This window comes from Lutra lutra, chromosome 12 (genome assembly GCF_902655055.1).
Source record: "Lutra lutra chromosome 12, mLutLut1.2, whole genome shotgun sequence".
Lineage (NCBI taxonomy): Eukaryota > Metazoa > Chordata > Mammalia > Carnivora > Mustelidae > Lutra > Lutra lutra.
In genome coordinates, this window is record NC_062289.1 from 552,781 (window position 1) to 684,360 (window position 131,580).

Genomic DNA, 131,580 nt, shown 5'->3' on the forward strand with positions numbered 1-131,580 from the left:
GCCACCTGGGCTCCAGGAGCCGTGGGAGCGGAGGTGGCGAGAGCACACGTGTCCTGTGGGCAGTGACCTGCCCAGAAAGGCGCGGGGGCAGAACGAGAAGGACCCTGTGTGAGGTCTGCCAAGACCAAGCGGCTGTTTGCAAACTGCAGGCCACAACCCATCAGCACGTTGTGAAATCAATTTAATGAGTCCCAACTAGCGTCAAAAAAAAAAAAAAAAGAAAAGAATAGAAGTATCCGTCTCTCTAACGATTTCCATCAGGTGTCGCTCATCACGCCGAGGGCTGTTTCTAGAGCGTCTGCCTCCCACCTGCACGTACTCGCTGGCTGTGTAGGTCGCCCTTGGCCTCGTGGTGTGGGTCTGAGGAGGCAGTCGGCCGGGAAGCTTCCAGGAGTGTGGGAGAACGGGGTCCAGTCTAGGCTGTGGGCGCCCACGGTGCGGGAGGGAAGGCTGGTGGTGCTCGTGGGGAGACGTTTAAGACCCTGGAAGACCCTGCTCTGCCTCCTGGCACGTCCTCCACGTCCCCATGGACATGCGGGTCCCCTCATCCCCAGCACCAGCCCCCTCTTTCCTGTGGCTGAGCAGCCACAGTGCCCACTGACTGGGGCTGCCCAGCTTTGCCCGAGCGCCTGGACGCCCAGACACAGCAGCCAATGTGTATCTCCCAGGGCGGCTCTGTAGACGGGACACGAATTACCAGCCCCCGTGTCTTCGTAACTGGAAGTCGCCCTGGTTCAGACCTGTCCCCGTGCCTGGGCGGCAGGAGCAAACACAGTCCCCCAGGCAGTGTGGATGCGGGGAGGTCTGGCCCACTCGGCAGACACCACGCTCTCCAGACAGAAGGCACGGATGTCCCGATGGAAAGGTTCACGCGGGACCGGATCCAGCCTGAAACATGGCCACTTTCCTTAGCTCCCAGAGAGTGAAGACAAAGCCAGCCCTGCCTTTGTCTTTGCTTTTTGGTAAAAACCAAATTTGAATGTTGAGATGTCACCAGATGCCTCCCTCTCTATCCCGTGCATGTCCACTCCCCTGTCCCAGATGTCCTGGGCAGCCCCCCAAGGAAGCCAGTCTGAGCAAGGTGTGCAGAGACCCTGTACAATGCCTGTGTTGATGTCTGTGCTGATGCCCAATGTCCCTGTCCAGGAAAACGTGTGGCAGCCCCCGTTCTCAGCCACGCCATGTCTGGGGACACTGGGCAGGCCCCCTCGACGGCTCTGTGGTGGGCATCGGGCCCTGTTGTGTGAGCTGCAGTCCTCGGTCTAGGCCCTGGCCCGGGCGCCGGGGGCTCTGCATCCCGCCATGTTCCTGTCTCTGCTGGAAGCTGCGGTGACCGGTCTGCTTGCGAGGCCCAGGCAGCAGGCGGGGGTCTGCGTGACCAGGCGGGCTCTCCCACCACCCAGGGACTGAGGACAAGGAGAACATCCCAGCCTGCTTGGCAGAACCGCCTCGTGGGGCACTATCTGAAAATAGATCCTCAATTTCACAGGTAATTAGGATCTTCTCCCAAACACCATTAACACGCGGACGCCGCATGCCCAGAAGCCCTGGGCTGTCGTCTCTAATCATCTCACGGCCTGCATCTGGGACGGCCGCGACGGCTGGGACGCCTCCCGTGGCAGAGTGAGCCCGGACAGCCTGTTGGGCCGGCAGGCACCGTGGCTTGGATCAAGCAGGAGTGGCCGCCGTGACTCCTCTGGCCGCCCGCACCCCCGGTTCCCGGCCCTCAAGCCCATCACCCCGATCGCTCAGGCAGGGAGGCAGCCCCACGACCTGGGCGTCTGGACGCACTCTTGCCCTCGGCTGCTTGGTTTGGAATCTGCCCAGCGGGCTCAGAGCAGGGTCAGCTGGCGAGCAGCTTGGAGCTTGGCTGGAATGAGCAGAGAGCAGGCAGCAGGGTGGTGAGGGGCCCGGAGTCCACGGGACAGCGGTGAGCAGGGGAGCAGGGGGCTGGGCACCCGGGAAGACCAGCTGTGTTTGTGGGGCTGAGTCAGGCATGTCTTGCTGTGTTGACCTGTGCGAATGAGAGGACGGGACCCTCTCCACCAGGACAGAGAAGGTGGACGGAGGTAACAGTACCCACCACAGGGCATGCGCTGTCCCCCAGGCCTTCTCTGTGTGTGGGTAGACGGCCCCCCTCCAAACGCCCTCCACCCCTGTGTGCTTGGGGCCTGGGAATGGAATGGAGCCACGATGTGAGTGAGAGCCCAGCACACTGAGGCCCCAGCCCCCCACTCACCCCGTCCAGAGCAGGAGGCCGGGGGTGTTCCTGGCAGGACCAGTCTGGCCCTAGGCAGGAGGGTTCATCCCAGAGCGGGCCATGCACCTGCAGCCCCGGGCCAGAACTCTCCCCGCCACCGTCCCCCGACGGCCTCCTTCCAGGAGCAGAGCGAGGGCGCAGCCGGGCCAGGTCCGCCGAGGGCGGTGGGGTAGAACCAGGGCTGACGGCCACCTGGGCGCTGGCTGCTCCCGCGCTGCTGGGCACTCTTGGTGAGAATCCCAACAGGTTCAACACTCCCACCTGGGCTTTCAGATGTTTATGAAGGGTTATTTGTCAAGTTGGGGAAATAGACATTTTGTACAATTTGTTAGCCTGACTTAGCATGTCTCAGTATTTAGGATGAGGGCGTATGGGCCCCTCCGACACTCGGGGCGCCCTCCCACCTGCCACAGGCCGGCTTCTGGCTGTGGAGACAATACCGTGGTTGTGCCTCTGCGGGCCTCGCTGTCATTGGAGACAGGACAGGAAGGGCGGGGAGCGAGCACCCTGCACACTGCCCACTGGGGACAGTCACTGGTCGGGTAAAGAGTTCTGCCTGGGATGTGTCGGGTCCAAGTTTCTGGAACACTCGAGGGGGCAGGGCCTGGCATGACAGGGAGGCCGAGAGTCCTCAGAACGGGCTTTCCCTCCAACGTGGCCTGCAGTTCCTTGGCACGTCCTCTCCTATCGGGTCTTCTTCCCAGGGGTGAGCTCCATGGTGAGCCGCGGGCCGCTAACCGGGAACCCGGGCCGCCTTGTGTCGACACTGCTGAAGGAAGCCTTGGCTGCCTGTGGTCTGTCTTCTGGAGGGACCTACACGGCAAGGACCTACACCGAGGCTCCTGGCCTCCCCTAGTCCCCCGAGCAGGGCCCTGCGCCGGCCTGCAGCCCCGAGACTGCTCCCTGGTTCCTCAGGATGGGAGCCGCGGGAGGGGACGCGTTTGCTGGCCTCGGCTGTTCACGCCGGGGGGTGGTCTGCTAGGCGTCGTCGTCAGCCAGCCGGACACTGGGGTCTGTTTGCTGTGGCTCTCCTCTTCCTGCGCGCACCTTGAGGACGCCCCGTGCCCCATGTTCCGTGCTCTGGCCGGGGGCGCCGGGCGACGTCTTGTTTGCTCATTAGAGGAGGAAGCACTTTTGGTCGTTGGCATTTGACTGCTGATGAGGAAGGACAATAGAGATCATTGTAGAAGGTTTTAAAAAGAAGATTTAAAGAAAAACTGTTTCCCAGTCGATCATGATTAAGCAGAAAATTCCATGAAACTGAACACTAGGTCCTCCACATGCACGTGAGGGGGCGACACCCCTCGGCTTCTCCACACAGCGCTACTCCGCTCCTTGGGGACGCTGAGATGCACACGTGTTGACGTGTTTTTATTGCGTGTGAGGCAGTGTCTAAGGTGGGAAGAACCCCAGCGAAAGTGCGGGCAGGGGGTAGCGTCCCCGTGTTCAGAAGGAACTGGCCAGAGCAGCGTTCGACTTCTGGTCATACAAACAGGGGCGGTCCGGTCTGGAGAGGGAAGGACACCAAGGTCAGTGGGGCACCCGTCAGCCCTACAGAAGCGGGTGGCAGAGAAGAAGTGGGTCTGGTTCTAGAAGTCATTGGCCCGTCCCCTGCTCCCACAGTGTCGGGAGGAATGGACCCAGGTCACCGGCGGGTCTGGCTCAGCGGTGGTGGCCGGGACATTGGGCTGGCCATGGCTGCTTCTGGAACCGGCCAGCTCCCTTTTTGTGGTGAGCTGCTTGCTACCACCAGGAGCCCCCAGGCCCACCAGCACCGTCCTGCAGCGCTGGAGCTCACTATCCACTGCCCGGTCAACAGCGGCGGTGGGCCTCCTCACCGACGACTCTCTGCTTCTTTGCCCTTTGATGCTGGGGCCCGCAGGACGTGTGCCAGCCTTCCCGCAGCTGGAGCTGGCCCGGGAGACATGCAAGGCCACTGATCATCCCCACGGGGCCAGGCCCAGGAGAGGCAGCGTCCACTCTGGCAGCTGGCCGCCGGCACCAGGCCCAGAGCCGTCCCAGCATGAATGGCGTCACACCCTGTGAGCCAGGCCAGGCTGGTCTGCACGCCCTGGGGTCTGCCTGTCTCTGTGACCTCCTGAAGCCACTCCCTGAGCCAGGCCATGAGACTCAACAAGGAGATGGAGACCCCGTGGCTGTCCTGCAGTGACAGCTGGGCCAGTATCTCAGGCCACCTAGGAGCCGTCTCAGCCCAAGGCCTTGGGGCCTCCGCCTGCTCAAGCCAGGCAAGCAATAGAGCTTTGTAGCAAACAAGGAGAAGGAGGGAGAAGGAGGAGGAGGAAGGGGAGGGGCGAGAAAGGGGAGGATAGAGAAGGTGAGAAGAGGAGGGGGTAGCAGGGGGGAACAGGGGAAGGAGCGGGTAGAGAAGGTGGAAGAAGAAAGGAAAGAGGAGGGGGAGGGAGGGTGGGAAGAGGCGAGTGGAAGAAAGAGAACGCTGTGGAAGGGGAAAGAGAAGGGGGAGGGAGGGGAAGGGAAGGGGGAAGAAAGAGGGAGGGAGGGGGAGGAGGGAAGGAAGGGCAGGGAACGGAGGAGGGAGAGTGGAGGGAGGGAGAGGAGGGAAGAGGGAGAGGGAGAGAAAGGTGGGGTGGGGGTACAGGACTCGGGTATGGAAGTGCCCCCCCCCCGTGATTGTGTCTCAAGGTGACTTCGAAGCGGGTGGGGGTGGGGGAGGGTGCTGGCTGCGGGGAGGACTTAGGGAACCAGGCAGGTGCGGGAGCCCCACATGGTCTGCCGTGGGCGTCCCCTCCTCAACTCCTTGCTCCGGGGGGTAAAGAAGGCGCGGTGTCAGGAGCAACCCCATTCCCAGGGTCTCCGTGCCCTTCAACAGGGCCAGTGAGGCCTCTCGGGCTGTGGGCCTGGGGGAGGCTGGTCCTGCTGGTGCTGGGCCAGACAGGAGGCCCCCTGAAGAGAACCCCGTCACTCCCAAAGTGCCCGGACGCCCGCATGCCCACCTGGCTGGCACTGGGGCTCACAAGTCAGATGTGGCCACACCACCTCGGCTTGGCTCTTCCTGGGGCTTTTGAAGCCAGGACGCACGAAGGGGATTCACAAGCTCTGGGCAAGAGATGGCCTCATTCTGTTTCCCGTCATCCTGAAGCTCGTGGAGACCTCGGGCAGCCCCGTCCGGCCAGGTGGCAGTTTCTTCGAGCGTCTGTGTGAGGGAGTCCAAGGGCACCTGGAGGCTCAGGGGCCTGAACCAGCAGCAGAGGACAGTGGGTACCTCTACGGCCCCCCTGGAGTCATGCTAACCTTAAAGCCAGAGTTCAGGCATCCGGGACGGTCCTGATGTCCCCCGGGCCGCTCGCGAGGCTTCCAGACCTTCGTCAGCCCACGTGTCTCCATCTGACTGCCGGGGCCTGGCTCCCGGAGCACGCGGTTCGGAGGGGTCTGGGCTCTTCCCTGAGTGAGTCCACAGCAGCGGGAACGGGCCCCAGGCCAGGGACAGAGAGGAATGACAGGAGGTCAGGGAAACGAGCCCTCCCTCGTGTCCTGTCCAGGCGCAGACCTGCAGGGGTCTGGATGTCAGGCCTCGTCCCTGTGAGCGGAGCCAGGGACCGTTACCAATAGCTAAGGTGCGACGTTGCATGCCATGGGCTGGGCAGGCCTGAGCCCAGGTCCCCTGGGAGTGTGGGCCACAGAGGCCAGCCTCCGTTTTCAGCTCTGCACCCACATTCCCACATGTGGGGGTCTGCCTGTTCCTTTAGCATTCAGGGACACTGGCTGGGTTGTCCGACAGAGTATGGAGGCCGCCTACCAAAGAAGGCTAAGACCAGTGCTCCCGGCATGCCCTTGGGCAGCCCAGGTCAGGCCGGGTCCCCAGGGCTGGGCAGGTGTGGGACACAGACGGGTGACTCAGGAGGCGCTGCCCTCCGCCGTGCGTCACCTGTGACCCGGCTGTTCCCTCAGGTGTCCCCGGCCAAAACTCAGCCCCACCAGAGGCAGCAACAGCACCTTGTTTTCCCTGAGCCCAAGGGCCCAGGATGGAAGCCTAACGGCCTTTGGCGAAAGCGACCCAGATCTCTCACGTCTTGATCCCACTTCCCAGGTGTTGCCGCCAGTGTCCCCCCCACCCCGTCCTCCAGGGACCCTTAGAGTCCGGTCTGAGGGCCGCCTGCTCATCCTGGCCCCTGCGGTCCCTTCCCGTGGCTTGAGCCTGCCCCGGCCACAGTCCTGGGGGGCTGGCCTCAGACGGAAGCAGAAGGACCGCAGGACGACCTTGCCTGGACGGTGCGCGGAGAGGGGATGCTGATGCCGGCCCATCCCTTTGGGGCCAAGGAGCACATTCCTGCCCGGCCGAGTCACAGGCAGCCAGCATTCTCTGGAGCTTCCTGACCCGCGAGGGGCACCCAGGGAGCTCTGGGGCTGCCAGCTCAGTGCCCAGAGACAGGGGTGGTGCAGCTGGGAGATGCCGGGAGCGCGGGACGGTCTGAAGGCCGGGCAGCTCACCCGCGCCGCACATGGTGGTGGTCTTGGCGACGGGACAAAGCCACCTTCTCTTCAGGCTTTTCCATTCTTGGACTTGGTGAGCCAACCGCAGGCTTGTGCAGGGAAGCTGGTCCTGCATGGCCCGGGATGGCGGGCCCGGCTGGTTCCTTGGGCTTCTGGGGCTGGACGTGGGGTGGGGCTGACTGGCCCAGGGAATGCAGGACGCCTCAGCCATGTCTCCTCGTGAGGTTTTAGAACACAACTTGGGCTGCACGCCGCCCCCCATTGATCCTTCACCCTTAGTGGGAGCGACCGGGCTCCGCCCCTGAGCACACCTACTCCCGGAGGCCCCTGGCCCAGGCGCCAGGGCTGCACAGAGGTGGTGGGGACCCGTCTGAGGTGGCCAGCAGCCAGGCTGTGTTTCTGGACTTTTTGAGCAAGTCCTGTCTCACTAGTCACTTTTCTTAGATCAAACGAGGATTTTAAAGAAAGATCGTATTACAGAATAAACTCACGTTGGATTGTCTTCCGTGTAAAGCCGACGAACTTCTTTGTGGTAAAAAGCCCCCCGGAGAGCAACAAGGACAGAGAGGGAGGAGGGTGGCAGGAAGGGCCGGACCCTCGAGGGCCTGGGTCCCGGGGCAGGAGGTGTGAAACCTGCTGTGTGGGTCGAATCCTGCTGGGCCCATGGGCGCGGGGGGGCCGCCAGCAGCGCGCCCTGACCCACTGGCCATCAGCCCGGGGAGCAAACCGGCCTCGGACTGCCGGCAGGGGTGTCACTGCCACTCCCCCAAGTGCATGTGCTGGTCCCACGCCAGGACCTCACACTGTGCCCTTCCTTGGAGATGGGCCAACGCAGGTGAAGACGTTGTGCCGGGGTCGGGGGCCTCGTCCAGTTGGGGGGCTGTCGTTAAGGGAAGGGGAGATTTTCAGAAAGATGCACACACTGTGTGGGAAAAGGCCATGGGATGACACACAGGGATGGGGGCACCCCGAGGGTTCCAGGCAAGCCCTGGACGCCGGGCGAGGCTGGACCGCGTTCTCCCTCGCAGCCTGGGAAGGAACCAGTCACCCACACCCGGTCTCCACGTGTGGCCTCCAGACTGTGAGCTGATAGGCGTTTGCTCCGAAGCCGCCCTGGGTGGGGACTTCTGTGCGGCAGCCCCAGGACACTCACACGGCCTCCACCAAACCCGCCGTCTCCCGTCCTTTCCCTGTTGCCCTCCACGGCGCAGCAGGCACCTTGGCGTGGGCTGAGACAGGGAGCCCACAGGGATTGCAACTGCGCTAATTGGAACTAATTTGCCAACGTCCCGGGCAGGTCCCAACAGGAGGTGCTGGAGGAACTGTCAGGAAATCCCGGTGACAGTCAGCAGGCAAAGCGGAGGCAGAAAACAGGAAAGAACGATGCTCGCCCCCAAATCTGGGCGGGCCTTCGGCACCCAGGACTTCCGGGCCCCGCGATCGGAGGCAGGACCCTGGGTCAGGGAGAGTGCCAGGCCCCCAGGTGCTCAGAGCCAGGGCCGGAGCCCAGGGCAGAAGCGTCAGGCGGCTTTTCCCTCAGGCGGCAGCGAGCCCACTGTCGGGAGAAGGCGGGAGCCCGGCTGCCTCGCGACCCGGGAGCGCCAGGCCCTGTCTCTGCGCCCGGGTGGCATCGGTGCGTGGGCGTCGGCTGCTGCCAGGAGTCTGCCCTGGCGCCCAGGCACACGGAGCCTCGTTCAGCCGGTCCCGACGGGCTTCATCCTCCCCGAGACCCTCGGTGCCGGCCTGCGGCCACCTTCCTCTCAGAGGCCCCGCCGCAACCCGGCCTGCGCAGCCCACGAGAAAAGCTCCACACACGGCTCACCGGGGCTCGCGGGTGGGGAAGCCGCCCCCTCGTCGTGAGCGCTGGCGCCCCGCATCCCGGCATCTGTTGCCCCCCTGTTGGCCTCCCTCAGCGACAGACCTGCGGCTCCGGGCTTTGGGGGCTGAGCCCTTGGGGCCGTGCCACCGGGAGCACACGCGGGCTGGAGCGACGAGCTCAGTCTGCCCGCGGGCCCCGTGCTCCTCCCTGGGGACCTGGCTCTGCGGATGGGGCACCACTTCCCCGTGCTGCGCCCGGCTGAGCAGGGCCGGGCCGTGGACACACGAGGACTCACAACCTGCGGACCCAGCGGGCTTCCCGGGCTTCCCTCAGCTGGCGGAAGGCTCAGCGGGTGCAAGCTGGCACTCCCGGCGGGGTCAGCTTTCCTTTCCTCTCAAGCTCAGAGAGACACGGCCCCTGGTGACCCCCTGCCACTTCCTCTCCTGGAGTCCCCCTTCCTCTGAGGTCCATCGGCCACCATCGGAATGGCCCTGAGGCCCAGGATCTCCTGCCTGCTTCTCTCTCTGGCAGCTGGGGGTGGCTCTCACCCAGAGGAGGGGCTTGAGGGGACGACCCTGAGGGAATTGGCTTGGACAGGGACACTCCCCAGAGCACTGAAGCTCCTCCAGAGAGCGGCCACGTGGAGGGCGCGAGGGAGCCGGAGACGGGCTCTCCTTCCGCAGACTTGGGAGTGGAGCCGCAGGCGTCTCAGCAGCGTCCGCGCTGACTTGGGTGCGTCCAAACCAAAGCCTGGTGCCCAGGCGGGGCCGTCTGGTGGTGAGCTGCCACAACACCGGGCCCCTCCGCCAGGACACACGTGCTCCGTCCGTCCCCTGGATCCTTCAGCTCGTGTTTGCTGAGCACCTGCCGACCGTGCGGCTCCCGGGCCTCGTTCCTGAGGGACACACGGCATCCACGGAAGCCACGTGCAGCCAGCCAGCAGGTCATGGTGACAAGTGTGAGGAGAACGGGTCACCAGGGTCGGCAGCTGAGCTGAGGCCACACACCCCAGCTCCATCACCGAAAACTCTTGCCCTCAGCTGTGGGACCTTGGACATCACTTGTCCTTTCTGGGCCTTCTGTCCTTGGCCCAAGACAAAGCAGGGGGACGTGTGTCTCCAGAGACTGATCCCGAGGACCTGGGCTGCCCTGGTGGGAGGCGTGTCCCTGACCCACTGAGGGGGCAGCGTCTCTACGCCGACGCCTCGTGTCGTCTGAGTGCTGCTCGTGACAGGGTCCCGGGAGGCCACGAGTGTCCGCGGGGGACACCTTCCTCCTCTCAGCTCTGCTCTCGCTGCCCTTACTAAGGAGCTCGCAGTCAGTCTGGGAGCTCTGAGGACATCCACTCTGCAAACCTGTGTTTGAAGCGAAACCGAATGTGGTCTCGGGAGGCCGACGCCGCAGACCGTATGGGCGAGAGCCCGCCAGGGGCCGTGGCAGACCGACTGCAAACCACAGCTATCGTGCTGGGAAGAGCCGCCGCCCGGTGGGACGGGCCGCCGCGCCTCATCCCCCCCCGGAGCCACGGGCAGGTCCAGTCAGGGCTGGCGAGGGCTGCGGCCAGCAGCGTGTCACCGGGCTCTCCACACTCGGCCACCAGCAGCCCCGGGCACTGGCGCTGCCGTGTTTCCCAGGCCTGGACTCAGTGGGGTCTGGCCTGGGCTCAGCGCGGCTCCTTCCGCGTGGCCCCGAGTGCCCCGACCCCAGGCGGCTCTTTCTCAGCCCAGGGCTGCAGGCCGGTCTGGCTCTCGCCCCTCGCGGCCGTCTCCCTGCTCCCTGGCTTGGGGCCAGAGCCGGGAACCGCGGCCCAGCAAAGTCGCAGCACACACGCGGCCTCGGCAACGTGAGCAAAGTCTCCGACCGCCCGGGCTCCGAGGGAAGGGGTCGGCGGAGCGCACAGGACGCCACAGAGAGCACGGTGACGCTGCCGCGGCCCCACGGAACCGTGTGTCCACGGCTCCCCACCCGCAGCTCTCCGCCGGTATTTCGGCGGGGAGAGCACCGGGGCAGGAAGGAGGGAGCCGTCTGTCCCTGGCTAGGGCTGGCGACAGTTCTCGTGCCCAGCCGGGAGCGGGAGCCGCTACCCCACGCCATCCCTTCAATGGCTCGCTCCCTCGCGCCTCCCGGTGCCAACGAGGACGGACCCGGTGTAAGCTTTCTTCTGTAACAACACCTCCCCAGCCGGGCCTGGGCCGGCACTCAGACCCCACCCGGGATCGCCCCAAGTCTGAGCGAAGGTTCTGGTTCTGTTTGTCCAGCCGATGCCCTGGGGGCCTCTAAAACCTGTGGTCCAGCCCCAGGCCCTGGGCAACGGAGCCAGGCACCCAGCTGCGGGTGATGATTTCTTTATGGAAGGAGGAGGAGGGATCCCACAGGCTGAACAAAACCAGACTTTTCTCCTGGAGCCGAGGGGTCCTCTGCACAAACACAGATCTTCCTAGCAAGAGTGTCCTCTGACCTGCGCTCAGCTGGCGACCTGTGGCTGACTGCTGTCCACAGCCAGGCCGCCGCCTGCTTTGGGGTCCACACCTGACCCCCAGCTCAGTTCTCTGCCGGCCGCCTTCTCACCGCCAGCAACCCCTGGGCCTGCTCTCTGCAGCCCAGTGTCCCCGGGGACCACCCCATTAGCCTGGGTGTGATTCCTTCACGGTGTGATTCCTTCACGGCAGCCACCCTGCTCAGTCCACGAGGCCACAGGTCCGGCGTTGCAGGGGACGGACCCCCACTCCCTCATGGAAGAACCACCGGCCTGGGGTTCCGTCCCCAGACACCAGAGCATACTCCAGGAGAGTTTCACTGATGGGTCATCAGGAGACGGGCAGTCTGCTCGGGGGCTTCCCGGTTGGCGGAGTTGAACTCTGTCATTGGAGGGTGTCCCCAAACGTGTCCCTGGGCTGCCGCCTTCAAGCCCGCTGCCGCGTCGCCCAACCTCACCGACCCCCGCCAGGCCCCCAACAGAGACAGGCGGGGCTTCCCCAGTCCAGAAATAAGACTGCGGCCAATTTTTATTACACAAAAATAAATCGGCATTTTTCAGGTTTGCAGGTGTGAGCAGCTCCCGCCTCTGAATCGCAGGGAGAGCTCGGCTCAGTCCCTGGGGCACAGGGAGTCTGAGTGACGGCAACGGCGGCGGCCCGTGTGTATGGGGAGACCGCGGACGAAAGGGCTCTGTCTCTCCTCCAGGGCCGGGCGGGGGGCTCCTTCTCTGGAGCGCGGGGTGGAGGCAGAGCCTGCCTGCCTCTCCTGGAGCCACAGAGCCGCGGGCAGAGGGGGACGAGCTTGCGGAGCTGATTCCGAAGAGCTGGAACCACCCACTGGATAACGCTCGAGGACGACTGGGAGAGGCTCCGCCCACTCTGCCCTGCCGCGGGAGTGACCCGGGGGACAGGGGGCCATGACCACACGGGCAGTGGAGCCGGGCTCCAGGCCACCCCACGCAGGACGTGGCCCACCTTTCCCACTGTCCCTTCTGCTGAGCCTTTCTCCGGGACGCCCTGACCCGGGGGGTGGTAGATCCTCTCTGCTTTAGCCGTGGGCTGCCGTTCCCGCCTCTGCATCCCGGGGCAGAGGGGACAGGTGGACGAAGCCCTGGCCCAGCTAGCTGGGCTCCCTCTGGCTCCCTGAGGAGGAGTCACCTGGGAAAGAGCCCATGGGGCTGACAGGCCAAGGCCCTGCCTGAGCTGCTTGGAGCCGCCGGCCGGCCACCGCCTTTAGGACCGAGTGAGGGTCTGCCCTCCCTCAGCTGTGAGACAGATGTCAGCGCTACAACAGCATGTCCAGTGCCTTCTGGAGGCTGGCCTGGCGGGACAGGGTGTGGGCCGGGGAGCCAGTCGGTCAGGGCCCCTGGCCCTCCGGGCACCCTGTCACCTCCCCCTCAGCCCAGCCCTGGGGCGTGACAAGCTTGGGGCAGATCTGACTCGGGGCAGTCACAGGCCACAGTGGGTGAGGTGGGGGGCTCGAGGCAGAAAAGTACCCAGGGCACCGGCAAGGTGGTGGGGTGTAAGGAAGGCTCCCGAGTCTCTACTCAGAAGACCGCCAGGCCCCAGAGAGGGCCAGGCCTGGGGCCACAGCTGGGTTGTTGTGGCTACAAACAGGCAAACACAGAGCACTCAGGAAACCAAGGCCCACAGCTGGTACCCCAGGCTGCAGAGTCCAGGTGCCATCTCCTACAGAGCTCCAATCCATTCAGCTCCTGCCCAGGGCCCCATCCGCACGGTCCCCTCAGCATGGACCCCAGGCCCCAGCGTGCCGCAGGATGGAGTTGCCCAGGACAGAGTCGCCCAGGGGGACGCCCCACCCCCCAGGACCTGCTGTCCCGGCCTCTGGTCTCACAAAGCCCCAGGCGGGGTGGCTAGGTCTCCACTTCCTGCTTTGCTCTGGTCGAGGAATATTAGGAGGTCCAAGCTCAGGGGACAGTGGCCGTCCATTACCCACATCCAGGATGGGAGTGGGTAACGGATGAATCTCAATGCCACAGGAAGGACAGTGGGAGGGGTCCCTGACTCCCAGCAGGGAGCAGTCACGGGGCCTGAGAAGGGGTGAGATGTGCAGGGTGAGAGCAAGCTCGAGGGACCCTATGGGGACAGGGAAAGGACGGTGGGGTTCCTGAGACAGCCAAACCCAGACCCTTCACCCCAGGCTGCCCTGGGCCCCTCCCCCTCTGGCTCAGCTCCCACTGCCAGACGTTTAGTGCCATCTCGGTTTACTGACGGGGCCTCAGGCAGAGCCTGATTTAATTAAATCAACGGACAGCTCTCTGGGCCTGTGGGCCCAACACAGTGAGCCATAGCCTTACTGGGCTGTAACACGCCCGCTGGGGAACGATGGCAGAACCCCAGCATCAGCTGTATGGGGAGACATCAGTGAGCGAACTCACATAAAACATGTCAACTTAGTGGGGAGGGGCAGACGGAGGATGGGCGAGTGGATGGACGGACGGATGGATGGACAGATGCATGGATCGTGGAGGGGTAAGAGGGTGGGAGGAGGAGTGGGCAGATGGGTGGTGGGTGGTGGGTGAGTGGAAGGATGGGTGGATGATGGATAGATGGACAGGGGAGGAGTCAGCGATCGAAGGTCACTTCTCTCTTCCAAGCACGATGAGAAAGTTCTGGAACCCTTCGAGTCCCCTCGGGGACACGCCCTCCAGCCCAGTCTGGGGAACTCATCTCTAGCGTGGGGTTTGGACTCGCCTTGTCTGCCTCACGGGTTGGGTTTGAGGCTCAAATGAGGGCAGCACTTGAGAAACACTTTGAAAACTGGTTGGCCGACGTACGTGAGCTTTGTGTGATTATCACCCAGATTAGGTCGAGTCTCAATTAGTGAAAACTTCGGGCTGGGGATATACTTTTTTAAAAATGCTTTATTCCTTTCAAGGATATGCAGTTACAGAGACTAACTGCTAATAGTACATTTTCAAGTTGAAGTCCTACTGGGCCTACTTCAGTGAATAAGAAAAAAGTCTCGAAACTGGCAGCCTTATTTGCCTGCAAACAATGAGTGTCCCTAACGTCCTTCAGACTGGTGTAGGACTAACTCTTATACCTTATTTTAAGTGATTAAATTGCCTGGCAAACCCCTTTCTCACTAAAAAGTTGAAAAGCGAACTTGAACCAGCCAAATACCATTAATGTCCCATCATCCCAGATTCTAAATTAAGGCAGTCTCGGCTAATAGTTTTCCGGGTACCATCCACGAAAACACAAAGGCAGAAACAGCCACCAAATCCAGCGGTTCTCGCTCTCCAGCTCCAGTTCACGTTGGTTTCTGGGTCTGTGTTTCAGCATGAGATGGTTCGTGGCCGTCCCTGGGAGCAGCTTGACCTCGGAGAGGCTGTGGGGTGAGCCTGGTGCGCACGTGTGCCGTGGGGGACGGGGAGCTCAGCATGGGCAATCCCGTGACGTCAAAGCCATGAGGGAAACGTTCCCACACCACCTGAACGCGGACACACTTCCGTTCGTTGCTTGCGCAACGCCAGCAGACCCGTCTCTTCCTTGGGGTCCTGCGGTCCTTCCTCCGGGTAAAAAGCACATTTTTGGCCTCTGTCTGATGCTTCCCCTGCCGATTAGAGTGAGTGGGGTCCGAAGCTTTCCCTCGTGATCACAAGCCACTCCCTTCGCTCGACATGCTGTCCATCGTTCTGTGGCCCGAACGCAGGAACGTGGAAGGTGGACTTCCACATGGCCCCAATGACCCCATGCCAGGGAGGCTACGAGGGATCCGGCTCCACAACCTCGGCGTTCAGCCACGGCAGACCAGCAGGGACCAGACTTCCCCTTTCACCCAAACAAGCAGAAAACGGGGAAAAGCTTTGAAATGTGTTCTACGTTCCACCTCAGGCAGGGACGGACAAGGTGGGCACAGCAGGTTGTGCTGGGAGTACGGGCGGCCGAGGAGAGAGTCGCCCAGCGGGACAGAGCCGGCAGCTGCAGAGTGTGAGTGCGGGGGACGTCCCCCGAGGCCTGGCAGGCGGCCTCCCGGGGAACTTGGGGGGCAATCCTGGACCTCACGTAGGGCCCCCCGAATGGAAAGCTGTGCAGTTCGCAGAGCACCCGGCCGTGTCCTCAGAAGGGTTTTTACCTTAATATGGGAAAGATTAGCCTAAGACTGAATGTTGCTCTGGTCCTACCGAACAAAGCTGACCAGTTTCCAGTTCTCTCCAAATTGGTCTATAGGGTTAATGAGATTCCGACAACACCCAACATGGCTTCTCGTAGACACAGGCACGTTTACTGTAAAATGCACATGGGAAGACACAGGACCTGGGATACTGGGGCAATTTTGGAGAAGGACACAGTGGGAGAAATGACTCATCGGGATACCAAGACTTGCAGGAGTGCAGACGGCGTGGGGCTCAGGGAGGGGCTTGATCCGTGGATCGGGGAACAGAAGACAAAACCCAGAAATAGACCCATAGCAACGGGTTCAAAACCACAGATGAGCCTTTTCCACAGATCGGGTGTGTGAGGGAAATGAAGCTCGGTTTCACGACTCATACATACAGAAGATTAACTCAAAAGGGATCACGGACTTAAAGTAAAACACAAACCTGGAAAACTCCTCGGACAGAACACGGAAGGGAGTCTTCGGGGCACTAGAGCGTGGCCCATCCAAGGGAACGCTGACCAGCTCCGCCTCTGCCGAAACCAAGTTTTCCTTCCCTAACGCCCTCTCAGGAGGCCGCGAGGACGAGCTGCTGACGCGGACGAAACCCTTGCGCCCCGCAGCCCCGAGGAGGGCGAGGAGGGCGTGCAGAGCGCGGCAGAAGCCGCAGCAGCAGAACCGAACAAAAGCGGTCCCGTGGCAAGTCGGCAAAGACAGAGAGACTCTTCACGGACGAGGCCGCACAGGGGCCGCGAAGGGTGGGAATGGCGGCCGCGGCAGCCCTGGGGGGCGGCTCGAGCGTGCCAGTGGGGCGGGAGACGGCGGAGCCACGCGGGCACACACTTGGGAGGCTCCACGCACGAGGCCCACGACCCGGCGCTTGCTCCCCGGGGCCCACATCCCGGGGACGGGACGCTCACCCGGCCCATGCGGAGAGCACGGGCACCGCCCCGGGGCCGCCTCAGTCAAGCGGCCGAAGCCCCGGAGCCCGGACGCTCACCCACGCGCGCTCCCTGGACAAGCGTGTCCCTCCTGCTGCTCAGCGATGACAAGGGACGGACGGGTGGTACGCAGGCAGCGTCCGCACGACGGCCACTCTCGGAAGGTGGCGCACGGCAGATCCCACGGACGAGAGGAACAAGACCGTCACTCTGCTGGGGGCAGGCGAGCGGACGCGGGGCAGGAAGGCGCTGGCGTAGTCGCGACCACGAGGCTTCGGGGGACGGTTGTGTCTTTATGCCGGTGGCTACGCGGATGTCCAGGACGGCCGAGACTGCACGGGACCACACACACACTCACACTCACACACACGCCTGTTAGGCCCACGGGCACACGCCTGTGCACGCTCACGCTCACGCACCTGTCAGACCCATGAAGTCTGAGTGAGTTCCACACATTGTACCAATGCCGGTTTCCTATTTTGGGTGGAAATGTGAAACTCCAGGGGGACCTCTTCGTACATTTTTGGGCAATTTCTTGGGAACCTATGATTATTATTTTTTAAAGATTTTATTTATTTATTTGTCATAGAGAGAGAGAAAGAAGAGTACAGAGGGAGAAGCCGGCTCCCCGCTGAGCAGAGAGCCCGATGAAGGGCTCGATCCCACGACCCCGAGACCATGACCTGAGCTGGAGGCAGATGCTCACTGAATGAGCCACGCAGGCCTCCCGGGAATCTATGGTTGTTTTAAAACAAAGTTTAAAAAAAAGCAGACAAAATGGAAGTGTTCCACGTACACAAACTCTAACTTACCACCCGGAGAGCTATCCTCCACGAGCTGCCACACGAAGCCATCGGGAAGAGGACACCAGACGGCAGTGTCCGTCCACACTCAGGGACGGCCAGCGCGGGGACTGGCAGCTATGTGGGGAAGCGAAATACTTATGATTGTTTTTATCATTTAAGTCTCTGTAAAGGCTGATTCACTCCTTGAAGGAAACTAATAGCAACACACTGTGGCGTTGGTGACACACAGATGGAGGCGTCAGTCACTAAACAGCACCGAGTCTGGGAGCCGGGAGGGCATCCCACACACAGCAGCCGGCGGCTCGCCACGCGCCCAGAAAGGTGGACACCAGGTACGTGGCAAGTCGCCCCTCGACCCAGACCGACCACAGAAGAAACAACAAAGAGCCGTAGCTCGTAAGCCCAAGAAGGAGAAAGAAGTGGGATCTGAGCAAATACTCAGCCGTAGCCAAGAGAGGCAGGAGAAAGGGGAGTGTGTGGCTCAGAAGGAAGACGGGTCCCACGTTGATGGGTTTAAATCCAACCGCGTCAGGAATTCCATTAGCTGCCACGGCCTGAGAACCCCCCAGTTAGGAGACACACAGGGCATGGGGTAAAATACGTAAGCCCGTACTCCCTGCCTTCGAGAAACCTACTGTGTCTGAAACCCACAAAGGGCTAGAAGTTCAAAAAATGAAAAACGTATACATGTTAATACTAAGCAGAGATTACTACCAGACCACGTAGATGTAGAGCAAAGAGTATTTCCAGAGATAAAGAGGGTTACATCCTGATAAGAAATGGGTCCATTAATGCAGAGTACAGAACCGTTCGAAATAACGTGGCCGCCCTGTCCATGGGAGAGGCCGGCGTGAGGAGCTGCAGGTGAACCCAGGCTGTGGGCGGTTGCGTCAGCCCTCGCCCTGTCCCGGGGACACACCGGCACACAGACAGCCGCGAGTGTCCAGTGCGACCGAACCCCCCCGTGAGCCACGGGACCTCATGTGCGTTTCCAGAACTCGCCGCCCAGCAGCATGGGATGCCCGCGTGTATCCTGTGCTCAGGAACTCGAGCGGAGACAGCCCAACGTTCTGCACCAAACAGTGAGGCTCCGCGGATATAAAAACGAAACAACAATGGTGTTTAGCTAGAACTCTGGAAAATCCCTCAATATTGGAAAACTAAATAGCTCTCAGGGCCAGAAAGGTCAAGTGGGATTAGAATGATTTGAATAAGCTCAGAAACCCGGGGACAGGGACGTGGCTCGGGCGGCTCCCGAAGGACTGACCCCCAGCCTGCGCGAGGGGAGGCCTCAGCTCCCACCTTCAGGAGCAGCTGAGCGAGAGCGAGGGCACCCAGTGTCGGAGCTCGTCTCGGAAACTGGGGGGGACGGTCAGCCAACGACGAACCCCATGCCGACTGGTCAGGAAACAGAAGGAGAGAAGACACAGGGGCCAAGGCCAAGCAGGGGGACGCGGCATCACTGTGGGCACTACCGTGTGGAAAGGACAGTAGAGGGACATTGGGCCCAGCTTTACGCCAACAAATCCCACAATGCAGATGAAACGGACAGATTCCCCGAAAGATACGAACGACCCAAGTTCAGCCAAATGACCAGTAAGCTAAGAGCCGCTCCGTCTAGGAAGGAAACGGAGTCTGTGTTCTTCCCACAGGGCGGCCGCGGGCCTGGATGGCCGTGGGGCTGAACCCACCCGCCTGCTCTCTGCCGCTCCCGGCCGGCCGGGGGAGCTTCCAGTGCTTTCCCTGTGGCCGAGGTCACTCACCCACACTCGCCCAGCTGCCGGCACACGGGGGGGCTTGTAGTTTCGACGGCGTCACAGCCCTCGAGCAGTGGTGTCCCGGCTCCGAGCGGACACCTGAGAGGGCCCTGGGTGTGCACCCATCCTCTAGCCCCCTCGCGCCACGCAGGCTCCCGAGATCACCTCCCGGCACTGTCACGTCAGGGGGGTTGGGATTTCAATGCAGGAACTTGGGACGCGCATGTGTGGCCTGGGACGGATGCCGAGAAGACTTCAGCGCTGGGACGGAGGGCCTGTCCTTCGTTTACAGATGGGGACGTTAGTGTCCTGTCAGCTGAGTCCCTGGGGACACGGTGCTGGGCAGACGCGTCCGACATCTACACTGTGTGTGCAGAGCGAGGCTCCCAAGTGTGTGCAGCAGAGCAGGCCCAGGGTCTCCGCGGGGGCCACCCCAGCCGCGTCTCCTCTCCAGGCCACCGCTGCACAGGCCCTGGACCAGACCCCTCGCACCTTCACCAAACCACCCTGGTTAGTGCAACCTGGAGTCTTATCCCACTGCTCGTGTCTGTCTGTGCCTTAGTGATCACTGGTTTCCTCGCAGAGCTGCCTGCTCCTTCTCCGTCCGCCCGTCTCCGCTGGTCTGTCCTCTCTTCCTCTACCTCACGTGTCTGTGGGTCTGCACCCTCCCAGCCTCCCGTGAGCAGCAGGAGCAGCTGCGCGAGGACCTCTGCACGTGTGGTCGCCCCCCTGGGACGCACTTGCCCAGGACAACCTCACCTTGCCGTGGGCGGGCTCGACGGCCGCCTTCCCGCGAGGTCCCCCCAACCCCCACTGTCTGCCCCCGGCACGTCCTTCCCCGTGGCTCTCCCCACCCTATCGGACGGCCCGTGGCTCACCCACAGGGTACAGAGGTCAAGGACTCCTTTCCCCAGGAAGAAGGCTTGTCCACGGACTCACTAAGCTTCTAGAACGTGCCCCACACAAAAGGGTACTTGGTCCATGTCGTACGAGGCTGCTGACTACACCAAACTGTAAATCATTTCTCTGCAGGAGGAGAAGAGGGTCCCCCAAATCAGAGATCCGCGTCCCCACAGCTTTGTGGGAGGCAGCAGGGGGGTCTGGCCGTGGCCATCTGCACATGGAGGTGCGAAAAGGGGGCTGGGCCTGGCTGTCCCTGAGGGGCTGTGCCACGAGATGGCGGGGGCCGTGGCTTTGTTGGCCTCAGCAGGTGTTTTCAGGGCAGACCTGATCCCGCTCCTTCCTCAGGGCTCAGAGCTCCTGCCGCCTTCCAGGGGCGCCAGCTCCCAGGAAAACAGGGAGACCCCCTCACACCGGGGCACGAGCACCCTCCCACCACAGGGTTCACTCGTAAACTTCACGCCACAGGAATGATTCTCTAATGGTCGCATCTGGGCCTCCCGGGGTCTCAGCTCCCCTCCCCCCGGAGACGGGGCTCCGTGGACAGGGATGGTGCTTCCAGGAACCCCAACGACAAAAGTCACGGCTCAAGCCTTTTGGAGACAAGCCACAGACGGTCTAGAAGATGTACTCCTTCCAGACAAGTGTCTGTGGATAGGGAGCTCCGGTGGCCCGACCGGCTGTGGGGACAGTCCCTTTGGAGGGAAGGGCCGCAGGCTGCTCCCTCCTCCTAGATGTGACTGAAGGGCCCTCTAGAATGTGTCCCCACCAGCATGTCCCCCTCCTTTTGGGAAGCATGAGGCACGGCCCTGATGCCTATGCCTGGAACCCTGGAACCATGCTCAGCTGCATGAGGAGACGCCCGGCTCTGGTCAGAGAAGCGAGGGTCCAGCGACAGACAGCAGCTGGCGGCAGGTGACCGGCGCAGAAAACAGCGGCTGTGCTCGTGGGAAGGTCAGGACACTGAGCACTGGGTCGGCAGGGCGCTCGCCGAGCCGATCGCCTCCATCTTCAGCCTGCACTCATTTCCCGGGACACTGGGCACCTTCGCCCAGGCCACCCCACCACGTCCCTCACGGGCGTGAAGTGAGACGGTGCTGGTGCTCTGGCCGCACCAGGACAGTGCGGATGCCCAAGGACCTACACCCGCAGTTAGGCGTCGCGAAAACTCAGTGTTTTCGGCACGGAGAACCGTAGTGAGGGCAGGCTTCGCACACGTGCCTGCGAGCTAGGTTGGCGACCCAGCGCCAGCGTCTGTCTCAGCGAGGCCTTGTTTTAGGACTGAGAACGGGAAAGCCGTCCTCCCAAAGGAAGACACGCCGTCCCCGAAGCCCCAGGACTCGCACTCCGAGCGGTGGACCCTGGAGCAGCCGGCGGGACTCAGACGGGAGCCCCTGTGCGTGTCCCCAGAGCCAGAGGGGCGGCAGCCGCAGACCCGCTCCGTCCACACGTCGTGGTCAGGCTTGGCCATGAGACGGCGTGACGTCCTGAGAGACACCAACATGTGCGAGAATCGTGAGTGGAGGAGCCTGGGCAGCGGCCGCTGGCCCTACGGGTCCCCCCATGGAAGCACCGGGACACGGAAGTCCACACACACTGGCCGACGGCAGTGGCGGGGGGCTGGTGGCGGGGGGCTGCTCGGTGGGGCAGGCCTTCCTTCGGGGCGATGAGAGCACTTAGAACCGGACAGAGGTGACATCACGCGATACTCAACGTGCCACGTGCCACTGAACCGTCCACTGTAAAATGCTTAATTGCATCTTCTGTGAATTTGTTTAAATCCCTGTTCCACACGGGCCTCCTCTTGGCTCCAGCGGCTTCTCTCAAGCACGGCAGCCTCTACACCCAGTGCGGGACACGGTTCTCAGGTGCGCAGAGGCCTCCTCATGATGTCGTTGGCTGGTGCCCTGCTCAGGGCGGCCGCAGGATCCACAGAAGCCTAAGTCACCACGGGGTCCGTCCCTGAGGCCAGAGTGGGGGCCCCGGCACTCAGGTCCGGGGACCCCGTGAAACAGAGAGACCGACATGCTTGGTCTCAGGCCTGGCTGCTGCTGGCCTCAAGGAGAGATGGACGCTTCCTGGGCTTTTCCTACATCGCACGGTCTCAGACATGGGAAGGGCTGGAACCCCAGCATCGGAGGGAGGACAAGCGAGCCAGAGTCTGCCACATGGCCCCGGGCTCGGCTGCTCCCACAGCACACAGTTCTGGGGGACATGCTGCACGATCCCGGTCGCTGAGGGAGGTGAGGGGAGGGCTGGCAAGGGGCCCCAAGGCTCCAGAGGCCCGGCCAGCTTGGGTTAGGCGGACCTCGACCCCGGCTCCGCAGGAGACGTTCCGGTCTCCATGCACCTACGCCTTGCTGGAGGTGAGCCTGATTACACAAGATCCACCTGGAAGAAATGAAGCGGCGTAAACGGCGTCCCCAGAAGCACGGCCTCTCCGCAGGAACCACCCTTATTGCACAGATTTGTGTTTTGTTTCTGGAATATAAACTTCTACGCTGAGAATGGGGGAGAAGGGTTAGAAAAACTCGCTTTGAAATTAATAGCTTGCCGGGCATTCTTGAGGGAGTCAAGCCCAGCTCCGGTGGCCCGTGAGCCTGGGGTGGACAGAGCTCCCGATTCGCTGTGTATCCGGCAGGCTCTGGGGTTCCCCCCGGGTCCCCTCTCTTCTCCACGGCCCCCGCCCGCCCCGCGACCTGCACTCCCCTGGGAGGCCCCTTGGCCATGGCGGCTCTGCCTCCCACGGGGTCGGGCGCACGGCAGCCACACACGCTGGGTGATGAGGTTCCCCTAGAACTTTGCCTCAATCTTAGCAAAAGAAACAGGAAATCTTCCATTTTACAAAGTCCTAAAAGCAAAATACTATTTCTGACAATTCAACAGTAACTGCTGGAGAAGTTCTGGGTTCCATCTGGTTTTATCAAACCAAACACCGTTTCCCCGCGTGAGCCTGGAGCGGCTCTGGGCAGGGACAGGGGCCGAGCGGCTTCAGGGAACCAGTGGGAGGCGCGGACACCCGCCGTGCCCTTCTGAGCAAAGTGCTGGAGCGCCGGGGCGTGCGGCCGCACGTCCCCTCCCCTGTGGCGGGCTTCTCCGCGCATGTCTAGGGGCATGACCAGCCTGCCACAGGGGAGGTCCCGGGGACGCCAGTGCTGCTCTAGGACTTGGCCCTCCACACAGACGGCAGGAGCTTGAGGACCCACAGCAGAAAATCACTTAGAACCCGGCAGAATGTTCCACACAGGTAACAAGTCACCGGCAGACTAAGGTTGTCCAGCAAAAAATACTGCTTTATTGGGTCTATCTCCTAACTAAAGGACAGCGGACACAAACACCAAACAGTTCCTTCCCACAGAAAGCCCACCGAGAAGAGGGTCATGCGAGTCCTAGGACGCTGAGGGCAGGCTGAGGTCTGGGCGACGGGCGGGCCGTGGCCGGGGTGCAGCCACGTGCCGGCGTTCTCAGGGCGGTGTGCGAGGGTACACATACGGCTTTCGGGCTTGTGTCCTTCCCGGGAGTCCAACAAAAACGGCGTGTGGTTGCACAGGAGGACGCTGCGCAGATCCTTTCCAGCCTCATGTCGTGCTGTGGGGTCAGGACCCACGCCGCCCGCCCGCGGGTGCAGCTGAGACGTGTTCCATGAGGGGCCTGGACTCCTAAGGCACAACTTTCAGGTTAACCATGTTTTAATGAACCATGCTTTTTGGTTACGTGAAACGACGGGTCCTGGCGAGCAGTCACGTGATGTGGACGGTTGCCGGTACAGATGCAGGAGAAGCAGTGGCGTCTACGCTGACCTGTACGTTCACAGCGGCTACTCGGGAACCCACGGCAGGCGCTGTCTAGGAACCCATTTCTGGTGACTGTTCCCTTAGACGAAGCGCGGTCAGAAGGCTTCTGTGAAGGGAAATCTCACAGCGGAACAAACACGTTACACCCCCTGGACACTCGGCACAGTCGCTTTCCACCTGCCGTTCGGGCACATCTGGGCACCAAGAATGCACCTCTCCCGGCTTTCTGACGAGCTTGGCCCGCCGCACCCCACAGGACAGTGCAGACCCGGTGGACGGGAGATGGGCCCCAGGGACGGAGCCGGGGAGCCGGGTTTTGTCTCAGATGCATTTTCCAGAACGGACACGGGGTACGGCCAACGCGGCAGCCCCTGCGGGGCGAGGGCCGCATATCGCCCCCTCCGTCACTCTGCATTTGTGTGTAAATGCGTGCCGCTGGCCGTGCACACACGCAAACGCCAGGTCGGTCCTGGGCGCACAGACCTCCTTCGTCCCGCGGGGTATCCTGTGCTCTCATCTTACCTGCACCACGTTCAAAGCCAGATTAAAAACAAAACCCCAGCATGCTACAGTCAACAATCCTACAGTTTCGGTAACACGGGAGGGAGCAGGGGACGCAAAAGAGGACGACGGGAAAGATCCCGAAACGCACTGATTTAGATCCCAAAACGTACTGAACGAGGCAGCAGGTCGCACGCTGCAGCCCAAGGGGAGCAGAGAAAGCTCGGAAGCGGGGCTGGGTCTCCTCGAAATGCCTCGCTGGCCGGGGTTCTCCCAGCCCACACAGAAGAGAGCCGCACGGCCACATGTCTTTACAGCTTCGCTCCTACACACGCTCTCCTGGCAGCAGACCCCACGCTCTGCCCCGGGGCACCAGATCGGGTTAATAAGGCACTTCCAGCACTGAAGCAGGGGCGGGGGTGCCAGGGGCCCGTGACAGGTGCACCGGTGGCCCCACCCCCTTCGGTCTGTCCTCCTGGGCACAGAACTACTTGGAGCGTGTGAGGCAAATCTTGGGTTAGCGGGAGCTGGGCCGGCGCCGGGTGTGCATTGGGTGTCCCCGAAGTCCTGGTGTGGGAGCGGGACCATTGGCGGCCGAGCGGGCTCCAAGCAGCTTGCGCGTGAGCTCCATGTGGCCAGCTACGATCAGATGTTGGTGCTGGAGAGATCGTTCCGTATTATTTCATTTACTGCAAGAAAACACAACAGAGTGACCGTTAGGGAAACACCGCTCTGCCCCGGAACTGTTTGTAAGAACCAGAAATCCCATCAGCCACGCCTTTAGCCCGTGAGGAGGAGCCTTCGCCCCGAGGGACTGGACTCCTTCCCACACCCCGCTGTGGGCCCAGGGTGTCCAGAGCCAGCAGCATGTGGCTGCCCGGGGCCCTGCTCTGCGGCTGCCCGGGCTGGCCGCGGTCAAGTTGGCGACACGCTCCCGGTGCTGGTCCGGGGCCGTACGCATGTCTTCCCCCGGCGGGCGTCTCCATGGGCCAAGCCAGCAGGGGCAGCAGAGGCATGTCCTGGAGGCCGAGGCCCAGGAGAGCCTCTCTCTCTGGTCTCATGGTCGGACAGACCCTGTCCGAGAGGTGGACCCACCACAAGGCAGCCGGGGCCTCCCTTTGTTCAGGGCTCTTCCGTCATTCCCGCTTCCTCGCCCGGGACCACTATCCGCCGGTGGCCTCTGGCAGCAGGAGAGGAAATGAGCGAAGCTGGCACAGGCTGCCGTAAGCAGGCTCCACGACATCCCTCTCCCCACCCCTGGGTCGGCCCCCAGATAGGGCACGCATCCCCATGGCCCACTTTCCCAACAGAACTGGGAGGTGGGGGACACGTGCTCACGTCACGGAACTGCCCGGGCTTCCCTTTGCCGCCCAGATAAACTCCCCGTGTCTCTGCAGAGGCCCCGGCACGTCCCGGGGCGGCCTCCTGCAGCGACCGGCTGGCCCACCTGTCGTCACCCGCACGACCCCCCAAATGCCCTTTCAACACCCCCTGCTATTGTGAAGAATAACAATAATAAAACGTGGCCAGGAATTGTGTCACCGCTGCTGATAACGGAGTCCACTGGCACCAGCTTCACAAGCAGGACACCGGTGGCAGAGCCCCAGGCCCGCCCGCCCGCAGCCCAGCCCGGGGGGAGGGGCGGTGAGTCACAGCGCGAAAACACCAGGAGCGCACAGTGGGCCGGGGTGGGCTCCAGGCCAGCCGGCCTGCGGAGGACACATCTGCCGGGGACACGGATGGGAGGCACGACCCCTGGTCACGCAGCCACACCTCCTCTGAGGACACCACTGACGCACAAGTGGAGACAACGGGAGGGGCTGGCTCGCCGGCCGGCTCGGGGTACCTTCTGAGCGACTGCTTATGAGGCAACAGTGAGGCCCAGTGCGCAGACCCGCTCTCAGGACGACACCTGTCCGGAGGGTCCCGTGGGCAGCCCGTCAGCGGCGGGCCGTTTTTTTGTGACACTCTGGCAACCTGCTAGAGACCCCGACCAGTGCCTGGCCACGGCCCACGGGAAGGCAGGGCACGATGGGTCCCCTCCTGGGCACCGTGCAGCTCACGTCTCTGCTGACCACGCGGCATGCCCTGCCACCCAACCTGGAGTGTGCCCTTGGCCTCGAGCACCACACTCTGCCAGGGTCCCAGGGCACAGTGGGAAGGGGTCAGGCCTGGGCCCACGCTCCTTCCCACGTCACTGTTTGCCTCCAATTTGCACTCCGCAGAGCCGCTGTATCAAAGAACATGATGACAAGGACAAAGAACAAATATGAGCGTCCCTAGGACGTTGCCTCCCCGAGGAGAGGCTTTCTGGCAGAGTGGGCCGGACATCCTTACAACCATATGCGGCGGGGATCGCTGACATGGCAGGGACAGTGGCACACTGCTGTGGCTGGCGTGGCACGTGGCCCCTTCAAGTTGCTTCATGGTGACCCTTCTCATTTCCTCCTGAGCCCTCACCGGGCCATGGGCACGGCAGGTCTTCCTAACATCATTCAGATTCAGCAGGAGGTCCGAGGGCACACTTGGCCATAGGGACCCTGGCCCAGCGCGGGGTGGCTGGGGTAGGCAGCCCAGTCGCCACTGGCACCCCCGGGTCCAGGGCTGCAACGCTCAGCTGTGACACCAAGGGACGAGGCCTCTGGCACCGTGGACAGGTTGCCACTGAGGGATGGGGCCTCCCAAGGACATACACCAACACCGGATCACTGCACTCATTCCACCAGCAAGGACAGGGGTTCAGACCAGAAATCCCATCTAGCAGGGACAGACACCAGGTGGTAAGAAAATTCCCATGGGTGCTAACGTCAGGGAAAAGGGGGGTCTGAGGGCAATAATGATGGGAATATGGGGGGAGCTGAGAGATAATAATGCTACGGAATCAGGGAGGCTTAAGCAAGGCAGCCAAAACTCTCTAGTTTCTCAGGGTTACAGAGACCACAGGACAAATAACACGTTAGACAAGATAAAAGGGGAAGAAGGCTCAGAAGTGGGCTTCCCCTCACTGCCCACTGGGGCACCTGAGCCTGGCAGGGGGAGCCCGTGGTGGGTGGGAACGGGGAAAACACTGAGCCATCTGGGGCCCTCCTGTGTGCTGGCACCTGACGGGCTCTCTGTGACCCCAGCCTGGCAATCAGGAGCATCTCGGGAGAGCGGGCGGCACTCCTACTCCGTCACTGGGATCTGCCGGTTCCTGATGAGCCACCAGGCCTGCCTGCCTCCCAACAAAGGTCAGCTGGACAGGGCAGGTCATCGGACGGCCCTGTGGTCTAGGCCTGGCACCAGGATGGAGGGTCAGGATGGGTCAGACATCTTGGGAGCACAGTCAAGAACCAGCACACATGTGCGAACACCGTCAGACCTGCCCTAGGTCCCCTAGGACTGTGCAGAGTAGCTGACAGAAGGGGCGGGTGGCCGGCGGGATGCGCACAGCAGACACACCAGACTGCGCACACGACCGAGGACAGGACGGCCACAGAGCCACGCTCTCCAGACAGACACAGCCCGCGCCGCGGCCCTGCAGGGAGAGCCATGAGGGTTCCCATCCCCAGACAGACGGCGAGCAGGGTGTGCACATCGGGGCCCCACCGCCCCGGCCTTGCCCTGCTCATGGCCTCCCACGTCCCTTCCATGAGGTCACAGTTCCAGGGCCCTGTGAGAGCGTGGCCGCCCCCGGGGGACTGTGCTGGTTATTTTGGGGGTGGCTTTCTCTGGGACGGCTTCCCACAGCGTCTTCTCTCTGCTGATACTTTCCATCTTCTGATTCAGCTTTTCCACTGACACTCAGGGTTTTCTTAGTCGAGTATTTTGAACTGCAGGTAACATGTGACCCTCGGAGCTCGTCAGAGACCTGAAAGAGGAACCTTCGCTGTGCTGAGTGTCAGATGTCCCTGCGACAGGATGTGGTGAGCTGCTACACCACAATTTAATTTAACGAGAAAGGTTTTTTCCCTCATATTTAAGTTTTCTCTAAAATGCTCCCAAGGTGGAAACTACTGCTTTTTTCCTAAAACTTATGTGGCAATTTGAGTTTTGGTTTTCACCTGGGATCCGTATGCAGGACACAGACACGCCTACACCACCTCTTTGTGCGTAGCTGGAGTGAAGAGAAAACTAGTCTTTTATGACATCTAAAAACTCAGACGTACGCAGCACAGGCACAGCCCTCGCCGGTGCTCGAGGCATCTGCGGATGCGCATGGTACTGTTCCGACCAAGCCAACGGCTCACGGCTATTTATAAAGAAGCAAATTAACTAGTCAGGCGGAGGGTCCTTTCTGAAGCGAAATTTTGGTACTTTCACGTAATGAGTTTCTTTTTCATCACCATTTTGAAAAAAATTGAGCTTAAAACTTCATGTCGGGGGCACCTGGGTGGCTCAGTTGTTGGGTGTCTGCCTCTGGCTCAGGTCATGATCTCAGGGTCCTGGGATCGAGCCCCGCATCGGGCTCTCTGCTCTGCAGGAAGCCTGCTTCTCCCCCTCTCTTACTCCCCCTGTTGTGCTCCCTCTCTTGCTGTCTCTCCCTCTCTGTCAAATAAATAAATAAAATCTTTAAAAAACCAAAACTAGACTTCATGTCATAGTGAAACGAATCACTTCAACCTCCGGCTTCACTCACGGGCTCAGGCCGGACTCTCCTGAGACCGTGGGACTCCAGGGGGTGGGGAGGGCCCGGATCTCATTTTTAGACATTTTTCTTTTAAGCCAAATGTTTCTGAACTCTTGGTTCCCGAAAGCAGCTAAGGTTCTCAAATCATAATTTCAGGAATGAGCCGCTTCCCTTGGTGGCCCAGCATGCTCATGGCCCCCGTGGGTCGTAAGCAGGGGCCCAGGGACTGTCGCCAGCAGCCCACGAGGGAGGGAAGGCGGACCTTGTAGTTACGGGTTTTGTTAACAGAGGGTCCACAGGAGAGTAGGGGAGGGGAGACACGGGCCCTCGGGCTCACGGGGGAGGGGAGTGTGCTCCACCAGCCGAGGGCCGGCACCTGCACCCACCAGTCCCTCTCCTCCCACCCCTCCCCTGCACTCTGTCCCTCTGTGTCCAGCCCTGGGCTGGCTTGCGGGGCCGCTCAGCACACAGAACCTGGTGTCCGGGGCAGAGAAAGGCTGAAGGCAGAGCCTGCACGACCCCTGCAGGGGCATGCGCGTCTTCAAAGCCAACACCCACCCCGCACCCGCTCCGCACACCCGAACACGGCGTTCTCTCTGCTCAAGCTAAAACGACAATGTTTTTAGTCATTTCTCCTAGACTAGCTACTGCCTTAAACGTACGTGTATTTCCACACGAAGGAGAGACAAGTGAGTAGGCGCGCACGGGGTCCGTCCGGCCACCTGTGGCCCAGGGAAGCTCTCTGCGCGCAACGAGGGGGTCCGGCCGTCCCTGTCATGTGGGGCCGGCAGCAAGGCCAGAGGAGACCCGCGGACACGCGACATCAGAACCCTCCTTCAAAAGTCCCAGTAGCGGGCGCCTGGGTGGCTCAGTGGGTTAAGCCGCTGCCTTCGGCTCAGGTCATGATCTCAGGGTCCTGGGATCGAGTCCCGCATCGGGCTCTCTGCTCAGCAGGGAGCCTGCTTCCTCCCGTCTCTCTGCCTGCCTCTCTGCTTACTTGTGTTCTCTCTCTGTCAAATAAATAAATAAAATCTTTAAAAAAAAAACAAAAAAACAACAAAAAAAAACAAAAGTCCCAGTAGCGTGGCCCGGCCATCCCAAGGGCCACACACACGTGAGGGCTCTGAGAGGGCACCCGGCGCTCGCGACGCACAGACGCCTGCACCTCAGAGTCCGCGTTTCGGAGCTGACACCTGTTGGGAGCTCTCGGCCTTGGAGGCCACCTGCTCGTGGCTGTCGTGACGATGAGGGCACCGGGCCTCTTCGAGGCGCCCTGACGTCGTCTCCGGTATCCTCCTTCCGACTCCAAGGGGAGAAGCGACAGTGTGTACGTGCCCACGGGACTCTGAATGACGGGGCAGGAGGAACGTGACCCTGCATCACTGGGACTAGAAAGGAAGCCTGACATGAAGTGTGTCTCTGAGGACGTCGCACGGTCAGCGGGAACACACAAACAGCCTCTGGGAGGAGAAGCAGTTCCTAGAAAGAGGAAGAAGGGACGAAGAGAAGATCCGGTCGGACCTCCTCGTCTCCAGAGGGGCCCGGCCGTGAGCGGACCCAGGTCAGAACCGACCGCCCTGACCCCCCCGTGACCTTCTGACCCCCAGCCTCAGTCCTCTCACACCCACACCACGCCACTTCAGAGCGATCGGATCCATGAACAACGGGAGGCCCGTGACCTTCCTCTAGAAAACCGACGGAAGCTGTGCCATCGGGGGGGCGCACGGCTTGGGGGCTGGCGGGTGGAGACCTGGGTCCTGCTCTCAGCCCACCTCTGCACCAGCTGCAGCCTGAGGGTGTCCTCGTGCGAGTGACGGCCCAGCCACCGTCCCTTTCTGCTCCCCGAGTTAGGGAGTCTTCCGTCCCCTCAAAGGGAGAAACACCCCCTGCTGCCTCGAGTCCCGGGTGCCGAGCGTTGCGCATGGCAGGGAGCTCACAGTGGCCTCCCGGGCCTCCTGAGGACAGTCCCGGAGAAGGCAGGAGATGGGTCTCTCACGGCGCGGCTGGCCTCCCCCTGGGCACAGCGGCCCCGGGTGCCACCCAGGGCACAGCAACGGGAAGAGGGGTCTCTGCCAGAGTCGTGGAGCCCACATGTGGGCTTTGGGGAGGGAAGGACGGGAGGGGCAGGCTCTGGAAGCTTCTACGTGGCGTGGCTGTCCACACCGATGCAGATCCTACATTCTTAGGAGCCAGGTCTTGGTCTGGGAGTGAGGAATCTAGTCCAGCAATGTTACCCCAGCCACACTGCGTCGTCCTTGCTAAAGAAGTTTCTTAGGGTGGGTGAGGACCCTCCTTGGCTAATAACACATGCGCCGATTTTTTAAAAAAAACGTAGTGACTGCTGTAGGCGCGTGTCAGCCTGGCCACACAGCCCAGCTCCGAAGCGCCGCCTCCTTTTCGACGGGTCAGCTCTCGTGAGGGGACCCCAGCCTGCAGATTGTGGAAGATCAACAACAACCGCTCTGCTCCTTGGCCCGTCACCGGCTGCGCAGGGACGCTGTCAGCTTCTCACCTCCGTGTGTTTGTTTGCTCGTTTGTGGGTCTTTATACATTTTACAAAAATTTAGATTCACTTAGTTTCTGACATAGTGTCCAAGGACCCATCGGTTGTGAATAACACGCAGGCTCATCACAACTGGTCACCGCGTCACTTTTTCACAGACAGAAGCACTTTCCAGAAGCCGCCTTTGTCCTTGAAACAGAAGCAACGTGGGCGACAAAGAGGCCGGAATGATCCGCCGGGACTGCGTTTCCAGAGGGTTCCTGCAGCCACATCCGCGCTGCGTCCTGCCCGTGGGCCCCTCAGTGCTCAGGGCCACACCGGGGACCGCGCGTAAAGACAAACAGAAAAGTCATGTGCTTACTCGGTGTTCCTGTGAGGGACAGAGAGACCCATGTTCCTCACACAGAACAAACCATCAGAAACCTTCTTATTTTTAAGGCAAAGCCAAAATAGCTGCGTGAAGAGCTGAACAAAACAGGAAGGCCGTTCTTCCCCATTCCTATAACTAAAAGATAATTTTAAAAAAAGTATTTGCTAACTTTCCCAGAAAATACACCTTTAGCTAAAGTTAGTGTTGTAACCCGAGAGCATAATCATTCAGGCAGACGGTCGTAGAACCAGAAATATCCGCGGCTGGTCGCGTTGGTCGTGCTCACCCCTTACAACGGGCAGGGATCCGGGCCAGGGAGGGGTGCGGACTGTCTCACTGGGACGCCACTCGCAGGGGTGCGAGCTGTGGGCTTCCCGCGGCGCGCAGTTCCCGCTGACCCGGGTGCGCGGGGTCCCCGTGCTGGAGCACGAGATTCCTCGGTCGCAGAAAGCACGCGGTGCAGGGGGGACGCGTGCGAGAACACCACGATTAAAGCCGCGATTTGGAAACTAGGAAGCGAAGCAGAGAAAAACGTGCTTTTGTGCCCCTGGAGCAGGTGTGGCTCTGGGCAGTGACGCCTGGGCTGTGGGCACTGGGGGAAACTGAGGCGGCCTCCCAGGTGGGGTTTTATTGTTTGGAAGAGGCAAGCATCTCACGAAGTCTGCTGTCCACACGCCCCCGTTCGCAGGCTGGCGCTGTGTCCACGGCCCGGCAGGGACGGCGGGCTGGGTGTCCATGTGGCCCCGAGTGGCCCCCAGGTGACAGCAGTCCTGTTGCGACCACAGCAACTCTGAAATGCAGAGCGGTGACATCGCTGAAGCCCCTGCTTTACTTTTCTGACTTTTTCAAAGACACTTTTTGAGGCGGCGGAAAATGAGGCCGTCTCTCAAGTTCCATTAAGAAGCGAGTCCTGCGCTACCTCGGGTGTCCGGGACCCATTTCAGCCTTCACTTATTTTTACCTTTTTAATCGTAATAAGCCACTGCCACGGGGCCTGCTATTTTTGGAAAGAGGGGACGGGACGGTGGAGTCTGAATGACAACAAGTCACGGTTTAAATAAAACATGACCCTCCCTAGTGCGTGTGGGGCTGTCACTGCCGGGCACCGCTGTCACACGGGACTGTCAGCCGTTAAAACAGAATAATTTTCCTGCCTGCGGTGCCTGCTTCCTTATTTAGCCTGAATCCTCCAAATAATGCAAAGGCCCATGTGGAAACTCCAGCCTCCACGGGGACCGGCCAGCCACGTGACGGGGCTCCGCGGGCCGCCCTGCTCCCGACGCACTGTGGCTGGCCTGGGCTCCCGCAGCACCTGGCCCATTTTTTCATCTACCCAAACTCATCCCACAGTTGCTAACCCACCAGCAAGCATTTTCCAGAGCTTTCCTTGTGCTGCTAAAAAATATATTCCCCCCAAATGAAAACATTTCTATTCACACAGAATTAACAGAATTGAAAAAATAAAAGATGAAAAAATGCCCCTTAATTAAAAAGTAACAATGTCACGTGGACAGAGGGAGGGATGGGGTGAGTGGCCGTGCAGGTCAGCCAGGCTGCAGCCTCCAGTCACTCTGTCCGGGGACACAAGTCGGGTCCTCGATGTAAGAGGGGCTAACGATGCGGGTCCTTCCCCTCCATGGGCAGCGGAGGACACAGCCACGCTCCTGGGCTGGCGGCGGGAAGGGCCACGATCTGCCAGCTCAGCCTGCCAGGTGCCCACGACCCCAGCAGCTACCTGGTTTGCCCAGAAAAAGCTGCTCATTATGAAGGCAAAGGAGAGGCTCGGGCTGCCCGTTCTTGGCTTCAGGGGAAGTGAAACCTTCTGACGGGTTCAGTTTGAAGTAAACCCTCACCTTACCAGAGAACCAGTAGCAATTTTCTTAGGTGTGACTGTCACACTGAGGTCACGAAAGAAAGTGGCCGCTTAACAAGGCGTCTGTACCGAGGGACGGCGGGACTCAGATGCGAGGTCCAGGACCTGGTCCCTCACACCTCAGCAGCAACCAGCATGCGGGCGGCTGAGGGAACGGCGCCCCGTCTCACCCGCCCTGACTGCGGACCTTGGCGAAAGCACGTGGGAACCGCCTGTACTGTTTACTACGCTCTCGTGGACGTCTGACTTTGCCGTCATTAAAAACCGATACCGCCTTCAGAGAGAAGCTGGAGCCCAGGAGAAGCTGGTGACGGCCGGTCAGCCTCGGCCTCTGGCCTGCATTCCGGCAGGTGCTTGGAAGCTGAGCCCATCCCACGGCGAGGCGAGGACCACCCCCCGCTGTCCAGCTGTGCACCTGTGCCCAGAGCCCGGCCGGGATGCTGCCGCCCAGGTCACCAGCGCCCCACTCCTGGCTCTGCCGGCCACTTCAGGAAAGGCCAGAGGGTACCTCGCCCATGCACACAGGAGCCCTGTGAGCCACTACTCTTTACCATGGTCTCTGCTCTCTGTCCCCAGGAGATGGAGCCCACCCTGAAGGTAGAAATTGCACCCGAGTACTGAGAAAACTGACCGACAGCAGAGGCTGCTTCTTTATTCTGGAAAGATCTGAACAGAAAGATCACAGGAGGCGAGTGACTCCCAGAAACTCCCAGTTTGGGGAGTGACAGGGCGGAGGAGGGGCAGAGCCACAAAGAGCAGGCCGGGGAGGCGGGTCTCCTGGTTTCTAGGATGTATGGACCCTGGAATGGAAAAGCACCCAAGATTGAATTTTTGTATCGATTATCCAATTATTAATCTTTACAGAAGCTATTGCAACGCCACAGGTAATGAGTAATTCATCACAGAACGCGAGATGCCACAGAAGCCGCACTCCCTGCAGAAGGCCATTAAGTTTCCTGTAATTGCCCGTTACTGGAGCCTTCGTTGGTCCTAATCAAATCAGCAGGACCGGCACGAACGTGCTCTAATTGACTTTATGTCATAAGCACACGCCCCTGGCGATCACCAAAATGAGCAGCCTGGCTGGATCACCACGGTCCCAAAGACCGCGTCCCCGCCCGAGGTGGAGCGGCCATTTCCCATGGTACCTGAAGGGTAGGTGCAAGAGGTCCCCTGAGCGCAGGAGGGGAGCACGCGGTTGGACCCGTGACCACGGGGCGGGGCAGGGCTGACGTCTGGGGCAGAGCCGAGCGCTCCCACCGGCAGACGGAGCCCATGCCTGCCCACGGGCCCCGTCATCCAGAGCCCGCCCACCGTGCGAGGCGGCATTTCCCACAAGGAGTGGAGACTTGCCAGCAGGGATCCAGGATGGATCGCCATTGAAACTCAGCTCCTGTCCTTCTCCTCCAAGAAGTCCTCCCTGAAACACGGCCTGGGCCCTCAGACTCCGGGCGTGGGCGCGTCCTTCACGTGGCAGCTGGCCGCTGCCCGCCGGGAGCACGGTCCTTTCGGCTTGAGCGTCACTCACTCCCGTGCCGTGGGCTTCTCCACCGGCTCTGCCCACTGCCCTTGGGGCTTTCCAGTGGCCAGAGAATGGGCACGTGCACAGGTCCCGGGGCCCTGCGACACCGGGACACAGGGGGGAGTCTGCAAATAGTGACGGCTACGGCCTCTCCTGAGAGCCGCATCCACCCTCTGTGGGGGTTTCCAAGGGACTGAGCACGAGGAGGACAGAGCTGAGGCCGTGGCTCAGGCTGCGGCCACGTCGGTGCCACGCCGGCGGGGCGGCCTCCTGCCTGTGGGCTTTCTCCCGCTCCGTGGGGCACGGACCATCCGTGTGGAAAACCTCGCATCAAGTCTCCGTTCCACTAACTCTGAAGAAGACTTAAAATATGTCCTCAGGGCACGGAGCGGCTGCGTCTCCTGAGCGTCAACTCTTGGTTTCGGCTCCAGCTGGGATCTCGGGGTCGCGGGGCGGAGCCCACGTTGGCTCCACGGTCAGTGGGGAGCGGACAGTCTCTCCCTCCGACCCTCCCCCGACCCGCCTGCGCACTCTTTCTCAAATAAATTCACAAATACGAATAAAGATGATGTCCTCACCAGAAGGCGGTACGTGGGGAGCGAGCGGTTTACACGCATTTGTTCACGACAGGCGGCGACGCACCCCAGACAGGGCTGCAGACTTGCCAGCGAAGCCGCATCCTACTTTGCCGAGCTCTTCCTTGCACGGAGGTGAGGCTGCGGCCGTGCCCCCAGCACAGAGTGCTCCCAACTGCCCCCCACGACGGAACGGGGGTCCCCAAGCACCGTCCAGGGCTGCGCCCGACGCCAGCCCAGCACCACCACGCCAGGCCGCGCGCTGATCCCACAAGCTGCCAGAGGCCTGGATACGCCCGTGCACGTGGCACAGTGAGACGACTCACCAAAAAGCTGAGGTTAGGGGCCCTGGTCAAGGGGACCCAAGATGCTTGAAGAACCCCCCAGAGTGTAAAGACGCTCCCGGTGCCCAGGGTCGCCATCGGCAGGGATGAGTGGATGTTTCCAAACCCACAGCCCGGCTCCACGCGGCCGGGGACACTGAGGGCCTGGGAAGAAGCCACCCAGAGGGTCGTGCCCTTTCAAGCTCTCCTCACCTTCCTGTCATTGAATGAACGTGCTGGGTGCCCCTGCTGAGTGAGGCTCCCACCCCAGGGTCCTGGCTCCTCCCAGGGCAGAGGGGCTCTTCCCGGCTCTAGGAGCCGACACCATGCCCCGGCCCCCCCCCCCAGGGCTCCCCAACAGCAGGCTGGGACTGGGACGGCCACTTACGGTGGGCGCCAGAGCTCCCTGACCCCGCTGCCCACCTGGCCTCGAAAACACAGAAACAGGAAGCAGAGCAGAGGAGGAAGCGGCAGGCCGGGGAAGGGCTGGGTCCGGTAAAAGCCTCGCTCAAAAGCGCAGGTCAGAGCTCACCCCTAGGGAGCCCAGCACACCTCCGGAGAAACGCCTGTCAAGGTCATCCATCACCCAGTTTCCCTGCCCCGCTGCCCACTGCGCTATCAGGACAGGAAGCTGCACGCGGGGCGGAAAGCCGACGCTCGTCCCGTGGAAACCACCGTTTCCATCTCCGAGGGGAACAGAACATCAACACCGCGGTTAGCGGTGATGAGAGATAAGGACCAGCGGGCGGGGAGGGGGGCGCGGACACCTTTGCCGGCGTTCGGAAGGATGGTCCGACGTGCGTTTTCCATTCTCTGCTTCCAGAGAAACACCCAATGAGCAGACAGGCCTTGACGCAGCGTTTGAGCTCTTTTCTGAAATCAGAGCGCGCACAGCACCGCGGGCACGCCAGCCCCCGCCCCGCCACAGACGCGCTGGCCTGCACTTGCTCTCCCGAGTGTGGCCACAGACCTTCCCGCTGGAGCCAGAGGAAGCCCGCGGTGACGGATGGGCCGGGCCCGGCGCTGCCGCCTCCCTCCCCCGTGCCCCGCTCTGTCCACCGGCCTTTCTCTGTCCAGCCATCTGCCAAGAGGAAATAACTCTGCTGTGCTGGGAGTCTGGGGATCCCAGAAAACAATCTAAAATCCACAAAACAACTGAAGTTCGCTTCTACTGCACCGCTCGGCTCCATTCTGATTTTTACTACAATGTCAACAAGAGTTTCATTTGTGTTGAAGTTTAGGTTCTTAAATCTGAGTGATATACAGTAATTTACAGCTTGCTGGCAATAGCTACTGTGGAAAAAAACGGAAAGTGCATATAAAGGCAATTCTAAGTTTGACATTGTGAAGACGGGGAGCGATGCCAAAAGCCGCGGCCTGTATGGCTTTCCCCCCAGGGCATGGCAGCCATGCTGTGGGCCAGGGGCACACTCCCTGTCACCAGCCTGGTCCGGGGACAGCAAGTGAGAGGAAATGTCCTAAAATGCAATTTCTCGAGCGAAATGCTCTCCGATGTCAGCCAGGTCACGCGTGGCACCACCGTCCCATCTGGGGTCTCCTGTGGAAAGCAGGTCTTGCAAAATGCCCTGAGCAGGGCCGCTGGGGAAGAAAGGCGCTGCCTCACCCCTGAGGTCGTGCCTCTCAGCTGCCCAGAGGGTGTGGATGCGGACGGTGGGCTGAGACGCTCCCCGGTGTCCAGGCTCGCTGTCGCTGGGCTGGAGCCCCATTAGAACTGTCTGCAGACACACAGGACTGCACACCGGCAAACTAGCCCATTTGATGGGCACGGAAGAGGACGGACCAGGCTGTCCCCAAGGACTGACTTTAAAACCCCCGCCTGCGGGCCCCACCTCGGCTCTGGGTCCCTCTGCCTGCTCTGTGGGACCAGACAAGGCTCCAGGGGCCGGCAGAGCTCCCCCATGCCTGCGGCACCTGCCCCTTCCTCTTGCCGCCAGCTCGGGCTGGAGCCAGACCTCGGGCGAATCACAGGCAGGTTTCTGGGTGTTGCTGAGGCCCTGAGCTGCCGCCGTCCTCCAGCCGGCTTCCTGCCCTATCTACAGTCACAGCAGCTGTGGGGCCTGATAGGGCCAGTCCCAGGGAAGCCTGCACCCTTGGGTGGGAGAGAGGACGGCCGGGGCTGATAAGGCCGCCCCAGGCCCCCGGGCCCGATGACCGCATCCTGCGCTGTCTGCCTGCTTCCGAACAAAAGAGAGCCGGCCGCGGGCTCTGGGAGCGATAGCGCTGGGAGGGGAGTGGTCTGGCTGACTGGCCTATTGTGCAGAGTATCAGGCTCTGATTAGCGGGGGTCCCCTGGGCCCGATAAGGGCGGATGCGTCAGAAAGGAATAGACCCGCTTTGTTCTTTACTGTGTGCCGGCGTCCATGCTGTAATCTGGAAGGAAGGGGCCTGCTTTAAAATTCAAGGTGAAAATCAAGGCAAAGGGACTCACAGCTCCACGCGCCCGACCGAGAACCCGCATCGCTCGTGGCCAGAAAACGTGGCCCTCACCACGTGGCCAGAGGCGGAGGAGCTCCTGCTACACTGTCCGTGTCTCCCACGCAGTCCTTAATTCAGCCAAACAGGAGATAATGCAGAAGCGCACGTATTTTCGCTCCCTCAGAGCAAGTCTGCTGTTGGCATTGTGTCTGTGCCACAGAAAAACAGGACTTTGCTCCTCATGTTGCTTGGAGAAGGGGTCCAGGGGCTGTACATGTGGCACAGGGGACACCTGGTAGGACACACGTGAGCCTCGCACCTGAGCAGCGGGGTCTCTCCTCCCGCGCCGAGTGATTAGCCCTGGATGCTTGTGAAGGGAAGCCCCTTGAGCTACAGCAAAGATGCAGACGCCCCCTCCCAGGGGACAGTCCCACGCCAGGGCACTGCTGCCTCCTGAGGTCGGGTTCTCGGGACGCTTTCACGTATGGAGGGCGAGTGGCTTGTGTCTGGCTACTCTGACTCCGCCTCAGTGTCCAAGGTCCGTCCCCGGCACGGTGTGGCCAGCACCGCTCTCCTCCTTTTGGCGGAGTGACATGCCCTCGTGTGCTTGTGACGCCTCTCCTGTCTGTGTGCGGCCTTCGTGTGGACGTGGGTGTGGACTTCTTGTGGGCCGACACCTAAGAGTGGAACGGACAGGTCACACGACGACGTCACGGCCCTCCGAAGACACCACCATGTGGCCGTGGCACCCAATGTGTCCACTGGTGACGGCGGGGCTCCCGTCCTCCCCACCTTCTCGCAAGGTACTCCTGTCCTTTCTGCCGCCTGCGGCCGCTCGGACAGGTGGGGTGGAGCTCTCCACTGCTGTCACACCTGCTTTCCCCACGACTGATGCTGCAGAGCCCGCTTCTGTGTGTTTACGAACATTCACACATGTTGGAGAAATGTTTGCATCTTAAGCCTGGTTTTTGCCTAGGTTGTCTTCTTAGCATCGAGATAAAAGTTTTTGGCATATTCTGGATATAAGCCCCTTATCAGACCTGTACTTGAAAATATATCCTTTTGGCTCACATGTTCTCTTGCGCGTCTTCTCACCGTCATAACAGTTCCTTCAAAGCAGGAAAAACGTGAATTTCGATGGGGTCTTGTCTGCCAGTGTTTTGATATTGGACTATGTTTTTGGTATCATACCTAAAAGATCTTTGCCTAATCTAAGGTCTGGAAGAAGTTTCTCATATGCTATCCATTGCATGTTTTACTGTTTTAGCCTTCACATTTAACTCTATGACCAATTTTGAGAATTTTGTGTACTGTGTGGGGTTAAAGGTGCAAGTTCATTCTCCTTGTGGACACGAGCTGTTACGTCCTCATTTGTTAAAAGGATATTCTTTGCCCTGGTTAAATGGCTCGGCAATTTTGTTAAAAATCAATTTACCATAAATAGAAGGATTTCTGAACTCCAGATTCTGTCCATCGATCTAGATGTCTTCTGCTAATACCACACTGTCTTGATTATTGTAGATTTATAGTAAGTCTTAAATCGGGAAGTATGTCTTCCTGCTTTGTTCATTGTTTCCAAAATTGTTCTGGCTACTCTGGGAACCTTTGAAATTCCATATGAATTTTAGGATCATTTTATCATTTGTCATGTTCCTGAAAAATACAAACCCCAAAAACCTGCTTGAATTTTGATAGGGATTGCATCGATTCTATCCATTAATTCCATTGTGATCAGAATTGATTCTTTAAAATGTATTCAGGCTTGTTCTATGACCTACTAGAAAGTCTGGCCTGGAGAATGTTCCACAAGCGCCGCATCCTGTGGAGTGTTTCACACATGGCTTCCAGGTCTGTCCAGCTGCTCGACGGTGCCGTTCAACGATTATATTCTTGTTGGCTTGACATCTAGATGTTGCATTACTGACTGTTCTGTCCGTTACTGACAGTTTGTAGCGAGATCTCCAGATACCATTTTTTAAACTGTTTTTCAGTTTATCCCTTCAAATCCGTATATTTTTATTTCACGTATTACATGGTTCTATCTTTTTAGGTGCAAAAATATTTGTAATTATTATGTCTGCCGGCTCAATTTACATTTTAGTCATTATAAAATATCCCTTTTTGTCTCCAGCAACACTTTCTTTGGTCTTAAATTGATTTTGTCTAGTATTAGTATCGATACTCCAGATCTCTTTTGTTCACTCTTTACCTTGTACAATTATCCATCCTTTTAATTTCTACTATTTGTGTCTTTAAATGTAAAGTAAGTCTTCTGTAGACAGTGTATAGTTGGATCTTAATTTGTTCGTTTTTTCCCCTAATCCAGTCTGACAACCGCCACCTTTTTTTATTGGAGTGTTTGGTTCATTTACATTTAATGTAATTTTGTTGTAGGATTTTACATTTGCCATTTTGTTGTTTGTTTTCCGCGTCTTATGGGGTTTTGTTTGTTGTTTTGTTGTTTCTATCATCTTCCGTTATCGCCTTCTTCTGTGTTAAACAGATGTTCTAACATATCACTTAAATATGGATTTGGTGGGTTGGTTGGTTGGTTGGTTTTACTCTGTATACTTTTAGGTTAGTTTCTTTATGGTTCCTCTAGAGATTATAATACACATTTAACTTAAAAATTCTGTTTCAGCTAATTAATATTAACTGGCTTCTAATAACATATGGAAGTCTGTTTTACTACGGCTTCCTTCCCTACCCTTTCCTTTCTGCCGTTGCTACCACACCAACGACATCTTGATATAAACCCATCAAACATTTTTGTCATTTTTGTCTCGTGTATTTTCTTTTGAATGAGTTAGGAGGAAAAAGGAGTTTAAAAATATGTATTCTGTCTTTATCTACATAATTACTTTTTTTAATAAAGATTTTATTTATTTATTTGACAGAGAGAGATCACAAGTGGCAGAGAGAGAGGAGGAAGCAGGCTCCCTGCTGAGCAGAGAGCCCGATGCGGGACTCGATCCCAGGACCCTGAGATCATGACCTGAGCCGAAGGCAGCGGCTTAACCCACTGAGCCACCCAGGCGCCCTACATAATTACTTTTTATCAATGCTTTTTATTTCTTTGTGTGGATCTGAGCAGCCAACAGCCAAGAGGACTCCTTTTAATACGGCTTGTGGGTCAGGTCTGCTGGCAAGAAAATTTCTGACCCAGCAATGGTTTTATTTCTCCTTCTTTTTTAAAGCTAGTTTTGCTAGATACGGGCTTCTTGATCAACGGGCTTTTTCTTTCTTTCAACAGTCTTTTTCTTTGCGGCCTCTGTGATTGCTAATGAGGTCAGCTGTTAATCCCACTGAAGGTGCCACATGTCTGATGACTTGCTTTTCTCTTGCTGCTTTCAGGACTGTTTTTCCTTGACTTTCGACAGTCAACGGCTATAATGTACTTAGATCCGAATCTAAGGGTTTATTCTACTTGGAATTTGTTGATTTGGGGGGATGTGTACAATGTTTTTTTTTTTTTAAACAAATTTGGGAAGATTTTAGCCAATATTTCTTCAGATAAGTTTTCTACCCCTTTCTCTCTCCTCTCTTTCCGCATTCCCAATATGCCTGTGTTTGCACGTTTTATGGTGTTCCACATGTTCAGTTTTATTCTTTTTCCTTTCTATTCCTCAGACTGGATAAGCTATAGACATTTCTTCAAGTTTGTTGATTCTTTTTCTCTGCCAACTCCAATCTGCTGTTCAGCCCCTATAACGAATCCTTCATCAGTTATTGTACTTTGCAAGGCTAGAACGTCTATTTAGCCTTTTAAAAAACTTTTAATCTCATTATTGATATTCTCCATCTTGTGAGACATTGCTGTCCTACTTTCCTTTACTTCTTTAAACACACTTTCCTTCGGTTCTTTGAATGTATCTACAGCAGCTGATTTAAAGGCAGTCCTGCTAAGTCCCACACCTGAGCCCTCGCACGGACATGCGGTCTATGCCTTTGGGTTGTTTTTTCCTCTTCTGCAGGGGACGTGTTTTCATCTTTCTTTGCATGTTTTATAATTTTAAGTTGAAAACTAGACAGTACAGACGATACATATTGTAGCAACTTTGGAATTAGACTCCTCCCCCAGTAGGGTTTGCTGTTATTGCTGGGTTGCTTTTTTTCTTCCCTTGATGCTGGATGTTTGATGAGTGACTTTTCTGGACTCATTCTGTAGGGGGTCCTGTGTTCTCTGTGGTGTGTGGCCACTAAGTCCTCTATTCCTCTTTTAAAAATCCTTGTTTTTATTTTTCAGTCTGGCTTCCCCAGGGTCATCCTCAAGGTGAGCAGGGCTAACGGTCAGTCAGCTATCCGTCAGGAGTTTTCTCTAAATGCCTTAAGTCTCCATCTTCTGTCAATGAGATCGAACTGCAGGCGAGCTATGAGTCAGCCCTAGCTCCCACTTCTGTTTTTGTGCAGGTCTCCAAGCCGGCCGGAGGTGACGGACCTGGCCCTTTCTTTTCCCATGTCTTTCCTGAGCATGTGCACATCCATATGCAGCCTCCCAATTCCCAGGAATGTGCTGGGGCTTTTCCAACCCCCCTGCAGGCACTGAGTGTGGCTAGGCTCCCGTTTGCCCCAACTGAGATCACAGCCTTGGCTGCTCCCGCAAGCAAGAGTCCAGCCATCTGCTGTTTTGGTCATGGCCTGGGAAGACGACTTTTCCAGGGAGGTTCACCGTCAGTCAGATACTGTTTGCACGTCGGGCAGGGTTTTCAACAGAGCCCCAAAAGAGGCCAGTCTCCTTCACTGTCAGCGAAGCTGCTGGCTTTCTACAGCTGCGCTCTGGGGGCTGGGGAAGGCGGATGGGAGTGGCCCCCTGAGACCACTGCAGATCCCACTCTTCTTAGCAGGATCTAGTTTTTCTCCAATAAATGCTTTTCAGTTTGTTGGCCTCTTTGGTGAATTTCCAGATTGTGAAATGATGGATTTGATAGATCTCAGTATTTCTGTTGCTTTTTTGGGGAGTGCTGACTCCCCGAGGTCCTCCCCCTCACACTCTAGAAGTCCTGCTTGTCTTCCTGTCCTTCTGGAGCCACCAGAAAGTGCCTCGGGTAATGACCAGGCGTTCTCTGACCAAGAAGAAAAACCAGGGCAGTCCTCTTCAGCTTGCAAGGCCAACTCATGCTTGAAAGCCAGACTTTGAAGCAGGAATCTTTGCATATCACACGTCTAGAAGAGGAAGAAATCCTCAGTAATAGAGCCGAAACTTGGGAGAGCAGAGAGACTGTTTAAGTCAGAGCTGGCAGATCCCCACGGTGCTTCTGGCCTGTCCCGTGTTTGGTGTGATTGTGAGCAGGTAAGCGAACACTGTCTGCAAGCCCGTCTCCTCTGTCTGTGGGGTCCACGTCAGCAGTTCTGGCCATGGGACTGTTCCAAGGTTGAAAATGTAAATTAAGAAGATATACGTAAAGTCACTTTGAAAAGCACCAGAGGCCACCCATCTAGTGCTGTGACTGGGACTCGGGATTTCTGTTTGTCACCAGGATGTGTCGCGCCGGACTGGGAATGGCTCTCTCAGCTCTGACGGGAAGATAATTACTACAATTCCAAATCCCCACGTTCTTCTCTGCCTGGACTTGGTCGACATCTGTGAGCCAACGACCCGGTGCTCCTCAGGGATCCATAGGTAAGAATACAGTTTTGTATCAGGGAGATCACTTGACTGTGTCTGTGCCTAGCTGGCTCTGTGCCCGGAGCTCCAGGGGCAGGGGAGCCAAGTGCCTGGCTTGAGTTACAGGGCCCCGGCCGCTCTCGTGAAAACACAGTTGTCTGACAGCTGTGGGCAGAGCCCTCCACTGCCCTGGTCCCCACTCTCCCCAAAGAGGTATCTAGCTCGGACGGTCTGGCACCCACTGTGCTTTCTGAATGTGGCCATTGTGTTTGCAAATACCGGGCCTTATGGCCTCACGCTCCGGTGACGAGACACAGCGGAGCTATTTGCTCACGTACCTGCAGGCGTCTGGGAGGAGCACTCCTTCACGAGTAAGAAAGCCCCACGAGCATCGGAGAAGGAGAAGGTGCAGAGCCCAGGCCAGTGACACTCCAGGCTACTCCGAGCTTGCCTGCGACCCAGGACAGAAACACGCGAGCACACATCCCAGTGCACAGCCCCGTGCACATGTCCGGACAGCCGCTCTCAAGCCCTCTGCGCTCCTGCCACGGTGGGTGCCGCTCGGTCGTGAGCAGACCTGAGGGAGCCGGAGGTTTCAGGCTCTTCCTGTGGGTCCCTCTCTGACACCACCTCCTAGTCTCCGATTAATGCTCACGGGGAAGCAAGCTAATGCCTGTGACGGGGCGGGCACGGCCGGCTGACATCCGCAGAGAGCAACAGGGCTCACTGCCCGCCGAGGACCCAGAAAACACCTGGGCCACATGACCAGAAACAGCGCGGCCGGAAGCCCTTCCCGCGTGCGGCTGACATCCCCACAAGGCAAGATGGACAAGAGTGCCCAGAACAGACACCTCAGCTCCAGAGTCCCAGGAGCGGACGGCCCCCTCCTCCCGCTCGCCCTGCTGCCCATCGGAAGGGACAGCAGGGGCTCTGACGTCACAGCCCCACAGGTTACGGGGCTGGGCACTGGGGGCAGCATCGGGGTGTCTGCGCCCTACAGAGAGCCTAACCCACCGCCCTCCGGGAGCCGCGGCTGCCTCCCCCTTCTTTCCTCTCGGAGGACGGCCTCCTGAGCGCTGCCCTCCTGGCCGTGCCGAGGATGCAGGCCTCCCGCAGGGTCTCCAGAGAAGACGCTCACAGAGCCCGCGGCCCCTGTGCCCGCAGTGCTCTGTCCCCGGGGGCCATGCGATGGGATTTTCATGCTGGAGACCCACACACAGACACGCCAGTGCATGCAGGACAGGCCCTGATGAACTCCCGGTGTGGCTGCGTCCGTCCAGCCATCTCGCAGTAGCCACCATCGTAACATTAACGACTGCATACGTCTGGTCACTGCGACGCAGACTCTTCCCATGTCCTGAGGACTGGGGAAGGCCCCAGCTCTGGGCACCAGGCCAGGTCAGTAAAACTTTCCACGAGGAGAGATTGTGTTCTCTCCCGGAGCAGCCTGGGCTCAGGGACGAGGGGGAGCAGGCGGGGGACTCACGGCCCAGACTCGGGCAGACGCGATCCCGGCCGCCTGGTCCACCTGCTTGTCATTCTAATGACACGGAGACTTCTGGAAACCTGAGCGCTCCTGGCAGGGCTGAAAGGGCTGATTGTGGCGCAGGCGACTGGGTGGGCGGGGCGGCCACGTGGCTAAAGCGCGGACGGACCCACACCCGGCCCTCGAGTGCATCCCTCGAGAAGCCCCGAGGAGCTGTGACTCAGCAGCACAGCCACCCTGTCCACGGGGTCCCCTCGCACGAAGCCCAGGACAGCCTGTGGCTCCAGAGGTGTCGAGAGCGCCTTCCCCGCAAACGCCGCGCACGAGCCCCTGCCGCGTGACACGTAATCGTGTGTGTGCACATGTGAACGGCCCACATTTGCACGTCAGCGACTGAAAGGACGGCCTGTGGCGACCGGGGCAGCGTGGCTCGGGTCCACACACGGGCCACACAGAAATCACGGCAGCGAATCGCTCACGTGCGGCTTTCATGGCCCGGTTCAAAAATCTACATTTAAAATAACACGAGGCCCGTAAAATGACTCTTTTAAAAACGTACCCCTGTGGTTCTGCCACGACTGAGAAGTCTGAATTGAGAGCTTAAGTCTTGTGAGTGTTGCTGGACCAAAGAAAAAACTACAATTCGTTTATTTATGGACCAAACACTTTTGAAATGAAACCAGAGAGCAGACTCAACCAAGAAACAGACAAAACCCAAGAGAAAGAGGGGATTCGTTTTTCGGCGAGTCGCGTTGTGCCCGCTCTGAAGAGCGAGAAAGGTCTGGCAGGTGTGAACGCGGCTGCACACTACGGCTCGCGCGTCTGCACACCCCCACTCTCTACCACCGCACGGAACACCCCATTCTCACTTTTCTCATTCTATGTTCCTGGAAAACAAAACCTCCAACGAAACCACCGGGAGCCCAAACGGCCGCCCCCGACTTCTGAACAGAGTCTTGCTCTGAAGAGCAGCCGTGGCCGCCATTAGGCAAGCGGACGGGCTCCCGACAACGCTGCTGCCATGTAAGGAAAGGCCAGGGGGCACCTTCGTGCTCCCTGGCATCGAGCGTCTCACCACGGGGGCCCGCCTGCACCGACCAGGCCCTGCGTCCCTCCCCATGGTAGCTGGAGAACTGTGAGTCCCAGTGTGTAGCCTCAGCCCCTGGGCACCCGGGGGGAGAAGGCCTCACCACCCCCAGGTTGTCACGGGGCTGTGGTCCGCTGCCCCACCACCAACTGGTCTTTCTGGGAAGCGGGCACCGACCCCCAACGCGAAGCCGCCCCAGGCTCCCGCCCCTGCCGGCTGAGCCGTGTGAGGAAAGCTTTCCCATCAAGGCCACTTTGCGTCCGTGCCGTCTCACGTTCTAACAGGTTTTCGCTACTGTTTCCGTTTCCAAGCTGCAAATTCAGACCTGAGACACAAAGGGAAGACCCGTGCCCCGCAGTGGGTCCCAACGCCCCCATCTCGTGCCACCGGCCACCACCACCGCCTGCCATGGAACCTGAGACATGGCCTCACACGCCAGGAACTACCCTCCAAGCTCACCGATCACACTGAGCCCGACGGGTGAGGAGGACGGAAGAGGCTGAGGCACGGGACAGCAGAAGGGCTACGACTCCAGCAGGGGACGCGTGCCCCGCTCCAGAAAGGCTCCTGCGGGGGCTGGGGGGGGCGCACCTGGACAGCTCAGATACACAACCGCAGAGGGAGGCCCTCTAAGCCGCCCCTCCCCCACCCCACCCAAAACGGGTGGTTTGTGGATATTCTCCAGAAACGTCCTCTGTCCCAGAACAAGCAGAGGCTTTGACATTGCCCTGGTCTGTCAAGTTCATTTCCAAAACCCTAATCATGCAGACCATTAAAACGGGGGCCGGCAAAGGACCACATCGTTGGTGCCGACTCAAGCCCTGCAGGGCTTCCAGGAGCACCCTGAGGTCAGGCCACACGACCATGACACCTGCGAATCCCTCCCATCAGCCCCGTCGGGAGGGCACCAGTTACAGCCCAGCCCCCAGCCCCCTGGGGTTCAGGTGGGAAGCTCGGGGCTCAGGACCCTGCGTGCACGATGGACGCCTTTAGCCTGCACTGACCAGTCTTCAGGGACTGACTGACTCGGCGCAGGCCACATCCGCGTCAGCGCTCTGCTAGAGGCGGGGTTCCAGGGCGCCAGGGTCAGCAGACAATCCCCCGACCTCTCAGCAGGGAGCCCCTCTTGCTCCCCTGCAAGAAATAGCCAGGCCCAGTCTGCGTCCTGCCTGTGGACTCGGGGTCTCCAGCCGCGCAGACACGGCAACGAACGCCCCGTCCATCTCCGGCAGAGAGACGCCCGCCCGGCCCACGTGTATGTTCTAGTTGCGGGGAGAGAAGTCCCAGCGCCCACCAGCCTCCGCGGTCCCCTCCTGGGCGAGGCCACACAGCCTCCGGGCCTGGGAAACGTACGGCAGGGAAGCCTGAGCCGGGGGAGGCTGTGCGCTCCCCACTGGCCTCCGTCAGCCTCAGGAAAGGCCGCTCGCGGGGGCACACTGGCCATGTCCACCACATCAGCTCCAGAAGGACGCACGGGGGACACAGGACAGCCACTCCCGTAAGGGGTCCATGGCCAGCACGTGCTCCCCGGCCGCTCGGGGCTCTAGCTGGGCTCCCCAGAGCGGCACTGGAACAGTGCGCGTGGGTGTGCGTGCAGGAAAACGTGAGCACGTCCACATAGACCGTCGTCTGCCTCCTACGGGGCCTCCTGCTGCGCTGCCCTGACCACAGCCTGAGTTCTGACCAAAAAACAAAAATAACGAATGAAGAACAACAAACGTCTTGTAAATGCCGTTGTCAGCTACAGCGGAAAACCTTCCTTCACACCTGGCCTGGGGTTACGGGGCCCATATTTCCAGCCCCAGAGGCAGAGAGAACATATTGCACACCTGGCCGGGAAGCACCCTCGGGCCCACGGGTGGCTGTCAGGGGGGCGGGGCCTGAGGCTCAGAGCAGGAGGGGAGGCGCCAGGAGCTCCCGGGAGACCAGGAAACGTGGCTGGGGGGCGTGGGACCCTACAGCGCAGGTAGCAGCTAGTGCACACGGGTGTTCACGACATCGGGGGCAGTAATGCCAGGGCCGCTGTTGGCAAGTGCCCGGGAGGAAGTCTGAGCCGGGGGCCGGCAGGGAGGCGGCGGTTCCTGGCAGAAAGCAGCCCCACAGCCCTGCTCCCTGGCCTGCACGGGGCTGCTGCACCATGAGGCTGGTGGCTGGAGCCCTGCCGACGAGAGTCCACACGGTGGGGTTTGCGGCTGGCAGCCCACAGCAACAAAGAGTCTGCAGGGAAACCGTCCCACGGAGGTTTGCCCTCCGGACCAAATCCTTGCCCACACAGGTGAGCTGTGGTTCCGCGTGGTTCAGAGACCCGCTGAGGCCACAGCACCTTCAAGGACGGACCGGAAGCTATGGGCTCCCCTGGGGCAGGACACCCCCTTCACACGTCGCCTTTCCCCCCCCTCACGAGGCTGCCTTTTAGCACGACACCCTTGGGGCAGCAAGACAGACCAGGAGGCTTGCCCGGTCGGTCACCCGAGCTCCCCTGAAAACACCGGAGGCCGGGACCTGGAGGGGAGCAGCGTACATGCCTCGGGCCCTCCCCACTGCTCGCAGGGCCACCCCACAACCTCCTGGGGCACAGCCGAGTTCGCGGGGGAGCCAGGCAGGGAGCACGGCCACCGTGGGCCTCATGGGCCTCAGGAGACAGAATCCAGAAAGAAGCCCCCACCGCTGAGTTCTGGGGTGTCTCCGACGGCCCCCCGGGGCCTGTGCCTCAGGGAGGGAGAACAGGAACCCACAGCATAGGCTCCAAGGACATCCCCAGGTTCAGGGAATGACCGTCTATGGAACAAAACTATGTGGGAGCTTGCAGCCCTGAGTTAGGGATGGAGGAGCCCAGGGCCAGCCCCGTGTTCACTCCTGTAGAGCAGAGTGTGGGGAACCCTGAAGCCTGGGAGCCCCGTCCAGCCTGGGGGCGATGACTGGCGGCCAGACGCTGTGGCGGAGAAGGCTCCTGTGTCCCCGGGCCACCTTGCCCTGCAGCTTGGGAGAGATGGGCCCGGTCGTGCCACCCCTTCTAGAATGGCAGCCATAGGTGTGAAGGCCCTTCCAGAAACACTCCTTGCCAGCCTGGCCCCAGGGAGGCACACAGAGCGTGAACGCGGCAGAACTGCGACGTTTGCGGAGACAGCGGTGCTGGGAGAAGTGAGCCTTCATCGCTCGACGGGACTTTGAAGGAAAACAGCTAAAGGAGGCTGCAAGGCACCGATCCCAGAGACAGGGGAAGCCAGGGTGGTGTGCTGGGGAGGCCGGGGGCCGTGGGCCCACGCTGTCCCGAGCTCACACCCCCACCTGAGTCCAGCAGCCAGGGAGCTAGGCACCCAGCCCTGGAAAGGCTCACGCCCAGAAGACAAGAAGCACCAGCGACGGGGGCCTTGGCACCCACGTACACCATCCACACAGGGCTGTGAAGGCGCGGACTGGCCTGACTGGCCTGGGCAGCCCACAGGGCCTCCGGTCACAGAACTGACCCACGAGCAGTCAGGAACCAGCACACAAGAGGGCCGCCCGCCTCCACGCAGCTCAGGTGGCACCTCGGCCCCAAGGATCACAACCGTGCGGGGTCGACACACCGGAACAATGCAGTGTCATCCCTGATGCAAGGCGGAGCCAGGCGCTGGATTCCAGCACGCGGCCCACCAGCTGGTGCGGAGAGCTCGTCCTCCAGCACCCTGACCGGGCACCTGCAGCCGCGGTCCCGCCCCGAGGGCCGTGTGCTCTGCGGGTGGGGCCTCACTGGCGAGGTTCCAGTCCCGGTTCCAAGCCCCCCGGCCTTGTTCTCCGTCCTGGGGGTACCTGACGGGCATCGCAGCGCCGCATGTGAAAACGCTAACCACCTTCAGCCCGCGTCCATAAGTCGCCTCCTCAACCAGTGACGCTCTCACGAAGCCCCAAACAGGAGGCCCGACCCGGAGTCCCGCTGCCGACGGTGCCTTGAAGCGACCGTGGCCTCGTGTGACGCCGTACCGTGCAGCTTCTGTCCCGTGGGACCCCCGCCACCGGCTCCGTGGGGCCTCCGGCCGAGGCGACACGGCCCAGGACCGCGAGACACGCTGCCTGCACAGACATGTGCGCCGGTGCACACTCCTCCTCGTCACGCGCACGTACAGCGCCAGGTGGTGTGTGCGCCTCAGGCCCCGGCACTTACCGTCGTCCAGGTACAGCTGGTCCAAGTCCTGAGGCTCTCGCTTGACCGTTACGGGAATGGGGGCCAGACTACGACTACCGTCCTCACGCACCTCGGGCGGCGGCAGAGGCCGGGGGGCTGTGGACTCACTCCTCGGAGCCTTCGGCCGTTGGGGCAGCTGGTGGCCTGTCGCGGACGGGCGGGCGGGGCCGCAGGGCTGCAAACAGGTCGGCTCTTGGGTACCGGGCGGTGGTGAGGAGCAGGGGCTGTCAGGACACAGAGCTGGCCGGCGGCCTGGGGGACGGCCGACGCTGAGCTGGGGACTCACCTGGGGTCGCAGCAAGGCGGGGGGGCGGTGGCTGGGGGGGCCCAGGGTGCACGCCCACGAGTCTCGGCGTCTCCTCAACAGCGAGGACCCCTCCGGCCGGCCGCGGAAGTCCGAGGCCCGGGCCGGCCACGCCCTTGCTGTAGGTGGCGGCAGAGAGGTCATGGAGCTTGGGGCTGGTGCTGGGGGGCGGAGACAACATGGTGCTCCTCGGGGGACAGGGCAGAAAGCCGGGCGGCAGGCAGGAGGCCGGTGGCTGGCTGCAGCAGGGCTTAGGGAAAGGGCTGGGGCCCTGGCTCACTGGTCCGCAGGTCGGGGCAGGCTCGTAGTCGTCGGTGGGCTCTGTCTTGATGGCTGTAAGAAGCCAAACAGGGAATGAACACGGGCTGCGGATGGGCGTGATGGACGGGCAGGCTGCTGCGGGGACACCCCCAGAAAACAGACAGCGTCTTGACTGAGTCCCCGTGTGTCCGCCTGGGTCTCCCACCCAATTAGGAGGAGGCGTGAGTCACCGTCTCCAGGAAGCAGCAGCTGGTTCTAATACTGAGAACACCGTTGTTCTTGGAACCCCCCCAGCACTCGTGTGCTATAAAATCCCATTCGCAAACTGCAGTAGAAGCTCCGGACCCAAGGGCCCACAGATTCGTAGGAATGAAAGCAAAAATGTTAACTTGGATGTACAACTTCGTTCCTCCCGCTACTGACGCCCCCGAGGAACGTCTGCACGCTCGGTGATCCCGCACACGCGCTGGGATGGCACAGGGCATCCATGAAACCCAAGAGAAACTGTGTGTGGCGATCACGGTTGGGGAACACACCCTCCCAGGCTCCACGTCGCAGCGACAGGCCGTCCCAGCCATGCAGCCCCACACAGCTCTGGGGTCCTCCTGTCCCACCCTCACCAGGAATCGGGGCCATGATCGGGGCCATGTCCGACTCTGTGCCGGGCCTCTGCTTCTAGGGAACGCCGGTCAGAACACAGGCAGGTGTGCTGAGGGGTGTTTGCAGGGCCCACGGTCTCCCCAGACGGCCCCTCCTGGCCCTGCGCACTCTCTGGGCCCCATCTGCTCGCCACGGTGCCCAGCAAAGGGGGCCCCATGCCAGGCACCCGCGCTGAAGGCCTCGTGGATACCTCCCGCCCCGCATCCACCTCTCCGTGGCGTAGACGGATGTGTGGCAGCCTGGGGGCCTCGTACATGGGGCCCCAACCTTCACCTGAAACAAAGCAGAGCACAGCTACATCATAAGTGCAGCCAGAGCCGTGTCAAGGACGGGGCACGTCCTACCCAAATGCATGTGGCACCGGCGTCCCCTCACCTCCCGCTTGAGGGTGCCACCCACGCTCCATGAGCAGCAGCTCCCAGGGGTGTGACTGCCTCAGGTCCTAGCATCCAGCTCCTGGGGCTCTCCACGGCATCGCTCTCCTTTGCTTTCCTTCTTGGTGATAGGTGAGCCCCACAGGGAGCAGCACAGTTAGGGGGGTCTTCACGCCAGGCCCCCGTGGGGCACGGGGCTGGTCAGCATCCCCGCGTGGCCCCCGCTGTGTCCGCTGTCAGGAGGGGTCAGTGCACCCACATCACTTTCCCGCCCCTTCGCTGGGAAAGGGGTTTCTCTCTCTTTCCTGGAACTGGGGGTCAGGGCTCTGGCTGAGAGCGAGCCCCAGCAGAGGAGTGTCTAGAGAAAAGGCCCACTGGTTGCAGAAGGGACCTGAGAAGAGCTGGCTCTTCCCTGCGTGGCGTTTTGTCACCGTGCGTCTATCATGCATGCCCTGGGTTGGCTGACAGGTTCCCGGGAGAAGCCGGAGCCACTGAGGGCCCAAGTGCATGTCCAGAAGAACCTGCCTCGCTCCTTATGGAGGCCACAGTGTCCCCTGACCCCAGCAGATGGTGCGCAGCTGGCTCGGGGCAGCAGGGCACCAGGGACCACGGAGACCCCCAGGCTGGTTCACACCTGGGACACAGCGTGTCCCTGGGCAATGGTGTTCCCATGCAGAAACACTGTGGCTGTGTCAGGTCACCCCTCAGGAAGCCCCCGTGCCCAAGGGACTTTCTCCCCACTTACGAGCCACCAGCAGAGACCACCACTGGCCCTGAAGCTACTGAGCCCTCTGTCCCTCCCCCCAGGCCATGGCCTCCAGCTGGGCAGCCCCCTCGGAGAGGCCGGGCAGCTCAGCCTGACGCTCCCCTACCCCAGAGCTCCGCGTCCACAGACCAGCGGGATAGACAGCTGGACCCCAGGGCTACTGGCACAGAGGGGGTGTCGCCACGCTGAGCGGAGCACAGAGCTGGGCTCTGCTCATCTTACGTGGAGAGAGGGAGCTGTGTGGCAGCTGGACATGTCACCCAGCAGGGGGACCATCCCGCCCGCTTCCAGTACGTTGACAATCCAGAAATGGCAGAGGAAACAAAGTCAGCCCGAGACGCAGACTTCACCTTCTGACATGGCCCCGAGGACGCTGACCCCATGAGACGCCAGGGCGAACAGAAGGGCGGAGGTTGACTTCTGCATCAGTTCGGTACTTCTCAGAGTTCGTGATGTCAGGAGTATTACGTACGTCTGGTGGATTAAACTGAAACCCTTCTGGGACTCGGGCTTTGCTGCGCTGATTTCCACCACACATGGGGGCCAACTTGTCTCTTCCATAAGGTGTCCCAAGCTCCTTATAAACTCCCACCGTCTCCACTGGGAAACAGCAGCACGCGTGACTCCCCTGCCGCGGAGGGACAGCACGCAGCCAGCGGCCGGGACCGGAGGCAGGTCGGAGGCTGCCTGCGCTCAGTGGCAGGAGCGAGCGGGCGTTGGCCCCCTTGTGCTCAACCAGCGGCCTCTGTCGTTATCACCAGCTTAAGGCTGCCCGGTGGCACCGGCGACAAGTGGCCCGCCACCGGGCTCCCTGAGACCGCTCCTGGGAGAGTCCCCGCAACGCCGTCTTGTAGGGCCTCCATGTGGGCCCACGCCCACCGCCGCCAGGGGACACAGGACGCGTATCACCTCTGATGGCCGGTATGGGGGTACGGGGCAGGGTCACGGCAGGGCCGACGCGGTGAGGCCAGACCCCACCCGGCACAGCGCTCCGGGTACCACCAGGCTGGGCCTTCTCTGAACAGACGTGCTCCCTCCCTGTGTTTGTAGCCGCTGCTGCCTGCCAGGGTGAGCCTGACCTCTGCCTGCAGCCCCGGGACAGGTGCCTTCAGGGGGAGAGACGCAGGGGCCCTTAACTGACACGGTGATCCCTCCGCAGCTCGGGGGGACCCCAGGCCGACGGGTCTTGAGGAGCAGTGCAGGCCGACCCCAGTGACTCTGGGCTGGGTGGTGGGTCACAGGACGAGCTCACTGGAGCTCACTGACCGCAGGCCAAGGGCAGCAGACACAGGAGCCCCAGGGCCCCAGGGACATGGCACAGCCTGGAAAACAGCGCCTGCTGCCCCTGTGGCTCCCACAGAAGCTCAAGGGCACGGACACGTGGCATCTAAATTGCATTTCTCATGTGGACGCAAGGGAAACGAGCCGGGGGAAGACGCCTCCTGTTTCCTATTAGTGGGGGACGAGCGAGGCCGCGTCCTGCGCGGGGGCCTGGGGCGGTGCAGGAGGCTGCTGGCGGCCTCGTCCGCGGCCCAGAGCCACTTCCTTCCAGACCGGCGCTGGGTGTGACGCAATGTCTGGTTCCTTCCCGGCGTCCACCTCGCTGGCCGGGGCGGGAGGGCTGGTGACAGGAGGCCCCGCCACTGCGCCAGCCGCGAGCTTACGATCCAGATTTACTGCGGCACGCGAACGTGTGAGGGATTAATGCTAATCTTGAGGACGGCTGCCACGTACAAAGCCTGTTCTCATGGAAAAGGTGCGGTGTCCTCCGGGTGGAGCTGGCGTTCACACCCTGCAGGGCTCGCTTAGCACAGCGGCTGCGACCCGTGGAGACAGCATGTGTGCAGGAGACCAGGGAGATGTCCCCTCGGCTCCCAAAGCGATGTGCCCCGTCCTCAGTCAAGGGGCAGCCGCTTCAGGCAGGGGCCTTGTCCCTGAGAAGGGACCCCAGGCCCCAGAGCCAGGCGGCAGCACCTTCTCTCCTGGGCCACGGGCGGACAAAGCATCCAGCAGCAGATGCAGGGCACGGCAGGTGGGATAAGCCTCTCCCCAGGTGCCCCACGCCACCCGGAGTGCCCACAAAGGCTGGCTATGGGCCAGAGAGCATTCTAGAACAGCCCAGCCGACCTCAAGGAAGCCCCACGTCGGCGCTTGGGCTCCGTCCCGCACGGCAGGGACTCCCATTCCCGCGAGCACGGCAGAGCCCCTCCCAGGAGCCCCAGCTGGGGTTGGGGGGCTCACGGCGGGAGCAGCCCCTTTCCAAATTGCACGGACTTGGGCTCAGGGGCCTCGCGGTTCACAGATGTGGGCGGTGCGGCCTCGACTCACAGACGTGATCAAGAAGCGTGTGCCTTGTGACACCCCATCCCACCTCCTTCACACGTCGCTTGACACTGAGTGTGCAACACAGAACCCGGCCAGGCTCAGGGGCTCCCAGGACAACCAGCCTCCAGGGTCACAGCCGCCTGGTTACACAGGGATGCCACACACGTGCTGAATGTCCACCACTGGCTGCTCCCACAGGTGAGCGGGACGGAGACAGCCAGAGGCCCCAGGCCAATGGTGACGCACCCCCAGGCCAGTAGTGGGACCCGGGAGCAGGGCCTTGACCCCTCAGGGCCCTGCCTGGATGCAGACGGCAGTGGCGGCCAGGACTAGCTCCCACAGGTGGCCTGGAGTGACGTGACGGGATTCCTGCCGGGCAGCGCTCAGACTGCCCCAAGGCCTACTGGACCGCCATTCCCAAGCACACAGGGGGACGCCATCCCCTCTTACACGTATCCATCCCTCCCGTGTGCTCCCCGTGTCCTGCCTGTCGAGCGCGACCTGTCTTCTAGCTGCAGGGCCAAGTTGAGCAATTCACTCTCAACGTGCTGTTTGGGCCGACGCACCAGCCCAGGGGCCGCTGGAGGCCTGAGGTGAGGGAGACCAGACGCTCTTCCCGCTCGTAAGGGAGGCGTCTGGGGACTGGCCGCACTGAGCACCAACACCTCACGCACCCCGCTCTTTTCTCCAGAAAATCACGATGGCACCCAGCAGACACAGAATGCCGAGCTGTTCCGCGTGTCCGTGATCTCGTGCCCAGCACCCGGCGCGGAGCCCAGAGCTAATAACACAGGAGCACACGACTGAAGGGTTCTCCAGCTCCGGAGCCGCGTGAACAACAAGGACACACTTCCGCCTGCGTCTTTTCTCTCACACGTTCCCTCTCAAGCGTGCCGTGTCCCGCACACACGGACGGGCCGTGGCCACAGCTAGGGATGAGATGTCCGTCCCTTGGGGACGGTCACCAGTCCGTCACCCTGAGCGTTCTGCCCAGAGACCCCAGTCCTGTAGGGAGCCGCAGACTGCAGGGCCCTGAGGCCGTGGAACCCCGTGGGCCTGTGTCCCTGGCCCCACAACAGACTCCCATCTACCCAGCAGATGGCAAGGGCCACCCACAAGTAGTCCATGTGTCTCCCAGCCGGCACGGGGAGAAGCAGGGGGCCAGGAGTTGGGGTCCTACTCCTTGGTCTCAGACAAGCCAGGGATATTGCTACCGACTGAATACTGTTCCCCAAATCCAGAGATGGAAGGCCTGACTTCACTGTGGCTTTATCTGGAGATAAGGCTTTGGGATAGTTATAACTAAATGAGGTTCTGGGGGTCCCTGATCCTACAGGGACGTGCTTTGAGAAGAGAAAGAGAGAGAGTTCTGTACGCCACGTAAGGATCGGTGGGAAGGTGGCGTCATCCCCTGGAAGCCATCCTTCTCAGATCCGAGCCTCCGGCCCTGAGCTGCAGGACGTCCAGCCCCAGACCCGAGCATGGCGGACATCCTGGCAGACTCCCCTTCTTCTGCACGAGCCTGGGGTCCGTCGATGGTGGCACATGCCGAGGTGCCGGGGATGCTGCGGGAACCTGTGGCAGGAGCCGCCCCGGCCACTCCCTTCTCCCTGCACACACGCCGGCCCTTCCCAGGGACCCTGCACAGTCCCGCACAAAAGGTGTTTTGTCCTAAGCCCCCGAGAACAGAGCTCAGATTGTTCTCTGTTCGTTGCATGACATTAAAGGCCCAGTTTACCGTCAGTATAAACACCCACAGCGAGAGCTTCAGGGCAGGCCTTTTTTAAATAATGAGAAAGGAAAAGCAGGAACTGGGACCACGGGAAGTACCAGCCCCGAGGGGCCAGGCTGCGCCGTCTCTCCGAATCCACGGTCCACAGTGAATTCCGGGGCGGTCGGGGGTGCAGGCGCCGGCAGGCGAGCGAGTGCACACGGAGGACACTTCAGCTCGGATCCTGTCTTCCTTTGGGGACCTGCTCCCTGTCCTTCCCACACAGCTTCAGCAGCGTCCACACCTCACACGTCAGATTTCCGGCAAGGGCCGGGCTTTGGGGGTCGGGTTGCGACAGTGTGGCCAGCCCCACTCCACTCCGGTGACGGAGGGCTGGCAGGTGTCAGGGCCAGCGCCGACTCCCTGTCAGGGCACCAGCCTCACCTCCTCCGGGCCCCCAACCATGGAAGCTACGACCCATGCAGGCCGACCGCAGACCACGGTCAGAACGGGCCACACACGCCAGGAGATGCGTCCAGCGTTCTCATCCGAGAGTCGCCAAAACTGCCTTTGCAGGGCACGAGATGTGCAGTGCTGGGGTGCCACCCCAGCAGCCGCTCCGAGGCGGGGTTCCGGGCAGAGTCCCGAGACCGCACCTCCCTGACCGCGGGCGGGAGCAGCTCCCGGGAGACCATGTGCCCACGTGCGTCACGCAGTGTCAAGTTTTCTCCACGCATGTCCCTCTGTGTTCAGAGGCCCATGGCCCCCCCGCCCCCTCGGCCCCCGTTTCCCAGCCTCCAGTGTCCCCCAGACACGTTCCCAGAGCACCGTACTGCTCCACTGTTTCACGGACAGACCGGACCCCTGCTCTTCTGCATGGCCCGGACCCGGGCTCCCTGTCCCGCAGTCGCTCTGGTACAAGTTCCAAGTCCTCTCCCCATGGCTGGGACTCCAGGCAACCTGAAGTTAAATGCTGTCCACGTCCCCTTGCCGGGAGCCCACAGCCGACAGCAAAGTTGGCACCCTGCAGACCAGGGGGAGAAGCCACGTCTGAAGGCAGCGCAGGACGTGGTCCCCGCACCCACGCCACGGAGCTGCGCCCATGTGGGAGGAAGCCGGCCCGCCTTCCCAAGCCCAGGGATGGTTCCCGAACCCTGGTGACCCCGCCAGCGGCTGGCCCCTCATTGCTACACATCAGGCTGAAGACAGGAAAGGGACATTAAGGCACGGGTCCCCCATTTTCTAGCTAAAGTAGCAAGAGAGTCAGACTTACTAAAAACAGCGTCACACCGTCGTGGAAGGCGCTGAGGAGGAACGCTGGAGTGTCCTACCTGACCGCGCTCCCCGCTGTGCACTGACCCTGCTCCCACCGCCGACAGGCTCGCTCCCGCTGTGCTCACCACGTGGCTTAGCTGACTTAGGGAGAATGTTCCACAATGGCCATGACCACGGCCATAGCAGGCCTGCAGGCAGGCGTCCCGTGATCACAGGAGGGGAGGCCCTGTGGGCCCAAGGGCAGCTTCCATGTGGGCCAGGGCCGTGCTCGCTCTGCCCAGCACCCCCTGCCTGCCTCCCACCGCCAAGGCCGGCTGTTTTGCCTTTGGAAGGGAGTCCCTAGGACTGACACCCCCTCAGCCACCTGGACTGACCTGCCCCTCCACACCGGCGGTCAGAAATGTGGCATAATCTACTTTATTTAGAACCTGCGGGTCTCCTGGGACAGGTGAAGCCCCGGAGGAGCCTGTCCAGGGGCTGCTCCCACCTAGCCTGGGCAGGGGGGCTGCGAGGTCCCCAAGGCTTCTCCCGATGGCCTCCCCACCCAGCTTCTACATGGCCCGCGTGGAGGCCATAGCTCCAGGATGAGACTTTAATGCCGAGGTCTGGGGGAGCTCCTTGTGAAGACAAAGGCCCCAGGGGGGGTGGTCAGCGTGGTCCCAGCCACACACCCAGCCGCCCCCAAGAGCCGCGCATGCGTAGAGAGGGAGCGAGTACGGTCCTGGCCGTCGGACCCATGGGCCCCTCCAGGATGGCTCTTCCCGCCGGCAGCCGCGGCTCTGGGGTCCACTGCCCAGTGTACCCAGAGCTGCCTGCCAGGCCCAACACCTCGATGCTGAGGGTTTCTGGACTACATGATGCAAACAGAAAACAGAATCGACCCCTCCTTCCACCCACTCCCTGTTTCATGAGGGCCACGGACGCCTGGAGGCACACGTCCATCTGGCGGCGAGCAGGGAAGTGTGGTGCTCCGCTCCTCGTGCCGCTTGCGATGGGCCTGCAGAGCCCGTCCCCAACACCTGGGCACCTTCCCTCCCGGCGGGCGGAGGCGGTTTCCTTCTCACAGTCCTGAGAGGGTTTGTGAGAGCAGCAGCCCCACACTGAGGACTATGTGTCCTGCCCACGAAGGTCAGGCAGGCCCTGGACCTCTGACTAAGGTGTGTCCCCAAAGCCGTCCCCGACCAGGGGCCTCAGGACCCTCATCTGCTCTGCTGGTCGCTGACAGGGCCCGAGTGCCATCACAGGGCCCTGCTGGGAAACCCCCTGAAAACACCTCAGACGCAGAGACGTGCTCACCAAGACTCGATCACGGGTCAGGATTCATTTTCTCATTTTAAAGACAGACTGACTTTGGAGGGTGTGCGAGGCCCTCCTGGGAACGTCCCGTTCCTTCCTGTCTGAGCCCCCGACCCCGCCAGCTGGTCCCAGCACCGGGGGACCGTCGGGAACTAAGCCCAAGGCCAGGAGCCGCGGCCACAGTGCCGGCTCTCTCAGCCCTCCATTGAGCCGGGGCGCCGGGACAGCTGCGGACCGGACCCGCTGGGGCAGAGTCTGTCTCCAGGACAGTACCAGGGCGCCCTTGGCTCACAAGGCCCGACCGCAGACGGGACCTTCTCCTTTCACGAGACTGGCCTTGGGCACGCACAACAGCGGGCCGACGAGCCACAGGAAGCAGTTCTGGCTCCGTGTGTGGCCTTGCCGCGTCCTCCGGAACCGCTCCGACGCTTTCTACTGCCGCCGTCAGTCAGCAGCTGCCCAGGAAGCCACGCAGGCAGTGACTCTGCTCGTCCTCATTCAGCCGGAAACGTGCCCCCATCAACAACTGGGCCAACCCTGAGGGGCGAGGGAGCCCCAGCATCCTGGGCCCACAGCAGACCAGCAGCCCTAGACTCGGGCTGACCAGAGCCCGCCTCTCTGGTCGGCCGCGCCCAGGGCCCACAGTGGACAACCACACTGACACGAGGTCCCCTCGGGCGGCTGAGGTTATGGGTGGAGGGTGAGTGGGTGCCATCCCAGGCAACGGAGCTCAGTTTGCCTGCTGTGACCAGAAGCGGGGAAGGCGACTCGAGGGGTGACACAGGGGCCCCCATGTACTCCCAAGCCACGAGCACTTGATCCTCTGACTTCCCAAGCCTACACTCCCCGAGCTGCGTGGGGGCAGTGAGGTCCCTGCCGCTCCATGCGAGGGTCGCCTCCCGGGGCACTGCCTCTTGGGTCACAGCTCTGAGAGCCCACAGTGTGTCTCCCACCAGGAGGTGACATGGGGCCCCACTACCCCCTGCGCCCATGGCTAATTCTGGTGGAAAACCCAGGATGGCACTTGATTTTGCATATCTGCTCGTGAGAGTGACCTTTACAGGTTTAAGTGAATTTAATTCCAAGGCCTTGCATGTCTCAACAGCAAATTTAATAACCTTGAAAAGCATGTGCCGTTGGAATATGCCGTTGGAATATGGCCAGGGCTCGGCTGTGCCTCCCGCCAGACGCCAGCATGCTTGTGAAAGGACCCGCCGCCCACGGGAGCACAGCGGCACCTCACAAACAGGGTCCCCGAGGAGAAGGAGCAACCACGAAGAACTCAGAATCCGCAGGGGGCCTTCCGGCTAACTGTCCCTGCAAAGCTCTCGTCCGCACGGCACATGTCGCCCGAGGTGACAGTCCGCCGTTGGGGGGCTCGGGCTGGCGTGGCGAGGCGGGGACACTCTCCGAGCAGCACACCCGGATGCAGACGCGCTGGGGCTGAGCGCTCGGTCTCCGTGCCTGCCGTCGCCCGGGCGGGCCTGCCGAGCACGGCGGGGAGGAACACCAGACACACAAGCTCCAGTTTTCTGTTCGTTCTCTTGTTTATTTTCAAAACCACAGAAAGGGTCGCCCCCTGCGATTCAGCCACGAAGTCAGGTGCTAGCCGACATCCCTGCTCTCGGGAGCTTACAGTCTAGTGGCCCGTGGGTGTGGACCCAACGCCCTAGGCGGGCCAGACACGAGACCAGCCACCCCAGGAGGCCAGGGCCAGGCCGGGGTGCTCCCAGGGGCTGGCAGCGTGGAGGCCTCGGGCTCTTAGGGGCTGTGGCGAATCTCAGGGACAGAAACGTGGGAGACACGGACACGTGATGGAGGCAGACAGGCCGCCACGACGTCAGGGGTGTGCGCAGCCCAGACAGACCAGCCACCGCTCCAGGGACAGACTCTGTAGGATGGCGCATCAGCTACAGACGGGGGCCCACGTGGGCTACGTTTTAGAGCACAGGTGTGAGAAGCAGGGCAGATGACAGGATGGTGACAGGGGTCTGGGGGTGGACAGAGAGGGCAGTGATGGGGGTCTGGGAGTGGACGGAAAGGGTACTGACGGGGGTCCTGGAGCAGAGGGAGAGGGCGGTGATGGGGGTCCGGGGTGGACAAGAGGGTGGTGACAGGGGTCTGGGGGCAGACAGAGAGGGTGGTGATGGTCTGAGGGACCGACAAAAGGGTGGTGACAATGATCCGGGTGGTGAACAGAGGGGGCGATGGTGGGGGTCCGGTGGGGGATGGAAAGGGCAGTGACGGGGGTCCTGGAGCAGAGGGAGAGGACAGTGACAGGGATCTGGGGGTGGATGGAGGGGGCCGTGATGGGGGCCCTAGAGCAGAGGGACAGGGCAAGTGATGGGGATCCGGGGGTAGACAAGAGGGTGGTGACAGGGGCCTGTGGGTGGACAGAGGGGGTGATGATGGGGGTCCAGGGGCAGATAGAGAGGGCAGTGATGAGGGTCCTGAGCAGAGGGAGAGGCTGGTGACAGGGGTGTGGGGGGCAGGCGGAGAGGGCAGTGATGTTGGGGTCCGGCCCAGCGGCAGAGGACAGTCAGGATGGATTCCCACCGCAGGGCGGGCAGACAGGATGGCACTTGCACAGCTCTCCAAACCCCCTTGTCTTAGTAACGTGTCCTTGGGGGCTCAGCATCCCCACCCGTAGGAAGGGTCACAGGCATGGGCCCTCTCCCACTGACACCCTCCACTGCTCCTGGAGCAGGGACTACAAAAACATTAATGTGAAAGATATCGTCCTAACCTGCTTTAAAAGGCAATTTTTCTTATAAAGCGTGGTTTTCTTTAAAACTTCAATTTTTGGTCAACCATACTTGAAGTTTATTAGAATAAATCATTACATTCTCAAAAATTGACTAAATATTTTGTCTTGTACGATGCACTGCCTCTGAGGCCGCAGAGCACGCAACCCAGGCGGGTCACGGAACAGTGAGAGCGCACGTACCCCGGTGGGGCAGCTCACGGGCACACACCCCTTTTCGGGCAGTCCCGGCTGGACGGTCCCCTCAGGAGGGGTGACTTTACAAGAGTCTGTGACTCAATCTTGAAAGGCACGGCTGTCATTTGCCCCAAAAAACAGCTAATTCTAACTGAGATCAACACAGATATTCTAAGTTTTCTACGATCTAGTCTATTCCATAAACGACATGTTATGGTTAAAGAGAACTAAAAGCTCAAAGAATCTTGATTTTACGGAGAAAACAAGGTGGCTGCTTTCGCAATAGTTTTAAGCATATAACTAACCTCCCTCTTAAATTACACAAAATCTTCTAAGCTTCTAGAGCAGCTACTGTACAGAAAGACGGGGCAGAGCTGAGTGGACACAGAACACGACTGAATTCAGGAGACGAGTGACACTGCGCTCTCCGAGCACACGGCCCACCCGGCTGCAGAACAACAGCGGGAGCCTCGAGGACAATGCCCAGCACATTTATTTCTACTAGTTCGGGGGGGAAAACACCGCAGTATTTCCTTTAAGGAAACACCTTAAGCTGAAAAGGCAAACTGATTTTCCTAAGTCCTAAGCGTCTCTCCTGAAGCAGAAACGTCTCAGTGAGGAGGGTTTTCAGTTGAGTAACAGGCGCTCGGACCGAATACCTCCCGCGGCCCCGGGGAGATGCAGTCACTCACGGAGGGGTGTGACTCGGGGCGCGGGCACGAGCACAGATGGTTCATGTTAGTTAATGACCACATCGAGCACGGGCCTTGGGCTCAATACCATACGGTTATTTCTAACAGCACCTGCAAGTGATTATAACTATTTGCTTTTCCACTGTAAGCATCTACAGAATTTAAATGCATGGCCAGACCGCCTCAGCCTCAGCACGGAAGGCTGTACGGATTCTCCCCCGGGGCTGTTCTATATTTGCAAGCAGGCAGCAAAACGATCAGTAATTACCCCAATATGCAGCTCCCGCCCACAGCAGTAATGAAGGAAAATACAACGAAAGCTTCACTTTTCTCTTTAAGAATCGAGGACATGCTCTTGCTAACGGGAAAAAACACAGCTGAAACGTACAACCACACTGTTTCACAACGACGGCATCTCAGCATTTCTGGGTCTTTTAGAAAAGGGCCCCCTCGTTCGTTTTCAGTGCTTAAGGCTAGAAGGAGAGCGTTACCGTCGCGGAAGGTAGGTGAAGCGCTGGCACTGACTCCTCTTTCTCTTCCCGTTGCAGACGTAGAAACTGACTTGGACGGGGCCTGGTTATCTCTGGTTGCGGAACGGCGGATCATCGACCACCAGCGAGTTCTGGTGAGAAAACGGCAGAGGAGGGAGACAGGTGAGCACCATCGCAGACACGGCGCACCCACACGGGCCCCCCCAGAGCTCCACGTGGTCCCAGCTGCCACGAGGATGGGCCCACACAGAGCCTGCCTGGGACGCAGGCGCATGTGTGCGGAGCGAAGCTGCCCGGTCCACCGCGGGGCAGCCTGTGCACCCGGGAGCTGACCGGCGGCGTGCACGGGGGAGGCAAGTGGGGCCTCAGCTCAGATACTGCCAACAATCATCTCCGTGTGAGGCCGCTGGGGCTCCTCTGAGGGTAGAACGGCCACATAGCAGCAGAGGTCCTCGAAAGACCCCACGCGCCTGCTGGCCCGAGCCAAAAGGGCCAGTGACCTCTGGCAACGAAAGAAGCCCCCAGCGGCTCGCAGATGGCTCGAAAGCACCTGTGTGGGGAACGCGATGAAGGCCCAGGGCAGGAGCTTCCTGGACACGGGCCTGGGGCAGGTTCTGTGACGAAGGCCCAAAGCCCGCCAGGGCCTCCCAGACTCCCTCCAACGGAAGGTGGGTAAGCTCAGCTCCAGCAGGCTGGGGGCCAGGGGACAGTCAGCAAGGCACAAATGGGGACCGGGACGGCTCATGGTGGCGGCCGTTAATCTCTCCCAGAAGAAGTTATGCTCCTTCGAGTGCAGATCTGAAACAGTCCAGCGGGCACACGGCGTCGTGGGACACAGGCTTCCCCGCCCCGTCCCCACCCGCATCCGTGTCAGTGTGCGCGGGCGCACCACTCAGTGCCCGACCTGGGCCCACGCCAGTCGGAGACGGGGTCTTCCCAGGCGCCCACGCTGGGCTCGACTCCCTGGTGGGGGGTGGGGACAAAAAGAAAATGTTTCCCTAATTTTTTTTTTTTGTCAATGATGTAAGTTAGCAAGTAGAGAACACGAAGGAGAAAAAACGCACTGTATCAGGTTTTTGTTAAATAGTAGCTTGTCACCCGGTTTAACAGCAAAATTGACTGAATCGTGTTAGTAATGGAATCTTAAGACAAGTTAACACAAAACCAAAGAGAACTTCAGGCCCAACTTTCCTTTTACAGACAAAGGAACGGAGGCTCAGAAGCCTGCTCCCAAGGGCGGGTGGCTGAGAGCAGGGCCCTTCTGGGCTCCCTCCCGGGGCCACACTGGCCCCGAAGTGTTTGACAGCCTCAGTGAACATGTCCCACTTGGAAGTGGCAACGAGCAGCATCTCCTTCTGTTTGAGACCTCGTCCCCTCAACAAAGCGAACCTGCAGATGTGGGCTGATGGGGCCAAGGGTGGGTCCCCGGGGGGTGGACAAGGGTGCCATGGGGGGCGGAGAACGCGTGGCCGGGTCCGGCTCTGGGCCGCGCTGAGTCTCAGCCTCAGCTGCTGGCACGGGAAGCATAAGAACAGAGAGGCTGCACCAAAGGACTGGACTGTGTGGTAGGGGACCCTGCAGCGGACGCTGTCTCCCCGACCCGAGCTACTGCGGAGCACAGTGGCGGGGTCTGACCCCACAGAAGAGAAGACAGAGGGACAAGGAGTTCCTGCGGATGTGGTGGTCTCGGGATAAACTGAGCCGTGTGGGGCCACAGGAGGACCATCTGCGGAGGGTCCCCCGGGGCAGGACTCAGGCGTCCGGGTAGGACAGTGCGGCCCCTGGGCTGGGCTCGACTTTGTGGGCCTGGTGTTTACCGGTTTCCAGGAGACCAGGGGCCTGTTCTGACGCAACAGAGGCAGAGGGTCTCCACGCACAAAAGCTGCGCACAGCACCGTCCCGCGGGTAGCAGCGCAGGAGGGGCAGCTTCGAAGGTGTGCGGCAAGAGGACACCCGTCGTCCCCGGAAAAGCAGGGTCACAGGAGGCACGCGGACCCCCCGCCGGACTCGCTTTGAGAAACTCCACCGTCTGCTGCGCACAGCAGCACCGAAACCCCCACCGGCCTTGTTCACGCTGCTCACAAAGTGCACACGGCATAGTGACCGCGTGTGTGTGGATGTGTGCACATGTGCACACACGTACACACGCCACACCCAGACCTGCATGTGTGCACACGTGTGCGCACACATACACACACTGCCTCGTGCATGTACTCACACACATACACACACACCACATCCAGACCCGCACGCACGCGCACACACGTTCACACACACGCACGCACACAGTACACTCACCACACCCACACGCACGCACACATGTACACGTGCACACACGTACACACGCACCCACGCCACGGAAAGCCGGGCAGGACCAAACGGTAGCAGTGGTGAAATTGCGTGAGGTGCCCGCGTTTTTTACTTTCTTACGTTTTCCAAATTTCCACAATAACTACCCTGTTCCTTCATGATGTAAAAGCCTTGAGTAAGAAGTAAGAAGCTTGACTTGCAAAGCGAAAGCACACCCTCATTCACACGGACCCTTAAGGTCTCTCTCACACCCCTTTCCGCCTGCTAACAACCTTCCTTCAACGGACGCAAACGCTGCAGCCAAACGGCAAGTCAATGACACTAACCCGGCTGTGGAAACTCCGCAGGAATTGTCTGGAAACGAAAAGCCTTAGGGCTCTTCTCTGCTCGGGGGAGTGGGGGCCGGGGGGCCCTCGCAGGCCTGGGCACACGGGGAGGCTGCTGGAGGCGGCCGGCGGCCTCTGTCCCACTGCCAGGTGCCTGCTTACGACAAACCCGGAGCCGTCTGCACCTGGAGCCCTGCTGAGCCAGGAGAGCCCCGTCAAGGAACTGCACGGCCCACAGCCCACGGGGCGTCCTCGGGCAGGTGGGAAATGGGACGGGACCTGCAGGAGCCACGTGCCTGTGGGAGGTCCCAAGGGCGGGAGGAGGCCTGGACATCACGGGAGGGGACTGAGCTCCCGGGCACAGGTTTCCCCTGGGGCCAGGGAGGAACCTTTTCCATCCGACTCCAGCTGTAAAGGCTTCTGGTAAATGGATTAGAGCTTTGGAAAAGGAAGCTGAAGTCACAGGTAACCTACTGGGTTCTGATGCAGCCGCCTGTGGGGGACCTGGGCTGCCTGGGCTCGCCGTGTGCGCAGCCGTCAGACTATCGCCTCCCTGGCGGCCGGGGGCTCCCCTCCTGACTCGGGAGTCCCTCCAGCCGCAGGGCAGAGAGGACGACCTAACAGCTTCAGAAATCCCCCCACCCAAAGGCTCCCTGGGAAGCCTGCTGTAACACCCCGGCCCCGGGAGCCCCCGGAACACAGGACACTCCCTCCCCAGCACTGAATAAGCCAACTTCCCGCTGACAGAATGGCCACACATGCCTGCCCGCTCAGCAGGGTGAGCGAGGGGCCACACTCGCCCATCCATGAGCAGGACAGTGAGCTACGGAGCTTGGGAGAACTTTGAATGTCTTCCCTCAGCCACCGGCTGGGCACAGTGGACGTCAGGTGAGCCCGAAGACACCCACTGCCTCTCTAGGACCAAGCAGCACACACGTGCTGCGCGGGAGACCCTAGTCCCACCGCACCGAGAATCCCTTCCAGTGCCAACCTGGACAGGCAGACCGTCGGACCCAGACAGCTGCTGCCTCAAAGAAGCCCACGTTCAACACAAAGGCCCTGGTGAAGGGGACGGGGTGGGAGGGGACAGAACAGCGTGCCGGCCAGCACGAGCCACAGAAAGCCGGCATAGGGCACCGTCCGTCAGCGCCCACGGGGGGCCCTGCACGTGCAAACTGTAGTGAGGGGCCGGGGGCAGCCGAGCGTCAGGTGGGGCGTGCGCGCCAGGTGTCTGCGGGCCCCACCTCCGCGGCCTGCCAGCGCCTACATGAGATCTGGCCACACCTAGTTCCCGTGCAGAACGACAGCCTGCTGGGTGACGGGCGCCAAGGACGCTGGTGGAACCTCCTGCGGCCCGGCGTGCAGGGGCAGGTGAGGGGACCACTCACGCTCACGGCAGCAGGCTTCCCGCGGGACCACCAGGACGTTGGCTTGGTGCGAGCCCGCGAGCCCCCGACCCCCGCAGGAGCCTGCAGCCCTCAGTGCTGGGGGTGTGGGGTGCCTCCCGGGCCAGGGTCCTGCCTCCAGCATGTCCTGTGTCCCCAGAGCATGAGCTCCTAGAAGCGTTTCACCGTAGTTTCCGCTCTGTGCTCCGGGATTCTGCCTGATGGTTCTCGTCGCTCCTGTGAGCAGGAGAGCTCCGCACACAGCCGGGCAACCCCAGCCCAGCCTCCAGAGCCGCCCGGCGCCACCACGGGCTGCGTGTCTGGCCGTACTCACCGGCTTGCACAGCTCTCTGTCCATCTTCGCCTCCATCTCCCAGATGTGGTGACCGTCTAGAAGAAAGGGGCAGAGGGAAGCCCATCACTCCGGGGGCCTGGCTGAGCCCACCACCCCAAACCAAGGGCCTTCGCCAAGCACAGGGGACCCCGGAGACCGCTGCCCTCTGATCAGCTCGGGCCCTACTGGCTGTTAGCTCGTAAGAATGAACAGTCACGTGCAGGATTGACAGCAGAGAGGACGTGCCCGGCCCAGACGTACGGCAGGGAGCCTGGTGCAGCCCAAAGGCCCTGGGCTCTGTGGGAGGGAACCACACGCAGGGAGCACCCCAGAAATCTGCCCCCACCCCACCTACATCCACAGGCACAAGCTTTGTCATGGGAGTGTGAGGCCAGGGGAGACGCCAGGACCCAGGCACTCGTGCCCACCCCCTCTACCCTTGCGGTCCCTACGCTGGGGAGTGTGGGCCGAATAGCCTGGGCCGGCGACACCTCTGTATGTCCTGGGAGCAGAGCTCTTCTAACGAGTGAGGGCCCAGGACCCACAATCTGGCCTCTGCTCACAGGAGCTCCCGGCTAAATGAGAAAATCCCTTCTGTGACAACTCCTTGCCACATCAGGATACAGAAATGCAAAACATGGTTTTTTGTTTTTTTTTTTTAAACATGGTATTTTTATCCTTACTCCAGCGGCCGTTTGCATGCTTAAAAAAAAGCAAAAAGCTTCCCAACAGGCCTTGAAAGGCTCAGTGTCCTGCGGCCCAGGCCAGCGAGGGAGGGAGCCCCGAGAAACCCGCTGGCGGGAAGGTCAGCAACCAAGTTCTTCGCCTTTGGAAACCCTCTACTGCTGGCCAACTGTGTGGGGACTGGCTGGGTAGCTAATCTGAATGAGCAGGGGTCAGTCTCCTGCCAAGGTGTCCCCTCTCTCCATCTTCTATCAACTCTGTCCCCCATGAACGATGACAGTGAAACATACTTAGTTTCTGCTCCTGCTCTGTTTGCAAAGAAGAGATGTATGTGCCTCACAGACCGTAAATTATATCAACGAAGTAGACAAAATCTGTTTGTGCCTGACAGTGCGGGCGGGCAGGGGTGGAGGGTGGAGACAGAGGGAGGAAATGTGAGTCACCCAGAGCCCGGAGCAGGGTCAGCTTTGCCAGGACACCAGCCTCTCGGGACGCCCGAGGTCCCAGCACGTATTACCCACCAGATGAACCCACTCAGTGATAAAATGCAGACTGGCAGCCCAAGGGATCAGCGTCCACATCTCCTCCAGAAAACAGAATCGGAAACAAAACTACCCCAGGCCGTTCTCCACGGCACCAAGACTTGTACAAAGCTGCTCACTTCCCGGAGGGCAGAAGCATCCCCACACCCCGGCTCCCGGAGCTGACAGACGACCACGAGCCGGGGGAGCTGGCGATGCTGCCCTGCGTGCGGACCAGACAAGCCGTCCGGGCCACACAGGCCAGACCGGCCTCGGGCTCGCGGGCAGGGGCCCCGCCCACCACTGGCCGAAGGAAATCGAAGTTGTTCTTCCTGTAAGCAAGTCCCTCGTGTTTGGTGCCTCTTAAAACAACTTTAGAGAAACAGAACTTTCAGCGTTACGGCCTGGACGGCGGGGGCAGCCCTGGCCGCTGCTGGCTCTCATCTGTCGGTGGAAAGCACAGCTCGGGTTTCCCTGAGGAAATCCTAGGAGTGTCCGGGCCTCCCGGTGGGGGCCACAGCCAGCATGCAGGGGTGGGAGGGAAACCGAGGCCCACGAGGGGCACGGAGAGGGCGTTTGGCAGCAAAGGGACCCCACGCCCACCATCTGCCCTCCAGGAGGGGTCAGAGCAGACCCGGCCTTCCTGTGAGCACGTCTCGCAAGCTCATCCACATCGTGAAGCTGTTGGCATCCCTGTGGGCCGCAGCCCGCGAGCCAGCGGAGCCCCTCCTGGGCCTGTGGGTGCCCGTCCTCGTCAGAGTGTCGGCCCAGGGCCCACAAGCCACGCTGGCCCCTGTGCACGCCACGTCCAACTTCCCCAATGCCAACCCTGCCAGGCGCCCATCCACGGACCATCAGCACCGCGGCCGATCGCCAGCTTCGGAAAGGCCCCCGCTCAGGAGCTGCTTGTCCACACTTTCCTGCCCACCTGAGGCCTGGGAAGCGGTCCTGGGCGCCGGCCCTATAGGCCCGACTCTGTATCTGTGGTTGAGACACAGTGCACAGGGACTGCCACGTGGCCCATTCTTACTGAGGGTCCTACCTGAGCTGCTGTCCACTTACACAGACACAGAAACGTGTACAGACTGTCCAAGGCCATTCAATATGGCTCATCACCGTGGACTCGAGGCAATTACAAAACTGCTTCCCACGTGCACCAGCGCCACAGGGACGTGGCTGCTGGTCTCCCCAGGAGCTGGTGGTACCCGGGGCCCGCCGTCCAGCCTCTGGGCGTCCAGTCTCTGGGCCAAGCAAAGCCTCAGCCTCTGTGGGGACGGGAAGGGCCAGCCCCAAACAAGCTTGGAGCTCCAGCCCTATCTAGAGCTCCTAGCATCTTCGGTAGGAAACTGTGCACAAGCCCAGAAGTAAAACTATTCGGAATCATTAGGGAATTCCCTGCAGCATGAGTCATCGGAAAGGCTTCCCCGCCACACCCGCCACCGGGAGGATTCCATGCTGGGCTACGGCTGCCTCCAGCCCAGCTCTTAGTCACACAGCTCCCGGGCAGGCTCTGGGCCCAACAGGGCCACACGTGGGGGCCCCCATTCTCCGTGCGAGCATCGGCGGTCTCCTGGACATGGTGACTCCAGACCCCGGCGAGAGGACTGGCTTCCTACCGAGTCACGGCACCTGCCGAAGGGGTTTGCCAGTCGCGCAGCCGACAGGCAGGACAGAGACAGCAGAGGTGGGATCGGACAGAAGCACATGGCCGTGTGGCGGGACGTGCTCCCGGCTGTGGTCCCCTCCCCGCCTGTCTGCGGGCCACAGACAGGCCACACGCTGTCACCAGCTGCAGGCAGTCAGGCAAAGCGAGAGGCACCAATGGGGCCCCTCCACACTCCCGTGAGGCCACAGAGGAGACAACTCTGGGGCTGTTCTGGTCAGGTGGGTCCTACCCGGGGGAGGGACGCCCCCACATTCATGCCCCTTAATCTCCGAAACTCCCCAGGCCACAGACTCGGGCCCCCAGCACCGCTCAGAGCAGCCCGTTTCCTGCAGAAGATGCTCCTGAGCAAGAAAGAGACACGGCTCAGCCTGGCCGGACCCCGCACGGCCGGACACAGCAGCCCTCAGCCGGGACCTGCACGGCTGGACATGGCAGTCCTCAGCCGGGACCCCGCGCCCGGGCCACAATAGGAAGGGCACACGTATCCACACGGAAGCCTGTGGACCAGTGTGGGGCACACCACAGCCAAGAGGCGGGTGCAGGTCCTGTCCACACCACAAGTGCATAGGACCACACAGTCCGTCCACACGATGGAACACGACCAGCCTCAAGAGGGACGAAGTCCCACCCACACCCCTGCCCGGGGCACCTGAGATGCTCTCGGCCCAGCCGCCAGATGCCGCGGGACCCACAGCGCGGTGTCCAGGAGCTGTCCCAACTGGTGGAGCCACACGGACAGACGCGGCTCAAAGCTGCCAGGCGGGGAGGATGGGGTGGACGGGGCATGAGTGGGATGGCCGCCCGGCTCCGAAGGGACCAACGACCCCTGAACCTTAAATGTCTGAGCTGCACAGTATGTGAGTTTAATCTCAACAGTGACACAAAACCTAAGTTCTCCAACCCGCGCGTCCGTGGCCTGGAGACAGGAGCAAGGGGTAGCCTGTGTGACCTTGTCCAGCAGCATCCTCTCCACACCCACCCTCTCCCGCGCCCCTTCCCCTTCCCCTTCCCAGTGGGTGCGAGAGGGTGGGATCTGGAACAGAAAACTCTCACCGCTGGGGTGGGACCCGCACCTGCTTTCTGGATGTCCCCTCGGTGCTGACCCGGGAGGACCCGGGCGTGGCTTGGGGGCAAACCACAAGGAAAGACTGGCCACCAGCCCAGAGAAAAGAAATTTCGGGGACAAGCATCTCCCAGCAACAGTGCAAGGCCTGACTCGGGAAGCGCCACAGGGGCCTGCAGAAAGGCCCTCCTGCCCACGCTGGGTCCTCCACACATCCCCCAGCACGGGACCCCATGCCCCAGGAAGGACCAGGACCCAAGGTCACGCTGAACCCTCAGGGGCCGCCCCTGTCCCTCAAACGGAGCATTTTGGGAGCACAGGACAGCCCAATGAGGGGCTGGAACTCCCACTGGGCTGGGCTGAGGCCACACCTCCCCAGGGGGGACCAGAGCATCCCGGGGCGTCAGTAAGCTGGGGAGGAGCAGGGGGGCTCGGCGACACACGCTGACCCCACAGGGCCTCTGTACGGCACCCCCTGCCACCATCCTGCCGGTTGGGCTGCTCCTGAGACACCTTAGAATACCCCGGAGTTCCCGGCTGTGGGGGAGCGTCAGGTCCGAGGCCACAGTGTGAGAAGAAGCCTTGTCCAGACCACACACTGGCTTGCTGCCCCCTTCCCCTTCCTGGAAACAAGCGTGGCTTCTAGCACCATCGGTCCTGCACGTGGTCCCAGGTGACACCATCCAAGAAGCACCAGCTGTTTCCACCCTGCGTGGCCAGGCCCCGGAGGAATGTACCTGCTGCCTATGAAGCCTGTGGGCCACCCGAAAACACTGCCCACGGACATCACCTCAGGGCACGCGGATGCGGGAGGGCCAGGCGCAGCGGCTGTCCTTATGGCCCCCTACCACAACCATGCCCGGGACCTCCGCGCCATGTGAGGACCTGCACGTGTGGGACCCGCTCCCCCCTAGCCGGCCGTGTCCATGTCCACACGATCTCCAGAAACCTCTCAGAGCCCGCGAGCCAAGGAAGTGGGACCCGTGGCCACGGCCCTGGACCAGGCCGGGACAGGAGGTATGGGCACCCACCGGGCTGCCACTGTGTCCTTGCTGCCAGACCACCACCAAGTGACCACAGCCCGCAGCCCCGCCCCCACCATGCCCAGACTGGAGCAGAGAGATTACAGGGCACGTGGGGCTCCTGTACACACTGTCCCTGCCACAAGATGTGGCCGCACCCCTGCAGCAACAGAGGGATCCTCACACAGACACAGACTGTACAAATCCGCTCACACATGGCCTGACACACTCACACCTGCTCTCACTCACTTCACCTGTCTCGCAAGGTCCCCACAGTCCCTCCTCCCACCTGAGCTGGCCCATGGGGACTCACCAACGCCCACCAGAGAAGCCAGGGCTGCCACCTACGAGGACACTGAACCAGGCTCTCAGCGCAGGTGCCAGGCGTCCTCCCTCTCCGACCCGCTCCCCCCAGGAGGGCAGGCGCACCGGTCACGGGAGCGCAGCAGGTGCAGCCAGGCCCCCAGGCGGGAAGAACGGCTACCTACAGCCCTCACCAGGTCACAGGCCGAGTGCGTGAGTCCGGAGCGACGGCAGGGAGGCCCGGACACGGGGTGGTGGGTGCTCCCGAGACACCCAGAGCAGCCCGAGGGACGGGGACCACGTGGGCCTATCCGGTGGGACTCCCGGTCAGGGCTTCCTCGAAGAGGGTCTCCCTGCTCACATTCTGGCCTTGGTGCCAAACGGCGGTTTAAAGACCGACTTCTGCAACAGACCGATGACCTCATCTAAAGCCTGCAGGACGACTATGACCCAAAGTGACTACAGCGGTTTCTCCACAAAACTGACTAGGAAAAGCCTCCTGATGGTTACAGGGTGCAGCGGGACGCGTCAGAGCAGAATGACGCTGTGCCAGGATCAAAGCTGACATGGGGTCCCTTCTTTTGGAAACATGATATGTGTGTGTGTGTGTGTGTGTGTGAGCGTGCCAACCACCTCATTCAAACACAAACACACTCCATCGACAGCATCCCGACGTGCAACCACGGCGTTCACATTCACTTGCGACAGGCACAGCCTGTGACCACATCGCCACACATGCCCGCGTCTCGTCAGCCGTGCACGGGCCTCAGGGCTGCTGCAGGAGGGGGGCCAGAGGGCCCCCAGAGGAGGATGGCGCTGGGCACGCACCTGTGGACTAAGTCCCCACACCTCAGGCTCGCGGCCAACCTCTGCATGGCACCACCAGGCCACGGAGCAAAGATCTGGGACTGAGCGGGCCAGCTGGGCTGGGAGAGCCCACCCAGCAGAAGGAGCCCCACGGCTCCCACAGAGCAGGAGCATCCAGGAGGCGCCCCAGAGTCCCAACGCAAGGCCAAGATGATGCCCGGTCAGGGAAGACAAGGAAGGAAGCCGCGGACACTCCCCTTTCACGCCACAGCCTGAAAAGCAGCGACTTGGGCCACGTCCCGGCACATCGCCTGGCTGCGTGGCCGGCAGAGCACTGCCTCGCGGCCCCTCCCCCCACACACTTATTCACACGTTGAAAGCTCAAAAGGTTAAATCTTTCAAAATTAGGCTCTTTCAAAGAAGAATGCTGCAGTAACACAAATTCTCCTGCTCGTTATGGTCGGTGGGTTTTCCCTGTAATTCGAGTTCTCCAGTCGTGCGTGTGATCACACAGCCTGGGTGTGCGGAGCGCACAGGACTTTCAAGTCCCTTTTGATGGACGCACTTAAGCTTCCCGCTCTCGGCACAAAATCAAGACCCTGTTGTGGAGGCTGAACCCCGCCGTGGTCTCCAGTGGTGAGCGTGGGTCCTGCACCCGTGCCCTCCATTAACAGGGAGGAGGAAGCGCAGGCCTGCGATCGGGGGCAGGGCCTCGTGCCTGCGGGCCACGCTCAGCAGGCACCTGGCTCGAAATCAAAGCCGCAGAGAGCTTCTGTGAGAGCCGAGCCCCACACACACTGTCGCCCGCCCTAGTCGGCTACGCACGCGAGTGCCCGCTGGCCTCTCCCCGGATGGGTTGGGCGTCCCGGGGGGTGGGAGGCTGCGTGCACAGCCTGGGCTATCACCCAAACATCAGAGAAGAGAGACCGTCCACCTCGCCCGTGCAGCAGCCTGGCTGTACCGCTGAGCACCCAGGTCTACACCTGCACTGAAAGTCCCGGGGGCCACGGGCCACGGAGGACAGCAGCACCCGTTCTGCATCCTGGGGCGGCACCAAGAAGGGGGCCAGAAGGACGCCAAAGGCAGTGAGGAGGCCTCCAGTCCAAGTGCGGGTCCACCGCCTACCACAGCCACTCTGCATCCACACACCTGCCACAGAAGGCTGTGGTCCAGAGTGACAAGAAGCCCTCGTCTACACAGGGCAGAACGGCGCTGCCCAACTCAGCCACGTAGTGGCCGTGAGCAGGGGCTGCTCAGAGCCAAGAAGCATACGTCCGTCCAGTCTGGGCAAAGGGCAAGGGGCCACGGGCAGCCAGCGGCGGCAGGCCTGGAAGCATGGCAGAGCCAGAGGGTTTGCTCCCACTGCCCAGCACGTGTAGACCCAGTGAGCAGCCTTGCTCTGCCTCTAGGAACTGACCCCCTCGGCTCCCAAAGCGGCAAGCACGCTCCGGTTTGTTGGTAAGGAAGTACCTGGAGCTTTCTCCACGAAGATGACTTTGGAGTCTTGCAGGAAGTTGTGGCCAGACAGGACCATCTTCTTCCCACCAAGGACAGGGCAGCTGGCCGCGCTCTGTTTCTCCACGAGGGGCAGCTCCTGGGCCGAGCGCTGGGCTGCGTGGGGTCAGAACAGGGAGAGTGAGCATGTGTCCCTGGCCCCACCTCATGCCGTGACCTGAGACAGCACCCCGGGGTCATCCGGTCTGTCAGAAACGGGCGCCTCCCAGCAGCATCTCGGGCTCTGGTGGGGGCACGGCGCGTACATGGACAGCCTCCTGCACGAGATGCGGGTTCGTGGCACCATGTGGACATGAGCACAGCAGGCGGATGTCTGATCTGTGCTGGCGGGAACGTCAAGTTACGAGGGCGTGAGCAGAGGTGCAGGTCTAGGCATGAACAGGCCACCCCAGGGCGGACCCTCAGCCTCTAGGGTGACACGGGTGCTCCTCACGGACGGGATACACGGCTCCAGTTAAGAAGCGTCCGTCCGGACGCTGCGTCCACGGGCTCTTGCAGCTGGGAGCCATGGTGAGGCCTGGCCGCGGGCCCTGTGGAAACTGGGGGTGGGGTCTCGGGACCCTGGGTCCTGTCCATGGAGCCACGGGACCAGAGGGTCTGGGACAAGGCCAGCAGCCGTGAGGTAGCGAGGTGCGGAATGCAGGGAAGTGGGGTCGCCTGGGGAGGACGGGGCGCCGTGAGGCCATCAACCCAAAGTTCCCGTGGCCAGCTACACATACGCGGTTCTCACCCAGCTGGTGGGTCTGCAGGGAGGAGGCCGAGCCTCGGGCATGTGCAGTGGCCTGTGGCAGAGCCCTGGGCCATGCTGAGGCGTGGGGACGGGTGTCTGTGGGGCTCCACGTTGGGGCCACGGGACAGACACTGCGGGGAAGGAGTCCTAGGCTCTGAAGTAGGTCGGACGGTCAGGTCAGAGGTGAGCGAACCAAACCCAGCCCTTCCACTGAGACAAGGGACAGCGAGCTGCGGGGGCAGCCACACCCTACGAGGGAAGGAAGAGGGGTCGCCGGACAGGAGACACTCGGACAGTGGCCAGGGGGAGGGTGGGCCAGCCACACTTCCTACAAGAACACAGAGAGACCTCCGGGGCGCCCTGCTCAAGGCCTGGGCACGGGCACTTGTGAGACCTCCACCAACAGCCTCACGGGCGGACAAAAGTCAGCACAGTCACGCCCCGGGGACACTGAGCCCTTGCCGCGGCCGCGGCCCCGCAGGAGCAGAGCGCTCGGGCTCGAGGCTGGACGCCCCTGAATCACACGCACGACGAGAGAAGAGACGAGCAGGGGCTGGGAGGGTGAGTGAGTTGCACACGAGCTGTGAGCTTAGGTCCGCGCAGCCTCACAGACTGGATGCCAGGATCCCGCCAGGTTTCTGAAACGGGAGGGATTAGCTCATGGGTGACAAGCGCAAGCTTCTGGGCGTTTTGGAACAAGCTCTCCTCTTTCCCGCAGGTGCCAGGAGCAGGGGCCCTGCCACACACAGGGCCTGCGAACCCGAACCCAGCACGGCGAGCTTTTGGGGGCTGCTGCCGTGGGCAAGGGACAAGAGTGATGCACACATGAGGACAGCTCACAAGTCTCCATGCACAAGGACAGGAAAGGTGCCACGAAACAGAGTGTGGGACACGGAGCTGGCTCCTATACTCACAGCACTCGATGGGGTTCGAGGCCACTTGCAGGGACAGCGTCCGGCCGCTGGGCTGCGGGATGTGGACCCGGAAGACCAGCCTGACCCTGGTGTTCTTCCTCCCGATGTCTGTCTCCCCTTTCCGCAGCTCGATGTCTGAGTTTCTGAGCTTCAGGATCCCAGCACAGTCCACGCTACTCGGAACAAGGGTCCACACCTGCCTTTCAGTCCCTGATGTGCCACACAGGGCGTCTCCGCTCCGCCCCCAGCCGAGCCCACCGGGCCCACGTGACAGCACGCCCAGGAGACGGCTTGCTCCTCACACCCTGGGAGCGGAGCGTGGGGCACCCTACAGTCGTCGGGAGGAGGGGAGGGGGCTGCGGGTACGGACCTCTTAAGGTCAGTCGTCAGCCCAGAGACGGCTTCCTTGGAGCCTCGAGGGCAGTCCAAACGCACATCGGCGATGACAGAGCCCCCCCAGAGAGAACTCTGCACCCCACCCACCGTCAGTGTCGCTGTGCAGTCACCCCCGAACTCAGAAATGACCCGGTGTCGTGTTCAGAAGGTGAATGCAGGCACAAGGGGGACTGGCCACAGGGACCGAGCTGCTCAAGTGCCACATGCCCAGAGGCAGAGGCCCTACAAAAACCCGTCCCCCTACGGATCTGTGGCTTCCACGGGTGTGGAGCCCGGGCCAGAGGCTGGGAGAGGCCCCGCGGCCCAGCGCCCGCCCCGAGAGCCCCGGCCACGCGCACAGCTCACATGGCTCGCATGTTGTTCTCTGGCAGCAGCGGGATCTCCAGGACTTTGGTGTTAGAGAGAATGGCTTCGTGACTGGTGGTGGAGACGGTCTTGCCCGTGATCCGGTGGACCTGGTAGAAGGCGTGGGGTCTCAGTAGGCGGTCGTCGGCCGTCCCGATGAACAGCTGTAGTGTGAGTGGCTCGTTCTCCAAGTAGCCGTGAAGCTGGCGAGAGAAGGAGAAGCCTCCGTATGCGTGCCGGCCCACGGCTCCGAGCCCGCCTCAGCAGAGGCTGATTCACGGGGAAAACGCGCAGCAGGTGCTCAGCGCCAAGTCCCCCCACGGCCCGGTCCCCTTCCGCGTCTCTGTGACAGACTCCTAGTCCCATGCTGGCTGGGAGCACTCCTGTTGCCTCCGTTCCAACATGCGCACCCACGTGTGCAGCATGTGCATCGCAGGCTCACCCAGTGCCCCATGTACCCACGTGTCACACACAGGTGCACATCTTGCATACGCGCCATGCCACCACCGTGAGCAGCACCCAGGGCACCGAGGTGGTGATGTGTGGCTGTGCTCGGCTCCTCCCGCCTCCCCCAAAACCTCTACCTCCTCCCTGGGCGTGCCTCCCTGGCACCTTGTGACAACACCGTCCACTCTCTGCCTGGCACATGTCTACTGAAAGGACCGCATCCAGCAGGCGCCACCCATGAACCCAGGGCCACACCAAGCCGTTCACAACTCTTTCCCTAAACAATTCGGACGTGTCGGGCAGGGCAAGGTCCCCTTTCTCACTCACAAACCATCCTAACAGCAAAGAGGACGTGTGCAGAAAGCCATAAACACTCGGACCCTTGATCTCCCAGCTCTGGGCCTGTCCCCTCCAGGAGCAGGTGACAGCCACATGCAGGACCATGCCTGCCAGCCCGCGCCCCCGGAGCACCACCCAGAGCCTAGGATGGGCCCCGAAACCCCACACTTCTTCACTTCTACTTTCTGTTTTTGTGCTCACTTCCCTTGACAACAGGCGGTCGTTCAAACACCACGATCCGATGTACCGAGTGACATCCTGCCATGAGGACGGCATCTGGGTAGGAATGCCACCAGGGCCACCAGGAGGCCACGGCCGCCCGCCTGCAGCCAGAGTGTGCTCTCCGAGGAGCTACAGAAGGATGACCCTCGATGCGGACACACATCCTTGCCATCCCACCCACTGGCCACGGTTGCAAGGGCTGGACACCGCATGAGCCCCCCACAGCAGCCTCCTCCGTGCCCCAGGCAGGTAAGATGCAGGCGGCGGGGCCCGGAGGCACAGGGATACCCACGTAGACACCCAGGCTCTGCCTCTGCGCTGCAAGGAGGCCGCCCCAGGGTCACTTCACCCACCCGGGGTCGCCTCGTCCACCCCGAGGACGCAGGTACAGGGTCACAAGGACCTGCCGGTCAATGCAGGCCCGGACCATGGTGGCGGGGCAGGCGGCCCCGTGCCCTCGGGGGGCCAGCGCAGGCAGCAAACACCAACAGGAGCGGATGGACGGCGTCCCCAGGAGCGTGGCAGCTGGGAGGGCACGCAGCAAAGGCCGTGACGGGGCGTCACAGGGAGACACGGAGCTCTGACGTGAACACAGACAGAGGGTTTCTCCGCAGGCAGGAGGGCTGTGAGGAGGCGTCCAGAGCCAACCCTCGCACACGCGTCTCCAGGCAGCTGGGTTTGTGCAGGTTGGCAAACTCCCGTTCACGTCGCTGCCTGAGAACCACAAACTTCGGAAACAGGAGCGACAGCCCAGATGGGGGATTCGGGGCGAGGGCCGGTCTCCGCTGTCCTTCCGGGCACAGCGGCAGCTTCCAGTAGGTGCAGGCCGGCCGCTCGCAGTCAGTCATTGCTGAGCACCAGGTGCTGGTCAGCGAGACGCCACGGGAACTCAAAGGGCCCGTGCGCTGAGCACTCCCTTCCGAAGGCTCCTGGCTGCACCCCTCATGTGGCCCCTGGCCTCAGAAGGAACCCACTCTGTCCTGAGTCACGGGTGCGCGCTTGCCAGCGGCTGGAGGAGGGAAGAAGGTAGGCTCCTCCCCAGCGTCGGGCAGCAAACGTCTCGCTTCCTGGAAAGTGCAGGTGTCCACGTGCCAAGTGCACGCGCGTCGATTTTCACGTGGGCCGAGAGCCAACGCCTCTCCAGGGTGCCCTGGCATGGGGAGGAGGACACAGCCACGCCGGGCCCCGCCACCTGGGGCCGAGTGAGACCAGCTCCAGTGTGTCACGACATGCGTCCCAAGCACGTGAATGTCTTCGTCTTCAACCCGACTCGGAACCGTCAACACAAACGCTTCCGATGTCAGAGTGCCGGTCGAGAATGGTAACCGAGCCCCAGCATCTGTTTACCCAAGGAACACGCCTGCTGCTCCAAGTGTGACTCAAGTCAGCGCGAGCCTTTAATGAAAGCCAGGCCGGGAAGAGACTCGTTTACTTACTGTTTGAGTCAGTTAGAAAATGAGCCCCTTACAAGCTCCCACGAGAGCATCTGCACTATGACAGGCTGTCCTCAGCGTAGATCCACGCAGTCAGCAACCTGAGTGCCAGGGCCCGGCCTGCCACCCGCCAGGACAGAGAACTGGGCGCTTGTGTGTGAGGTCCCAGGAAGGGGCTGAGGGCCGGGGCATCCCGTGTGCTCAAGTCACAGGTACGGTGCGAGAGATCTTGACGTCCCCTGGGCAACCTCCGAAGATGGGTGCTCAGTGCAGGAGGGGGCATGGCTGGGGACGCAGAAGTGTTCCCAAGTGTCCCACTCACGCAGCACACACCTGTACACTTACACGTGCAAACACGCAATAGACATACACACTCAGACCTCAAGTGCACACAGATACACTCAGACTCCACGTGCTCACATGCACACTCAGACCCTCCCACTCAGACCACACAAACACATGCACACCCAGACCCCACATGCTCAGACACACACTCAGACCCCACACATGCAGAGACCCCACACGCACACGCACGCTCAGACCCCATGTGCACACACGCAGCAAACACCTGTGCACTCACATTCAATATACAGCAGGCGCAACTCGTATGCACACACACACACACACGGGTGTGCGTGTACTCACACTGCAACCCCATGGGCATGTGCACACACCCCCACACTCACGTCTGGGCTTTCTAGACACACCATGGAGCACTGTGCTCGGTCGGGAAGTCGGGGAAAGACATATGCGTTGGGCATGCTGTTTGCAGCATTTTCTGCCTGTGACAGGCTCCACACATCTGTGGACGTGGTCTCGTCCACGTGGCTTTGCCACATTAACACAGAGTCACTTCCGTCCAGACCCACAGGCGTCTGACCGACACAGACTCCACATGTGTGTGCAGGCGTGTGCTCACGGCAGGCTCTCCGCGGGGGGCCCAGGCGAGCCGCAACCATGTGTTCGGCAGGTGGAGCGGCCACAGGGCAGCTTCCCTCAGCCTTGCACACGCACGCGCCATCCCGTGACCCCGTGCACACGCGTCCCTCACTGACCAGAAGAGCCCACACACAGTGCCCGTTTCGACGCGGTTCTCGCGGGGGCTGCTTCCGTCCCACAGAAATGAAACGCGTCTCCTCTCCCAGCTGAGACGCTTTCTTCCCACGTGAACACACAAGTGTACCCCAGGAATGGTGCTGGGCAGGGTCGGAGCCAAGACCAGCTTGTCCGCTGCCCGACTCCCCGCAGCCTCACCGGGAGGGCCCTCAGCCTTTTGTCCACTGAACGAGCTCAGAGAACTTAATGCCGAGCTAGACTCAAATCAGTGTTTCTATAAGAGGAAATATAAAAGTAAAATCAGAGCCTGATTAAGGCACAATTTCGGCCACTCTCTCTTTCATTCCACAACGTTTAACACAATAAGACGTAAATGAGTCTTCGGCCAACACGGTTTCTCGTGTGGCTGAGGCATGTTCCAGATGGTGAGGAGGTGGCCCCACAGGCTCGACCGCGGCCCCGCTGCAGTCACACGCTTTGGAAATGACAGTCCCCACGTCCCCCGGGACCGCCCTGTGGCGCCTCTGATAGCCGGCGGGACGCGGTGGATTCTGGGTACAGCTCGTCCTTTTAAAAACATGCCATTTCAGTGAAAACGGGCATATTTAAGGTTTATCCTGGGAGATAAACATCTATTATTTAAAACGCGAAGTTCATTTTCAGGAAAGTCATTTGAATACCTCACACGTTCCCCACCTGGCTTCCTGCCTCTGGCACGTCTAGTGTCTGTCAAAACAATATTTATACAATTACCTGTCACAACAATGACCTCTCTTTGCTTCAACTGAACTAAACAAAACGCAGGTTCCGTTTCCAAGGGGTAAGAACCACGTAGTCTTCCACACGTGAAAACGCCCGCCTTTAGGTCTGCTGCGGAACCCAGCACTTGTGGGGAGGTGACAGGCGAGTGACAAGTGGGCCAAGTCCCCTGGACGAGGGCGGCTGGCGCACGTGCGGCTGGCGGGGTGTGGGGACACGGCCAGCCCAAGGCCACTGCCCACTGCTCGCGGGCCATCCGTTCACGGGGAAATTGTGCATTTCACACCGTGTGAAGTTCGTGTCTTCCCACGAGGCCCGAACGAGCCGCGCGGAGAGGGAAGTGTAGCTCAACGACGCCTTTTCAATGCCAAACTTGCAGCGACCACAGGGACTTGCAAACCCGAGTAGCACAAGTGTTGCTGCCACGGCAGGTCCCAAATCCTCATGGGGCAGAGAGGCCGCGCCCATGCCGACGAGGGGTCCCACCCCCAGAAGGGTCTCCTACACCCACACGCGCTCCCTCCCAAAGAAGGAGAGTGGCCTGGTCTCCGGACGAGGAGAGGACGGCGCTACGGCAGCAGGACTGGGACGGTGTCTGCGTGGCTGTGGCCTGTGGATCAGCTGTCACGCCAACTCGTGCCTGTGACACCGCAGTACACAAACGTACAACATGTCGCCAGACGCCGACCCCGCTGCCCTGGAGACCTCATTAAGAGGGGCAGAAAGTGAGAAAACCAGGAACGAGAGCTTGGGGACCCAGCGGTCGGAGGACAGCCCTTGATCCATCTGAGAACACAGACACGACAGGGCCACGCGGGCCTTCACGGGTCATGCCCCCAGGCACCTGCCAGTAACCGTGTGGGCCTTCACTGGGGGCTCCGGGCTCCGTTGCTGAGCAGTGAGTGTGCCAGAGGCCCTGCTTCGTGACAATGCCGTGGCCACGCCGCCCAGTAAGGACACTCAGGACGACCTCGGGAAGCCGGCCACGCTGTGTGCGTGCGTGTGCATGCGGGCCTGTGCGAGACAGCATGTGAGCAGACACGGAGGTGCAAGTGTGCGTCTCACTGGATGCAGGCAGAGGGGCCACTGGCACGTGGCCCGTGGTCAGGACGCAGCTCCCGGGCAGGCGGGCACTGGGAGAACCAGGCAGGCCGAGGACACGGGCACCAGCTTCAGGCCTCGCCCCCAAAGCACCTGCAGGAAATCCCAACGGCGTCTGTGGAGCAGAGATCCAGGCCCCACGAGACACCACCCCAAGTCATTTTCAACAGCGTCACTGAGCTGACATTTTCCGTGGCAGAAAATCCACCACTTTTGCACCGTGGAACTCGCGATATGACATCTTTCCTGTAAGCGACCTGTGGGACTGCAGGACAGCAGGACAGCAGGCTTGTTTTCCAGGTGAACGTCAGCATCGTGCTGTCGTCTCAGGAAGGTGAAGGGAGATTCAGTCGTGGGAGGACCGTGTGCCTCCTCAGCTCTGCCGGCGTCCGGGAGCCGCTGCTCACGGGTGGCCCTGAGTGAGGACACACAGTGCGTCATCCCCACAAGTCCCAGCTTCTCTGACGCAGGAACGTCTGGAGAGCCCCCGTCACCCGTGACGGTGGTCCACACGCCTACAGGGCCGTCTGTGCAGCCGACCTGCCTGGACCGGTGCCCTGTGCCGGCAGCCAGCCAAGCCCTGGCCAGGCGGGTCCAGCAGCCCGTCTGTCCCACACCCGGACCCTGCTCTCTCTCAAAGGCGAGACTCCCACAAGGCCAGCACCGGCCCCTCAGCTGGCTGGAGCTAGGTCCAAGTGACCAAGAGTCACGACAGAGTGGGTCATGGCTCCCTCTTGAGGGACACAGAAGACAGGAAGGTGTCGCTGTCCTCAGAGCATCAGATGGCAGCGATGGCAAGTCGAGCAGTTGCCATGACAGCAGCCAAGCCATTGGAGAAGGACGAAGGATGCCTCGGGTTCAACCAAAGCAGAAGGGGGACCTCAGGACGGGTCCTGCGTCTGTCCCAAGCCCTGAGCCTCTCTGACAGACTGCAGAGGCTGCCCTGGCTGCCCTGGGCCCCACGGCCTCAATGGCTTCGGTCTCGGTCCAAGTCTCCGTCCCCCCTCTTCTCAGGCTGTACCCAGAGTGTCTCTGAGAGGTGGTCTGGGCTGTGGTCAGCAGAACCCCACGTGGGAGAGTGTGGACGGGGGACCGGCCGCGTTGCAGTAAAGCTAAGCACACCGTCCTCACGGCCACGCTTCGCTGACACTGGACACCGGAGCACAAGCTGAGTATCCACCGCAGGGAAAGTAGCTCACACGCCCCGGATGGAGGCCCTAGAACACCGGAGCCCAGGCGTAGCCTCCAGAAGGGAGGAGATAAATGACCTCGATGTGGAAGCCCCATACCCTATGTCACGGCCAGAGAGCAAGGAGAGTGACATCGTGCCCTCCACATGCCACACGTGCACACGTGCGAAGAACACAAATGCTCACTTGTTTGCACACTTGCCTGTGTGCGCAGGTGTGTGTGCCTGTGTATGCACATGTGTTCTACAGGTTTGTGTGTGCACACGTGTGTGTGAGCATGGCTGTGTGCCTGTGGGGGGTGTGCGTGTGCATGATGGCGGGTACATATGTGTGTGCCTCTGGGTGTGCGTGTGCACGTGTGTGAGCACGCGTGTGCATGGGGGTGCACTAGAGCCAGCGGTACCGAGGTTACACGGTCTCACTGAAACTGAGAATCCCTCCCGGGAGCAAAGGGTCTGGGAAGGTTTGCCCTCGGTGACAGCAGGTTTGTGTGGCGCACGTCGCCTTCGCGCCACAGGTCTGAACTGCACTTAGTCACGGACGACAAACGGCTCCAGGGGATTACGCGCTGCTCCTTTCAGGAAAACGAGCTCATTTCTAGAGTTTCCTGCATTTTGACACACAGAATTTTTCTTCTGAATAGTAAAAGTAAACCATCACCGCCCAGTAAGTGGGTAAGGGTCAGTTGTGTGAGCATTTGGGAAGCACAGACGTCCAGAGGCTGCCCCTCGGGACCACCCGCCAGGCCCACGCGTAGCACGGGGACACGGTCTGACTCACTTCGCCAACAGGCAGCTCGAGTTAACGAGGGACGTGAAACTTGTCAAGGACTTTAACCGTCAACTGTCCACTCAGATAGTGGATTTTATCTCACTCGACGCTGGACGCCCATCTTGAACAAAACACGGACAGAGCAGAGGCGGCCAAGAGGCTCAGGGCTCGACCCGTCCCATGGCCACACCTGCTCCCGTGTGCGGCGCCCGGGCCCAAGCACCGTCGGCGTGTCCGCTCTCGCTGCAGGATGTGCCGCGTCGGGGAGGCTCCAGTGGGGCTGGCGTCACACGTCTCCAGCTGCCCCCGCAGTCCGGGACCGGCACACCTCCCGGAGGAAGGCCCGCGGGTGCTGAGAGCAGGTGCGCAGCGTTGGGCGGCTCTGCGGTTGGGAGGCCGGAGCCAGCCTGGTTCCAGTCGTGACCAAGGGAAATGGAGGCCCCGTCCTTGCCCACGACTTAGCCCACAGACGCCCTGCTGGCAAACTTACCCGAACGCGTGAGTCCTGGGGCTCCAAGAGCCGGATGGCCTCCTTCTCTGGCCCTGGCAAAGCGAACTTGCCAGGACGCGGAATCTCACGTTCCCAGGGTCATGGACCCAGTGCACGTGGCTCAGGGGCCCAGGAGAGCCCGCTGCTCGCCCCCTTCATCGTTGAGACGCAGACCTACGCCCACTGATGAGCAGAGCCGGATGACAGGTGGAAGGGCTCGCACGCACAGAGCAAACGATGGCGGTGGAGTGCGGTCAGTGCGCGCGAGCCCTTCCCTCTGCAGCCTCTGCCCCTCAACCAGCAACACGTCTGTGCATCAGGGACGGGTCAGGCTCTGATCCAGGTGGCCCTGCCCTTTGAGCGCAGGGAAATGGGCAGCAAGCCCCCAGTGCCAGAGCGGCCATCCCACAGCAGTGCCCTAAGGGTCTTCGTGGAGGGCTTCCGGCCACAGGCGACGAGGGCAGAGTGGAGACTCTACAAACTGGCTCCACTGAAGCAGAGGGCGACGGGCAGAGGCCAGATGCGGGGAGGGAAGCTGGGGTGCACCACTAGCCGTGGCCACAGCAGGACAGCTCCCTGCGGGCAACAGACACTTGGACCCGCTGCCCGCTGGCTCATGGCGCACAGGGTCCCAGCCCACAGCAGGAGCAAAGCTCCCGGACCACCCCCACGGGCCGCTCAGCCCCACCCCTGCGGGCTGACCCTACGCACGGACGGCGCATCTTCAGATGTGCCCATGGAGCTGGTGTGCGGGGCTCTGCGGACGATGGGGGACCACACAGACATGCGTGGAAGCCACGGAAAAGAAGTTACATTAACTTCAGAGTAAAGAATGTTCTGCATGGAGACCCTACATTAGCATTGCTAATTAAAAACGTGCTGAGAAGCCCCGACTTCTGCTGAGAAAAAAATGATCTAGAAACAGTGCCGAAGGGCCCCAGAAACCATGAGGAAACACTAAGGTGAACCACAGCCGCAAACACACCTTTGGTGATTCCAGACCCCAGAGCAACCCGGGAGCCTGGCCGCAGGGGAGAGACAGCAAACTTCTAGAAACACCTATCCTCGAGGAAAGCGCCATCCACCATGTGGCAGGTGTGATTCAGCACAGGTGTGGGGCTCCCACAGGGACACATCAGGGCTCCCAGGAGCTCCTGGGACCTGCCCCAGAGACCTGGACACGCGGGAATGCTGGTCCCACGAGGTGGTGTCCCTACAGAGGTCACTCACCTGATGCCCAAAGCCTCCCACCCACTTGCCACACAGACATGCACGGTACGTGGGCTTGCACGGTGGAGAGCACCACCACGCAGCCCTGGTCACACAAAGCTTGCGTCCGTTACCTCCCCTGATCTCCTTCCCGCCCAGGGACCTGCACGTGGGGTCAGTCAGAGTCCCCCGAGGCTGTGCTCCGGACCCTCTTCTACCTCAGGGCAGTGCCTAGGAGTCCTGGCAGGACAACACCTGGTCAGTTTAACTGTTACTACGGTATGAGGAGGAGGTGTGAACAGAGCGGCAGCTGCAGGTGAACCTTCCAGAAGCCATGCCCGGCCTTGGTGTTAGCCGGTCAGTGACCCAGGGGACCGTGGAGGCAGGGCCCAGCACAAAGGCTGACTGCAATGGCACGCAGGCAGCACGATGGGACGTCAGCCTGTGGCCCGGCTTGCACCTCTCTGGCAGCCAGTGCCCCGGGGGCTGGTCAAGGCATGATTGTGCGTCCCGCCTCGGCACAGGCAGGCTGAGCGGTGTCTGTGCTGACAGAGCAGAGTACTCCGTGACAGACAAGAGCCTAGTGTTCTCCCGGAGGATGGGGGCCCGGGGAGAGCCCAGCACGGCAAGATCACCCCCACTGGTGCTCAGCAGTGCAGGAAGGAAGCGTCCTTCGTCTGGAGACTCCCCCTCAAAGACACGACAGCCTTCAGAAGGCATAGCCAGAAAAAGGGTGAAAACCGGAGCGCCTGGACAGGGGGTCACCGTCCCCAGCCCATGTCGGCTCCCAGGATCCACATGCAGGAGACGGGGCCCACGGAGCTGTCGCCCGCGGCCCGTACAACATCTCCCTGCCTTCCTGCAAGCACGAGGCCGCGTCGGGGCTGCGGCTCTCCCCACACCCGGCCTGTACTCAGCGAGGGTCCCGGGGGGACGACACCCAGCGTTTCCTTCTCATGGAGAGAGTTCTGCTCACAGGCCAAACACTGGGCTGTGCGGGCACCCTGCCTCAGAGCACCCAGCCTCAGAGCACATGGGACAGAGACTTCCAGCCGGTCTGGCCCTGTGGGCCCTGGCCCTGTGGCTCAGTGCCCCTGGAGAGGGACAGCTGGGGGCGTGGGTTTCCCCACTCTGATGTTTTATTAAGGACGCTTGCTTTCACCACTGTCCCAGTGGAACCGCCTGACGCCCCCGTCCCGCTCCGCCTGACGCCCCCCGTCCCGCCTGTACCTGACCTGACGTTTTTGGACACTTGGCCACAGTGAGCACGGACACCCGCCTGTGCGTGGAAAATGGTCCCTTCGAGGACGGCTCAGGAACCCGCCAGTGCTAATTAGAACACCGAGCACGATCACGGGCCAGCGGCAGAGCTTCTGAGCCTGGAACCACCTTATTCTAAAGTCTGGACAGCCCTGAACGAGGAGGCTGGAGCCTCGAATCAGAGGGTTGCTGGCGGCGTCCACTGCTTCGAAACTCACGGACTTTACTCCCAAGGGGGCATCTGGGGCCATGAGGAAAACCCGAGCCACACTTCCACCAGCTCCGCTAAATGACGAAACGTACACAGTTGTTTAAAACCACAGTTAGGGGGCACCTGGGTGGCTCAGTGGGTTAAAGCCTCTGCCTTCGGCTCAAGTCATGGTCTCAGGGGTCCTGGGATCGAGCCCCGCATCAGGCTCTCTGCTCGGCAGGGAGCCTGCTTCCCTCTCTCTCTCTGCCTGCCTCTCTGCCTGCTTGTGATCTCTGTCTGTCAAATAAATAAAATCTTTAAAAAAAAAATAAATAAAACCCACAGTTAGAGACCTGCCTGAGGCCACGTGCCGCTGCCACGTGTCCACAGACCGCAACAACGACCCGCGTGTTCCCGCACAAAGACCACGTTTGGTCTGCTGGACACCACAATGTTAGAGGGGCGCGCAGAGTGGAGTATCTCTCTCCATGGCACCAGGAAGCCCCTTGGCTTCGCTGCCCGTAAAAGCTGACGGCTCTCTGCACACGTGCTGGGCAGGTGCACTGGTCGTGGCCCTGCGGTGTGGGGGGCGCAGCTGGCGCCGGCAGAAGCCGTGTGCTCTGCAGACCCACTGCTTGGACGCGGCGGCAAGAGGAGGGGCAGCCTGTGAGACACAAGTCCACGTCCTGTGCAGGTCGGCCACGCTTGGCCACGGCCGGCCACAGCTGGGCGGGGTGGGGCTCAGACCTGCATTTTACCTCCCCTTGATGGGTTCTCAGCTGCGTGGCCGTGGGCTCTGGGGATCCTGACGCTCACACTCAGACGCCCCCGCACGCTTGCCATCAAGTATGAACGTCGTCCGGGAACACCCATTTGTCTCTTCTGTGGAAATCCTGGCTTTCCGGGTGAACAGCCCTGTCCTGCGAGTAGGAGGCAACACCCACTAGGACGACTCAAGTAAGAACCTCTAGGCCAGACCCCGGAGTGATGGAAACGAGCTGGGAGCACACATGCTCACCTTCGAACCCCAGGACGGTTTGTGGGGGGTGCCGGAACCCTCGCTCCTGGGCCACAAGCTGCGTGAAACAATGAGTCACCATGGTGGCCACGGTCCCTGCCGGCTTCCCTGCTATGCCCATGCCCTCGGGCTTCTACCCTGACGTGGCAGCAAATACCATGTTCTGTGGGGGCCCAGGTAAGCCGAGAAGCCAGGTGCCAGGGAGACACTGGCACCCAGGGCACAGCCACACTACCTGCACCCAAGGCCAGACCCCCTCGCTGACCACACCTGCGCCTGTGGCCAGGACCCACGCCCCAGCCCCCCCCATACCGCTCACATGGCCGGGAGCCCCCCCCACGTCCCCCAGAGGGTCTATAGCCAATTCCACCATCGCCAGAAAGGGCCTCACTGCCCCTTGACAGTGACCAGGAGCCAAACTGATAGCACACGCTGCGGACCTGACATGCTGCTTCCAACTTCACGAGACCTTCCCTGGGTTTCTGGTTTCAGCGACCTTTGAATTATTCACACACATGAGCCTCCTGTGAGGTGCGCTGGATGTTGTCAAGCACTTGTTCGGGTAACTCAGTAAGCAGAGCTGGTGGTTTGACCCCGGGTCAGAGGCCAGCAATGTCCCCCAGGTCACTGCTTGGGCCCCTGCAGGGCTGGTGGGAACAGGGGACCCTGCTCTGGGGATGGGGCCCAGGGAAACCAGAACCAGCAGAGCGCTGGTGGCAACGCAGTTGGCCCCGGCGAGGGGACCCTGTGGCATGAGGCCAAGGCGTGGCAGCAGCAAACCTGGAGGAGGATCGGCCTTCCCGCACCCCCCACACCCCCCCGAAAGGTGAGGCCCACAGCAGGCGCGCCCTCCCCAACCAGGACCCAAGAGGCTGGGCCTCTGAGAACCCAGGAGGCCTTGCTCTCAGGCACACCCAAGCTGCCGGCCCCTGGACAGGCGCAGACGACTCCTGGGCTTGGACGACACCCAGGGTTGCAGGGTGGGCAGCCTGGAGGGCCCAGGAGCACGGACTGCTGTCATCCTTCCCGACTATGGGTATGAACACAGGAGCTAAGAAGAAACTATGCGGGCCGGGGGCCCCACAGGCCTGCTCCAGCACCCGCCTGCTGAGATGCTCTCAGGCCGCACACAGAAGCGTGGAGGGACCACAAGAACACTGAAAGGCCCTCCCCACCCCGCAGTCCTGCTCTGATTGTGTCTGAGAAGGATGCCCCACGTGTCGCCGTGCGTCCTGGGCAGCTCCTTCCTGCGGTCACTGACGCTCTGGAAAAGGAGCAGGTCCTCCCTCTGGGGCCCAGCGGGAGCACCTCCGTCTGCAGAACACAACTGCTGTGATGGAGATGGCCTGGGGTCGAAAGTCGGTTAACGGCGGCAGGTGTGGGTACCGCGTGTTTTTATCAGGATCCCCGGTGCCTGCAACGGCTTCCGTCTGTCCGGACCAGAGCCCACCTGCCGCAGACCCACCAGCCACAGGGCAGCTGGTGGGCTACGTGGCTTCGCAGGAACTCCCTGGCGTGGCCCAGCTCCTGCAGAGGCAGCAGCGGGCGTTGGCGCGGGAGGACCGCGTCAGAGGATACGCGAAAATAGCTCAGCACAGGATAAAACCTTGTGGTTAGTGTGCTTTCGCGGCAACGGGAGGCTTTTCTATTTTCATTTGCTTTATAATTGTGTGCAATTTCTATTTTATCCAATTTGTGGTCCACCAACTGAAAAAGAAAGCAAACCCCCAAAAGCCCCTCTTCGTAACTGCTTACCTCACCCCTGCATGGATACACACTCACTCTGCTGCGGGTCCTCAGAAAGCCCCAGATTACTAACTTCCCAGGAGAAGTGCTGACAGCACCTGACGTGTTCTGTTGAACACCATTTACTGTTTGCATTTCACCTGCAAGGTTACGGGGTTCACCCCCTTTAAACACACAACCAGCCCTTCCATTTGCCTTCACTTAATCTGAAATAATTTGTAACGTATTTCAAATACTGTTTTCACGTTGTTAATTTCTCCAAAATGTCTCAATTCTCCCCGTAATGTCTACACTGACAGATGAACATCATTCTGAGGCTGGGGCGGGGGGGGGGGGGGGGTGGTTCAGTAAGGTGTGAGCGGCAACAGCAGCCCCCAGGGCCAAGGGCTGCCTTCCCTAGTCCTCCAGGCAGTCCTCCCTCGAGGGAGCCCAGAGGCGGTCCCCAAGGAGTCCGGAGCTTTGCATTTCAAAACAAAAGGTAATGTTTGCAGGCGGCTCCCCCCAGGGCAGGACCCGGGCCCCTTGCTGCTGTAATTTCAAGAAATGCAGCCATTGGCCATTATTCCTCTGCTGCCCAATTCTCTCTTCTCTTGGAGCTGCTATATTCCCACCCGCACCGGCCCACTCTGCTCCGAGCAGCAGCAGCGGGAAAGGGAGTTAAGTGTCCAGTTACGGAGCTCGGCTAATGCGGCATTGTTCGTCCTCCGTCCTCCAGGGAGGTCGGCTGAAATCGTCCAGCTGGCTGCCGTGTGTGGACGGTCCCCAGCCAAGCAAGCAGGTACTAACTGGCACCAAGCACGCGGCCACAAACACCGCCCCACGCCCTCCCACCAATCCCACGCTGCTGATTGCCGCCTGGGCAGACGGCTCTCTCGCTGGGGCTCCATCCCTGGCAGGATTCTCTTCTTATCTAAATGGCATAAAATAAAGACACAGGTGCCCTGCTGAGCACCCTTCTACCCGCCTCATTCCCCCAATGACAGGTTGGGGCCCACAGGTCGGCGGGGGGGTATGGGGGGCACACTTGCCCCGTCCACCACCTGGAGCTCTGAGCAGGAGAGTAAAGCCATCCGCACGTAGCCATCGAGAGTCCCACCACTGGGCTGGCCAGGAGGGTCAAAGCTTGTCGGCAACGTGTCAAAGTCCACTGATGTCCACACAGCAGCCAAGCTCTGTGCCCACATGTCCTCCCCGGGGTGTAGGGTGACACCTTTGGGCAGCAGACACTACCTGTGTCTTGGCTACAAGGGGGTCCCCAGGCGTCCAATGACAAATGTTCCAACTCCGAAAGCCAAGAACCTTATTCCCCTCCAAGTGTCTGGGGTGGGAGATCTGCTCCCGGAATCACCCCCCTGCATGTGGGCAGGAGACCCCAGCCCAGTCCCGACTGCGTGTGGCTTCTCTTCCCTTGGATGTTCCCCGATGCCCGGAGCCTCCCAGCAGGTCCTCTATCCCTCCCACATCCTGTTTGAGGAATCCCAAAGCAGGAAAAAGGACAGACACCACGCTGGGAAGCCGACGGGACCAGCCCATGGGCCCACCCAGGAGCTCCGGCCCCGTGGTCTGTGGGGGCAGAGAGCGCTCCTGGGCCAGGGGCCACACCCGGAAACTCCACCTTCCAAGGAAGGAGTCTTTAAATCAACCTTCCACATCGAAGGGGGGTCGCGTCCACGGAACTCCCGAAATGCTGGCCAATGCTCTTCGGGACTGGCTGTTAGGAGACCCCTGGGATGCGGGGCGGCTGACGGCCATCCCAGGCTGAGCAGAGGAGGGGAGGGGAAAACACGGGCGAGACCCTGGGCAGCGAGCTCTGTGAAGCCACGTGGGCGGCCCTCCTTGCCTCTGACAACACGTATCTCCTCAAAAATAAAACATCTTCATTTCAAGGTTATATTTATTTTCTTTTAAAAACTGCTATTCCAGAACACCTTAGAAAAGGAAAAACCCCCAAGGCTGAGTCTCCTAAGACTGGTGGAGGGTGCCCCCATCCACACGGCCCACCCGCGCTACCAGGGACGTGAGGCGACCCTGGGTTGTTTCCCAGCTGTCCCATCCCGTCTGAACCAGACTGCCCTGGGGGACACGAGGCACAGGCAGTGTCTGTGCGGACGCGGCAACAGCACACCCTCAGCTGCCCACACGAGGCCCAGGCCACGGCCCCACCAACCACGGCCTGGCGTGCGGACTCCCCGCTGCGGGCTTTGGGACTCACTAGAGAGGCTTCCCGTTTTCACACAAAGCTAAGGGTCGGTGCCGGCAGCTACAGGGTCCCCGTGCTCCGCCGCCCCGCACGGAGAAGCACAGACCACGGGGGCCCCACGCCGCGGAGCTCACACGCCTGGCTGAGGACGGGAGAAGCCACGCCGGCTGCTGCCACGGGGGCCGCTCCAGCCACAGCTCCCACCTCTGGGCTCGGGTGTGTCCCCCAGGGAAAGACCCCGGTACCTGCACGCTGGGGTGTCCTCCGGCCGACGCCTTCACGGCCCCCCGGCTCCCCTCTGTCTCGTAGTGGGCTCTGTGGTGGGGCTTGGGTTGCACCTCGATCCTCAGCTCGTAGGGTCCCGAGCGCGACGGCAGCTGCCAGTCCAGGGCCGGGAGCGACGGGCTGAAAGGGAACACAGAGGGCATTACAGATGCTGAGCGCGGCCCCAGCACCACACCCCGTTAACGTCCCCATCAGCGAGGACAAGGTAGAGCCACCGGCTATGGGAGGAGGATGACGCCACGGCCAGTCTGGTCTCCGGGACGACGTTCTGGAACAAGGAGGGAGGGAAACACCCTCCACGCGTGACCCTTCCCTCGTGATAACAATGCTAATTATGAACCTCCTTGTCAGACGGGTTCCAGAACTGAAGACCTTTCCAAAACCACCAAAGAGCCTGTCCTGAGAGCCAGGAGCCCCGCCCCAATGCCCCCGTGTGCAGGACCTCACGGTCTGGACTCAGCTGGTCCCTTCTGCACGGTGTGACCCCAGCCCCTCAGCCCCACAATCCATGCACGACACAGGACAATTCTAGTCAAGACCACGAGGACACGGGGAAACCACGGTGCCACACACTGTCACCTGTGTGAGCTGGTTTATCGTCCTGGTGCTGGGGAGGGGACAGGGATGGTGTGTGGCAGGTGCCAGTGCCTGTGTGACGAGCCCACAGGAAGCACACTGGCCTGTCTCGGCACAGACGATGAACGTGAGATTTTGCAAAAGGAGGCGCCCGGCCACTTGAATCCAGGTCCCGCTCTCCCTACAGAGGATGCCTCTGGGTCTCACCCTGTAAACCGATAACGGTCGGCCATAAGGAGCTGCAGACTGTGATGTCCCCACAGGACCGGGGTCTGGCCCAGCGGCCGCCTCTCTCCCCAGAGCCCGTGTCTACGCTCGGCCATCCTGCCTGCCATGCCCGTTTTGATTCAGTTTCAGTGAGATGAAACCTGAGGCCCGGGGTCTGGCTAGCGTGTTTCTCACTGTGTAGACAAACGTCAGGGATCCCTAGAGAAATTGACCCAGCGCCGCGACCAATTAAAAGTGGGACAAAGGGACGCCTGGGTGGCTCAGTGGGTTGAAAGCCTCTGCCTTCAGCTCAGGTCATGATCTCAGGGTCCTGGATCAAGTCCCGCATCGGGCTCTCTGCTGGGCGGGGAGCCTGCTTCCCTCTCCTCTCTCTGCCTGCCTCTCTGCCTACTTGTGATCTCTGTCTGTCAAATAAATAAATAAAATCTTTAAAAAAAAAAAAGTGAGACAAAGACAGGTGTGTGTGGAGAACCTGCGTCTGCCCAGGACAAGGCCAAAGTCTGCGGGAAACACCAGGGTCCTGAGCAACTTACGGAGCCGCCCAACAGGACTTCCTGATGACGGGAAAGCCACAGTGCGGTCGCGGGCATTTCCCAGACGCAGTATCAGCACTCGCCCGACTTCCAGGGACACTGCCATGCGGAAGGAGAAGGGCCTTTGGGAGTCTCGGGAGGGGACGTGGCGGTCAGAGACCGGGCACAGGGACGCCTGCCGCGGCCAGTCGGAGGACCCCCAGCCCTGGCCCCGAGCTGCGCGATCTCATGCACACTGTCTGCCTCGGCCAGACCGTCCGACCATGTCCACGGCAAAGACAAAAAAGCTTAAGTCTGTCCACCTCCTGAGAGAGAAAGAGCCGAAGACAGGGTGGCAACCAGTCCCCAAAGTTTGGGTGAAGGGCACGTGCGGTGAATATGACGGAGGACGACGTCCACAGCGCTGACGGGCTCTCGGGCCTCGGGCGGAGTCTGCACACCCTGTGCGTGCCCCGACCGTGCAGTGGACAGGCGATGGAAGCGGCCGTTCGAGTGAATTCAGCGGCTGGGAGGCGAGGCCCGAGCCTGGAGAGACGGGAGGGCCCCACGGCCTCGGCCCACGTCCCCGCAGAGGAGCGCCTGTGGATGCTGAGGCCTCAGCCCAGCTCCGGGCTTTCTGCCGAGCGTCACGGAGCGGTGCGTACCCGAAGCCCCCGCGGGTGACGTGGCTCTTCCAGAAGCCACACGGTCAGCGCAAACAGGAAACCTCAGGCCGCGGACACGGACGCCATCTGCCGTGGCCCACGTGTGCACACTCCTGTGTCTCCACATCTGGGAGTGCGTGCGTGAGTGTTCTCACAGGGAAAGGGACACATTGTGACAAAATGACACACAGGACTGGATATCCCGGCTTTTTCTTAAACTAAAGACGTCTCCAGCATCCGAGCGTTTAGTTAAAATGACACGACATCACGACACCCCTCCCGCGGTCACTGATCAGCACCGCGCCGGCCGCTGCGAGAGGTGAAGGTCCCGAGTGAGGTCTGGGCCACCCCCCCGGTCACTGCTGCAGCCCAGACGCAGGCCTCGTCCAAGAGGCCACACACTTGAGGCTCCCCACAGGTCTGTAGACGGCAGCCGGGGATGCTGGTGGCCCCCCCGGGGACCTCGCGGACGCCACTTCTCTGCAGGTGCAAGCCGCGGGAGCAAAACCACCCCCTGAGCTCTGGCAATGCCTCCGAAGCACCGCGAAACCTCCAGCCTGGCCCCGAGAGCCGGCTGGCGCCCGGCTGACCGCCAGCGTCCTTGGGGTTGCCCGCCGCCACAGACCGTACTCACCCTTCCCGGCCCGCTCGGCACACCGCGTCTCACAGGTTAACGATTTACGCTTTCTCGGGTGGCGGGACGTGGTCTTGGGAACTGCGTGTGGAACACTAACTCACAGCACGTGACCCAGGAAGAGCGCTCGGCGGGGCGACAGGAGCCGGCCTGAGTGCCTTAACTCAAGGCGCCACGCATCTCGTCCCCAAAGCCAACGGGTCCAGGTGCAGCCAACGGGTCCAGGTGTAGCCGCCGGGCCTGGTGCAGAGGGGCCTCTGGGAGGTCTGCAGCCACGAAGGCACACGTCCCACGGACACCCTCCTGGGTTTTCTTCTAGAAGCATCTGTTCCAGGAAAAGCCGAGCAGCCCCTACAAGCCACACGGTTTCCCTGAATTTTGGAACGGCTCATGCCTGTAACAAGAGGAGCACGGTGCCGTCTCGCTCAGCAGCATGGAAGGTCACTGAGGGGCAAAGCAGAGACCCAAGTGCCCTCTTGTCCCCAGAACCCACCAGGGTCCAGGCACTCACGTGCAGACAGGCTTGGGGATGGCAGCTGAGGGGGAGCTCGGCAACTTTCTGTGAATCTGGAATTCTTACGAAACCCAGAGTTTTGGAGATGCCTGTTCCTGTGGCCTGGCCAGCTCGGGGGAACTCCGGTTGTGATGTTCGAGCCCCAGCCAGAGTCTGCAGTTCGCGCTGGGAGGGTCCTTCAGAGTCTCTCCTCTGCCTCCACCCTCCCCCCAAATAATAGAAGAAATAAATTAATTTTTAAAATCCTCATTCTCGTGCTTGGGAAACAGAAGCTCAAGCCCTGTGCCCGTTAACTATTGTCACCACCCCAGAAGAGAGCAGTGAGCTAGGGTCGCCCATGGGCCCCTGCCCTCCCACCCTGAGTCAGTGCTGAGGGCCTGCTGGGTGCCGTCCCGGACAAGGCATCACTCCCCACCTGGGGTAGGGTCTCCCGCACCAGGTGCCCACCCTCCCCTTCCGCCGGGGAGTTCAGGGCCCTGCAGGTGGGAGACCCGGCTGACCCTGCCCTGTGTGCTGGGGCGCCCGTGGGACAGCACGAGGGGAGCGGGTCACAGTCTCCCCTGCACCTCTTCTGTGTGTGGGCGAGGCCTCCTGCGGGGAGAAGGGGCCCCCGCACTCCCAGTCTGACTCAGCCCTGCCCGCGGAGCCGCTGGCACAGCCCATTTCTCACGAGGGAAAAGCCTTTCAACTTCTGCTGAGCCTCTGTGCTCCTCCCCATAGGAAAGCACGAAGGGATTTTTTTTTAACGCTCAGTGCACGGCACCCTCAACACCGACGTGCTGTGTATCTGAAGTAGAAAACACCTAGAGTTCCGCCCCTGTTGGCCCGGCCAGGGTGGAGCCCGGAGCGGCTGTCCCGTGTCCCCCGCGAAGGTCCCTCCGTGTGCCGCCGCGGGCTGCCTGCTCCGCGACTCACCCGGACGCTGAACTCAACACCCTTCTGGCCGACCCTCCCGGGCGCACCGTGACCAAGCTCGTGGGCAAAGCCGGACACGGCGCGGTGTCTGCGGTTCCTCCAGCGTTTCTGCGTGGGGGACCCAGCAAGCCCGGGGGGCCCGACCACTGGGAAAAAACACTGAGCTGTGGGCGACTGTCTGCACCTGGAGCCCCAAACCAATGTGATCCTGACGACACCGGCCCAGGGCTCGGAAATCGCCTCCAGACCTCATCTGAGTCCCACAGCGCAGAGGCGCCCTGGCCAGCAGCCGGGAGACCGTGGCTACGGGGCCAAGGCAGACTTAACGATGTATCACCATCTCAACAGTGACCACTGACACCCGAGGGGGACACCAGACGTCTGCCTCCAGAGGAAGGCGCACTCGCCATTTTGCAAAACCTGAGGCCAGAATTCCTGGCAAACACTCAGATTCAGCACCAAACTGGAAAAACAGAGCAAATCAAAACAGGGCATCCCCAGGACAGACGAGCACGCCAAGCAACACCACGGGGGCAGCTGTGGGAATCCAGCCCGGGTGGGGGGGCCTGATGGCTCACGGTCCCGCGATTTAAACACAAGTCCCCAGTTTGAAAGACCCGCATCGCGTATGTCGGTGCGACAACAACGGGACGGCGGGGCCACGTGCTGAGACAGCCTGGCGGCGGGGTGGGGGGGGCGGACAAGCGCCCCGAAAGTCAGGGGACCCTGTCTGAGTGTTGCCCACGGTTTTTGGCAGTAGGAAGCGGAGAATGGTTGTCACGGACGAGGCGAAGCGCACGACCTCGGCCGCTGTGGTCGTCTGGGCCGGGGGCCTGCCGTGGCTCACTCTGCTTCTCGTTTTCCTAGAGTTTCAGTGTCTACGGCCCGAGAACATTACTTGAGAGCTGGAAACACAAACCGGTCTCCAAGGCCCAGCTTCCTCCTGCTCCTCGCCGGCCCGGTGAGGCGCCCAGTCTGGAAAGCGCCTAGAGCCACGGCGCCCGGCGGCCCTCCTGGATTCCTGGGATGCCACGGCCACGGGGTCTGGAAACTGTGTGCACAGTCAGCCGGTTCCAGGAACCTCAGGGGAAGCTTTCCTGCTGCGGCTGGAGCCCAGAGGCCATGCGAGCCTCCGCCTCGACAGGGTAAATCCCTTCACTTCTGAAGTTCCCAGGCCCTCGGGCCCACACAGACTTATCGCTCAGAGGAAAGCTAAAGGCTTTCATGAGTCCTATTTTCCTGAGGTAGCTGAGACTGTAAACTCGGCACTCGGCAGACTCAGACCTGCCCGAAAGTAGGACATTAGAAACCGAAGAAAAGTGATATTATCAGAGTAGCACCACGCGTTTTCTCAGGGTCTGCGGCCAGAGGCCTGCTGCCCGCTCCTTGTTGTTTTGGTTTCCCTCTCCTTTTGAGCAGGGGTTATCCCAGGTTCTCAGGCCTCAGGCAGGGGCTCTGGGCACAGAGGCTGCGGGGCAGGGCTGCGCCGGGACCACACATGAGCGTGGCCTGGGCCCACCCACCTCCAACCCCAGCTCGGGCTGAGAAAATGCCTCCCACACACGGGAGGTCAACCTTCCCGGAGCCCGGCCCTGAGGCCTGTCCTGAGGGGACAGGTGGGTCCACCCAGGACAAGTCCTTGGCCAACAACCCAGAAGCGGGTTCCCAGGGTTTCGGGCAGGCACCCCTCCCTGGGCTCATCCTCCCGGCGGGGCCCACCCTCTGGGCGCCTCCCTCCCGCCTTCCCACAGAAGGCCAGAGGGAGGAGCAGACTCTCCCTTCAGTGAAGGGGCGGTGGGGACAGGAGTGGGGAACAGACCTCCCGTAGGATGTCACTCCCAGGAGCCCTGGAAACTCTTGGGCCCTCTGGGCTGTCGTCTCACTCACAGCCCCCTCTGCTCTGCCACCAAAGGTGACACTGAGCAGGACCTAGGACAGGCCAACAGCAGGGAACACGGCAGCCAGGAGGAGGCAGGAAAGGCACAAGGGGGCCAGGGAGGCCTCCTCCGCAGGCTCCCGAGTGAGGAGCGGGGAAAGGCCCTGCGGCCATCGGTCGCCCCCCCCCTCCCCCAGCCCCCAGTCCTCCCCTGTGGCCAGTGACGCGTCCTAGGATACCACGACCCTGCCAGATGCCTCTGGCCCCGCATGCCACCTCCCTGGGCCCCATGTTCAGGCTCAGAAGTGGGAGCCCAGAGAGAGCCCCTTCCCGTCTTCCCCCCTGCTCCCGCGGCCTGGCCAGGCCTGTGTCTGTCCCTCACGAGCGCAACTCATAATCAGCCACAGACCGAGAGCACAGGGAGAGAGAACATCAAGGCCTCTGCGCAGGGGACGGTTCTGACGACCCAGCAGTCCCTCGGTGTCCTGCTTTCAGGTCCCCATCGGGGCAAGGAGACCTCCAAGGAGCAGCGGCGTCTTCCAGCTCTGGGACCCCCCGTGGTACCCTCGTTCAGCACCTCTACTGCAAGGACACGTCCTCCAACCAACCGTGACCCTATGACCCCAGTCCACGTCGCACCTGCGGGCTGCCTGCACCCAGATGGGCGGGGATGGCTTCCCATCCACCCTCGGGGCCACAGCCCGCCGTACTCTGACCCTCCGGAGACACAGGCCCTCCTCACCCCACACATAGATCTACAAACCCCGACAGGTCCCTACACACAGAGAAGGAGCCTTTGTCCGGACGCCCAGAAGCAGACGAGCAGCCGAGAGGGAGCCGCCGGCCAGGGAGGTGCCAGCCTCACCCGAGAGAGGGGGACTCTGCTTCAAACCTCGTTCCTGCCTCACGCGCGCCCGACCCCCACGCCGGACTGTGGATGCGGCAGGGTGGGGGCACTCAAGGAGGAGCATTGGCGGACACAGGGTGTGGCGGAGGGGACAGCAGGCTGGGCCTTGGGGGACGGCGTTCTGGCCGTCCCTGTGATGGTGCCACAGCCCTCAGCTCCCGTGGCAGACGCCTGCGCGCCCCCGACCGTCCCCCATGCTCCGAGCGCTGCCATTACCCTTTGCATACGGCACCCCCCAGATTGCTTACAGAAGCCGAGAAATCCGGAAATCTCCAAGTTCCCGCAGGATGGGGCACGAAGGAGGCGTAAAGCCTGCAGAGCGGCTCCAAGACAGCCGCCCGGTAATGCCCCGGTCACTCGGGTCCCCCTCCACTACATAGGGGACCTGCGGCACAGCCCAGACGGCTCAGATCCTGGCTCTGAGACTGCAGGGCTTGGGCCTGTGCTGGCCATCAGGCTCTTCCCCCTCGAGGCACATACTGCCTTCCCTGGCACCAAGCTCCTTGGCCCCCACACCCAGGGGGAGGGACAAGCCAGCTCTCGGGCCCCGAGCTCACCCTGATGACGCTGCAGGGCTCTGAGCTGGAGCAGCACACCCGTTGCAGCAAACCTGCCCCACCGGACAGCCATAGTCACCGTGGACAGTGACGCCAGGAGAAAAACCGGCGTTTTCCAGCGGCGTGCTGCCCCTGCGCATGACCACACCTGTGTTATCCTACTGACCGGTCACAGGCTCTGGCCACAGCCCGCTTTGACCTACAAGCACCGGAGAGTAGATGGGCCGTCCGCCTCAGCGGCCTGCAGAGCCACCGCTGGACAGAGCTGCAGAACCCCAAGCCTCCCTGACCCCAAGGGCGGGAAAGGCTGTGCACGGTTCCCTGATTTCTCAGCTCTCCGCGCGTGTTTTTGTGTTCCCGAGAGGAAGCTGCTCCGGGGCTGGAGGGAGTCAGTGCTGCCCCCCAGTGGGGTCCTGAGGCACCTGGATGCCGGGGCCCTCGCAGCGCTTGAGGCCAAACACACTGGGACCGTGGGGCTCGGGGCACACACCCTCTCAGGACACCTGGCCCAGCAGCCTATTGGGGCGGCATGCAGACCCCACACTGACCGCGTGAGTGCGGGACCTGGGGCAAGTTGCTTTCTTTACTGAAAACCAGCCCACTCCTGTGACTTGAACCCCAGCTCCCAGACGACGGCTCAGAACACTTAGAAAACGAGTAAACCCCAGCACGATCTGTAGCGCGCTCCGTGTAAATGTCCCAGAAACACGGGCAAGTAAGTCCTGCTTTGCATGTAAGGTCCAGTCTGGAACGAGGACAGTCAGTCTCCCGACTCGCTGTGACCCCGGGGCAGACGCTTGGCCGCACACACGCGGTGGGGGTGGGGGTGCACGATCCCCTCACACACACTTTCCTCAGAGGAAAACGTCTGAGCAGAAATGATTTCTGATTTGTCTGTGGTCACAGACAACGTCTCCGGAACCTTCCTCCCAGCCAGGTCTCCTCACGGTCTGCGAAACCTCGGTTCAGGGCACACGTGACGGCCCCAGGGACGCGGGACGCCCGAGCACAGCCCCCCGCCGCCCCCCGTGCACAGGATGGATGTGAGCAGGACGAGGACGGGCGTGGGTCAGACGGACAGCGGAACCTCCCGCGGCTCACCACTCAGTGGTTTCACTTCAAAATCCAACCGCAGAGCCGTAAGATCCAAACTATTTCTCTGCTCCAGGAGCACACGAGTACGTGAGTTCCTTTCTCCTCCTATGCCATTAACGGACACTCACGACATCACATCAAAAGCAGAAGGAAGGGCCACATCCTGCGCACACAACCTGGGAAAGGCACCGGAGAGGTCGGGCAGACACTCCCCAGCCTCCCACCTGTGGCCAGCGTCCACGAACCGGAATGCAGACCCTGGGCTCATCTCAAGCTGGGAGTCAGGACGCACCGCGAGGAACCTTCTAGAGCGTCAGCCGTGAACTCTGAGAAACCAGAAAGAAGACTCACAAGACGGAACGTTTGTCCAAGGCTCTGAGAAGCTGCTCAGAGCTCAGACCTCTCCCATCACGCCTTCCGTGGCAAGCAATGCACACGCGGCCCTCCCAGCCCCGCCCCTGCACACGCGGCCCTCCCAGCCCCGCCCCTGCACACGCGGCCCTCCCAGCCCCCACCTCTGCACACACAGTCCTCCCTGGCACCAACCCCACCCCCAGCACCCCCACCTCTGCACACACACACCAGCGGCCCCAGCAGGGGCATCGAGGCTGACCTGTGAAGCTGGTCGTTCCCACTGGCAACCTCATCCCAGAAACCCTCTCTTCTGAACGAACTTAAAAGAGAGAGCTTACCATTCTGGGTTTTCGGGGGGCAGGGGGACTCTAGCAGGTCATTGCGATTTCTGTGCCTGTCCCAACTTTAAGAACAGACATGTCATTCTGTTAAACTCTACAAAAAATTTAAACTATAAAACTACGACGTTCTGCCAAATACTACTGTTAGCTTCACCGACATAGCGTAACTTTATCAAGGCAGGAAGAAGACTGCTGCGGGCCTGTCAGAATGCTCTGCACGCGGGGGGCCGGGCTGGGGTCACCGTAAAGGTTGTTTGGAGAAAGAAACCCCCACCCAGGCACCCAAAGTCCTTGGGAAAGGCTAGTGCGGCACACTTCATTAAAAGTCCTTTTCCTGGCAGGATGGAGTTTAAAACCACACGCAGTGACAGGAAAGGCAGACGGGTGGCAAATCTTCGTTCCAGATTCTAGAGACCGTGCAAAAGCGGGCCCTGGGGCTGCGCAAGCGGAGACCCTGCTGGCGTCCCCGGAGCGGGCGGGAGTGCGACAGGAAGTCTGGTCGGGCCACCCTCGCCTGTGGGGACAACACCCTGACCTCTTGTTTGACCCTGGCCCCAGCTGCCCCGGGGAGCCAGCTGACAGGACCAGCGGAACAGAACAGGGACCAGGAAACACATTTCGATGTGGAACCAAAACAGGGGGAAAGGTTAGCTTCCCATCTCCTGAAGGGAGCTGGGGGCCTCCACGGGTTTGGTTTGCCAGCTGAGCTCACAGGAATGTCGGCGCCCGCTCCCCCCCAACTCACCCCACTCTGCGACAGGGCATCCGCCCCCCAGGACCGCGCGATCCCTGCTGGAGGTCCGAACACAATGGCGGCAGCGCGCGTCCCGACTGCGCAGTCAGACTCTCCTGGTCAGCACCCACGGTGACCCGCCCGGAGCCCTGATCCCCGAAGACGCCCCTGGCCCAGGAGCCTCCGGGGAGCAGGCAGCGGGCCTCGGTCCAGAGGTGCCCTGCCGTCCTCAGCAGATGCGACGTTAGCTGTTCTGGGCCGAACTCCGTCCCCCGAGATTCAGGGCTCAGAGTCCTTCACCCCGGGACCTCAGAACGTGACCGTGTGTGGACACAAGTCACATTCTCGTGCGATCACTGGGTGGGTCCTGGTCCAGTGGCTGGCGTCCTCATAAACTGGGGACATGCGGGAACAGACACAAGCACAGAAGAGGTGCAGCTGTCTGAGCCTCAGAAGGAGCTGCCCCCCGCCGGCGCCCGAACCTCCAACCCCATAAAAACTGTGTGTTGGGAAGCTGCCGGCCAGTGGTGCCATGACCACAGCCCAGCACAGACCGACACCACGGGGCTGAGCGACACGGCCACGTGGCCCTGTGCCTTGGAGACCAGACCACCTGCAGTCCTGACCGCAGGGTCCAGAGAGGCCCCAGAGTCACGAGACTGTGGCCTTCATGGTCCATGAAATCGCAGGCGGTGGTAAACTGCACCGGGGAGCCTGGTTCGAGCTAGTTGGCTTTCAATTAATCTTATTTTACTTAATAATTATAGAGAGAATACTGTGGGCATAACCTGTTCTTAAATTTTTTTAAACACATCCAAACAGGTTTTTAAAAACTTCCCATGTCATGCATTAAAGCCTGGTGCTGAGATGCACTTGTTTGATGAGACCTCGTCCTACCCTCGTTTTGTCTTCACTGACGCCTCGTCTACACCACACGCCACTAGAAAGGGGGTGCTGACCGTCTCAGTGTCCTAGGGACTGTCCGTGTCCTGCTGGGGTTTTGCCACAGACTTTCAGAAGGTGCAGCTGGGCCTGCCTGGAACCTACAGCTCAATGACCCCCTTGCAGGCCCAGCCGGTCCCAGGCCCTTGCCCCGACACGGCTCTCAGCAGAGTCGCCCACCTACGCACAATGCGTCACCCTGCTGGCTGGCCTTCCTCACCACAGGGCGCGCGCTGCTGGAACCCCGGGTCCCTCTCCCCGGAGCTGCTTCCAGAAGGCCCTCCAGCAGAAGAGCGACAGGGAACACGACGGCGGAGCCCAGGATGCCGGGCCCCACACGAGCAGCTGTGCTTCCCGGGGAGGGGGGCACACCCTCGAGGGAGGCACGTTTCATGCCTGATAAAAATCCCGGAGCAGAAAGCATTCTGCCAGGGGTCATTAGCGGCCCACCTGTCGGGAAAGCTGTTTGGTTAAAAATAAAAACGGCGGCCAAGTGAGTGGGCCCAGCGGAGGGGCGGCCGCCTGCACACCGCCAGGAAGAAGTCAACAACCCGGGCGGCTGTGCTGGGAGCACCGCTGAGCTCCTCGTCGCCAGACTGCCAGGGAGTGGGCGCCTGTCTCCTGGGACCCGGCACCGTGTCCGTGCTGCTGGCTGCGGGGAGCGGCCCCACCGCTCTGGGAGCCGCGAGCCGAGGCCGCGTCTGCACGCTCGCCGCAGCAATCACGAGGGAGAGGGAAGCGGGTGCGGCAGAGGCCAACACACAAGCAGAAAAGCGTCATTTGGTTTTAGTAAAAGAAAAAACAACTCGAAACAGCGAGTGCCTGGCTGTGCCGGTCTCTGTTAGGGACAGGCCGGTCCCCACCGGAATTCTTCCCCGCTGGAGCCCAACCCCCTGCCCCAGGAACACGGCCTGAGGAGGACACGGGACCTTGAAGGAGGCTACTCCGTGAGGACGAGGAATTCTGGGGGTCCGCGTGAGAAGGGGGCGTTGGACGCAGACACAGGCGGGTGGTGTGGGGCGCTGGGCGCCCGCGGAGACGGACGGCGTCTGCACAGCCAGAGCAGGCAAGCCCCCGCGCCGGGAGGCCTGGGAGGAAACCAGCCCCGAGCCTGCCCTGGGCCCCCCGCCCCCGGCCCCGAGAAACCGGCTGCGCTCACCTGCCTAGGCTGGTCGGGGACCGGGGCCGGCCCACTGGTACGGGTGCTGCGGCACCGACAGGTACTGGTCGCAGAAGGCACCCTTCCGGACGTGCTGGAAGGACGGGAACTCCTCGGGCAGGAACTCGGCCGTGTGCGGCGTGGTCCCCAGGTCCTCAGCCGGCCGGCTCCACCTTGAGCGCCACCGAGGGACAGTGGCCAGGGCGGTCTTGCGCGCCTTCACGGGGACGCCGTCCAGCTCCAGGCTGCCGTCGTGCTGAGGGCGTTGATGGCGGCCACGATGGCCGAGCTGGTATACTGGGTGCTGTCGCCCAGCCATGTGTCCGTCGGTGACGCTGACCCGGGCGAGCCGCGCGGGGGATGGCGTGGGCGAGTGGTGCGGCGAGGTCAGCTGCTGGCCGTTGAGGCCGTACTTCCTCTGTTGCAGGGGGACGAGGGCCGGGACGTGCGGGGTCCCCAGCCAGCTCTCCTCCGTGACGCTTGTGCGGGGCGAGGTCGAGGGTGAGGTGTCGGGGGGAGCCGAGCAAGGCCGCAGACCCCCAGGCCACGGGGGAAGGCCCTCCTCTGGGTCTGTGGTCTTGGAACCACAGGGCGACTGCCACGGGACTCTGTGGGGACGCGTAGGGTACGAGAAGTTGGACTCGTAGGACGAGGCTTCGGAGTTGCAGCTGCGGGAGGACAGGCTGCTGGCCGGGCTCAGGCACGAGGGGTCCCGGTAGGCCTCCAGGTTGGGCAGATTCAGGGTGGCCGTGGAGGGGGGGCCGCTTGGAGCCGGGAAGGACGTCGTCCACCTCCACGTCATGGAAAACTGGTTGTTGCCGTGGTGCAGCCCCATGTACGAGGTGATCTCGATGCGGGGACTCTCCAGGGCAGGGGCCCCGTTGGGTCTGGCATGGCCGGAGGAGAGGAAGTAGCTGGAGGGTCGAGGGCCCGCTGTCCACTGCCCCCCCCATAGCCTGGGGGCTGACTGGCCGCGGTGGCCGGCACGCCCGGGGCCGAGGTCTGCAAGTCGTGGCCTGAGCGGGCAGCGAGGGCTGAGCCGAGCCGGGAAGCAGAGCGGAGCGGACGCCAGGGGAGGCGTAACTATAGTGCTCTAGAAAGGGGACAGAAAGGAAGACGGCGTGAGGGGCCGGTCATCAGAAAACACGCCCACAGCGTGGTGAAGCCCGTCGGCACCACACAGGCCCAGGCCTGTACCCCAGGACACAGCTGTGAGCTGCCACTCAGCTCACACTACTCCAAGGGCCCCCTCCTGGCCCACGAGCCCAGACCGTCTCCCTTCCTCTGCTCTCCAGCACAAGGGTACCCACGGCCCTTCCCAGCACCCTCAGGCTTCTGCCAGCTTCCCTCGGTCCCCAGGGGCCCTGCCTTTACAGAGCCGCCCCTCCTTCCTTCCCTCTTCAGAAGCTGCCTTCCCCGGCCACCTTCCCAGGTTTCGGTCCCCAACCCAAAGCCCGCGGCGTCCTCCTAGCTCCTGTCTTCCTCAACACTCAGCGTCCATCCTCAGCCATCGTCCCCTTCACCAGAGAGCGGAGTTCCGTGAGAGCAGAAACCTGTGCTGCCTTAGTCTCTTTGCTTCCCGGCTGCCGCCAGAGCCTGACTGTGCTGGCACAGAAAACGTCCCCGTATGTTAAACAACGGATGTGTGGTGGCTGGGTGGGTTTTAGCTACAGGAACCTGAACATTTAAAGAGACTTAAGCTAATCACTGTCAAGGTGCCTTAAACAGTAGCCATAGAGACCCTCAGGGGTCAGGAAGGAACACAGATTTCCGGGTCTCTCCCACGTAAATTCTGACGGCAGTTCGTGGCCCAGAAACCCGTGTTTAAAATTAAAAAAGCGGAGGACGTTGATTGCACAGCTAGATTGAAGAATCATTATGTATTAATTATAATCTCAATACACTATATTTTGAAAATCATTACTAGTGTAATTAGTAATTTTCAACAGAAAAACCATATTTCTGGATTTCCTATTTCAAAAGACATTTTACGACATCTTGTACCTCATTACTGCGCACCTAGAGGGGAGCGTTCCAAGCCTCTAAATAATGGAAGCGCCAAGGAAACCGGACACTGGCCTGGGTTAGCGCTCGGGCCCCTGGAGGCACGTGTTCTGGGCAGGGCCCCCTTCCGCGGGGCTGCGGAACAGAGACCCACAAGGACCAACCTCGGGACATCAAGGGTCTGAGAGAACTGGTCCGAACCGCAAAGTGTTGACAGACAGAAACAGTCCGGACCCCGGACGACGGGGCGTGGACATCTGCTGTTACTCTTTCCAGGAGGGCCTGGCCGCTCCCTGTGGCAACCAGCTCTCGCCATCCCTGCTATCAAGTTCTTGCTTCTGCCCGCTCGGAAAGCCCCCAGGGAAACCTGTTTGCTATTCCCCAAATGGCCTTTCCTCCTCCAGGCCCCTCACAGGTGGCCTGGGGAGCGCACACAGGCCCACCCCCTTTCCAAGAAGGGCATCAGCATCCCAGATGCCAAAATGCCCTGGGGGACAGAGCCCTGCCCAGGAAGAGGGAGCAGACCAGACGCTTCCTGAGACAAAAGGGGTCCCGTCAGGACCACTGTGCCTGACGAGACCACAAGCTCACGCACCCAGGCCGCTCAGCTGCCCACTTCCAGTCGCGGTCCTCCCTCTGCTCCCACGGACCGCAGGGCAAGCAGGGTCCCTGACACGGTGCGTGAGGGAAGGCCCGGGCCTCGCTTCCCCAGCGTGGGAGGCGGCGCGCCGGGCCTCCCCTCACCCGCCCCGGGCCGCCTTCCTGAGAACCTGCCCTGTGTGCCGGTGCTCGGGGCACCCCCATCATACCACATGCTCGCGGACGGCCCCAACAGACACCACCACCCGCAGTTTAAAACGACAATCCTTGCAAAAATCAAACAAGGAGGTAAAAACCCAGGAAAGGTGCTTCGCAGAGAACGTTCCTCAGGAAGAGGTGGCCTGGGGGCCGTAGGCATCACCTGGGCGCGTGGCCTTCCACACCGCACCTGACAGACTGCGGCCCAGTGGCCTGGCGGGGGGTCGTCCAGGAGGACCCGAGGGACCTGGGCAGTGGGGGGCAACGGGGGGGCCAGCCCCGCAGAAGGCAGGCTGGTCCACGGACGTCTGGGCGGCACACAGACCCGACGGGAGCGCAGGGGTGCGAACGCCAGGCAGCGCTCCCTCCGTGAAGCCGTCGGGGAGACTCCCTCCTCCAGCGGCTCCTTTCCTGCGTGAGCGCGTCCGGCAGGGGCTTCGCCCGTACCATACACAACGTACTTTCCACACCCACGCGCATCTCCGCGCGCTCCATTCGCGCACAGGCACACACGTGCGTCCAGGCCCGGCTCACACACACCCGCAGGCGTCCACAGTCTGAGCAGCGCAGGAGCCACAGGCCAAGCTGACAGCTGAGCTCACCGAGGGACCGACACCGACGGTGTTAGTAAAAGCCAGTGTGATTCGTTTTACACACTTAGAGGGCAGGGTTTAGGATGTAGGTGTCCACAAGTAACTTTACGATGTCCACATGCACTTGAGCCCGAGTTACAGGGACTGTGTCCCCCTCCATCCCTGCATCTGGCTCACGACTGGCACAGACTCCTGCCTTCTGGGCCACCGCATGTGCCAGGACACCTCGACCACGTGCCAGCACAGGCGAACACACACCCTTTGTGGCCGTCGCCAGCTCCCCGGTACCTGGGAGAGTGCAGGTCGCCTGACGTCCCACCCCGGCCCCTCCTGCCTGTGTCTGCCCCGGACCACACGGACGACACCACCGGCCGCCCTTCCCCTGGGCTGGCTGCGCGCACTTTCTGGCTCCACCCAGAGAGAACCACGGTGCGGCTCTGCTGTGGTCTCAGCTCCCCTTTGGCTGTCGGGGTGGATGACACACCATGGCGGGGGGCGCCCGAAGAGTCCATAAGCACAAGGGGCTGTGCCTTCCCGGAGGTCTCTGAGCAGCAGCTGGGAGTGGCCAGCCGGCCTGCTCCTGAGCACCTCTACCTCCAGGTGCCACCATCCCAACCATAGGGAAAACCCTGCCAGACCCTCCCAAACAGAGGAGGCCCACCAGGCCCTGGCCCGCCCCCGGCTGGTGTGCACACGCTTCCTGTGGGCCCTGCATTCAAGCGCTTGTCCCTGCGTGGGGGTGAGGACCTGGCACCCGGGAAAGAACGTGTTTCCCTGTTAGAGAGAAACCCACAAGTACAGCGGACAGTGGAGAGTATTAGACGTCGTTTCCGTGACAACAAACGTGTGTGATGAAGCCGCGCCCGTGAGGAGTCCGTGAGGCCCCTGTGATGGGCTCCCGGGCCTCCCCAGCCCCCAGGACTCTCCCAGCTTGTCTGGGCCTCCAAGGAGGTTTAATGGACCAGCCCCGCATTTCTTGCCCAGTGAAAACAGTACGATGTGTGTCTGCCACTTATTTTAGAGACGGCTCCTCGCTGGCCCAGTTGGAAGAGTGTGCAACTCCTGAAACTCGGGATTGTGATTTTGAGCCACATCGGGAGTAAAGACTAGTTAAAAAATTAACTTAGAAGAGAAAGAGAAAGAGAGAGAGCGCACTAACCTTCGTTGGCAGGAAGTGATCCAAGATTTAAAAAACAAATCTACCATCAGCAGAGCAGGTCCGGGGGCCTCCCCACCAGTCCATGGGACTCAGCCCCTGCTCCTGGGCGCCTGGAGCCCGAGGCTCGAACTGCACAGGGCACTGGGGGGACTTGAGGTTGGAGAAACGGCAGAGTGAGGCGCTGGGCGGGGGGACTTGGGTTCTGGAGAAACGGCAGAGTGAGGCGGGTCTGCCTGGAATGAGTGTGAGCCGTCTTCTCTTAGGGTCTGGAAGACAAGGGCTGTAGGACAGGAATGGCCCCCCTAACTCCCAGAATATCCTAAGAGAGCCTTCATGTAACCAGTCTGTCAGTAACCATAAGTCAATGAGAAAAGAAAAAACATAAAGCTTTTATTTTTAAAAGAGTCACCTAAAGCGTGACTTTTCCTTAATTAAACAAATTACAAAACGGAAAGCTTCAATACCTGAGGTTCATTAGGAATGCTCAAAGAGTTGGGGGACGCTGGGTAATAAAGGTCCCTCTTCTAGAACAACACATAAGCAAGGGGGAGGTGCCAACTCGCCCCCCCACACCCGGGGCCCTGGGTGCTGCCTCGGGCTGCAGGACGCGTCTCTCCCTGCCTCTCCCTCCTCTCTCCCACCTGGTTTGCTTTCCTCACCCGCCAAACCGTATTCAAATCCCAACTGTTTCACTCTTCAAAGGACTACATTTACATGCAATGAAGATATTTCCAGCGACTTTCTTAACAATCCCAAGATATTCAGGCTGATTCAGGTCCCATCAAGACCCACTAAAGCTCCCATTAGGGTCACTTTCTGCCTAGTGTTTCAGAACCTGGCTTGGGCCAAGGACCGTCCATGAAATGACGGCGCAGGTGAGCGCGGGAGAAACCAGCCCGGTTCAACAAGCATCACGGAGAGCTTGTTCGAACGCTTTACAGTGCCAGCCGGAACTAAAGCGTGGCTCACCCTCTGAAGACAGGCCTGCCCCCGGCCTCTTGGTTCTCACATGTCCACCCTGCAGCCGCAAAGCCCTGGGCAAGGTTCTCTGGGGACATGAAGAGGGACTCCAGGGTGGGCGGACGACACGTGCCACAGTCAGGCTGGCCCAGTGCTCAGCCAGTGCACGCCAGTTGTCAGAAGGATTTCGTCTCATTGTGAGAAAGGACTGACTTCAGAACCAATGTTGTCATTTCGCGTGTTGCCCAAAGGCAACAGCAGATGCGCCCGCACATGCCCCCTACGGGCCCAGGGCGACAGGCAGATGGAGTGGCCCAGGCTCCCCTCGTCTCCCACAGACCAGGATGTCCCGGCCCAGCATCTGCTGGGGTCGAACCCAGGACACGACGCTGGGCGGAGAAGCTGCAGGGCTGTGGAAACAAAACGCCACCGAACCGAAACCCACTCCTGCCCACCGCCTACCTCCGGGCGCTGTCCACACTGCACACCCGGGAGGCACTGGTCAGCGGCCCAGGTGGCCGTGGGGGACACGCAGGAACCCGGGGGTGTCACCAACCCGCCAGGAGAAGGAGCACGCGGGCCAGGAGAACGGCTCATCCGGGCAGCACACGCTCCTGCGTGTTCCAGAAACAAGCCCACCTCGCCCTCTGCCGGGTCCTGGGTCCGGCCTGGTGCCCCCGCGGACCACGCCTCGTGGGGTGTGCTGCAGCGGCCCGCGGGGGGCCCTGATGGCGCCTGCACGAATCTTTCTACCCGGGCCTCCCTCCACCTTCTCGCTCCCTGCTTTTAAGAAACTAAAAAACATCCAAGTCCTTTACCAGCTACAATGTTCCTTTGCTAAAGATACAGAATGAAAATGTCGTACAAACAACCGTGGGGGGGAAACCTCTGCGACAAACTGTGAAGGCCGCACGGCCCACAGGATGCGAGTGGACAGCCGTCCCGCAAGCAGAGGGAGCCCCCCGAGACCCCTGCGTGGGCGCAGGGCCCACACCCTGCAAGCTCCCAGTACCAGAGACCCCGGGTGACCTCCCGTCGCCCACATGCTGCAGAGCAGGGACTCAGGGCCATGGGTCCCTCCAGGGACGTCCCCCTTCCGCGTGAGCTTGGGGGTCCGCCCGGGGTCCGCCCAGCGCCCGGCTGCAGACCTGCCTCCTCGGCCGTAGGGAATACTCCGGCTCCCGCCCAGAGGCCTGGGGACTTCCTCCTGAGTTGCCAGGGCGACAGCACCGGCAGCTTTGGGGCCAAATAACAGACCAGGGGAGCCCGGGTGGGAAGCAGGGCCACACCCGCCTCCCAGCGCACAGCCGAGAACGCTATTTCCTGAGACCGAAGGGACAGACCTCCTCGTCCCGTCCCGTCCCCCCCAAGCCCCCCCTTGGAGAGGGACGCCCTCTGCCCAGCCAGCCTTCTGCCCGCGGGGGGGCCGGGCCAGGACACGAGGTAGCCCTGGGAGTGCAAACAATGCTCCGGCCGGGCTGGGAGCGCTACTGTGAAAACTCTCCTTTCTCTACGGGGACAGTCACCATCCTGCCTGCCCAGCCAAGAAACTCCAGCCCTGAAGCACCAGCAAACACATGCCCCTGTGAGGTTGGCAGGAGTGACAGGAGTCCCCCTACCGACTCCCCGGGGGGGACTGTGACATGACAGACGCCCGTGGCCGTGGACAGAGTGCCCGTCCCCGTGAGTGCTGGAACCCGTTAGGCCGTGCTGCCACCTTGCTTCACGGCCTGACTCCGTGCGAGTCACGCATTCCCTTATTTCTATCCAGGCTCATTCCAGAAATGACGGGACGCTGTTCCTATCATCCATTAAGGGCTGGGGAATGTAACGTAACAATTTAATACAGCAACGTGATAACTAACGTAATATTTAATAATAACAATATTATAATTAAAAAACAAAAACTTTACTAATAATTGCCAAACCCCGGAAGCACCCCACACGTCCCTCGGAAGGCGGGGGTCACGCACTGTGCTCCACCCAGACGACGGGGTGTCGCTCGGCACCGAGCAGAAATGAGTGCAAGCCACTGACACCTTGCACGCGTAGCCTAAGTGCAGGGACCGGTCTGACAAGACGACATCCTCTAGGACTCCAGCTCTAAGACGTTGTGGAGAAGACGGAGCCATGGAGTCAGTGGGGACCCGTGGTGGCCGGGAGCTGGAGGGGAAGGAGGGGGGCGCGGACCGAGCACGGACGGTCTCCAGGGCCGTGAGGCTCCTCCATCTGCAGAGTTACGGGGCACGGGTGTCCTCGGGCACTCGGGAAAGCCCGCACGCACGTGCAGCGCCCAGTGAGCCTGAGTGTCCACTGTGGACCGCGGGGGGAGAACGACGTGTCCGTGGAGGTCCACAGGTGCCCCACTCTGGGCGGTGTTAAATGTTGGGGCAGGGGGTTGGGGGGAGAGTGCTCTATGTTCCTCTCCATTCTGCTGTGAAGCTAAAAGTGCTCTGAGAAAATAATCTTATTAAAATGAAGGAAGTTGGGGCGCCTGGGTGGCTCAGTGGGTTAAGCCGCTGCCTTCGGCTCAGGTCATGATCTCAGGGTCCTGGGATCGAGTCCCGCATCGGGCTCTCTGCTCAGCAGGGAGCCTGCTTCCCTCCTCTCTCTCTCTCTCTGCCTGCCTCTCTCTCTACTTGTGATCTCTCTCTGTCAAATAAATAAATAAAATCTTTAAAAAAAATAAAATGAAGGAAGAAAACACAAATATCTCTCACAAAAATATGTTAAAAAATGAATGTTTTCTAGCAAGTTCTAACACATGACAAAGGGAAAGAGGCCTTTCTCTCTCTGCCTGGCCTCCTCTGCCCAGTCTCCAAGCTGCCACAGACTTGCCTTCCCACAGCCTGGTGAATGCTGGGCCCCAGACGCCCACACCCTCAAGGACTTCCTACAGGAGGTGCTCACTGGACTGTGCTCCCCAGGGAGCCTGGGGCTGAGGCACCGATTTTGCCAAGATGATTAAAAGCAGCCTTGAGTGCACGTGCCCTTCGGACGAATGGATAGAGAAGATGTGGTATATATACACAATGGAATACTATGCAGCCATCAAAAGAAATGAAATCTTGCCATTTGCGATGACGTGGATGGAATTAGAGGGTATCATGCTTAGCGAAATAAGTCAATCGGAGAAAGACAACTATCATATGATCTCCCTGATATGAGGGAGAGGAGATGCAACATGGGGGGTTGAGGGGGTAGGAGAAGAGCAAATGAAACAAGATGGGATTGGGAGGGAGACAAACCATAAGAGACTCTTAATCTCACAAAACAAACTGAGGGTTGATGGGGGTGGGGGGTTGGGGGGGTGGGATTATGGACATTGGGGAGGGTATGTGCTATGGTGAGTGCTGTGAAGTGTGTAAACCTGGCGATTCGCAGACCTGTACCCCTGGGGATAAAAATATATGTTTATAAAAAATAAAATTAAAAAAATAATAATTAAAAAAAAAAAAAGCAGCCTTGAGAGTGTCACCGGCTCACGGTCAGTTACTGGCTCAGAGCAGACATTCTGGAAGGCACAAGGAGGCAGTGGGGCCTCCCTGGTTCTGCGAGGCCCCAGTCACAGAAGCCACAGAGAGCTTGTGCCCTGTACAAGGCAGCCTTCTCACACGGCAACAACCCTGAGGACGTGGGAACAGTCCCCAAAAGCCACAGGGTCCAGGATGGCAGAGGGAGACCCGTCTAGATGGCTGTCACAGCCTACGGAGGTCCCAAGCACGGCCCACACTTCACCTTGCCCCTCTCACGACAGACACCGGCTTCTGGCTAAGAGGAGGGGAGGAAGAGCTTTGGACGGCTCCTGGGGACAAGCACGGGGCCGGACCAAGGCAGGGCAGCGAGAAGGCCTCCAGGACCATCTCCCCACTTCCATCCTGACCGCTTCCGGACAACTGCCTGGGCTCCTGCTGCGCCCCAAGGCCTGGATACCCACAGCTGCTGAAGACCAAGTGGGGGTACGGGCAGCGAAGCCTGGGCAGCCTCTGCCTGGTCGGAACCTTTATTTTTTGTAAACGAACAGGATGTTACAGGTTTGAAAAGAAGGGTGGTGAGTGACATGGAAAACACTCTACAATCATCGGAGCCTCCCCGCCACGTGGGCAGGACAGAAAGGAGAGGCGGGGGGCTAGCGCCAGGGGCACCCCCACCCGGACCCACCCTCGCAGGCACCCGAGGCCGCCCCCAGCTGGCTGGGGTTATGGCTCATAACCGTATTCAAGAGCACCCACTCCAAAGGCTGGAGGTTTCGTTGACTTGTTTAACTGAAACCTTTATTTCTGCAGAGAAAAGAAAATGAAAGAGGCAAAGGCTCTGAGCCCCTGAAGGCTGGGCTGGTTCTACTTGCGGCTTCTGGGAGGGGCCGGGGCGGGAGGGTGCTCAGGGACAGGTCTGGAGGGGCTCCATGGCCCCCTGCCCTCTGGCAATGGCTGCTCACCACCTGTCCCTCGACAGCGTCCAAGTCCAGGGCCTTGGACATTTGTGTCCTGTGGCGTCAGCAGCACACCAGCACCCTGGGGGAGACACCCCTCCAGCAGGACCACTGGACAGACCCCACACACTCGTGACCCACAGGCGGGGGGCCTGGCCTCTCTGGCGCCCGGAGTCCGCACTATGGGCTGCTGAGCAACACACCTGAGCACTGGCCTTTCCCACCACCCACAACTCCCCTCTAGTCCCCACCCCATTTAGTTCCCCAGTGCCCTGGGGGCAGGGCACCCCCCAAGCCAGCCACTCCTGACTTCAGTCTCTTTCCTGTACCCCCAGGCCCAGACCCCTGCATGCCCCCGGGGGGGCTGCACCTCTGAACTCTGCACCCCTGTACCTCAGGCCCCTGCATGCCAACCACAGACCCCCCCATGCCCCTGCACCCCCAGATCCTGCACTGTGGAACCTCACCCCCACCGCTGCATCCCAGGTCTGAGCCTGCACCTCCACACCTGGCGCCACCCACCCCCTCCATTCTCCACCCCGGGGGGACCCTGCACCCCCAGGGTCTTGCCCAGCCCACCCCTGCACCTCCACACTCCACCCCGGGGGACCCTGCACCCCCCGGGGCCTGCACCCTCGGGGCGTGCACCTCCGGCCCTGCGACCTCAAACACAGCACCGGGAGGGCCCCTCGCCGCTTGTCCGCGCCCCATGCCCTTCCCGGCCCGGGAGGACCCACCTGGGGCGGCGGCGGTACCTTCGTCGCTCTGGTTAAACTCGAAAAGGAAATCGAAGTCGAACTCCTGGTCCTCCTCCAGCCCCGTCATGTTGGGACGGGCCAGGTCGGGGCTGGGGTCCGCGCAGGGGCTTGGGGTCCAGGGTCTGGGGTCAAGATCTCGGCCCGGTCAGGTCGGGGTCTGGGGTTCGGGGCCGGAGTCCTGGCCTAGTCAGGGACCGGCCCCGGGTCTGCGTGGGCCCGGGTCGGAGTCCGGGTCGGCGCCTGGCCGCGGCCCTGGCCTCGGGCACCTGTGGTCGCGCCGCTCCGGGCTCGGCAGCGCCGGGCGCCGGCCCCGCGTCCCCGGGTAACGTGACTCCCGCCCGCGCCCCTCCCCCGCCCCCGCCCGCGCCCTCCCCCGCCCCCCGCTGTTTCCGGGTTGACATAAACAAGCGCTCGCCGGCCGCCGGCTTCCGAGTTTTAAATAAACTCTCGAGGCAGCCCGGGCGCACGCGGCTCGCTCGTGTCCCCCGCCCCCCGCCCGCGCCCGGGGGTCCACGTGCGCCGCGGCCCGCGCCGGGGCTCGGGAGGAGCGGGGCGAGAGCCCGCGGGTGGGACCCGGGTCGCACCCCGCACACCCGCGGGCCCCAAGTGGCGCACAGATCAAGGCTGAGCCCCAAAGAAAGGGCGGGCCGCCCCCGAGCCACCGAATTGTGCAAAGAGGACGACGACGAAGGGGAAAGCAAACTCTCCAACGGCCAGGCCTCTCGCGGAGTGAGGGGTTAGGGCGTTCGGTTGCTGCGGGGTCTACAGCAGGCACCTCCGCCCGGGCCGTGCGCCATCCCCTGGACAGCCGCACTTGCTTTCTAAGCTGCTCTGCCACTTGGAACCAGCAGCCCCTCCCCCAGTGCACTTCCCAGCCCCACAGCTAACCCTGTGCCCTGAAAGTGCCAAGGAGGTGGGAGTTTCCCTCTCGGGGCTGGAGATGCTCCCCTTGGCGTGGGCGAGCTCTGCTGATGCCCTCACAGGCTGCCCACGGTCCCTGAACGGCTGCCCCACAGCAGCCCTTTGAGCTCTGCTGCCTTCCCGCAACGCAGATGCCCAGCTGCCCCAAGGCCTCCTTGGAACTCCAGTGGCTGAAGTCCCCCGACTCCTTAAACTACCGTCCGCCAGCCACTGCAGAGCTCTCCAAGGCTGAGTACATGGGGATCCAGACCCAAGGCTCAGTCCCAGCAGCCCAGCCGCAGCAGGCACAAGCTAAAGGCCCGTGTGGGCACCACTCCTGCCTGATGTGCCTTCTCCCAGCCGCGTGCGCTGACTGTCCCCAGTGTCTTGGTGCCACGGGCAACCAGCATCTGGTACAGCAGGGAAACTTCATAGGAGACTGAGAATCACCTGTGGAGGGGACGTCAAGTCGGGAAAAGGCTGGGTGGCACAGATGTCCATCCCTGCAGCCCTGCTGCTAACCAACGCGCCCTCCTTTCTGCTCTGCAGGCCCTCTGGGGGGCCTTTTTCCAGAAGCAAATAACCTGCAAATCACGTGCCCCCCCTCATGCTTCTCTCCCGTGACCCTTTGCAATGGCTGCTTTTCTCCAGTGATAAACTATGGCTCACTTCGGCCTGGTTTTGCTTCTAATAATAGTCCTCACTTTGAGACGAACGTTGGAGGGTTGTGTTTTCGTTCACTTGTTCTGCTGACCTTCGGGCAAATGAGTCTGTTTCTGTTGAGAAGCAACACTTCATTTTCCCTTTCCAGTTGTTTTCCCCAAAGCCGCCTTCTAACACCCACCGAGAACGTCCACGGAAGCAACCACCCTTACGGTCGGCTTGGACGGCAGCTTTTCGTTCCAGGTTCGAGAGAAAGGGGTTCCGCACGCACAGGTGTCCACCCAGTTCCCACCTGGCCACGGGGACGGGGACTCAGCCCCACTCTGCCCAAAGCTGAGCGGCGCCCCCCCCACCTAGTTTCGGATCCCCAACCAAAGTAGCCAGATGCGCAGGCCGGTTTTCTAAACGCTCCTCTTACCAGCAACACCCCCCCTTCCACCCGCCGCGCCGTGCCTCTCAACTGGTACATGGTTTGGAGCTATTTGCCAATTCAGCAGACACTCCTGTCCCGATGGAAATGTTCAGCTTGGCGCGTCCTCTCCGGCTGCGCGTGCTCACGGCGCACCGAGCTCCAGCCCTGGGTGTGATGGAGCCGAGCGCCCGGCCAGGGCCTCTCCTAATCTGGATTAGGAAACAAGGCGCGAAGTGAAGTGTGGGGAGAACAGAGCTGCTTTGTTCTCCCAGAGAGCCCGGGGGCGTTTTGTGTGGAGCAACCTCGGGGTGGGTGGGTAGGCGGCTACCGAGCGTTTCCCTGCATTCTCCACGCGGAAAAACAGGCACGGGGCCTTCAGAAACAACAGGGCTCAACGAGGTTCAGCCCAGAGGCTCATTAGACCAGAGGGAAGTGCTGGGGCATCGAGCTGCTCCTCACAGGGGCCGCCTGTGCCTCCCTCCGGCCTCGGCCTCGGCCTCTGGGCGAGGATCCGTCATGTCCTCAGGCACCGGCCGGAGCCCCGCACCTCTCATCCCCCGGCCTGGATCCGGGAAGGACTCCATCGCACTTTCTGGTTGCCTAACGCTATAGCTCTTCTAGAAAACCCCGTGGATCGCAGAGTTTAGAGGCACCACTACCCTGGGGTGCTACCTCCCCAACGGCCCCTTTCAAATGCACTTTCTGAAGCAGGAAACAGGAAGAATCACCAGCACCCCACAGATGGGGTTTCTTGTTGAAAAAAAAAAAAAAAGAAGAAGAAGAGAGGGCTGTGGGATCGACCACCGACGGCTCAGGTCAAGAAAACGAAACTCTGAAAGGCCTGCATTTAAAAAAATAAATACACGTGGGCAGACTTTGAGAAAGGTGTCCAAGAAGTTATGACCAAAACCTTAGCACATTTGTTAGAAATTGTTCTAATAGCAAGCGCTTGTCCCATAAATATTACCTGATGCTTACATTTAAATATTTCCTAACCTGGGATGAAATGGTGAGGAACACACCTCTTCCTTCGCGGGTACAGAAAATAACTGATCTCTTTTACCGAGGGTACCGCCTAGGGTGCCTCCCGGTTGGAGACCAGGACCTTCCTGGAGGAAAGTGCTTCTGGCCAGGCCGGGGCCTCTGGCTGGTGCCTGAAGGCGCTGCTTCTCAGAAGCACTTTTGCCATCTGAACTGAGTCCTCGCTACACCGGGGCAAGTTGGCCGCTTTCTGAAAATCGTCTACATGAAATGCTCCACACTGAAGAGGTATTTGGAAAGGTGTCTCCCAGTTTCCGGGACGCCCTTGCTATCCTGATCCCTAAACAGGATGCCGGGGGCCCTTCTGGAGGCCCTTTCCAGACACCTGCGGGAGATCACCCGGGAGAAGCTCCATTCTGCGCCAGGGGCGTTGGGGTGAGCCCCCCCCCTCCACTCCCTCTCCCCAATGGCTTCTGGACGGCCGCTTAGGCAGCTCCGTGACTATAAACCCGGAGGTCCCTTTTCGCACCGTCCAGAACCACTTCCCACGGTTGGAACTCCCGTGGGTGGGCTGCACAATGGCTTGAATGAGGGGCTGTGTCCGGATGTCCGGACGCGCATCGGGTGCCCTTTAGTCCTGCGGGCGCAGCGCAGGGCAGGGGAGAGGCTCTGCCACCAGTGGTGCTCCGAAGGGGCGCGGACCCCCGCCTCACGTCCTGCGGCCGTCCCCGAAGCCGCAGGGTGGCCTTGGCCCACTAGGGAAGCAACCGGCGCGGCTCCGTTCCCAGGGAAACCTCACTTCACGCAACGCGCTTCTTGTGGTCGCGGCGGCCCGAACCCGGCCCGGCCCGCCCGCGCCGGGGCTGAGCTTCTGCCGCGGACTCGCCGCGAGGCTGCGCTCAGCGCTGGGCGAGAGGAGACACCTATTGGCAAGACGGCGCGCGCGAAGCCAGGGCTGCTCCGGGGAAACACCAGGGGGACACCGCTTCCCGGTCTGCGCTGCGCGCCCGCCGCCCGCGCCCCTCCCGGCAGCGGACCCCGGCCGCGCCTGCTCGCCCGCCCGGGCCGGGACCCCGCGGGGCGCGGGCGGCGGGCGCGGGCCTGGGGGCGCGGGGGGGCCCGCGGCGGGGGGCGGCCGCGCCGGCTTACCTTCCTCCGCCGACTTCATGGTGCCGCCGGAGGGCGGCGCGGGCCCCAAAGTTTCTCCGCTCCCGCAGACTGCAGCCGGAGGGCCGAGTGGAAACTTGGAAGGGACTGGGAAACTGGTACTTGGCATCCACGCGGCGGCGGCGGCGGCGGGGAGCGGGAGGAGCAGGAAGGGCGAGAGGGGGAGCGGGAGGAGCCGGCGCTCGGCGCCGCCGCCCCGGCCGGGTCTCCCGGGAAGGCAGACCTCTTCCCCCGCGGACGCTCGCCGGCCCGGCTCAGCGCCGCCCGCCCCGGAGAGATGTCATTGAGGGGCGTGTGCGCGCGTGGCGGGCCGGGCTGCGGCCCTGGAACCCGGGCTGGGTGGCGGGGTGGCGGGGGCTCGGAGGTGTGCTCCCGCGCCCTGGTGCCCGCGCCCGGCCGCCGGATCCAGCGCGGTGAGTGTGCCGGCGAGTTCGGAGTCCTCTAAGTCTCGCTCTGACGCAGGGCCGCGCTCTGCCTCCTGCCTTTTTAAAGCTGGAAAACACCTCCCCCGCCTCCCCGCCGGCCGGGCCGCTCCCGCGCCCCCTCCCTGCCGTGACATCACGCCCCCGCCCGAGCCGGCGCAGGGCCCGAGGACCAGTCGCCCAGCGCCTGCCCTCCCCGCGCCGGGCCGCTGTTCGCCCGGCCCGCGGGGCGCACGGGGGGCGGGCAGGAGCGCACGGTGCCGGCGGGGGCGCACCAGAGGCGGCGGGGGCGCACGGGGGGGCACCGGGGGCGCACGCGGAGGGCAGGGGCGACCGGGGATCGGCGGGGGCGCACGCGGAGGGCAGGGGCGCACGGGGTGCGACCCGGGCGCACCCGGAGAAGGAACCGTCCCTGACGCCGGGGTCCTGCTCGGGTCCTCAGGGAGTCCCACTCTGCTTTAATGAGGGGGCGGAGGGAGCAGGAGAGGAGGGCGGCCGAGAGAGCCCTGCATGCTGAAGTCATTATGTAAAAGCGCAGGCTTCCCCCGCTGTGGAAATTTGGAAAAGTGCTTCCACTGGCAGGCCCGAGAAAGGAAATTCCCATCCCGCTAAATTACTAACAGATTGCATGGCAGTCCCGGGACGTGGAGTTATTGTCATTTTTTACTCTAAATATCCGAGCGACCCAGATTGCCTGTTGCGTGAGCTGGCGGGGGGAGGTCGGGGAGAACCACCGGCGCAGCGCCCCCGCCTCCCAGGGCCGGCCCGGCTGTCGGGGAGGGTCAGGGGCACTTTAAGGCGCGACTTCGGGGTTTCTAACCCATGGGGGAGGGGTCTGAGACTGGGAGCTGGTTTCGGGAAAGCCTCCCAGCGCCGCCGGTTCACTTTACACTTCTCAAAACCTCCTGGCTCTCCCCGGCGCAGCTCGGCTGCCAAACCCGGACCAAATTTTCGCGTTGGCCTTGGACGCGAGGGGCTGGAGCGTTAGGGCGGTGGGGATGCCTGGCGCCGGGAAATCTCACATGTGCCGCGCGACACCCTCACGTAGTTTCAAATAACCCCAAAGGCGAAGCGGTGTCTGCCGCGGGGACCCGGGACGCCTGCGGGACTCCAGTGGGTGCCCCAAATGCCTCCGCGCCCCGGGGACCTGGGGGGGCGGCGCGACGTTGACCCACCCGCGGGGTCTCGCCGGCTCGTCGGTGCCACGTTAATAGCAGGACGAGGACGGTGCCCGGCGGAAGCGGCGCCCGCGTGCCCGCGCCGTCTGTAGGGCTACCCGGGGCCGAGATCCCGCGTTCCGCCCGCGTGTGATGCCCGGAGGCGTGGAGGGGCGGGCCGTGCGCTCGCGCGCGTCTGGGGTCTGTGAGGACACTGTCTGGGTGACCCCACCTGCAGCTCTCCCACGCGGTGCCCCCGGCCCTGGGAGACCCCAGGAGGGAACCCCACGAAGGCGCTGAGACCAGGGGACCCCACGAGGATGCCCGGGGCCGCGGGGACCCCACGAGGATGCTGGAGGGGGACGGACCCCTTCGGGACGCCCGAGGCTGGGGGGGGCCCCGCGAAGACGCTGAGGCTGGGAGGGGGAGGGGCGCGCGTCCTGCGGGCGCGGGGGGGCCGCAAGGGGGCGCCAGGGCCGCGCCCTCCCGCCCCGCCCCGCCCCGCCCTTTGCAAAGACGGTGCCGCGGCGGGTCCCGGTGGCCCCGCAGCCCGGGCGGGGCGGGGCGGGGCGGCCTTGGTGGCGAGTGACCCCGCGCCCTCCCGTGCGCCTCTCCCGCACTGCCACGCGCGCCGCTTGGACCTGGAGCCCGCCCGGCCCGCCGGCTCCTCCCCTCCTCCCATCTCCTTCCTCTGCCTCCCCCCTCCTCCCGCGCCTCCCTCCCACCCCCTCCTCTTCCTCCCCCTCCTCCATTTCCTCGTCTCTTCCCCTCCTCCCCTCCTCCCGCGCCTCCTCTTTAATAAATAATTTTCACTCCGTCCAGAAAAGCTCTTTCCTGTCCGCGCTCAATGCCCTCCTTCTTCCCCCGCCCGGTGACGGAATCCCCGTCTGTTTCCCTGTGTTTAATGCCGTTGCCGGGACCACGGTGGCGGCGCGCCAGGGCGCAGGGAGTTCCGGAGGCAGCGGCGGCTCCGCGGCCAGCGCGCCCCCGTGTCCGCCTCGGGCGGCTCCTCCGGCCACCGCGGGGCCCCGGCCTCCGTCCCGCGGCCGCGGCCCCTGCGCGCCCCTGCGGCCCCTCTCGGTTGTCGGCCTCCCCTCGGGGAGTGTTTACAGGCGCTACCAGGAGAGACGTTACACGGGTTTTATTTTAAGGGTTGGTGATGACTAACGAAGTTAAAAGGAGCTTAGGACAGAAAACAAGACTATTTTTAGGTTACTGTTGTTTCTGCGGATTATTGGGGCGAATACACCCAGAGAAGCTCACCGTTTTCGAAGTCCCTTTGCAAGCCAAATCCCCTCTCCGGGAGGGCCCTGGAGTGTCGGGCACCCTGCTCAGTATTTTCTAGAGCCCCGGGGCGGTCCCCGTGCTTTGGGTTCTGTGTTCAAGCATCGGGGCTAAGGACACCTGGGCCTCTGATGCCAGCGGCCGGTGCGGGGTCAGGAGGACCCCTGAGAGCTGGCCTGCTGGAGCTGCCGGCCTCCAGCCTGGGAGACCCGCGGGCCGCTGGGCCCACCTGGCCCCAGGGGAATCCATCCTCTGGGATCTGGGGCAGCTTGGGCACAGGCTGCCCCAAGCAGAGAGGCTCCTGGGCCAGTCTTCTAGCCAGCATCCCCTCCCCCCACTCTCTTCCTGTTGCGCAGCTGGCAACCAGATGCCTTCTTGCCCCCGAATATCACCTCCGACATCCCCAGTGAAGCGTGAGGACTCTGTCCTTGCCTGTGTGCCCTCGGAAGGAGCAGGGGCTGCACGTTCTCTGATGAGGACCAGGGAGCCTCTGGCCTCCCTCCTCCGGCAGGTGTGGGTTCTTCTCCACAGCACCGTCTAACCTTCAAGAAGGACACCCCAGGCTGATCAGACATGCCGGGAAGTGTGCATGGGGAATGGACAGCGCGGAGATTGGCTTATTAAGAGATCAGAACTAAGGAGGGTTGTTTACTTTCAAGTACACTTCTGAGACTTTTAAAAACACCAATGCAGCTAAGTCTCACAGGGGTCACTGCAGTTGAGAGAGAAGGGGTTCCCTTTGATTAGACACCTGTGCCAGCACATTCAGACTTCCAGGTGTAGGGTGTTCTTAGAGACCCAGGAACTCAGGGTTCTGGGAGTCTACACCAGCTGTGACTTGCAAAGCAGCTCTGTAATCCCCCCTTTCCCTGGGACATGACAGAGGCCTTTTCTTGTTGGTCTCCCGCCCAAACTCAGCCTGCCCACCCAGTCCGGGCACCGCCATCAGATCTAAAATCTCAATCACCAATGAATCGGTCCACTTCCCTTCCCTGGACACTTGCCCAGGGCACCAGGGTCAAAGCCAAACTGCCCAGCGTGGCACCTGACGACCACCTCCGTCCACACCTGGAGCTGACATGCAGGGACCTCCTCACAGAAACCAGTCTCTGTTCCTGGTGCGCACCTCCAAGGACCTGGAGTCCTCTCTCTCCACATGTATTTAGCCAATATTCAGAACCTTCCTGCAACGCTCCTGCCCTGTCTGCCCTGTCCACCCCCACCCCCCATCATGAGTCGTGGCCCGGCTGCGATGGCCTTAGGTGTCTTCCGTAGCCTTGAAAAGCGCGCGCATCCTGCTATCTTGGTGCCGCGCGCTCCTGTCTGCAGGGCTTGCTGGCCTGTGCGGCGGGTCGGGTCTCCTGCCCCCTCGCTGCATTGGGTCTGTTGGCTACAGCCGCGTGCGAACCGGGCTCTTGGCTCCCGGGCTCCTGGTGCAGGCCGCTCTGCTCCTCCCTTCTTTCCCTCAGCTTTGGTGCACGTAGCCGAGCTCTGTTGCTGCCCCTCTCTGACAGGTTGGCCCTTTCATCATCATCGAACGTCCCCCTTCGTCTTTGAACGCAGTCTTTGTGTTAAAATCTATTTTGTTTGACATCAGTATGAGCCTCTGCGGGCCCCGTCCGGCCACTTCGTCGGGTGCACTGTCTCCTCCCTGCTGGTCCCTTTGTGCCTTTGAACCCGAAATGCACCTCCTGTCTCCTGCTCAGGGCTGGCTCGCCAGGGCTTGTTTGCTTGCTTTTGTCCATTTGACGGCCTCTGCCTTTTGACTGGCTCGTGGGATCGATCTACGCTCCATGTCCTTATTGCTAGAGTTGGATTTACGTCTGCAGTCTTACTGTTTGGTTTCAGCTTACGTCTTTTTTGTTCTTTGTTTCCCCTTTACTGCTTTTTTTAAATGCTAAGTGACTACTTTTTTAAAAAAGTTTCATTTATTTATTATTTGAGAGAGCACCCACATGCGAGGGGGGAGGGGCTGAGGGAGAGAGAGATAATTTATTATTAAATAATAATAATAATAATAAGTAATTCATTTATTATTTGAGAGAGAATCTCGAGCAGATCACCCGCTGAGCACAGAGCCCGACTTGGGCTTGATCTCATGACCCTGAGGTCACCACCTGAGCCAAAATCCAGACCCAGATGCTTAGGTGACTGCATCCCCCCCCCCCGCAAAGTCCGTGACTCTCTTCTGGTCCAGCATTTTAACCACAATCAGCTTGATGCTTCCAGCGGCTCAGCCCCCGAGGTGGCTCGGACCTGAGTCCTGGGCCGGTTCCCTGCCCCTTTGCCGCCATTGTTCATGCACCGCCAGGGGACCAGCAGGGACCTGGCAGCACGCTGCGTCGCTTCCCCACCTGCACGCATTTCCTTAGTGGGGCTCGGCCTTGCTGCACCCACTGCCTAGTGTGATTACTGGCAAAGACGTTACACGTATGACACGTTCCTGTCCACTCTGGGCCCAGTGCTCTGTTACAGACACACTGTTGCATACAACCGCTTTCTAAGTAGGTTACAGAGGAAAGGAGAACCAGTCACCACTTGTCACGTTATCGAAGCACCCTTGTCTCCCGTCGGGGGCGCCTGCTTTCAGCCTGAACACCTCCCTGTCGTGTCTGCTGAATGCAAATTCTGTTTTGTTGTTGTGTGTTTAAGCTGGGAAAGTCTTCATTCCCTTCATTTTTGAAAGACAGTTTCGCTGACTGTAGCATTCCTGGTTGGCAGGAGCGCGCTCCCTTCGAGTACCCTGAATGCCACACTCACAGCACCGTCTGCTGAGAAGCCACTGTTGGTCCCTTGTAAGGGACACATTTTTCTCTTGCTACTTTTAAGATCTTCTCCGTGTCTGATTTTCAGCGTTTGTACAATGACATGTAAGCATGTGGGTCTCTGTGTTTATCACCCAGCAAGTGTCCTGGGTACCTCCTGTTGGCAATAAATGTGTGACATCAGCCCCCAGTCCTGGCAGAGTTCTCGTCGTCTCTCCCCCGCTGCCGCAGGTCGGCGCCGCCTCGGCTGCGGTCGCCCCCTCGGACTCCCTGTGTTCTTGCCCATGTTCCTCCCTGTTCTTAGCCTCCGTAATCTTGGCTGATCTCCAGTAAACCAGTTCTTTCTTCTGCCCACTCGTGAATCTCTTCCTCTCGCTACAGTGCTTCTTGGCTCCAGAATCTTCCTTTGGCTCTTTTCCAGTTTCTGCCCCTTTACTGACAGCACCGCTCGTGTGACATCCCCGTCGTGCGTCCCTCCACTCCCGGAGTCAAGCTCTCGTCCCGCTTGTGCACACACTCGCAGGGGGCACTTCGGGGGGGCGTGAAGCCTAGCGTGGGTGACTCCCAGGCCGCCCCTCTGCTCCGCTTTCCCCTGGCGCGTGTCCTGCTGTCCTGTTTCTTTGCACGCCTCACAGCTGTCTCGTAGAAGCTGGCGTTTCGGGGGCGCATTGTAGCAACTTTGGATTCTGCCCCCATCTGGGGCTTGTTACCTCATTCCCTGTTTGTTTAGCGGCTGGTGGAGCACTTCGGCGAGGTCCGCCCCTCCCCAAGCGTCCGGCCTCTGGCCTTGCCCCCGGGAGCCCAGCGCAGGGAATCCAAGGCCCGGCTCCTCCTGGGAGGAAAGACCTCTGGTGGGGCGGGGGCAGGGTGCCCAGCACACCTGGAGCACCCCAGCCTCTGGAGGGGTCTCCTCGCTGAGCTGGGGGAGCCGGTTAGGTTCCGATCCAGTGCCTCTGGCCTTTCCTAATGGGTTCGTGTAGATTTTCTTGAATAGACCTTTCATTTGCTGCTTGCCCTTAGGAGGCTTCTAGAAGCTTGAAAGGATTGTTTTGTTTTAAATGATGTCCTTCAGTTTCACCAGGAGCAGGTCCTCGGGCTCCCATCCTGGCAGCTTCTCGGCTACAGCCTGGATGGACCCCCCCCCCCCACTCTGCACACTCCCGAGAGCCGCCAGGAGGGTCTTTAGCTCCGCGAAACTCCCTCCGCATGTTGGTCATAGGTTGAACCGTGTCGTCCAAAAAGATGCACTGGAGTCTACTCCTGGTCTCCATCCCTTGTTTGTAAACAGGGTCTTTGCAGATGAGATTAGTTAAGAGCACGGCGCTTAGGTGGCCCTGATCTGTGACCATGATGCTTGTCATAGAAGAGACCCGGAGGGAGACCACACAAGGAGCCTAGGCTGGAGTGACAGACACAGAGGCCATGAGTGCGAGATGGGCCTGCAGGTAGGGTCATGAAGAGCCGGGGGAGGGTCTTCCCTACAGCCGTGTGGCCTATGACCTGGGGCTTCTGGAAGCATGACAGGTGGACATCACTGCTGGTTCGTGATGATCTGTCATCATGTTCTCAGGGAACCAGCACAAATGACACGTGCTTTTTATTTTCTTCAGGATGCCATCCCACGCCCTGCTGGGCTGACCCCATCCCTTCAACACTTGTACCCTTCCCAGCCCTCCCCAGACACCCCAGCTATGCACCTCTGCCTCCACCATGACCTTTATTGCCGGGCCAGCCATCGCCGCCAGTGCCACACCAGCACGGCCCTCTGCCCAGGGACCTGGAGGCCTGGCCCACAGTCCCTGTGGGGTCACGGGGTCCCCCCTCCTATTCCCTACAGGCTTCCTGCACCGACTGGAAAGATGTCCTGGGGGGGGGGCGGCGAGCCCGTGGCTCCATGTCACCTCCTGTGGAATGGCCTGCCAGCCAAGGCCCATGTGGAAGAAAGCAAGGCCAGAGGGGAACTCGCACCGTTTGAGCATCCAGATTAAACGGGGCCTGAAGGCCTATTCTCGAGTGTGTCCCCGGGGTTGAGAAGACAACTTCCCTTTTGCTCTGTCTGGTCTGATTTGGGCTCTGTCATGGCTGCTGGAGCCCCAGGCTGTGGAAGAGCCACCGGCGAAAGACACAGCAAGTGACTGTGGCCGGTCCCAGGGATGGGGGCCCTGCTTCAGAAGTGGGCGAAGGATGCACAGTGCCCCAAAGTGGCAGGAGGCAGACGGTGTGGACGCCAGGCGGCCCTGCCCTGCGGGGCTGTGCCCACCTGGGTCTGACACAGCCCACTCAGCAAGGAGCCTCACGTGGCTCCTGGACTTCTCTTGGGCAGAGCAGACACGTGGCTTGTGTGGGTCTGGCTGTACCGGCTGGTAAAACACGGCCCGAGCTCCTGCGCCTGCGTGGAAATGCGGCTCCTGCCCTGAGCCCACCCCGCCGCGGTCCCCTAGGCTCTCTCTCTCCCAGCCAGCCTGGGACCGCTGGCAACCAGAGGCGGCTCACTCTCGTGCTTGGCTTAATTTCCAGGATGTTGGAGGCATCTGTGAGCAGCAGGGGGAAGGCACTGGGCTCTGTGGGCCTCAGCCTTCTCTGTTCCGCGTGCCCCAGGGCCTTGTGCTTGTGGCCGCATCCAGGGAAAATGCTCTGGTGGGCTTCCAGATCCCTTCCTCACACCGCGGACCTGGTGGGCGGGAAATAGGTAACATCTTTGGTTTCTGGCAACACTTGGGGCTTGCACCTGTGAATTCACAGTGTTTTCTAGTGGCAACGTTGTAACATTTTCCTTACATTAGTTGGCTGCCTCCATCTGCTTAGGGAGCAGCAACCCAGGTGAGTCATTTATATCCGCAGGCTGAACAGGGAAGCTTGTCTTATTTTCCTTTTTTGATTGTAAACGACTTCCTTTTTTGTGTGTGGTGCCGTCCTCATGAGGGAGGCTCTGCAGGACCCCCTCCCCCATGGGAGAGCCCCTCCAGCGTCCTGGCTCCCACCCCTGCCCCCGGGAACCAACTGGAACCCTCCCAGCCTCCACTTGGGTTCATGCTGCTCCCCAAACTATTGTTAAAGTGGTTTTGGTTCAGTAAAGTTCTAAACAGGCTTTGCCAGGCACTTTTTCCATGAATTTTTAAACCAGACTGAATTTCAAGGGAAACTTAACCCATGTGCATCTGACTCACCTACGCACAACTCGTCAAGATGCTGCGTGAGAGCCGTGGGATGCCCGGCCACAGCAGGTCTGCACCAGCCTGTCCTCCCGGACACAGGAAGCGGCACCGGGCACGAGCCCCTCAGCGCCGAAGCCATCTCACGCCCGCCACCGGCGAGCCTGGGGCTGTGGCTGTGGCCCCTGGCCGTGAGGGCCCCCGGGAGCCACCGGTGGTGGCTGGGCAGCGCCCGGGAGGGAGAATTGATCCTTTCCGAGCCCCGGGGGACTGGGCTCTGGGCGGGGGTGAGGGGGACAGCCACGGGACCCTATCCCGCGGGGCCTCAGGACACTACATGCCCCTCAGGGGCTGTTTTCTAAAATGGTGGTAAAATGCACATAAAAATTGACCACCATTTGGGGGTACAGCTCCGCGGCATTGAAATCATTGGTGTTGCTGGGCAGGGTGCACAGAAGCCCTGCCCTCTGCGAACCAACACTGTCCCCCAAACTCTAACGCCCCAGCCCCTGCTCTCCACTTCTTGGCCCTCGACCCTTGTCTGCACATCCTCCAGCCCCGCACCCTTACAGCGCTGCGCCCCTCCCGTTTCAGGCTGAATTGGATCCCGCAGCCAGTATGTGTCCTGCTGCTCCCATGCTGGTCTGTGGAGGGACCGCGGGCTGCGTGGAGCGTGGGGGTGCAGGTAGCCCTGAGACTCTGCTTTCATCTCCTCCAGAGGACGTGCCTGCAGGCGGGATGCCAGTGGTCTGGGGTGTCACTGGGGTCCCCGTGGGTCCTGGTCCTTGTTAGCCTCCTGTGGCCCCTGCCCTTTGGCCAGACTTCTGTGTTTGGGTCTCCCTGCACGCGGCCTCGCACCCACGCCCTGAGCTCCGTGTCAGCACCTTCCCGCCTGTCCCTCGCCCCCCCCCCCCGCGCCTTGATCCCGACACCCGACTTGGCTCATGGGGAAGCAGACACGTGTCACCTGCTATTTGTGTTCCTTCTCATTTTGCCACAAATTGGGGTGGGGGATGCCGAAGGGGGGCCAAAGAGAGCATGAAAGCCACAGCGAGAATCCCGTGCATCAGGTGGAAGGGAGGGGTGAGGGTTTGGGGGAGACAGTGCACTGTGTCAGTCTGAGGCATTTCAGCAAGAGGGGGCAGAATCATAGGCCGCACAGCCCCCCCAACATGGCCACGATGGTGACAGGCCCTCTGGCCCTCAGAGTTACGGAGTGCTCTGTGAGGGGCCACCCACCACAGCCCCTGCTGTCCCTGTGCCCCGGGTCCTCTCCTGCCCCCACCCTGCTGGTCTGCAGGGCTAGCTCCTGGCCGCATCCCACTCGGCAGGCACCAAGTGCAGGACAGCCGCCTGGGCTGAGTTTCTTCCCAGCGACAGCAGGTCCCTGGACAGGGTGTTCCCGGGCCTCCTCTCTGTCCCCACATGGGTTCTGTCCCAGTGCCCACACCCCTGACATGCAGCCCATGCTGGTCTTGCTGCCGCTCCAACACCACTGGGGTGCTTGGTGGTCAACCGGGAGCCGTCCTGTGAGGGGGTCCCCAGCAGCCCCCAGCCCCCGGCGGGACACACTGCTGTCCCGTGGGAAGGTGCTCCGTGGGAGGAAGGGCTGCTTCTTATGTGCAGTGGCCCTGGTCCCAGCAGCAGCGGCTCCCCTGCTGACGTGTGCTCCTGCGGGCAGGCCGGGAGCAGCCAGGCTCTGGCTTTATGCCACGTGCTGTCCGAGGGGGAGGCCAAGCAGGCTTCTCAGCTGGGGGTCCATGGGACCCCGATGCCGGGGCCGAGGTAAGGCTTTACTGGCACATGCCAGGCGCTTGGGTGATGGTCTGTGGAAGTGTGAAGAGCAAAACTCCAGGAGCCACGGCGGGGACTGACCTCGCCCTGGAGTCTTCGGGCAGGAGGACTGAGGCGGGCCCGGAGCTGGGAGCGTGCCGCCAGGGTCTGGGACAGAGGGAGGCGGGGGCCAGCATGGGGCTCCTGAGGACGGAGGCAGGCGGCTGGAGGATGCCATGGGCTGTGGGGGAGGATGGGGGCGTCTGGGGACACGGAGGCGGTGGGGACAGGTTCTCCTCGGAAGCTTCTGGAAGGAACCTGACCTCCCCGCTCCTGGACTGTCACCCAGAGAAACCCATTTGGACCTCTGACCTCTGGGATGGACCGTGACTCTGTTCCGGCTGCAGGAGACTGAGAACCACCCGATAGGAGATCAGGACCCTGCTTCTCTCCGGGGCTCGGTTATACGTGTTTTCTACAGTCGCCCTGTCAGCTGCTGGAAGGCCCAGGTCCACCTCCGACCTCCACAGGGTTGTGGCGAGGGGAGACGGCGAACCCCTCTGTTCTCCCGTGGGCCCCGGCTGAGGGGACCCGGCCCCTGTGAGGCCGGCCCGGGGCTCACGGCCCGAGGACACAGGTCGGCAGAGGGACAGG

At 61.3% G+C, this 131,580-nt stretch overlaps 1 protein-coding gene and 1 pseudogene across 1 annotated transcript; both read right to left on the bottom strand.

Annotated features, from left to right (window-relative positions):
- Window positions 1–22,828: 22,828 nt before the first annotated feature.
- On the bottom strand, window positions 22,829–51,618 carry LOC125082404 (nuclear factor of activated T-cells, cytoplasmic 1-like). The gene is made up of 4 exons (XM_047697970.1): window positions 51,591–51,618; window positions 50,692–50,870; window positions 50,385–50,580; window positions 22,829–24,540 (listed from the first exon to the last, which is right to left on the bottom strand). Exons 1-4 carry the CDS (start codon window positions 51,616–51,618, stop codon window positions 24,497–24,499), a joined length of 447 nt encoding a protein of 148 aa, XP_047553926.1. The 3' UTR covers window positions 22,829–24,496.
- A 9,287-nt stretch (window positions 51,619–60,905) lies between these two features.
- Window positions 60,906–116,580, bottom strand: LOC125081636 (nuclear factor of activated T-cells, cytoplasmic 1-like; annotated as a pseudogene).
- Window positions 116,581–131,580: the final 15,000 nt, after the last annotated feature.

Excerpts from the sequence above, each read along its gene's own strand:
- LOC125082404 (XM_047697970.1), bottom strand. The coding sequence starts at position 51,618 with ATGGCCCCGATCATGGCCCCGATTCCTG. Across the intron at positions 50,871-51,590 it reads GATCATGGCCCCGATTCCTG|CACCAGCCCCAAGCTCCATG; the intron begins GTGAGGGTGGGA and ends TCCGCCCCCCAG. Across the intron at positions 24,541-50,384 it reads CCAGCTGTACCTGGACGACG|TAAATGAAATAATACGGAAC; the intron begins GTAAGTGCCGGG and ends GTTTTCTTGCAG.